Below are 130,591 nucleotides of genomic sequence, written 5' to 3'. Positions count from 1 at the left end.
GGTTCTTAAAGTAACATAGCATTAGAGTATAGCAGTTCATAGTGGGGGGGGGGTAGGAATTGTGGCTAAGTGTAGAGCATCTGCTTGCTGTATAAAAGGTCCCAGGTTCAGTCCACGGCATCTCCAGTTACAAGGATCAGATAGAAGGTGGTGTGAAAAACATGATACCCTAGAAAGACACTGCCAGGCAGAGTAGACAAGCCTGACCTTGGTGACCCAGGCGAACACCAAAAGGGAAAGGGCTTCCTCAAGAAGACTGTACCAAGGAAATATAAAGGAAGCACGCCAAGAATTATTATATTGCCCTATGTACAATGATACACTCAAAATTACAACAATGGGTGCAATAACAATTGTTTACAATAATCGTAAGAGCAAGAAAAGTTCAATATTTACAATAATCATAGGAGCAAGAAAAGTTTCATCAAATCCTATTGAACATTCAACAGGTAAGTGGTAATCACGTTGCTGTTAATGCATAATGTCCCAAAGTCCGTGGAAGCTAATTGAAGGCATCCAGTAACGCTGAGTGGCAGGAACGCTGAGTGGCAACGAGCTTACCGGTCCCATTCGATTTGGCTCGTTTCAGGATAAAACCTTCATCAGGCCACCAACCTATAAATTATCATTAAAAGTCCATCATAGACCATGCCACAATAACAATCATAAATACAATATCCAAATGCACTAATTAATACTCACTATTTTGATTCCAACATAATCTTAACACGTGAAGTTAACCACCAGGTACAGAGTCAATGTAAAGTCCATTCAAAGGTAAGGGGGAGATCATTCTTAAGACCATAAATACTGTCATCATTAAAAAAATCAATTAAGTGCATTCACTGAACCATTTCATTAAACTCTGATCCTGAAAAGACCCACATCTATATATGGAGTCTACTTTTTTTAAAAGGGAACAGGACCAAATTGGAATCCTGAAGAACAAATGTTCTCCATTGCGGATGACCCCCCAGGCACACCAATATTTTATTCATGTTAAAATTATATTGTTAGAAAGGGTATTTATCCTTTATATCCTTAAGAGAATTTTCGTCCCAAATACAGACCAGAGAACTCCACAGTCTGCCTAATTATCCAAGTTATTTATACACCACAATGGGTGTTGAATCAAAAACATTCATTAAAAACGGAGAAAGAATTGGTCAAAGCAAGAGATAGTGACAGCTGTCAGGGGAGCCCGTCCCTATCCGGTTTAAGTTATCACGGAAATCACAAGAAGACTGAATAGTCAATTTCAGTATTTAGACCCTGCGGAACCATAGTTTTTAATCTAAAAATCCATCTAATCTCTGCCTGCAAGAGGCGACGTTTATTCGCTCCCAATTTAGGTAACACCTCCAATACTGAAAATTTGAAGGTTTTGTCCCTACCATGCGTCTGCCACAGATGCTGGTGGAGTGTTGTTATCTCACTACAGTTTTTAACCCGTGAAACGTGTTCCTGGATCCGCTGACGGATCGGCCGGGTAGTGCAGCCTACATATAGGAGGGGACAGGCACATTGAAGGAGGTAAACTACATTATCAGTATTACAAGTGGAGAACCCTTTTGATTGGGCTGATTGGCTAGATGACGGATAATTTATATCTCTAAGATCACAAGACAGGGCGCACACACTGCAATGTCCGCAGGGGAAATGCCCCTGCGGCAAGGATTTTTCTTCCAAAGGTATTCTAAAATCGGAATGAACTAGTAAGTCCTTTAAGTTCCTAGTGCGGCGAAATCCTATTCTTGGTGGAGACTCACATCCCGGAATCTCAAGGAGGATGTGCCAGTACTTCCTAATGATCTTAGTAATCGGGCCAGATAGAGGAGAATAGTCAATGGCCCAAGAGATGCCCGTGGTTGCAGGATCCTTTTGCCTATAAGTAAGTAATTGCGGTCGGGTCAATCCATCAGCTTTTTTCATAGCACGGGAGATCACCCAATCTGGGTATCCTCGTGCTTTAAAAGCCCTTCCCATCCTGTTTGCCTCCCTATAAAAGTCAAAGTGGAATGACGCATTCCTCTTAATGCGCATGAATTGTCCCACTGGGATGTTTTTCTTTAAGACAGGGCGATGATGGGAAGTATACTGTAAATAAGCCGCCCTATCAGTCGGCTTCCTAAAAGGTTTTACCCCCAAGGAAGTGGCAGATCGCTTAAAGACAACCACATCCAAAAAAGGCACACTCTCCAAACTGCCATGGGATGTGAACCGTATATTAGGGTCTAGGCTATTAAGCCAGTTTACAAACTGGGGTTTGTAAACTGGCTTAATAGCCTAGACCCTAATATACGGTTCACATCCCATGGCAGTTTGGAGAGTGTGCCTTTTTTGGATGTGGTTGTCTTTAAGCGATCTGCCACTTCCTTGGGGGTAAAACCTTTTAGGAAGCCGACTGATAGGGCGGCTTATTTACAGTATACTTCCCATCATCGCCCTGTCTTAAAGAAAAACATCCCAGTGGGACAATTCATGCGCATTAAGAGGAATGCGTCATTCCACTTTGACTTTTATAGGGAGGCAAACAGGATGGGAAGGGCTTTTAAAGCACGAGGATACCCAGATTGGGTGATCTCCCGTGCTATGAAAAAAGCTGATGGATTGACCCGACCGCAATTACTTACTTATAGGCAAAAGGATCCTGCAACCACGGGCATCTCTTGGGCCATTGACTATTCTCCTCTATCTGGCCCGATTACTAAGATCATTAGGAAGTACTGGCACATCCTCCTTGAGATTCCGGGATGTGAGTCTCCACCAAGAATAGGATTTCGCCGCACTAGGAACTTAAAGGACTTACTAGTTCATTCCGATTTTAGAATACCTTTGGAAGAAAAATCCTTGCCGCAGGGGCATTTCCCCTGCGGACATTGCAGTGTGTGCGCCCTGTCTTGTGATCTTAGAGATATAAATTATCCGTCATCTAGCCAATCAGCCCAATCAAAAGGGTTCTCCACTTGTAATACTGATAATGTAGTTTACCTCCTTCAATGTGCCTGTCCCCTCCTATATGTAGGCTGCACTACCCGGCCGATCCGTCAGCGGATCCAGGAACACGTTTCACGGGTTAAAAACTGTAGTGAGATAACAACACTCCACCAGCATCTGTGGCAGACGCATGGTAGGGACAAAACCTTCAAATTTTCAGTATTGGAGGTGTTACCTAAATTGGGAGCGAATAAACGTCGCCTCTTGCAGGCAGAGATTAGATGGATTTTTAGATTAAAAACTATGGTTCCGCAGGGTCTAAATACTGAAATTGACTATTCAGTCTTCTTGTGATTTCCGTGATAACTTAAACCGGATAGGGACGGGCTCCCCTGACAGCTGTCACTATCTCTTGCTTTGACCAATTCTTTCTCCGTTTTTAATGAATGTTTTTGATTCAACACCCATTGTGGTGTATAAATAACTTGGATAATTAGGCAGACTGTGGAGTTCTCTGGTCTGTATTTGGGACGAAAATTCTCTTAAGGATATAAAGGATAAATACCCTTTCTAACAATATAATTTTAACATGAATAAAATATTGGTGTGCCTGGGGGGTCATCCGCAATGGAGAACATTTGTTCTTCAGGATTCCAATTTGGTCCTGTTCCCTTTTAAAAAAAGTAGACTCCATATATAGATGTGGGTCTTTTCAGGATCAGAGTTTAATGAAATGGTTCAGTGAATGCACTTAATTGATTTTTTTAATGATGACAGTATTTATGGTCTTAAGAATGATCTCCCCCTTACCTTTGAATGGACTTTACATTGACTCTGTACCTGGTGGTTAACTTCACGTGTTAAGATTATGTTGGAATCAAAATAGTGAGTATTAATTAGTGCATTTGGATATTGTATTTATGATTGTTATTGTGGCATGGTCTATGATGGACTTTTAATGATAATTTATAGGTTGGTGGCCTGATGAAGGTTTTATCCTGAAACGAGCCAAATCGAATGGGACCGGTAAGCTCGTTGCCACTCAGCGTTCCTGCCACTCAGCGTTACTGGATGCCTTCAATTAGCTTCCACGGACTTTGGGACATTATGCATTAACAGCAACGTGATTACCACTTACCTGTTGAATGTTCAATAGGATTTGATGAAACTTTTCTTGCTCCTATGATTATTGTAAATATTGAACTTTTCTTGCTCTTACGATTATTGTAAACAATTGTTATTGCACCCATTGTTGTAATTTTGAGTGTATCATTGTACATAGGGCAATATAATAATTCTTGGCGTGCTTCCTTTATATTTCCTTGGTACAGTCTTCTTGAGGAAGCCCTTTCCCTTTTGGTGTTCGTTGTTGTTTGCTGGGCAAAATGACTGATTACAGGGATACTTTTGCCTTTTCTGTTGATGAGCGAGAAAGAATTTTGTCCATTCTTCCTTCCCTTTCGGAGGGACAGGGAGGCACACCATCCCAAGATTGGGAATATTTGACCGAGCAGTTAACGAAATATACCAAATTGACTTTGCATGCTGCCTCACTTATAGAGTATAGTAAAGAGAACATTATACCAAGAGGTTTACGCATGAATAAACCTCCAGGGATGTATAAAAATGATGAGCTCTTTAAAAAGAAATGGGCACAGATTTTGAACAAGTGTTCTTTCGACTTAATATTGCTTTTGATTGAACGGATAGCTCAGGAGAAGGATGAAGTGGGATTGGAGATAGAGAATGTGCAAAAAGAATTGCAATCCAAATATTCAGAGGAGGAATTTAAAACTAGATCTGGTGAAATAAATAGATTAATAAAGGAATGTGAAACTAAACTTAAGGAATTGAAATTAAAAAAATTGAGCAGAGACAGACATGATTATTCGAGTGGGAACATTTATAATTGGAAAGATCAGGTCTCCAAGAAACGAGTAACTTGGGCTCCATCCACCACGGATGGTCATGATTTTGACACCACAGATCCATCGGACACTGACCATTCGGGTGATGAAGGGGGACGAACCCTAAGGAGCCGTATTATACCTAACCAACCCCAGAAGCGCTCTTTTTTAGCAAGGGGCCGCCCCCCACGCAGGGGGAGATACCGGACCTAGTTTTCAATTTGTCCCACCGGCGGCTTTCAACTATTGAATTACAGGTTCTGAACAAAGGATTAGGTTTCGTTCCCTCCCCCAAATACAATATTCTCAACACACGTATTGACTTGTACAAGCTATTTCGTCAATTAAGATTAAAAAAATTTTTTGGAGATACTAGTGTGACTTCCGTGATTCCTGGTCTGAAAAGAAAATCCACCTTTACGCCACCAGTCTCAGACGTCCAATTAGAGACCTTTGAGAAATTAGTACTTAAAGAGGTAGAACTTTTGGAAGGCCAGCCTAGAAACCAATGGCAAAATATGACCAGGCTAGAGAAAATAGCTTTACGGTCACTACAGGAAGATGACACCGTGGTTATTAAACCGGCGGATAAGGGAGGGGGGATTGTACTTCTGGATCGCGAGGATTATCGACAGGAGGTATTGAGACAATTGGGGGATCGTAAGTACTATCTTCCAATTGATCACGATCCCACCTCAGAAATTCAGCGTATCATCAAGATTATTATAGATAATGCACTCGCTGATAATCTGATTGATTTGCCTATGCATCATGCCTTGTATAATCAGGACCCTCGGACTCCTGTATTTTACTGTTTACCAAAAATTCATAAGCCTGATCGACCACCTCAAGGTCGTCCAATCGTCTCTGCATGTAGTTCCATTTTGGAACCACTGGCTATTTATTTGGATAGTATTTTACAGCCCTTTGTGATGGAGGTTAGATCATTCATCAAAGACACCACGGACTTCATTAGACTAGTGGAAGATATGGAGATTCCTGTAGGGGCTTATTTGCTCACCCTTGACGTTCAGTCACTGTACACCTCGATTCCTCATAATGAGGCCAGAGCCGTCATTGAGCATTATTTGGAAAAGAGATCTTCAAAATTCCCCCCCACTAGCTTTCTTCTAGACCTTGTGGATCTTATTATGGAGAAAAATTATTTTAGATTTGAATCCCAATTTTACCTCCAGGTTAAGGGAGTCGCGATGGGTTGCCCCGCGGCCCCGAGTATTGCGATTCTCTTTATGGCCGCATTAGAGGAAAAATATGTTTATAGTGTTGAGAATAACCCTTTTTTCGAACAACTGGTTTGTGTAAGGAGATTTATAGATGATGTCTTTTGCATAATAAAGAATGCCTCGATGGTTGAGGGGTTTGTAAACTGGCTTAATAGCCTAGACCCTAATATACGGTTCACATCCCATGGCAGTTTGGAGAGTGTGCCTTTTTTGGATGTGGTTGTCTTTAAGCGATCTGCCACTTCCTTGGGGGTAAAACCTTTTAGGAAGCCGACTGATAGGGCGGCTTATTTACAGTATACTTCCCATCATCGCCCTGTCTTAAAGAAAAACATCCCAGTGGGACAATTCATGCGCATTAAGAGGAATGCGTCATTCCACTTTGACTTTTATAGGGAGGCAAACAGGATGGGAAGGGCTTTTAAAGCACGAGGATACCCAGATTGGGTGATCTCCCGTGCTATGAAAAAAGCTGATGGATTGACCCGACCGCAATTACTTACTTATAGGCAAAAGGATCCTGCAACCACGGGCATCTCTTGGGCCATTGACTATTCTCCTCTATCTGGCCCGATTACTAAGATCATTAGGAAGTACTGGCACATCCTCCTTGAGATTCCGGGATGTGAGTCTCCACCAAGAATAGGATTTCGCCGCACTAGGAACTTAAAGGACTTACTAGTTCATTCCGATTTTAGAATACCTTTGGAAGAAAAATCCTTGCCGCAGGGGCATTTCCCCTGCGGACATTGCAGTGTGTGCGCCCTGTCTTGTGATCTTAGAGATATAAATTATCCGTCATCTAGCCAATCAGCCCAATCAAAAGGGTTCTCCACTTGTAATACTGATAATGTAGTTTACCTCCTTCAATGTGCCTGTCCCCTCCTATATGTAGGCTGCACTACCCGGCCGATCCGTCAGCGGATCCAGGAACACGTTTCACGGGTTAAAAACTGTAGTGAGATAACAACACTCCACCAGCATCTGTGGCAGACGCATGGTAGGGACAAAACCTTCAAATTTTCAGTATTGGAGGTGTTACCTAAATTGGGAGCGAATAAACGTCGCCTCTTGCAGGCAGAGATTAGATGGATTTTTAGATTAAAAACTATGGTTCCGCAGGGTCTAAATACTGAAATTGACTATTCAGTCTTCTTGTGATTTCCGTGATAACTTAAACCGGATAGGGACGGGCTCCCCTGACAGCTGTCACTATCTCTTGCTTTGACCAATTCTTTCTCCGTTTTTAATGAATGTTTTTGATTCAACACCCATTGTGGTGTATAAATAACTTGGATAATTAGGCAGACTGTGGAGTTCTCTGGTCTGTATTTGGGACGAAAATTCTCTTAAGGATATAAAGGATAAATACCCTTTCTAACAATATAATTTTAACATGAATAAAATATTGGTGTGCCTGGGGGGTCATCCGCAATGGAGAACATTTGTTCTTCAGGATTCCAATTTGGTCCTGTTCCCTTTTAAAAAAAGTAGACTCCATATATAGATGTGGGTCTTTTCAGGATCAGAGTTTAATGAAATGGTTCAGTGAATGCACTTAATTGATTTTTTTAATGATGACAGTATTTATGGTCTTAAGAATGATCTCCCCCTTACCTTTGAATGGACTTTACATTGACTCTGTACCTGGTGGTTAACTTCACGTGTTAAGATTATGTTGGAATCAAAATAGTGAGTATTAATTAGTGCATTTGGATATTGTATTTATGATTGTTATTGTGGCATGGTCTATGATGGACTTTTAATGATAATTTATAGGTTGGTGGCTTGGTGACCCAGGGGCAGGGCTAGTGCCACCATTGAGGTGGTGAGGCGGGGCCCGCAGGCACCATGGGGCCGGAGGGGGTGCCAGAGGGGGTGCCAGGGGCAGAGGTGCATGTCCTGTGCTGCCGCTGGCCAGCCCCGTGCTGCCGCCGCAGGCTCCCGGGCAGGGGCAGCAGCCACGGGCCAGGGATGACAGGTGGCCGGGGTGGTGCGTGGGCGGCCTCCTCGTGCTGCCGGCGCGGGCTGGCCAGCGTGCTGCCGGCGCGGGCGGCCTCCTCGTGCTGCCGGCGGCACTGCGTGATGACATCATCACGTGATGCCGTCATCGCGCACAAGCCTGGCCTCCGGCGCCAGAAACCCTAGCGCCGATGCTGCCCAGGGGCCGAATTCAGTATAAAGCAGCTTCATGTAGAATCATAGAATCATAGGGTTGGAAGGCACCCCTAGGGTCATCTAGTCGAACCCCCCTAGGGTCATCTAGTCCAACCCCCTGCACAATGCAGGAAATTCACAAATACCTCTTCCCCCTCACACACACACACAGGGACCCTTACTCCATGCTCAGAAGATGGCAAAACACTGTCAGGATCCCTAGCCAAACTGGCCTGGGGAAAATTGCTACCTGACTCCAAGGTGGCGATCGGCCTTGCCCTAGGCAAGTATGAAGGAGCCACGAGGACAAAGCACTGATGTAACCCATCCTGCCCTCCCTCTCATGATCTGCCTAGGTTCACAGAATCAGCATTGCTGTCAGATGGCCATCTAGCCTCTGCTTAAAAACCTCCAATGAAGGAGAGCCCACTACCTCCTGAGGAAGACTGTTCCACTGAGTAACCTCTCTGTCAGGAAGTTCTTCCTAATGTTTTGCCAAAAACTCTTTTGATTTAATTTCAACCCATTGGGTCTGGTCCGACCTTCTGGGGTAGCGGAAGACAACTCTGTGCCATCCTCTATATGACAACCCTTCAAGTACTTGAAGATCTGTGTTCATTTGCTTGTCCTGTATGCATGAAAACAACCCTTAGCACAGTGTACCTGTGTGTGCAAATGAGCAAAAGGCTTATCTGGAAAAGGCATCTGGGATCTAAAGAATGCTCGGACAGCGCAAACTGGACCAGAGCGAATTTGATGTACTTGCCCATGAAAATCAACGGCTGACATCCAGGTAATTGATCACGTGCACACAGAGACTTCCTTCAGGGTGGGGAGGATTGTGCCCCCCTCCTTTTAATCCAACTATCCGTATTCTCCCTCACTTCTGTCAATAAAGAACAAAACCCTTCCATTCTGTTGACACACACAGGCCCCAACTGCATTGTGCGGCATGAATAAAATATGTAAATTAGGCACATTTATGCAAATTGGGCAAATTTCTTCAGAAGCAAGATGCTGTCTGCACCAGGGCTATCCAAATGGCTTGAACTGTTTATTTCTTGGTATCTGAAGAAGTGATCTGTGACTCACAGAAGTTCCTACCTGATAAATAAATCATTACGTAGGCCCCAGAAACCTACTTAAAGGATTCCATGTTTGGGCCATTAGCAGAGTCTATTGTTAGGCATAGGAAGCGTGATTATAGGTGCTTGTGAGCTGGTTCTGCTGGCTGGTGTGTGTGCAGGAATGAAAATAATAAAAGCATACACTTGGTTTATATTTAGAAAAGAAATAAGAGGTCTTTATTGCAGGAACTCCATACTCTGATAGGAAAGGAGGAGAGACAAATCCTAACTACCTATCTAGTCTAAGGATGGGTATGGATGGCAGGGCAAGGCCTGAATCCATGCTGCCAAGATGGAGGGAGGAGAAGGAAAGAGGTGTTGCCTGGAACAAAGCTAGGAAAAGAAGTGAGAGGGAGGAAGTCAGGAGGAGGAACTCCTGAGAATAGCAATCTGCATATTAAAGGACAGTCAGAGCAGTAAACAATAGTAAACAGAAAAGAGAGTGCCCTGACCTCTCTATCTTTCTCTCTGGTTTGTCCCCCTCTGAAATCTGAGGAGAGAGACAGCGCTGGATCCTCGTCTTCCAACATTACCCTACCACAAATTTTGTTAGTCTTATAGGTGTTACTGGACTCTTGCTCTTTTCTACTGTTTATTTCCTGGAGTCCGGAACATTCAGAGATATTTTTTTCTTTTTTCCGCCAGTACTAGTTCTTGCTAGTATGGATCAATTTTGGAGATTCTGACAGTAGAATCTGGGAATTGGTGAGCAAAATGACTCTCTCCATCCTATGTTGGCCAGTTGTTATGATCCTCCTGCCTTGAGAAAGCAAGGTAGGAAACAGCTCCAGATTTTTTAACCAGAGTTCCAATAGCAGTTGCTTAAGATCAGTTAGTAGATAATGACCACCCATGTCAGAGGCAGAAACTCAACAACAGTGTGGCACAGAGATAAAGCAATCATCACACTTATTAGCTGTCTGCCATGAATAGAGCCCTGCTGTGCAAAAATATCTTTAGGCTTGTTGCAATTCAACCATTTGTGTGTCTGTGTGTAGGAAAACAGGTGGAAACTGTGAAGAGTTTGCAAAATCCATACTGATTCCCCATGAGAATAAAAGGATAATTAAGATGCTTGCCTTCCGGTGCTGAAGGAGCTCGAATTGAATTGAAGCCAATTTATATTCAAAGAAGCCAAGAAACTTTTTTTTCTCCAGAAGCATTGCTGCTTATCATTAGACGTCTGGTGAGATGAAAGGGGGGGGGGTTGAATACAGTGGCAGAGAGCTTTGAGTGGTCCTGATCTCTCTCTCTCTCTCTCTCTCTCACACACACACACACACACACACACACACACACACACACACACACACACGTTGGCCCCTCCTCTGGCTGGAAGAAAAGAGCTTGAAGGAGTCCGCTCTGGCTTTGTGAAGAAAAGTTTCTTTTCATGGATCTTCTCAGAGCTGCCTTGAAGAACTGATGTGATTTTGCTAACATTGGGGTGACTTTGAAGGTCATGGAGCTGCTGTGGCATGCAATCGTTTTATTTAGCACTTTAGTGGCTGGACTAGCAAGGCGTAAGTAGAAGAAAAGAAATGCTGTTTCATCTCTTTTTCCAAAAAAATGTATAGCATGCATGTTCGTTCTCAATCTCTCCCCCCTCCCCTTCCAACGCAAAATGTGGCTGTAGAGCAGTGATCTCACTTGCCTGGCATCTTGGACATTGTATATGATGGCTTTTCAGGCTGGCCTTATTTGTAACAATTCTGCTTTGAAACTGTCTTCTTGGCTGCCAAAATCACAGTTCTGCATTGCCTAGGTGATCGCACTTGCAAGGCGCTGATGGGGCGCTGCACCTGCTGTCTCAGAGTGTTCCCGAAAGCAAGAGGGGCTCGTTGGCTCAATTATAAACCACCCATTTGGGTGGCCACTTAGAAGCCATCCAAATCAGCATTTGCTCATTAAAACTGATGCTCTCAATCTTTTTTGAACAGGGTTAAGCAAGAGCTAATCAAGGAGTTAATGTTTGTGAATCTCAGTGTTGATTCTAAAGACTGGTTTTCTCCTTGTCTGTAGAACTGAGTGCAGTTCAAAAACCTTGTTACCGATCAAGTGACTTTTTTAGAACAATTGGCGTAAGAGATGTGTCTTTCTGGATCAGATGGGGGGGGCGCTTTTGTCTTCAACAAAAGTCAGCCAGGTGATCATAGCCATCTCTGGTTGGGTGGCTACAACACCTGCTATCTCAAAAAGCATACTGAAAAAAGTTCAGTCTTAGCCCTTATAAGCAAATAGCCATCAATATGCCAGGTTTCCCATCACCACTCAAATATCTAATCCATCACCACGTCCTGTAGCTGCTGGAAAGGAATTATGAAGCGCAGAATGGTGGATCGTGTAAAGACAGTCTTTGGTTTGTCATACGTTTTTTGCGAATCCATTTTATTGTGTTCCCAGTGCTAACCTCTAGACAAGATAGTGGGAGATCCATGAATGGTTCTTCTTTGTATTTTTTAAAAGCACAATAGCTTGCAGTGCCTGCTTTGCATCTAGGTTGGGGAGGAGGGTGTTTAACCATGCTCCCACTGCACAATTTCCCAGATCAAAACTGACCCCCACCCCTGCTGTTTTAAGTTAAAAACAGTCTGTAGGGATGTTCAATCAACAAAACCTTCCAGGGGCAGAAAGGTGAAACCTCTTTCTTCCCCCCACTCCAACCGGAATTGGGACTCCATGTGGCTGTTGTGCTTTTTTTTAAAAAAAATGGCAAGATCGACCCACATATTTCTCAACATCATATCTGGTCCTGAGAAAGAGAGAATATTTGATCTCTGCTGTACCTGTACTCTATCAACAAGCATACAGATCTTTTTTGGTTTTAAGTAAAATACCTTATTACTTAGTTATCAGTCCTTTGTTTTTAGCTTGAATACTACTTATAGAGACATTATCAAATTCTTTCTGCCCCTATCCTATACCTCCTTTGGGTACAAGCATTCATTATCCAAGGATGTTTAAATTTTCAAGTCCTTTTGTGGGTTTGCTTTTTTAAAATGTGATTATATGAAAAGTGGCTTCCTAAGGGGGCAACACAGTTGAATTTTTCAGGTTCACAAAGGGAAAGATTTAAAAAGTTTTACAGTCTAAAAATGTGATGTGCTGATGGAAGCTATTAGAACATTTCTCTACTGTGTTTAATTTTGCATGGAAGTTTATTTTTAAAATACCATACTCACCTGTTGCATTTTTCTTGATATATAAGCCTATCATCTTGCAAAAATTAAGCTTTTGTTTTTCTCAAAAGGAGTTGTAAAAATAGGCGGCAATTGAATTAAACTGCATGATCTTGACAGCATAAAAAGTAAAAAAAAATGCAAAAATCATGGATGACAACGGGGATGCATTTTGCCTGCCTAATTTCTGAAATGAGAAATTTTCAGAATCAAGTCTGCCTAGAAATGGACTCAGGATGGAACGTTTTTGAAATTTTTAGTTTCATGGAGTATCTGACAGCATTTGACCACAATGATATAAAGGGTGGTCCACTGACAATGTTTGATGTATCATTTGTTGCTCCCTTGGGGACCCTATTTGGGGAGAAAGACAGCATGCAAGTATTTTAAATAAATAAACCTTAGATGGGTTTTTTTTTGTCAGAATAAGTTTAATATATTGGTATGTTGCAGTAGCAGCTTTAAGCCTCCAGTATATGGTTAGCTATGGGCCAGTATAGGATGGATGAGAATATTTGATGGAAAATCTTGGTGCATATCCCGGCTCTGCTTGTTTTCATTGTTTGGCCTGGGCAAGTCTCTAGTTCTCAGTGTCTGTTACCACGTCAGCTTATTTAGATGAGAAACCCATACCGTATCTGACAAAGGAAGCTCTGACTCTAAAATCTTGTTGGTATTTAAGGTACTAGTACACTCGAATATTGTTGTTCTGCTGCAGACCAACATGGCTACCCACCCGAAACCATACCATGCACGATACCCAGAGTGCGATGCTAAGCAGAGTTACTCCAGTCTAAGCCCATTGATTTCAGAGGTTAATTGTGGAACGAGTTTTGCTGTAAACACCAAGTCTTTGCCCTTAATTTGTACACTGAGTGTTCTGATTTGACCACAATAAACTGATATTTCTAGGGCATACAAATTTGGATCACATCTAGGGTTGCCAGGCCCCCTCAACCTCCCGGCGGGGGACAGGGGCCTGGCACTTACCTTGGTGGAGAGGGGGGTGAGCGCACGCGGAGCGCACGCGCGCCCCCACAGGTGCGATGATGTCAATTCAGGAGTGATGTCATTGCACGGCCCCTGGACAGGCCCATTTCCAGGCATTGTGGAGTGCTCCTGCACTCCATAGCTCTGAAAAAAGCCCATTCTGCCACGGATTGGGCCCGTTTCTGAGGTGCTGCAGAGTGCAGGAGCATTCCTGCACTCTGTAGCACCTCAAAACGGGCCTGATCCGTGGCAGAACAGGGCTGTTTTGCACGCTGTGGAGTGCAGGAGCATTCCTGCGCTTCACAGCGTCTCAAAATGGGCCCGATCCATGCCGAAATGGGCCAGTTTGGGGGTACTGTGGAGCACAGGAGCACTCCTGCACTCTGCAGCTGCAGAAAACGGGCCTGGTTTGCCATGGATTGGGTCCATTTTGAGCTCTGCAGAGCACAGGAGTGCTCTCATGCTCCACAGCGGCCCCGATCTGGGCCAAAACAGGCCAGATCCCGGCGGTTGCGGTGCATGGGAGTGTGCCACACCACGGGCAAGCACGCAAGGCAGGTCACGCCCCCCCTCGCTGCTCAGGTAAGTGGGGGTGGGGGTGGGGAGAGGGGCGGGGGATCCTCTGCCCCCACCGGAGGTCTGGGATCCCTAATCACATCCCACAATTGATCCATTAACCCTGAAAATGGGTTCCACAGAAGGAAAATATTCCTTACAAAACGGGGTATTTTTCATTTATAGACTCTCTGTTCTTTATTCCTAAATAAACTTGGCAGTTTCCCAGACGGCAGATTTGACCTGAATTTCTGTGACTGTGCATTGCTTCTTTAATGTTGCTTTTAGGCCTATGATAAATAAACAGTCACAGGACTGGCAACAGAAACTTGCTTAATGCCTTTCTTCAACTGCTGTCCGTCTGTTATTGCAGAACCCCCAGAGAATTTAAGGCATGAAGCCTCCTGCCTGTCTCAGTGTGCTGGTGGTGAGTAGACAAGGCGAATTCTCAGTAAGAAACTGGGATGCCGCAGTTTATGTGCAAAAATTTGTGCCGAAAGCTTTGCTTCTTTGGAAAAGATTACAGAGATATCAGCTAACATGATCAGGCAGCCATTCTTGTCATGGTCTGAACCATTAATTTCAGATCTAGACTTGTTTTTTTTTTAATTTACTTGGTGTATACCCTGCCTTTCTCCACAATGAGAACTAAATCGGCTGACTCTGTTCTCTTCTTATTATCCTCACAACAATCTAGTGAAGTAGGTGAGGCTGAGTGTGTGTAACTGGCCTAGGGTCACCCAGTAAACTTCTATCCTACTCCCAACACTCTGACCACTTGCTACTGGAAATCTTTCTATTTGACCCCCTACCTAATCCTATATTGGCATCTTGGATCCCTGATTGGCTAGCAATAATTTAGTTTCTGGAATTATAGGCATGTTAATTCATTACTCATAGTAGCATAAGCCCAGCTTGATCAGAACATGGGTCCCTCTAGTTCCACAGTGGCCTCTGGAAGGCCTATGAGCAAAGATTCCCCCCATTGCTGTTCAAAGGTATACTGTCTCTGGACATGGAGGTTCTAATTGCTAACTGCTGTTGATCAACCTCTTCTTTTAAAAACCTCCTTAAAGCAAGTTGCCGATTCTACCATCTTGTGGTGGTGAATTCCTGAATCTACTGCCCATCAACTTCAACAGTTGGTTCCAGTATTATGGAAGGAAAAGAGCGACAAAGCGCTTTCTTTCCTTTACTACACCATACATAATTTTATAAACATCTATGGATCGCACCATTTCTGACTCCAGATATATGTTCATGGAAGTTTATATTTTGGTATGTTCCCCTATATTAAAAATTCCTAGCAACTAGAAAACCAAGATAGCAAGGAAAGGAAAGGTGTAGAAGCTTTCTTCTTGTGCAATTGTTCTGTTTATGTTGAAGCTGATTTATGCAAAGGAAGTTTATTCCAGGGGTCATTTCGTAGAAAAAGAGCTGGAAGAACTCATTAGCATAACTCATCACCGGAAGTGTGTCATTAGCATAACTGATTTGCATATGCCACACCCCCTGACATCACCTATTCTGGCTGTTTTGGAACCAATTCTGGCCATTCGGGGCTGAAATTGGGCCCAAAATGGCAAAAAGAGGCTGAAAATTGCTGAAAAGGGGCCCAAAATGGTCAGGATCAGGCCGCTGATGAGCAGGAGAGTGATCCACCACCCGTCAGAGGCCCGATCCAGCCCCAATACAGGCCAAAACAGGCCCCAAATGGCCAAGAGTCAGGTGGGCGGGGCTACCTGACATGTGACCCCTGGGGAACTGCTGGAACTGGGTTCCTGTGTGTTCCCCCTTGAAAGATAGAGTCCACTAGATAGAGTCCACTATTTTTAATTGGCTGTTTTAGTTACCTAACATTCTGAAAAAAACACACACAGAGAGAAAGTTCATGCAAAGTTTAGAAGTTCACCTAAAATACTAGTGTACTGCTTTGTACGGCTTACTGCAATGTGCTTTAATCTACATTACCACAATACAGCTATAAGGCTGTTGATAGTTCTCAAGGCACAGCTGTAAAGGTTTTACTTTACTTTGTTTCCTAGAGCACAATGTGCTGAATCTCCCACCAGGATCCAGGCTCAGCTATAGGTATTCTTCTTCTACCCACACTTTTCTTCAAGGGGTCATGCACAAAAGGAGTGGCATCATCTTGGACAGCACAGTGCTCATCGAAGTGCAAGCAAAATGCCATCACGTTTTAAAAGTAAGTAGGATCCCAGCAAATTCCTCTCTAATTGGATTTCCCCAACATTCTCAGCTCTTCTCTCACCTGCTTTTCTAGGTTCAGGTTCAACATTTATTCCATTGGGCCGAAGGCCATTACAAACAATAAAACAGTAGCAAAAATATAAGCGTCCATACAGATAAAATATACAATGCAAGCTGAATAAAGCACCATACGAGTTACACTATTGTGCTTGCAGCCTGTGCTGTCATGACCTTCTCTCGAATTTTCCTGCTGCAAGGGCAAAAAGAGGGACCTTGTACGAGGTCTCTGGGTCCACATCTGCTAATACGACAACAATGTTTTCATTATCTTGTCTGGAGCCTGAACTGGCTAGGATTGGGTTTAGGAATTTCTTTCTAGGGGATGTATAAAGTGGGCAGTGTAGCAGATAGCGACACAAGTCTTCTGTCTCGGAGCCTCCGCACAAGCAGAGGCCCTGAGCAACTGGGATCTTGGAGTAACGACCTTCAAGCATGGCTGTTTGCATCGACTGAAAAGGAATTGAAGTGAGGGCTACATGTAGTTTGCTAACTGAAATCTTAACTAGGTATTGTGCCCTCGTATGGTCTAGTTTAATTAGTTTGAACCAAGGCGATGATTTATTTTCTTGTATTTCTCGCCTGTCATCGAAGTGCAAGCAAAATGCCATCACGTTTTAAAAGTAAGTAGGATCCCTGCAAATTCCTCTCTAATTGGATGTCCCCAACATTCTGAGCTCTTCTCTCACCTGCTTTTCTATTTAAGAGGGGGGGAAACACACTTCTAACTCACGTTGTTGTTTCTAGTTGCAAGATGTGCAGATAAAGACAGCCTTTGAATCCAGAGAGGAGTTGTTCAAGGACAATAACAGTCTAAGGTAAAGTGATGTTATGTCTAGATCAGTGGCTCTTAGCTTTTCAGTCATTGGGTGTGCCAACATTGGGTGTTGTTGAATGCCCTCCAAGCCACGAGTTAAAGGTCAGCAACTGAAAGCAAAAAATGCATTCTCTGTTTATCTCATACGGGTAGAGTTGCCATCTCTGGGCTGGGAAATTCCTGAAGATTTGGAGGTCTGGGGAAGGACATCAGCAGAGGTGTGATGACATAGAGGCCACCTTCCAAGCTACCACTTTCTCCAGGGAAACTGGTCTTTGTCATCCAGAGATTGGTTGTAATTCCAGGAGAACTGCAGTTCCCACCAGGAGTTTGGCAACTCTACACATAGGAAATGCCTCTTTTAAGATGGCGCTTGCCTTCTGCAGTTTTAAAAACAAGTAAAAATATTTAAGAATCTGGTAACTGAATAGTCAGGGGTACCATTTTAGTCAATATAAAAATTCCATTCTTTAATCTTGACGGATGAATCAGCAGGGATGTGATGCCGTAGAATCCACTCTTCAAAGCTGCCATTTCCTCCAAAGAAAATAAGCTCTGTAGTCTGGAGTTCAGTTGTAATTCTGGGAGAACTCCTGGCCCCATCCTTGAGGTCGGTAACCCTATGCTACCCTACCATTCACATACCTGACCTATTCATCTGAGCTATGTATGTGTATGTACCCAGGGCTTTTTTTCAGCTGGAACGTGGTGGAAAGGAGTTCTGGAACCTTTTGAAAATGGTCACATGGCTGGTGGCCCCGCCTCCTGATCTCCAGACAGAGGGGAGTTTAGATTGCCCTCCGCGCCGCTTGGCGGCGTGGAGGGCAATCCAAACTCCCCTCTGTCTGGAGATCAGGGGGTGGAGCCACCAGTCATGTGACCATTTTCTCTGAGAGCAACCCACTGAGTTCCACCACCTCTTTTCCCAGAAAAAAGCCCTGTATGTACCTGTCCTGACCCAATGCCAGAGTGTGACAGAACTTCCTCAGAGACAAAAGACTCCCACCCCTGCAGTTCCTGCCACACTTGAGGACTTCTCACTCATTCTCACTCCCAGGACATCAAAAACAAAGAACACAGCAACTCTGAGCAAAAGATCACCATATGAGGTGAGCATCTGGCAACCCAGAGCCACCCTTCACATGATTTTACGTAGCAGGAAGGGACCTTTCCAGGATCAGCACCCCACCCACCCACATCCCACACACATACAAGTCAACAGGAAAGGTATCACGACTGGGCACCATAAAGACTCCTCAGTTGCATCTGACACCTGTGGTGCCGATCGGTTTCATTCCAGCTCTTCAGTGCCTCCTGGCCAAGTGCTCTGGACAGCTCCAGTGCTGATCCGTTCACAAGTGCCAGTCTATAGTTCTGCTTCCACAATTGATAGGGCTCTATGGTAACTGCAGACAAAATGAGGCAATAACCTTAAAGGGATTTTTCCTCCTCTGTTAGTGGTCAAATCACATCTTGGACTTTTTAAAAAAGAGGCAAAATCACTGTGTAGCAAGGATCCATTCATAGCATCTGAAGAAGTGGGTTATAATCCATTAAATTGTTTTGCTGGGATAGTTTTGTTCATCTTTAATGTACCACAGGATACATATATATGACTGAAGGTAAAAAGCAACAACCACATGAGGCAAATTACATGGTAAAGCCCGATCTTGTCAGATCTTGGAAGCTAAGCAGGGTCAGTACTTGGATGGGCGACCCCCAAGGAAGACACTGCAGAGGAAGGCCATGGCAAACCACCTCTGCTTCCCACCTGCCTTGCTGGGACTGCCATAAATTGGGTGTGACATGACGGCACACATACACACACATATATGCTTTCTGTGAATTTGAATAAATCAGTAAAATATCAACAACAACAACAACAACAACAACATTCCATTTATATACCACCCTTCAGGACAACTTAATGCCTATTCAGAGTGGTTTACAAAGTATGTTGTTATTATCCTCACAACAAAACACTCTGTGAGGTGGGTGGGGCTGAGAGAGCTCCAGAGAGCTGTGACTAGCCCAAGGTTACCCTTCAAGTGGAGGAGTGGGGAATCAAACCCGGCTCTCCAGATTAGAGTCCCGCACTCTTAACCACTACACCAAACTGGCTCTTATCTATCTATAAAAGAGGTGGTATGTGAATACCGCACTGGACTCTCTTCCAGTGATTTTTTTTTAATGACTATGTCCGCGAGTCACCCTCTATGTGAATAAGTGCAGTTCTAAGCAGAGTTACACTCTTCTAAGAAGTCCAGCATTGCCCTGCTAACTCCTTTGACGGGACAGTTGGAAAAACCAAGCGCAACCGTCCACTATTCTGCTTTTCTCAGGGAGGTGCTGGAGCAACACCCACTGCAGTTTTGCCTTTGTAATGGGAAGATCCCAAAGATCTTCCCTCAGCAGAGGGAACCAACCTGGGCGCTCAACATCAAGCGAGGAGTTCTCAGTGTTCTTCAGACATCATCCGCCAATAGCAGCACAGAAGAGGTTAGTCATTTGAACGCAAAGCTGGGTTCACCAGGGCTTTTTTTCAGCAGGAACACGGTGGAACGGAGTTCCGGCACCTCTTAAAAATGGTCACATGGCAGAGGGGAGTTTAGATTGCCCTCTACGCCAAGCAGGTGATTTAAACTTTAAAAAACTCCCCCCTTGTTCCAGCGGACCCAAAGTGACGTCATTGTGCGGTCCTGAGTTCCACCACCTCTTTTCCCAGAAAAAAAGCCCTGGGGTTCACCTTCCAGCTCTGAATTCCCCAAAGCCCATGAAAGCGAATTAGCAATACTCTTGTGGACCATGCTACATACGGTGTTGGAATTTTATGATTAGCTCCAGCTTGAAAAGGCAACCGGGGCTGGGGGGGAGTGAACTATTTATTTATAGTCTCTCTTTCCCTCTAAGGGCCAAGCTACAAGTGACGAATGACACCTGAACAGCAAGAGGATCAAGTGGAGGGCAAGTGAACAGGGAGGAATACACTTGCCGTTCAAGTGTCATTCGTCACTCGTAGCTTGGCCCTGAGACTCAAGGTGGATTACGCAATGAAATGAAATAGCATGACAGAACCTATAAGCAATGCAATTGGACTAGGATTACAAAAATTAGAAACAATGCAAAAAAGGATTAGACAGCGTGTGTCAGGAATGCACAAAATGGTAGAAAGCAATGTGGATTAGGGCCATGGAATCGAATTTTTTCCTAACACACATGCCGTTTCCTTGATCAAATCATAATGTGCCTGTCTCCCCCCCCCTTGTAACAGTCTGTGAGGGAGGTCTTTTCGACTGGGGGAATGGGACAGAAGAAGAGTTAAACTGCTGTTCTCCAGAGCCGTGGCCCAAATTCTCTCCAGGGGCTGCTTTTTGGTGCTAACTTATATGCCTAAAGTTCTCTTAGTCGAAGTCGAGTCAATGTGCTAAAACATGCCAGAGGATGGGATGTGGTAGGAGTTGGAGAGGCAACAGTGTATGAGCAATTTTCTTAATGTAATACTGACAAAGGGTGCATTTACTTAATGGGGGAGCTGTAAATTATACTGTTCAAGGCCTTCTGAGCTCTTCTCTTGTTTCCTCCTGCCTCTTGCTGTGTTTCCTCTTTGCCTGAAAAGTAGTTCTTGAATCACTCTGTCTGCTGCTTTAAGGCTACAGTTAGTTAATGCTTTGTTTTTGTTTTTGCAAATCTTGTTGTTGCAGCAAACTTTATAAAAACACAATTTTGCACATGTGTGAGTGGATTATTTCCCAGCTCTGCTAACTGTATGGGCTGTCATATCTCCTCAAGTGGATAACAGTAGTAGATCTCATGAAAAACTGCCATTCTCTTCCCTAAACACAAGGCCTCCTTTCACTTAGTTCCCTACTTTATTAAGTAAAGTGGGAGGTGGGCACGGGGGGGGGGGTGGAGTATGTTGTGATTATGGAGACATTTCTACCATCCAGTTCCAGCCCAGGCACCTTTTTACACAGATTCAAGTAATAAGATTCATTTCTTTTCTACCTTCCTAAGGTGGATGTCTTGGGGATATGTCCAACCATATACCAACAGAAAGGGTCTCTCCTTCTGAAGACAAAAGATTTAAACCTGTGTACTCACCGGTTTTCCGAATTTACTGCTCTGAGGTCTGTTGCTCTGCCTGGTGCACCAGTAAGTACTAGGGTGTTTCTCACTCTTCTGCTATTTCTCTCAAGGAGATAGCTGTAATGGCAGTGGAAAAGAGTACTCTACCAGCAAAGATACAAGAAACTTTGCCTCAGTGGGCAACCCATTTGACAGTGATGAGATTGCCACAGGGGAAGTTCTTGAATAGGCCAAATGGTTCCATCTGAACTCAAGGAAGGGGCGGAGCACAAACTGTGACCGAATTACCCAGGTTCATATGGGGAACAGCAGCCTTCAGGTATAGGAGTCCCAGCAGTTAAAGAGCTTTTAATGCCTTGAATTGAACCCCGAAACAAATTGGCACGAAATACAGTTGATTTAACGCAACTGGAATATGGCTAGTTGTACTGTTCTTCACTATCCAAAATGGCTGCCCTGCCTTCTGTTGGCAGTAAAAGGATATTGTCCCCTCATTGCCCTCTCTGGAACTGTACAAAGGCCCTTTTGTGGCATGGCTGAGGGAACTGTGCCTCCTGTCATGGTATAACATTGGCAGAGGGGACCCCAAAGCCAGATCCTGTGTGCCATCATGTTCCAGAAAGAGGAAATAACAGATTTAGGAAACCAGCCAGGAGTTTGTTTACGTAATTCCACCCTTAACCACAAGAGAACACTGTTTTGAAGGCTTGTCAGAGAACTAAATGGGTTCTAAATACTGTGGAAATAAATCAACAAGCAGTCCAGATGCAGTCTTTCCATGTCTACTGAAAAACAAGCATTCAGAGGAACAAAGACTTGGGTTGCTCTCAAGTGGCTGCCAAGAAGTCTCCGGCTTTCTCTTTCAGGCCCAACAGCAGTGGCCTCTCTTCTCAAAACTTGAATGTATCCAGCAGTTTGAGGAGGGGATCCTGGCAGAAGTCAAGTGCACTGAATCCACCCTTATTACACCTTCTGTGAGAAGTGGCAGTGGTGGCTCAAAGATACAGAGTCAAACCACAATGAAGCTGTTGCGAAGGGAAGCTGGTAGAAGAATCGAGAGAGGTTAGTTTGAAGAGCTCGGGGTGGCATACACAGTTCTCCCCTCCTCCGTTTTATTCTCACAACAGCCATAAGAGAGAATGATTGGTCCAAGGTTGCCCAGTAAGTTTATAGTTCTTCCCTCTTCTATGTTATCCTGACAACAATCCTGTGAGGTAGGCCCAGTAGAGAGAGAACAAAATGGTCCACCCAGTTTGTTTCATAGGGTGACTAGCTTGATGCCCATGTTTCCCTATGGTATTTAACTACTTTAAATCCAGTTACAATACTTACGGGTATGTAACATTTTTTGGTTTGTGGGTTTTTTTTAAAAGTTGGTTTTGTAGTATAACAGCATGGCACCCAAGCTTCACAAAGGTGTTTGAATAAAGTGAAGCATGTTGTCCCTATTCAGGAGTCTTGTACAGTCTTTCTTCAACTGTCTGCAGTTTCCTGTACCTGATTTTTGCCTCAGAACACAGAGTTCCACTGCTGACCAATCGGGCTGTGGGTGGGGGGGGGGGAGTAGGCAGGAGCCTGCCAGCCGTACAGGAAAGCAAGGCCCCAGGGGGAAATTGGCAACCCTAGTGAACTTTGAGGAGAAGACTGGGAGGTGCATTTGACCTTAGGACGCATTCAATGACTCTGAGTCCCAATAGCAACTGCAGATGTTTAGAATGTGGGGGGTAAGAACCAATCAAGCCACATACGCAAATGACCTCTGTTCCAGCTGTCTCCAGCTGGTGGATGAGGTGTGGAATATTATGAGCTCCAATCAGCCTGCATATGCAAATGACCTTGAAAGGCTTACCCAGTCAGGGAAGAGTTGCTGAGCTGGCAGTGGGCGGGGACACAAGTAGGCAGCAGCCTGCCAGCCGCACAGGGAAGCTGTATCCCTTTGGGAAAACACATTTTACCCCTTTTGACCCCCTTAGGGGGCGAAATTCTTAAAATCCCTTCTTAGTGGATGTTTACATCATGAAAGGAATGTTCTCCCCAACTTTCATGTTTCTACGTCTAGGGGTTTGGACTGGGCGTTGAGTCAGTCGGCACACTTGTATTTTACATTAACCCTGCGGTCCTTGTTCCAATTCTCCAGGAGATGACCAGAATGTCTATGAGAGTAACCTACTCTATGAAAAGGAAAAGCCAGTGAGGCAGCCCAGTGAAGAGGAGGTGGCCTCAATTCTGCAGAGGCTGTGTGTGTCGCCTAGGGTGAATTCTGAGGTAACTTTGGTATAATTATTGTTAAAACCATCTGCTCATTGGCACAGCAAGGAATTCCTACACAGAGGTTTATTAAAAGATTTTGTGGCACCTTCGAGATGAGCATATTTATTGGGGCTTTTATTTGTTGATTTGAGTGTTCTCCCATCTGTTCTCCAGGAAGCACTTTTTTCCTTCTTGTGATCCCCTCCCCATTTTGTCTTCGTAATAGTCCTGTGAGGTAAATTAAACAGAGAGAGGCCGTTTTCACACTACTAACCTGCTTCTGTCATGTTGTGAAACGTGCAAAAAACGCTGAAGATAGTGTCTTCTTGCTAGAGTTTTGTGCAATGTTGTGCAAAACTCTCGTGAGAAGACGCTGTCTTCTGCGTTTTTTGCGCAAAACTACAGAAGCAGGTTAGTAGTGTGAAAATGGCCAGAGAGAGAGAGAGAGAGAGAGAGAGAGAGAGAGAGAGAGTGGATGGCCCAAGGTTATCCAGTGAGCTTCGTGGCCAAGGGAGATAGAGCCTGGATTTCCCTGGTTATAGTCATAAACATTTATGGATGCAGATCCCATTTCATCCGAAGCAGACAAACGTGGACCAGCCAGAAATACACAGTGAGGGCCTGGGGTTCGAGTAATAGATGGTATCCATGGTTATAAAAGGTCACATTGAGAGGTCATGGCCTGAATAGAAACAGCAGATTCAGGGTCGCTGGCGCAGTTGGCTCCCCTCTCTGGCTTTATATTCTTAACGTTATCTGACAGCTCTTTAACTTCTATGTCAGCCCAAAGCTCCAGGTCTCAAGCGGAAAGAATGAGGTTGTTGTTAACAAAACAGAGCTCGTCTGAGTGCGACAGTTAGATTGTTCTTTTGCTGTCTTGCTTGTCTGTTAAAGAATTAGGCCACAAAAGGAATTTTTCTCCAGAACTTATTTTATATGTCCTGGATCTTTGTCACACAGGAATGAGTGTAAGAATCATTTTGGGAACAAATAATCATTCTGATCCTGGGACATGAATGCGTAAGTTTGAACATGAAGAATGACTGCAGGAAGTCAGCCTGGTTTATGCAGATTTAAAGTGACAATAAACCAGCTATAGAGTTGGTTCACCCATGCACAAGAATGTGTGTTAGGGCACTGAGGTCTGTCCCAGTTCAGGCTACAGATAGGGACCTTATTATTATTATTGTTGTTGTTGTTGTTAACAACATTTGATTTATATACTGCCCTTCAGGACAACTTAATGCCCATTCAGAGCAGTTTACAAAGTATATTATTATCCCCATAACAATCACCCTGTGAGGTGGTTGGGGCTGAGAGAGCTCCAACAAGCTGTGACTGACACAAGGTCACCCAGATGGCTTCAAGTGGAGGAGTGGGGAGGGAATCAAACTCGGTTCTCCAGATTAGAGTCCTGCTGCTCTTAACCATGTATTCCCTGATCAGCGGAAACCTGTGTGAAATATTTCTTGGCAGCAGTTCCTGCTTTCAGAGACTTGCTCACCCAACACAGCAAGTGATTTCTTTTCTAGAGGCTTTTCAACATCTGCTGAAAACTTTTTTTTAATTCCAGAATGCCTTTTTAAATGTCAAATCTGTCTCTTGCGCATGTAAGTTTTTCATGACTGTGACCTGCCTCTGTATAGATTTTAATATTGTAAGCTACCCTGAATAATTTTTAAAATCTTAGTTGCATTTAATTTTATCTAAAACATATATAAGTTCACCTTTCTGTCAGGTTGCTGAGGCCAAGGCAACAACCATAAAAACAACACAAGATAACATAAAATTCTAAAAGCAACAGAATTTTAAAAACTTTTTGTAAAATCCTGAACTCAGAGACTCCTGTCTTCCATGCACTGGCAACCAACTGGGCTGGCAGGACCATTAGGGGTGCATTTCCTTTATCCATCTGTAAAAGGAAATGGAAAGGTGGGATATAAATATTCTAGTAAATGATTTTTTGTAAAACATTTTCAAGCAGAAAATGAGCACTTACAGGAACAGACTGGATCAAATATTTATGGCTGGTACACTGGTTTTCTACTTGCAGGGACATAGATCCAGAGGAGTTAGACGTGTTAGTCTGTGTAGTAGCAAAATAGTAAAAGAGTCCAGTAGCACCTTTAAGACTAACCAACTTTATTGTAGCATAAGCTTTCAAAAGCCACAGCTCTCTTCATCAGATGCATCGTCAAATCTGACAAAGAGAGCTATGGCTCTCGAAAGCTTATGCCACAATAAAGTTGGTTAGTCGTAAAGGTGCTACTGGACTCTTTACTACTTATAGGGAGGTTCTTTTTATACATTTTCAAGAATGCGCTTCCCTCCTTGCAACTTGAATGGCTCCAGTCTACTCCTTACACCTTGTTCCACATCCCATATAGACTAAGGTCTATGTAGACTCTCTCTTCTGACTTTGAAAGAAGCATCAGGTTTTCCCCTTCACTAACTGGATATCATTTTGGGGGTCTCAAAAGGAGTTCCTGGTGTTTTTCTATAGTAATTCACTTGCCTTTAGAAGAGAGAATTATTCATGATGTGCATTTTATTCAGTATTGGAACAGGCTGTTTGCTGTTTTCGGTATTATAAGCTTTATCTGGACTCGTTCAATAGACGCATAGTACATGCATTATACTCTTGGCTTTGCACACATACAGCCTCCTTCTTATCTGTGTTCTTCCAACCAGTGAAGTGCCCTCTGGTCCAGGAAAAGGTTTATGGGAAATGTCCACAGCATTTCCTTGGAGACCATTTCTTCACTATCTGTGTATAGAGTCTTATTTGTACCCCTGTATTGTTTTGGTTTTGAATGAGGCAAGATTATGCATTTTTTTTCATTCAGGCTACAAAAACAAGACTAAATAGAGAGAGGGGCTTATGGAGAACCTCCCTGATTCCCACTGAAAGACTGGGATAGGAAAAACATGTCACTCACCAGGAATCTTTATATAGTAATTTTAACCACCATTATGCGAACAGATTGCATTTAAATACGGGTGCAGATTGACTAATGGGCCATTTAGCTCAGGGAAAGTGTTGAGCCGGGCAGGAAAGGGGAGGGGAGGAAGTTGTCTAGATAGGAAAGAAGGCGTTCGCTTCAGAGATGGATTATCAGATGGGCTGACAGTTCTAGAGAATGAAGCCCTCTGTGTGGAAAATAGTTTGCATTCCTGCCAACTTGCCCTGGTTTTAGTGTATTTTGGATTGCAAGGCACCTCTTCTCCTCAAAGACTTACAGTGGCTCACAAGCATAAAGTAGGATCTTCTGTCACCTTAAAGACAAACATTGTGCAGCAGAAATGTTTGCAGACTAGAGCCCACCCAACAGAAATATGAGATATAGCTTCAGTTTTGCAAAAAGAGAACATGAGCTGCAGTGGAGCCTGGAGACCATTAAACTCCTGTAACATTTCATTGCAAGCCGAACCTCGTATGTGATGTTTTGTATAATATCACAGATTACTTTTTGCATTTTCTGGCCTTTAGGCTAAATTATATTCATTTTTTCCTCCGTTTTGTATAAATGCCTAAGAAGGACATCCTTTGTCCATCTGATGAAATTGGTTTTGTTTGTTTGATAGTCCATCTTTCTCACTGAGACTCAAGGCAAATTACACAGAGTAAGTCCATATGATCAACTGCTGGGACATTCGATGAACAATATAATAGGGGTAGATTGCAGAAATTTGAAAACAAGCATAATTGAGAATTCAGCAATGAAATATTGTTGAAACGAAACATAAGCCATTTGGCATGACATATTAAACAATGCAGAAACTACCCACTAAGAGCATACCAAACATCAACATGCAGTATCCAGTAGTATAGTCTACAGTCCCTGTTCCTTTACCAAATTCTCCCTGAGCCACTTCTTAAAGCACAGCCCTATTACCTAAGTGGAAAAGCCTTCCTGAATAATTCTGCTACAATAAGGGTCAGGTCCTATGCATACTTGGATTAAGCCCAGGGCCAGATCTATGGTTGCCCGCGCCCGGGTCAACTCAAGCTCCGCAGTCCCCCCTGCGTGATGACTTTCATGACATCATCACATGGGTGCCCCCCGCCCCAGGAAAAGCATGCCACCCCACTGCCACTGGAAGGAAGGGAGCGCGTGGCAAGCCGGCCACCCCAGAACATGGCACGCCATGGAGCTGACGGTGGCCGTGCGGGCAGTTGAGTGGAAGGCTGGAAGGCCACCTGTAATGATTTCAAGAAATGGGTGCATGTGTCTTTAAATGTTTGGTGAGATAGGTGAAGAGTGGGGGGTGAAAGAGAGAGATGAGTGAGTGATATGATTGGTAGATGACAGAGAGTGGGCAGAGTGAATGCAGATTTCAGTTATTGAGAGAGAAAAAAAAGATTCAGTTAGGGCAAGAGAGGCGAGCTGTGTGCAGCCTGAGGGTGTTCATGTATTTGTGAGGGAAAGGCAACCTGAGTGGAAGCCTGAACTGAGTGTGTCTGTGAGACTATATATTCATTCTATTTGAAGCAGGCAAACTGTGTGTGTGCCTGAGAGAGAAAGAATTGAGAGTGAAAAGAAAACAGGCTAGCTGTGTGCTGTCTGAGGAGTTCTCTGTGAGAGAAATATAGAGCCTAGAGAAAGAGACTAACTGTGTGTGAAGCCTTACAAGAGATCTGTGTGAATGAGTTTGGATGAAGCAACTAGAAGAACTAAGAACGACTTTTATGTAACCAATACGCTTCTTAAAAAAATAAACTTTGTTTTGTTATATCCCAGAGTTATCTCCCACTCCTATCCTCAGGGCCACATAGAACCACGAAGGAGCCTGATGCTCAAACACGTTACAAAAGGGAAAATTTAAATAAAACATTTTGGAATAATATATTCCTGGTGGCAGCAAACTACCCAGAGGGTGTAAGGGGGAGATTTAAAGCAAAATCCACCCTAAAGAAAGTGAAGATCATAACACCACCTGTGTGTGTTCCCCTTCCCTGCTGATGGGGCGGCCAGTTTGCCACGCGCTCCCTTACCTCCAGCGGTAGAGAGCGTGGGCAGCACCCTTCCAGGCAGTGCCGTACACTGCTACCAGCCACCCCATCAGTGGGGCAGACGAGTGGCGCAGCGGCCTTCCAGCCCTCCATTCAGCCACTCATTCTGCTTCCACCAGCTGCGTGGCACGCCATGTTCCGTGGTGGCCAGCTTGCCGCCCCCTCTTTGGTGGTGCTGGGGGAAGGGTACCCCCTGCCCCCCCTCGATCCATCCCTGATTAAGCCCTATTGAATGAAGTGGCTAAATCCAAGGCTATCACTTGACTAGGACAGGGAAAATCATGAAAACATTACTTAACACTTTCCTTTTGCTAGACGTTTCCCGGGAGGTGCGTGGGGGAGAGGTGGGTCAGTGTGAGATCAAGGTAGGCTTTGAGAGATTGCATATACGAGCACTGATAAGTGGGTCGTTAGGGGCTGCGTATGTTGCACTGATAGAAGCAGGGCTTCGCTCTTTCTCCCCGTTCTGCAGAGAAGAGTTCCTTCTTGACAAGAGAGTTGGCAAGCATGTTTATTCAGGTTGGGGGGGGGGGTTGAAATCAGGAAATGAGGCGAGGAGGGACAGGATCAGCTCCCCTTCCATTACCACCCTGGATACCCATTACAGTGAACGCCTCTACTATATGTGTGCAATATGTAGACATGATTTTTCTTTGTACATGTGTTGGGTTACTCTTAAATAATGTTCAGAGTCTATATAGCTGAACACACTCTTGAAACTTCGGTGTTTATCCAGAGGCCGGTCCCCAGTTTTATTTTTAAAGGGAGTATGTCTGGACTCTTCCTTCGAAACAGATGTCAGCATATTCACCATACAAAGCTAAATTCTATCATACAGATTTCCCAGAGGGTAGTTATGCTTAGCAGGGGGGGGAAACTCAGAACATCCTAACATGAGAGCCAGCATTGTGTAGTGGCTAGAATGACAGACAAGGACCAAGGAGATCCAGGTTAAAATCCCCACTCTGCCATGGAAGCTTGTTGGGTGAACTTGGGCCCGTCACACACACTCAGTCTGACCTACCTCACAGGGTTGTTGTGAGGATTAATGGGAGGAGAAACGGACTATGTAAGCTGCATTGGGTCTCTGTTGGGGAGAAAGGCAGGATATTAAATGAAGTAAAATGAAAATAAATAAATAAAATAAATAATCACAGATTTCTCAATTTGCATCTAATTCGGCCATAAGATATTACCTTTCCCCTGGGATTTTTGTATTAAAAATAATTAACTTTAAACAAAAAGACTTCAGATGTTATGGTTACAAGCAGGGCTTTTTTTCAGCAGGAACGCGGTGGAACGGAGTTCCAGAACCTCTTGAAAATGGTCACATGGCTGGTGGCCCCGCCCCCTGATCTCCAGACAGAGGGGAGTTTAGATTGCCCTCCGCACCACTGGAGCGGCGCGGAGGGCAATCTAAACTCCCCTCTGTCTGGAGATCAGGGGGCGGGGCCACCAGCCATGTGACCATTTTCTCCGAGGGCAACCCACTGAGTTCCACCACCTCTTTTCCCAGAAATAAAGTCCTGGTTACAAGTACTGGAAGCCAACCCACCATGCATATTAGAAATGTGTACTACCCGTGATCTTTCAAATATATACTGCTGCCCTGTTTTCTGAACAGAAGGAGTGCATGTATTTTGTGTGTGCATATAGCTTCTGCCCTGATTTTTTAGGATTCTGGTTCAAAACTCAACATTCGTGTTGTCCTTTTCAGACAACATGACGACTGCATGTATCAGGAAGATCTACATGCGATTGGCAGACTCCCAGTCTTTAAAGGACTAAACTCACACACAACACAAATACACTATCTGATCACTGGGCATATTTTATTGATCGTTTGAGAGGGAGGTTCAATTAATAGACAGAGCCATTTTGTTGCATAATGTTTGCAGCCCGATTTTGAAGGACTCAAATGAGGAAGCAGTGGGTTTCCTGACTGGAGGGTCTCTGAAATTGTGTATGGACCTGTGTGTGTGAAGTGCATTCCTAGCAAAAAATGTTCCTTGTTTGTGGGAAAGGAGAGTTCAGGAGCAGCTTCCGAAAATAAGGCAGGGGTACGATTTGTAGCCAGCACTCAATTCCACACTAAATTTTGCCAAGAAAGTTTAATTCCCTGTTGTAAAGTAAGAGAAATAAGCCTTTCCTGTCATGAATGAGTTCAAGATGGTTTTATTTCCTGCATATCTAAAACAGTTGCTGTGCCCGTTTCCATGCATTTGATACACTGCTCTGCCTTGATGCGGTTTGTAAACATTGCCCCGCTTACGTCCGGGAATTTTCTCTGGTCTTCACTGGCATCAGAACCCAGCGTGGATCTTATGTACAAGCTGTAAATAGGTTTTTGGAATAACCCTCCCTTCATCCTAAAAGTAGCTTGGAGATCCCAAGTGTGTGCTCAGAGTGAAGTTCAAGGTCTCCTGCCAATATCATCTTTTCATCCAAACTATGAACCTAAACATTTGCTTGAAGTAATGATGGAAATCTGTATGGCAGAAAACCAATGCTCCTAAAATTCTCCTCAGATTTTGAATGTGCAAATTACTCAGCCATGTCTCCAAGGCAAAAGGGATGTTTTAGAAATCCTCGCTGATTACTAAGTTTTGCACAGCTCACTGAACGTATGCGATTTGGGGAGCGCGTATCGGTAGGAAACAAAGATTGCACTTCTGCCCTGATGGTGGTAGATCCAGAGGAGTTAGCTGTGTTAGTCTGTAGTGCACAGTAGCAAAATAGCAAAGAGTAGCACCTTTAAGACTAACCAACTTTATTGTAGCACAAGCTTTCGAGAGCCACAGCTCTCTTCGTGAGAACAGGATGCTGAACCAGATGGACTTTTGTTTTCATACCGTAGGGCTTTTCTGGTGCTAAGGGCTTTGCCGGCAGCAGGGAGAAAAAGGTAACTATTCTTGAATGAAAGCCCTTATAAATGCAAAATACAACTCAAGTGCAATGACTGGATATACACTTTCAAAGCTGCCTCCACTGCGTCTTTTATAAATTCGAGCCGTTGGCAGTAAATAAATGCCAATCTTTGAAGTAAATAAGTACTTGTGTTTAATATCAACTGGAACACTTTTATCAGGAAATAGCCAGAAACACCTCCTCAATTAGCTCTTTCTTTGGTAGGCTTCCCAATTTCAAACTCAATGTTATTGCGTGGGAAAGGAATGCAGGGGAGAAATATACTGCTTTGGTTTGTGTTGGTGTTACAGTGGGAGCAAGGGCCATGTAAGAGGAAAAGGAAATATTTCGGGGTGGGGAAGACATCCCATCTGCTCTTTCCTACTGCAATATTTTTTTTAATGGTTGAGACAGAGTGCTTAGAGGAGTTATGATAAGGTTGCACCTTTACAGACCTCTGTCACTTTAAAACTAGGTGTAACCCAGTTGTTAAACTTTGTTAGTTTGCCCTGGGTAAGGCAGGTAGGCATTCCTGTGGGGAAAAGAAATCTGCATTAGATTTGGAGACAGCATTCAAGAAGTTAGGCTGAAAGGGAATGGCGTTCACCCTGCATCAGGAAAAGATACACCTGCTTCTATTTGGCTGGAACCCTCCCACAACCAGACCCTGAAACAGCAGGAGTTGAAGATCCCAGAATCTCCTTCAGTAACCATGCCTCCGCCCGACAGCCATAAGGGGGTCCCTAGACCCAGAGTCCACCCCAAAGTAACTTGCTCCAAGCTCAACCCTGTCAGAGTTCAGAGAACATCTTATGTCTGGGGTTGGTATCTTAGCCGTTCAGAGCCCGTCCTTGTACCAGCACCCCTCCCCAACTACTTAACTAGAATTCCTCGGGAGGTTGGACACACACTCTTCCTGAGGACTGGGCAAGACCTTAAGTATTACGGATGTTAACCATCCCAGTAAAACCTGTGTTCTGCATTCATTTTTTGGTATTAACTAGCATAGCAGTACAGAAATGGCTGATTGCTGCCATTGTGAACAGCCTCTCTATTATTTGTTGCATTTAATGTAATTACATTTCACTCTGGGCTCAAGGTCCTTTGACCCTGGCATTTATTCTTCCCCCCGCCTCCCCACTTCATACATAAACGAGCCTGGTAAGGGCACACTTTATTGCTTTTGAAGGTGAGCCCTAGTCCATAAGGACTTCTCCTGGGGAAAAAAAATCTTGTTAGTCTCTAAGGTGCCGTTCGATTCTGGTTTATCTTTTCTGCAACAGACAGTAGCTACTCCTCTGGAATTACTACCCCACGTCAGATCCCTGGAGAGAAAGAGAAACATGGCACCCCAAGACGCTTCATCTTTAGCCAACTCTCTGTGGCTCAGTTCAGACATTGGTGACAGGCTAATTGCCCAGCTGACATGCCCCTCCCCCTCTCTCCTCACATGGTGTCCAAAGACTGAAGACACAAGTCTCTTGAACTAACTCCAGTTAATTAATTGATATCTAAATGTGGGTCCCTTCATAAACTGAGGTTAGTTTCTTCTCCAGTGACTAGTATTCTTAACCAGGAGTAAACTGTGGCTGAAAATCTTGGGAAATAATTAACTGGACTTAGTTGAAGACGTCTCAGGGCCAAGCTACAAGTGACAAATGACACTTGAACGGCAAGTGAACAGATTCACATGTATTCCTCCCTGTTCACTTGCGTTCCACTTGATCACTATATGATCAATTGGAGCACAAGTGAACAGGGAGGAATACACGTGAGTCTGTTCACTTGCCGTTCAAGTGTCATTCATCACTTGTAGCTTGGCTCTTAGTGTGCTTCTGGTAGTGTGTTTCAGGGAACTATGGGCCAAGCTAGAAGTAATAAATGACACTTGAATGGCAAGTGAACAGACTCACAAGTATTCCTCCCTGTTCACTCGCGCTGCACTTGCGCTCCACTCGATCACGTAGTGTGAGTCTGTTCACTTGCCGTTCAAGTGTCATTCGTCAATTCTAGCTTGGCCCTTTGACTCTTGAAAGCTTATACCTGGTAATCTTGTTGGTCTTTAAACTGCTACTGGATTAGAATCCTGCTGTCTTGGTGTGATAGCAGTAGGGAGAGCGTTTGCAGACCCAGGCACTTATCAAGTCTGTGCTGATCGTCACTCACAACCAAATTCTGATCTGCTTGAAGTCTGTACTCTATCCATGCCGGTTCCTCTTTCACCTTTGTGTGAGTGCAGTCACCATGTGAAGTGATCCACGGGCTGCTGCAATAATCTGTATCACACCACACAATATAAGAGGTAAAATTGGTTTGTGTAGTTATTGTCATCATCATCATTCTTTTTTAAAAAAATTGTTTTCTTCCTCCTTTTTCCTTTTGCATTTCCAGATAAAAACATCCGGAGTATTTTTATACACATTGGTTTCTGGATGTGTGGGTTTGTTTGTTTATTACAAAAATTGTATGACTGACCACTGAAGAAGGTCCTGGGGCTGAAATGTGTATGATCTAGTTTAGTGTTGGTCATTTGACAATGTCATCAACAGTATTAGGAGAATGTTATACCTAAGCACATGTGTGTAGCCTGCTATTCAGGACCTATGTTTTAAATTTGAGTACTGTGTATAAATACTTATTCTGAATGTATTTTAAAGGTTATTAGCTTGACCCTTATAGTATCTACTAGCCAGATGTTATACAGCACTCAGTCTGTCTGTATAACATCTGTCATTTCACTGCCTGCCCCACAGGTTTTAGTCAGGGAAGGATAATGTGAGTGCCACTGGATTTTATAAACTGAACCTGGTGTTATTATACTACTTGTTTTATATTGTGATGTTCCCTCCCATAGGAGGGCTTTTACATTGGTCAGATGTAGTGTCATGCCTTCAGTGATCTTGGAGGGGAGATATAAAAAGATTCCATATTTTGAGAGGATCTGTCCCTGCCCCCTGGCTGAGGTGGAAACCATGGGACTTTTTTTGCGCTGTCCCCTCTATAAAGAAATTTGAGTTCAGACTATTTTTCCAATTATAAATAGAGCTGACATAGTGATGGACAGTGCATGTTTAGATAATCTATTAAAAAACGAAGCTTTAGCCACTACTAAGGCAACAGCTAAATTTTGTGCAATGGTGATTAAATTGCGCAAGAAACACCAACCAGGCGTATCCCAGCTTTAATTCAGACCACGTTAGGAGGTTACCATATGATAGCTGTTTAAGATCTCTGCTTCCTGATTTTAAAGTGTTCATGTGGGGCTATATTTATATTTATGATAACTGTTATAAGATATGTGACGTATGCGAATTAGATTTTATAATGTTTATATTTGTACTATTTTAACTGAAGTTTTAACTTGTATCATTCTTACCAAATAAGGAAATGTCTTATTTTACTAGTTTAAAGCTGGTCGTGAACCGAAATAAATAAATTCATTCATAAATTCATTCATATTGTGATATAATCCGCTCTGAGCCTGCTCTGTAGGGAGAGCGGAATATAAACATAATAAATAAATAAAACGTTAAAAAGCAGCTGTAACTGTTAAGATGCAGCATGTCCTCTTTTCCTCCCCCCGCCCTGCCCCCAGTCAGCAGATCTCTTCATGAAGCTGGTGTTCGAACTTCAGCACCTCTCTGTCAAAGCTTTGCTGAGCCTGTGGCGGAGATCTTCACTGAAGTGCAGACACAACTGGTAAGGCAGCTAAAAATGGCCACCAGCTCTGTTTTGAATGCTAATGGGTTATTGCAAAAGACACCATCCAGAGCAATATCAGCTCTACCTGGAGGCCGGATCCTTGCAGAAAATGTCCTCAGTCTTCCTCTAAGAAAATAGTACGCTTCTAAGAGCCAAGCTACAAGTGACGAATGACACTTGAACGGCAAGTGAACAGACTCAGGGCCAAGCTACAAGTGACGAATGACACTTGAATGGCAAGTGGATTGAGTGGAGTGCAAGTGAACAGGGAGAAATACACTTGCCGTTCAAGTGTCATTCGTCACTTGTAGCTTCGCCCTCATGTGTATTCCTCCCTGTTCACTTGCGCTCCACTTGATCACTACGTGTAGCTTGGCCCAGAGTAGCGTGACACCCTTTCAAAAGTCTGTTGACTGAGGAAGGTGTAGCTCTGCCAAGCGAGAGGGTAAATTGTGCTAACTTCTCTTCCTCCTTGTTTTCTGGCTTTGCTAACTTGCTTGAAGAGAGTTGGCAAGTATGCAGCAACCACTGCAAGGGGAAGCAGCAAGTCCAAGGGCTCCGGGCACTGGCAATGAGTTCTTTGCTGGTGCGGGAGACTTGTGGGGGGGGGGTCCCATGTAATACTGACTGGCACTGGCTCTGTTGCCAGGCCCTTAGACAGAAGCATTGAAACAAGGGGGTCCTAACTTCATGTGAACCAGTTTGAATCTACCGGTAGCCTAAAAATCATGGCTCAGAAAATGTGGCTGATTTTTGTTGTGGCTGTTAATGTCCTCTGCATCTTTGATTTGGTAATTTTACTATTTGAAATTTGCCTACTACCTTAAGTGCTTTGGCAGAAAAGAGAGCTATAAAAGTGGCATAGGAATAAAGTTATTTAATTGTATGTAAATGTTAATACAAATCAAATGTAGCAGTTTACAACTAAGCACCTCGTACCCAGTGCTTTTTGCATTTATTGAATTGAAGAGTGGAAGATGGGACTAGGGGACCACTCACTGAACAATTGGGTAGAATCTTTGCCTCTATCCTTTGACCTTCTATCTCTGCAAGTAAAAAAGGGTAGGCACTTGTATTTTAAAGGAAAGCACGAGTGGGACTGCGGTCTTTGTAAAGACCAATGGTCTGGACAAAAAAACCTTTTATTCTATCAGTTCAACGTATGACCTGAGAGTCTCTCTACAGGAGACATCTTACACAAGAATGCTCAAGCATAGGGAGAAGCAATGTTAGCCAGGAAGCATAGTTTTAAAAGACAGAGCCAAAGACTCTGTCTATTTCTCTACAGTGAGCCAGCCTAGATCGTTTCTTGAGGGTTTGTTAATTTCATCTCCGCCTCCTAGAAGGCTCTGTCAACTTCACCTCTCATTGGCCGATTCCAGACGACTAAGCAGAACAACAACAACATCGCGCCAAACTCACGTGAGAAATTGCGATATTTCGCGTTTTCCCCGTCGCGATCCGGAACATGGTGGCATGCAGCGCCTTCTGCTTAGTCATCTGGAATCGGCCCTTGTGTCTTCCTACACTTGAGCATTCTTGTGTAAGATGTCTTGTGTAGAGAGAATCTGAGAGCCAAGCTACAAGTGACTCCTGACACAGGTTGGACACCCAACAGCTTCCCTCAAGTTTTGACGGGAAATGTAGGCATCCTGGTTTTACAGCTTGGCTCTCCATTACAGCTGCAAGACCAGGACGCCTACATTTCCCATCAAAACTTGAGGGAAGCTGACAAGTGTTCAACCTGTGTCAGGCATCACTTGTAGCTTGGCTCTGAGAAGGAATGGTCTCTCAGACAGCAAAGAGTGTATTGGTATCACCTTCTCCAGGCAGAATCCCTCCTGGCCTCTGTGGTGGAGCAAGCTTAGAGCACTCCAGGCAGTTTGCTAATGTTTCTGCTTCCAGTAGATGAAACAGCTTGTTCGAAATGCTACATTTCCGTCCATCCTGGCGATGCCTCTGCAGCTTGCATGTTTTCTAGATTTTTCAGAAAAACCTGTACTTGACCTTGTGGTTAGCCAAGCAAACAAACTGAGAATGGACGTTGGCTGTCACACCCACAACGGCCACTGAATTATGATGAATTGCTTCCGTTAAATAGACTTCTCAGTCTGAACAGCACAAGGTTCCAAACTACAGCAGCCTAGTGCTATAAGTGGCAAGACTGGCTAGATCAGGCATCGGATACCGTGGCTGAATTGATGATTCACAGAATGTGCACAAGGGGAATTGCCTGTACGCTCTTCATTGGTGAATGGCCTTGGTTTCTAAAACCTCTCCAGTTTTATGGAAGGAAGCCATTAACTCTTTAGCTACCGGTTCAAAAGCAATCCGCTTTCCTTCTTGGGTTTCAGGCAACCCCTGGTGGATGCTCTCCCCGCCTGTGCAACTGAAGCCTGCATTGTCCTGATGAAAGAGATGATTGTGTCAGAAGAACTGGAAAAGGACCAAACCGAGTCTTTCCTGTGGTCGCTCGCCTTCATTCCAGAGCCCACTGCAGGCATGATTGAGGCCTTTGCTGTAAGGAGGACAGCCCATTACTTGGATGCGAAGCGTAGCTTGTACACTAGGAACTCTGGAGAAAACAACGATATCTATTGGTTGCTCTGTGTACTGCTGTTTGGGGAGCTATAGGATCACAAGTGGGGGGGGGGGGTCTGCAAGGAAATATAAGAAGGGGGAAACATTTTGGAAACTCGTCCCCGAATCTCCAGGACTGTTTAAACTCTTGGGGGCTTGAGCCAGTTATGTTTCCTCTTCCTCCTTTTCTCCCTTTAACTGATTTTTAACATCTCATGTTTCTTGATGCATATTCAGTCCTCTTTGTCTGGTTTTATTTTGGGAGGGGGTCAATTTGCAAAGTCTTCCTTTTCCGCATGCCTGGGAGGAGTCCCCTGAATGTGTCTCCCTCACCCTTACCTTGTCGCTGGGCTGTTTGGCAGCAGCTCCTGAGGATCTCCAGGCCAGTGAAACATCTTTAAGCTAACCAACAAAGGGCGAAGAACCCCACCAGGCTATGAAACTATTACCCTGCAACACCAATTGCAAAGCAACAATAATAAATACTCAATAGTAATAATAAATACGTTTATATATATTTTCTATTTAAATATTCACACCCAAAGTGCAAAATGCTTGAAGTGCTCCAATATAAAATAAATACATAATAAGGTAAACAGTATCGTATACAGAGACATTGATTGCTTCCTACAACAGTATTAACAATCCAACTTGGCTGTGAAACATCTCTTGCAGGGGACTTCCTCCTGGTGCATTACTCGAGCCGTTGTTTACCTTATTATTCATTCATTCATTCATTCATTCATTCATTCATTCATTCATTCATATTGGAGCACTTTAAGCACTTTGCACTTTAGGGTTTGTGTGTGTGTGTGTGTGTGTGTGTATAAAGTGCAAAGTGCTTAAAGTGCTCCAATAACTATTGCTTATATATATATATGTGTGTGCACTTTATACACACACACACACACAAACCCTAAAGTGCAAAGTGCTTAAATATATATATATATATATTATTGCTTATTTATTATTGTTGCTTTGCAATTGGTGCTGCAGGGTAATTGTTTCATAGCCTGGTGGGGTTCTTTCCCCTTTGTTGGTTAGCTTACCGGTCCTTAGGGCTGCCTCTCTTTTTGTTTTCTAGTCAGTGAAACATCTTTGCCAACACCTGCTGCGGGAGATCCTTGAGTAGGGGTGCCAGGGGCTCCACCCAGGTCCTTCTGCAGGCAAAGCATGACGTGCTCTGCTCTGTGCCGAAGGGAGCTTGACTCTTAAAAGCATGGAAATCTTGATAGTCTTTAAGGTGCTGCTGGGCTTGAATTTTGCTCTTCTCTCTTCTTGTAATCCTCTCTTCACGGATGCCTTTTGTTTGTGTCTTGGGTTCATACAGCCTCTGCTGGAGTCACCAGGAGGAGGGCCGAGTGCCTTTTTGGCAATAACTGCCCTTGTGCATCACTTCTGCTCTATGGGGGACGCTTGTGACCAGGATCCAGCAGTACGGGGGGTCATCAGGAATCTAGAGGAATACCTGGGAAGAAACTGTACCGTGCATGAATCAGAAAGGCCTGGGCAGGTAGATGATTTTGAAGTTGACTTCTATATGAATAGTTCTCATTTTTGCTCTGTCATGCAGCCAAAATGAAATTTCCGAATGGGATGCATTTATGGGCTTTCCTTTTTGATATGGAAGGTGGCTAAAAGGCCTAGACCTGCCTTGTTCCCATGGGGTCACATGGGCTATTTTCTGCTTCACACAGAGGCCATGAGCAGGGAACCGGAATGGTGAATATTTGGTAGGAACTGAGTCCATCCCTCCGAAGTATTCCTTTATTGTTTCAGAACATTGCGCTGCGCTGCATTTTATCCATCCCTTATTCTGATTTATCTAGGGAAATGTCTAAATTTCCCTGCCGTAGCTGCATTATAGGATTAGTTGGTGCTGCAGTATGGCTAAGAGGCTGAGTGAAGACCAAGCCACACGAGATCCGTGATTGGTTCCCCAGACATGTGTTTTAGCTACAGAATGCAGGAATGCAAAAAGGAATATGAATGGTGTGCTCCTCCTGTTGCCATTTCCCCAGTCGGAAATAGCCACATTCAGCTGCTTCGATCCCCTTCAGAGAGAAATGAAAGAGAAAAAAAGCCAGCCACAGTATAGGAGCCTGTCCTTTCCTTCTGCCCTCCATGCATCTGACGAAGAGATCGTGATTCTCGAAAGCTTATGCTACAATAAAATTGGTTAGTCTAAAAGGTGCTGCTGGACTCTTTTTGATTTTGTCCTTTCCCCCTCGTGGTACTTAATGCAGCTACAGGAGGCATTTCCAAATGAGGAAACAGCTCAGGATCCAAAGGGTTCTTTGTTCCACTCTTTTTATATTAAACCCCCTTCTCTTCCCCAACATTATAGCCCTGATGGACATCACTGTGTCCTCCTAAGGAGGAGCAAGCTAAGATTTTTTTTTTAAAATGTAGTATTCTAAACTCTTGTTTCTGTTTCAAGTAATTTATTGGAGGCATGATTCAAAGACCAAACTCATTACTATTTATTGACAATATTTGTGCATGCAACTTGGAGGATCATCGAAAAAGGACTCCGTTCAACTCTGCTTTGGATTTCCAGGTGGAACTTGTTTTAAAAGCCATTGGAAATGCAGGGCTAGCAGGGACGTCTCTTGCCTCCTTCCTGAGTTCCTGTGCAAGCCGGAAAAGAAACCCTACGGAAATCCGGCTGGCTGCCATAGAGGCTTTCAGACGCATTCCTTGTGCAGCCAATGTAAGTGGCCTCTGGACGCCCAGCTAGGTTTCTGCGTGAGGAAGGTGTGGGATAGAGATCCAGGTTGAGGAACGGAACACCTGATGGGGCTGACCTTGGAGAACCACTGCTCTGCTCCAAAGTTTATTGGGTGGCCCTTGGCATGTTGTTTAACTTCGCAAGATTTCATTTCATTTGCCACTGCACCTTCAAAGGCTGATGCCTTATAGGACCGAAGTTGCAAACCTGGGAAAGAAGTTCTAGCATACGGTGGGCTAGGCAGACATTTGCCAACAAAGTGGTCCAGGGTTCTGAACGATATTTAAGCCACATAAGGAAGGGGTAATTGCTCAGGGGTAGAGCATCTGCTTGTCTCGCAGAAGGCCCTGGGTTCAATCCCCGGCATCTCCAGTTGAAAGGACCAGGCAGCAGGTGATGTGAAAGACCTCTGCCTGAGACCCTGGAGAGCCGCTGCCAATCTGGGTAGACAAGACTGACCTCGATGGACCCAGAGTCTGAGTCAGTATAAGGCAGCTTCATGCATCCCCAGTCTGATGTGTTTTCTGAATGGAACCTTTGAAAAAACAGAGGACACTGATGCACTAAAATATTAGCATTCAACACTTGAGATTTCCCACCCACCCCACCACCCCCAGAAAACAAGGAGATTCTAATTCAAACACCAGCCTCAGTAAAGCCTTTGGATAAAACCGCTCATGGGTATCAGCTCAGTCTTGCTATTGAAACATGAGACAAATCTGTGGCCCGACCCTGTTAACAGTCTTTCTGTGTGAGTGTCTGGGCCAGCTGCATGCCTTTGTAGAAGCATCCTTTCCTTCCAAGAGAAACAACCCCTCTGTGTGCATTTGAAAGCTTTTTCTACAGTGGCTCCTGCTTGGTGAAATGGCCTGCCTGAAAAGATGCATCAGGTCCCTTTGTTGAGGTAGCCCCTCTCCCGCCCCCGCTGCCAAAATAGAAACAAGCCCGTTTTTTTGTTCATTTTTTTGTGTTTTTGTTCATTTTAGCGCACCACATTAGTCCAACTGTATCAAACCTATGATGAGGATGTGGAAATAAGAATTGCTTCTTATCTTATGTCCCTAAAATGCCCAAGTGAAGAATTATTTAACCAAATTAAATGGACTTTACAGGAGGAGAAGTCCAGCCAAGGTAAGAAACCACTTCTCTGCATAACCTCTCCTTCCTCATTCCAGAGTTTGTAAAGTTTCCGTCACTTTATCTTAGCTTGGCTGGTAACTTCCTGGAAAATAAAATCTATAAATGTCTTTGAAGTCCCATGTTTGCATAAAGAAAAACTATATTAACTAAAAGGAAACTTTTCTCCACAATTATCTCCACAACAAGTATTAGTATTTTCAATCAAATTTTCTCTTTATGTTAAAAATAAAGGCTCTCTTTTTTCTAATGCCCAAATTCCTTAGTCCATAAATCCACAAGCCATCATATCATTATTGTCTATTTCATATTAAAAAGTCTAAAAGGGGTTTCCATTCAACAGTAAATGAGCTTATTGTGTTCTCACTAAACAATGAACTAAGTTTTGCCATCATTGCAAGTTCCAACACCTTTATTAACCATTCCTTTATTGCAGACAGTGTCAGACTCTTCCAGGTTTGTGAATATAATAGTCTCACTGCTGTAATCATATATAAAAACAAAGTTCCATAACTTCTTTCCAATTGACTATCCATTATTCCCAACAAAAAGTCTCTGATTTCAATTGTATTTTAATCTTTAAAATCTTAAAGGTTAATAGTTGTATTTGTATCCAATTTTTTTTCTGATTTCTTACAAGTCCACTGCATATGGTAAAAAGATCTTTCAGGCCTAGCACATTTCCATCATAAGTTCAAAGAACGCTTGTACATTCTAGCGAGTTTCTCAGGAGTCATATACCAATGATACATCATCTTATAAAAATTCTCTTTAAGACTAGAGCTTGATGTAAATTTCAATCTTTTTAACCACATATTTTCCCATTGTTCCATTAATATATCATATCCAAAAATTTTAGCCCATTTAATCATACATTCTTTCACTTGCTCTTCTTCTGTCTCAGATTTTAACAAGGGTTTATACATTTTGGCAAAAACATATTCATCATTTATACATAGTTCCCATACATCAGGCAGACCAAAGGGTACCAATCCCCAGGCTGGAGATATTTTTCACTCGAACTTTGTGGATTAGAGGAAGTCCCATTCCATTGTTATCTGAGCTCATGTCTCCTATTGGTCTCTAAACTTCTCTAAATGGCATTAGCCATGGAGCAAATCGAGTAAGCCTGCCAACTTCAACTTTTCTCAGCTCAATTAGTAAAGCACTCAGTGCAGCTTTGTATTCTATTTGTCATCCTTAAACTGGGCCCATAACCTATCTCTATCGCTCTATCCATCTCTGTGTCTGTCTATCTGTCTGTCTGACTATCAACAAACTTCATCTCCCTAACTAGTGGGTGTGTGTGTCTCTCTCTCTCTAACTCTCTGTCTCTGTGTGTGTGTGTCTCTCTCTCTAACTATAACTAACTATCTCTCTCTGTGTCTGTCTGTCTCTGTCTCTCTCTCTCTCTCTAACTTCTGTGTCTAACTATATCTCTCTCTAACTATCTCTCTGTCTGTCTCTGTCTCTGCTATCTATCAACAAACTTGACCTCCCTAAACTAGTGGGTGGGTGGCAGAGTAGCATCAATTGCAGACAGAACGTAATGGTTGTTTGGAGCTTGCTGGCTGGTATGAGTGTGAGAGAGAAAAGCTTAGGTTTAGAAAAGAAATAAGAGTTCTTTATTATAGGAACTCCATACTCTGATAGGAAAAGAGAGAGATAAATTTCTATCTACGTATCTAGTCTAAGGATGGGCATGGATTGCAGGAAAGATCCTGCATCCATGGCAGAAGATGGAGAGAAGAGATAGTTGTGAGACAAAGAGAGGAAGAGAAGGATATCACGAGGAGGAAGTCCTGAGATTAGCAATCTACACATCAAAGGATAATTCAGGGCAGTAAGGAGCAATCAGATGCCATGACCGCTCTATCTTTCTAACTTTCTGGTTTGTCTCCCTGTAAAACCTGAGGAAAGAGACAGCATTAAATCCTCCTCTTCTAACTCTAAGTATGCTTCTTTTCCTTCTGTGGGAAAGCTGATCATCCTGTGGGCTGAATGTGTCATCTGCTTCCTGAGAGACTATTGTTGTGTGTTCCTCAAAACAAAGTCCTTTTGATTTTTACACTTCTTTCTCGTTTGATATTAAGTGGGTTCTTTTGTGTGGAGTCACCTTTCTCAAATCTTGGAAACGAATGATCCGCTGAAGCAAGATCTTAAGAATTCTCTTCCCGATGACATTCTCAGTAAAGAGTTTGACGGGGAGGCATGGAAGTTTTCCTCCTATTCAGATGCCACTTTCCACTCAGGTAGGTTTATAAAAGTATGCACTTATGAACGTCAGTCCCTTCCAAAGTTAAAAAAAAAGTCAATGCCCTGGCCTCAATTTGAATAAATTCTATTCAATATCAAGTGTAGTCTGCATTGTATTTATTATAAATTCCTTTCAGTAGCAAAGTGGCTAGCCCTATTATGATTGTGCATAGCACCCATGGACCAATAGGCATTTCTACCTATTTGGGGCGGGGTGTTTTAATGCATGCAGAAAAATATGACTTTGTAAATTCACCAAAACAGGGGTGGGGGTATCTAAAATGGCTTAATGGAGACTGAGTGTGCTTGAGGAGGCACAGAACATTGAGAAGCAGTTAAAAAGGGGGGTGGGAGGCAGGGAGGACAAATTAGCTTCCTGAAGCTCCTGAGAATTTATAGCATCCTGGAGGAAGTGATCTGAAAAGGGGGGGTCCAAATTGTTCCTGTGAGTCTTCATGGGCTTCCAGCTTATCATCTTACTATTTATCATCTTGAATTTATACTGCAGCATCAGTAAGTGCAAATGCTGACACCAGGCTCATCTTTTCACCTTCATCCTTCATTCCACGCATGATTGCAACCAACTTGACCATCTATGGGCTGAGACGAGCTGTCAATCTCTTGGAGGCAAGTTTACCCCAATATGCTGATAAACAACTCCAGAGTGTATTGACTTTTGGGTTGTAAACAAAGATCACAGCTATGTAAGATCTCTTATCATATATATATATATATATATATATATATATATGATGAACACTAAAATCGAGGGAGAAATCGAGGGCCATTTTGCACACGTCTCAGTGTAATATAGCGTCTGTTGTTCCTCAGCTGGGTATCAGGCTGGAGAATGTGGAAGATGTTGTTCAGAAATTCTTCGGCCTCCATCCTGTTAGAGATAACAAAGAACGGAACTCAAAAGTGGAATCGCCAGAAGAGGAGGCAGCAAGCAAAGTACAGCCAAACAAGCAGACCACCAGAAGATACGCTCATAGGAATGGTTTTCTTCCTAAAGATGACAAGTCCAAGTTGAAGAGGGAAAATCTGAACTGCCCAGGGGGGCAGTACAATAAGATGAGTGAGTTAGTGAAAAAGGTAACTGATCTCTTACTTTTTTAAACCTTGTGCTCAGGGTAGTTATGTGGTCCTCCTCATTTCCTCCTCACAACAGCCCTGTAAGGGAGGTTTGGCAGACAAATGAGTGTGGATGGTCCAGGGCCACCCAGTGTTGGAAACACAAACCCACTTTGTGTCAAGGCAAGGCTAGACTGAAAGCTCAGGGCCAAGCTACAAGTGACAAATGACACTTGAATGGCAAGTGAACAGACTCACATGTATTCCTCCCTGTTTACTTGCACTCCACTACGTGATCAAGCGGAGTGCAAGTGGAGCGCTGGTGAACAGGGAGGAATACACGTGAGTCTGTTCACTTGCCGTTCAAGTGTCATTCATCATTTTTAGCTTGGCCCGCGAGACTTTTATCATTCAGTAGCACCAGGTTGGTTCTCCACCATCAGCTGACTTTCCCAGGCCAGAAGGATCATGTGGCCACTTTAGAATTTGCACTTTAAAGAACTATATTGATTTTGTAGTAATTATTACATTGTTCTTACTATCCCCGGGTGGTTTGGTCCTTTTTGGTAATACTGAAAAGTTAGGCTGGAATAAGCAAATAGAAAGTGTTAAACAGGCTATTGTTGATTCTTCACGTCATCCAATTGGGATGAAAATTGCAATACTGTTTTGTGCCTGCAGGGTTTGCTCCCCTATTTTTTTTGTTATTCCTCCACCAAATTGGTAACCTTCCTATGCTTTTCACTTAACTACTCCAAATTATTTTAGAGCACTTTTATTAACTCGATTGAATGCACGGCCCACTCCTGTTATGAAGGGAAGATTGAGGAAGGTTCCTTATTCAGACCATCTTTGTGGATGTTCTCAGGGGAAAATGGGTTACCTTAATACACATTATGTTAGAGTGTCCTCTTTCTATTAGTCTTAGAAGCAGTTTTTTAACTCAGTACCTAGATAATTTCTCAGCTCTGCCTCAATATGAGTTAGTTTTATTCTTTTTATCTGATAAATCTCTGAATTTTACCATTGCTGTTGCAAGATTCTTTTATTGGCTTAGTATTATGTCGAGATGATGCCATTCAACAGATGGGTTTTGACCACTCAAAAGATTTTTAGTCACGGAGCTTTAATCATATTAAAGGAAAGGAAAGGATAACCTGTTTCATGTTTTATGAGTCCCTTTTAGAATCTGTCCCTACATGGCATCGTGATACATATCTAATGCAGTTGCCTTGCTCTCTTTCTTGATGCGCCAGTTCACCAAAAGAATGGGGAAGAGGAAGGAGCCAAAATGCAATCTGAGCATAAAAATCTTTGGGAATGAGCTCTTGTTTTTGGACTGTGGACATCTAAGGAATCAAGTGAAACACTACTACCTGGACCTTGCAGAGTTGGGTGTCAAGCTGCTAAAGGTAAAGGCTTTGCGAGCCGTTCAAGGCTGGGAGTGGAGAATCACGGCCTCATCTAAGAGCCCCCCAAGCATGAAGAATGCTGACTTTGCAGCTGCCAACCCTACTAGTGAGGACAGCTACATTCAGGGCTCATTTTGAGGGGGAACGCACAGGAACACAGTTCCGGTAGTTCTCCAAAGAGGTCACATGTCAGGTGGCCCTGCCCACCTGATTTTGGGGTATTTTGGGCCTGTTTTGGCCTGGATTGGGCCCCAAATGGCCAGGATTGGGACTAAAACAGCTAGGATTGGTCCCAAAATGGCCAGGATCAGGCCTTTTATGGGTGGTGGATCACTCTCCCGCTCAGCGGCGGCCCGATCCTGACCATTTTGGGCCACTCTTCAGCCATTTTCAGCCCCCTTTTGCCATTTTGGGCCCAATTTCAGCCCTGAGTGGCCAGGATTGGGTCCAAAACAGCCAGGATAAGTGAGGTCAGGGGGTGTGGCACATGCAAATCAGTTATGCCAATGACACACTTCCGGTGATGGCAAGAGGTGTGGCATATGCTAATGAGTTAGGCTAATGAGTTCCTGCAGCTCTTTTTCTATGAAATGACCCCTGGCTACATTAACAAACATTCAGCAGTCATCCAATGTAATGAATTCTGCATTAGAGCAGCTGGTAAGGTTCTGCTGGGATGACGGGCCATTTCTGGATGTCACACAATTTTTGTTGATTCTACTTGAAAGATCTCAGGTCTGTCCTTTCCAGGGATGGCCCACAGCTCAGTGGTAGAGTGTGTGCTTTGCCTGATGAAGGTTCTGTGTTCAATCCCCAACATCTCTAGTTAGATGAGCTGGACAAAAAAGGCCAGCCATGAGAAACTGCTGTCAACCAGTAGAAGAAATAGTGGGTTTGATGGGTCCAGTAGTTGGGCACAGGCACAAAACGAACCCATGGTTTTTTTAAACTACGGCTAATTGTGAAACCTGCCCACAGATGAACCATCAAATGCTGGTTTCACCCCCTTCATTCTGGCTAGTGTCTTGTAACCAGGGACTGTGCACTGGGGCTGGGCCACTGGGGGGACAAGGCAGCTGGTCCATGGGTGTCTGTTGCATGCCTTCCCCCTGGAAGCCTTTCTGTCTTTTAGGCGCCCAGCCAAAACGTTTTTCTTTACATGGGCTGTCCATTAAGTTCTGCACCCCCTACCCCCATTTATTTTTATCATCTATTTCTAGCCTGTTCTATGGATATGTTTTAGTCTGCTCAGTGTTTTGAGCTGTATGCTCATAGCTCATTTTTACTGGCTTGTTGTAATATCGATAATTTATGTTGTAGTTTTTGTTTTCTTATTTGTGAGCCACCTCTGAGCAGCTCTGGGCAGAGGCAGCATGTAAGTTCCCTAAATAAATAAATCACAGGAAATCACAAGAACATATGAAGCTTCCTGACTTAAACTGAATCAGAGTTTAACTGGTCCATCAAAGTCAAAATTGTCTACTCACATTGGCAGAAGATCTCCAGGATCTTTGGTCTTTAACATCACCTACTGCCAGATCTTTAGCTTGAATGCCAATAGAAGGCATGATTGGATAGGGTGGGGATTGCAACTGATAACAAAGCTCAAGACAATGCATCAACCTGGACTGAGTTAAAACCTGTCTCATTAGCAATGCTGATTTCTCCACACCCACTTCTCTCTGCATACCCCACTCTATCCAATCACGCCTGCTATTGTCATTCACTGGCTATTGTCATTCATCTTCTGAAATCACTATAAAGACAGATGGACTCACATTCTAACTGTATTTGAAGAAGTGAGCTGTGACTCATGAAAGCTCATACCTTACCACAAATTTTGATAGTTTTATAGGTGCTACTGGACTCTTGCTCTTTTCTACTGCCAAGTCCTTTTAATTGCAGATGTCAGGGATTGAACCTGGGACCTTCTGCACACCAAGCAGATGCTCTGCCACTGAGCCACAGCCCTTCCCCTAAGCACTGAGAAACTAACTGTGGTTGATAAAGGAACTTCATTGTGGTTTGAATGACCCCAGCTAAGAGCAGAGCAGCCTGCGTTCATGTAACCACACTCACTGTAGTTGGTTGAATTAAACCAGGGTTTTACAGATGTCTGGACCAAGCCTTAGCATTAAGGCAGTTTCACACATTCACAGAATGTCCCACTCAGTGGTGAGAAGCAATTGTTGTCAGGGAACCATAACATTTCTGGCTTCCCGTCTCTAATCTGTAACAGGGCCAAGAAGTCCAGTTTAATAAACGTCTAAGTTTGGCCACTGAACAGTTGCTGTTCCCAGCCATCTCTGGCTTGCCTGTCCTCCTGGCTTTAAACGCTTTAGCGGCCGTGAACGTGACTCTCAGAGGCAATGTGGATTTCAAACAGCGGAACAATTTTTTCGTCAATGGCTACATCAAACCAAGGTAAAAAGCTGCATTTCGCTGTAGGGTTTATTGGAATCAGGGCTTTGAGGAACCATGCTAGGTCGATCAGTTTGATTGGAACAGAAAACTTCAGTAAAGAGATTTTTCATAGTTCATCAGAGTTCTGTTCACATAAAAGATTATCTCTTTGCCTCTGTCACCTTGGGACTTCTTTGATCTTGCCTCATCCTCCAAGCACTGCCAGATTTACAGATCTACTGGTACAAAAAGAAAGGCCTAACTGTAAGTCAGTTAATCAGGCAAAATAGCTGTCAACTGCCATTTTAAAAATACCCCCAAGCCCCCCTAGAGCTTCTTTTCAATACATTCTGTCTTTCTGTGCATTTTGTTGCAGCGCAATATTTCAAATTTCTGCCCAAATGGGAACGGTGGGATTTCTAGGCCAAGCTGGCTTGAAATGGGCCACCAGCTTACGGTCATCAACCAGCCTTGATGGAGGGATCCAGGCAAAAAAGGGGAAAGAGTTCAAGTTATTTTTGAATACTCCCGAAGACTCCATGGAAATTGTATATTTTAGGTAAAAAGTTTTTGCTGCTGTGTACAGATCTATGCCATGCTCAAGGGGATATTGCCAATTTTCTGGAACATTTTTCTTAGCAGTGCAAGAATGTGTATTTGAAATCTTTTCCCCCTCTGAAACCCTGGGCAGTGAATGGTTTCCAGTGGCACTGTGTATTTCTTCCTTGGGAGGAATAGCTTTGAAACTTTACTGTTGAGTGGGGATTAGTATCCAGAACATCTCACAATATAAAAAGGAGAGCACATTTAAGCATGTTTTGAGTGCTTCGTCAATATTATCAAGAAACTGCAACCGTGGCTAGACATAAAATAAAGCCAAAAGGGCTTGCAGAACAGTAGGTTATTGTCTTGGAAAGTTTAAATCCAACAAATATTTTTTTTAAAATAAGAAATGGAGCCCTAGCTAGAAAAGCAGAAGACACAACACTGTGACTTGAATATAAAAGCTATAGAATAAAGGAAAATGCAGTGACTTCATTTCTTCGTTATAGTTCTCAGCTGTTTGTAACCAAAGCTGATGGAACGGAAAGTGTCAACATTGTCCCACGCGAGATTGAAACTAAATCATGCACGAATGAAGAAGGTAGGTGTGTGGGAACCTGAGCTATAATAACTCTAATGGGTTATTTATATGAAAAGCCAGATTGGTACAGTGGTTTAAGTGTTGGATAAGCATTTTGGTGACCCAGGTTCAAATCCTCAGTGGGCCAAAAATGTACTACAAAAATAAACAACATGCCTTGATTTAATTTTTAATCATAAGATTTAATTTTATTTAATTTATTCGATTTCTTACCTGTCATCCCCACGAGCAGGCTTAAGGCGAGTCACAACATTAATAATATTACAATAATATTAAAATAACAACACTCAATAATAGGAGTAAAATAAACAAGCACAGTATAAAAATTAAAAACCACACGTCCAAGAGGTGGCATTTTGATGTTCACAGACAATACGCCCCCCGCAAAAATCATGGAGGTTGGGCAGGCAGATTACAAAAGTATCTTTACTAAACAGGAGGACCGCAGGCCACAGCAGAAAGGCCGACTGCACAGTTTGCCCACACCTCAACCACAACCATAGGCCTGGCGGAACAGCTCCGTCTTACAGTCCCAGCGGAACTGTAACAAGTCCCACAGGGCCCTAGTCTCTGAACAGAGAAAGAGTTCCACCAGGCCAGTGCCATGGCTGAAAAGGCCCTGGCCCTGGTTGAAGCTAGGCGAATGCCCTTGGGGCTAGGGATCACCCCAGAAGATGTAGTGCCTTCTGAGGAACATATGGCAAGAGGAAGTCCCGCAGGTATGTTGGTCCCAGTCCATTAAGGGCTTTAAATGTCATAGTCGGTACCTTAAACTTGACCCGGAACTCAACTGGGAGCTAGTGCAGCTGACACAAGACAGGTCGTATGTGTGTCCTAACTGGAGTCCCGGTAAGTGCTGCATTCTGGACCAATGGTAACTTCCAGATCAGGCTTAAGAGTAGCCCTGCGTACAGCAAGTCACAGTAATCTAACTTGGAGATGACCGTTGCTTGGATCACTGTAGCTAGGTTGCCAGTCGAGAAGTAGGGAACAAGCTGCTTGATCTGGTGCCGTGACCTGGGCCTCCATTGAGAGAGGGGCATCCAGGACCATGTCCAGGCTCCTCACCGTCAGCATAGGTGCCAGCGGTACCCTATCCAGGGCCAGGAGCTGTATTCCCAAGCCCATCAACCAACAACCCAGGTACAGGACCACTGTTTTTGTAGGGTTCAACTTCAGTCGACTCTAAAAGGATTGGTTCCTTCAGGTTGACTGTCTCGTTCTCCCAAACCCAGGTCTCAGTAACGCATACCAGGTTGATATTATTTATTGCAAAATAATCTTGCAGTGTTCTGGTCTTATTATTAATTGACTTGTCATTACTCAAAAACATATAACCGGAGGGGGGCTTGTATTCCTAGCCCCACAAGCAACATATCTCAGGAAGGGGTGCAGGTTAGGACACCGAGCCGTACCATATCTCCACATCCTTCCTTTACAATGCCTTGCCCCACAGCCATATTTCCCATGTCCCCAGAGCACTGGGATCCCTGACTCCATTCCAGCCTTTCCACCAGTGGCCACCACATGCTACCCTGCCCTTCCCAAAACAACTCGCTGCAGGTTCCAGTAGAGTTTAACAATGGCTGATTCCGCACACGTTGGATAATGCACTTTCAATGCACTTTATCAATCATTTGAGGTGGATTTTTTGTTCTGCACATGAAAAAAATCCATTCCGAATGATCTATAAAGAGGATTGGAAGTGCATTATCTAATGTGTTCGGAATCACTCAATATGCTACCCAGCTAGTAATTCAAGGGCCCTATGCGGCCCCTGATTAATTCTAACCACCACCACCTAGTCAGTCAATTCCCACAGGACATAGTAACCAATTGACTGATCACCCACATAAAGCAAGATAACCATCCAATTAATCAATACAAAAAACATACAACAAGTAGCAGGGATGCAATCATAACATAATTCATAAAAACAGAACAGCAGGGTAGCTTCAGATAACAACACAGATGCAGATGGAAATCAGGTCATACTTGAGTCAAACAAATCACCCAATGCGAGTTTACAATCCAGAACAGTGTAGGGGAGATGCCAGCCAAGTCCCAGATCTCCATCAGCTCTTCATCAGATAGCACATAGTCGTGATCATCCGGGCAACGGGCAATGGAAGACTGAAGAGCACATTTCCCACAGCATATGGTTTTCTATAGTCCTTGGCATATGTAAAGATATAGCACTGGAAAAAGTGCAGAAAAGGATAACTAGAATGATTAAAGGGATGGAACGCTTCCCCTATGAAGAAAGGTTAAAGCACTTGGGGCTCTTTAGCTTGGAGAAACAACAACTGAGGGGTGACATGATAGAGGTTTACAAGATTATGCATGGGATAGAGAAGGTGGAGAAAGAAGTCTTTTTCTCCCTTTCTCACAATACAAGAACTCATGGGCACTCAATGAAATTGCTGAGCATTTGGGTTAGAACGGATAAAAGGAAGTGTCAGGGCTTGTCGCTGCCGCCGCTGGGCAGAGCCACAGCTGGGCCAGCCCTGACATCAGAGAGGCACCAGGGACACTGCAGGACCCTGCTCTGTGGAAGGAGGGGCGGTATACATCACCCAGACTCCCTCTCAGTCCACTCGCTGGCCTGCTCAACCTGGCCTGCTTACCCTCTGCGTCCTCCATCATCTCCTTCTCCCAGAACTCTCCTCCAAGCCTCCACTCTCACACTGCTCTGCTCTCACTCCACACCATCACTCCTTACTCACACCCACCACCTCAGAGCTCTTCCTAGCCACCTTATATAGGGTTTCCTTTCCCTGCCCCGCCCTCCTTCTAGGCTTGTTCCCTCTCCTGACTTGGCCCAGCTGTGCCTTCCCTCAGGTGTTTCCCTCCTACCACTAATCCCTTCTTGGCTTCCTTGCCTTGCTGGCAGGGTGGGGTTGAATGCGAGCCATCCCCAGCTGAGGTCTCCTTGGCCTTGCTCGCGAGGAGCTGCCCCAGCCGGCTTCTGTGCTGCTGAGCATGCCTGGCCTTGCTCGCGAGGAGCTGCCCTGGCCAGCTTCTGGGCTGCCTGCTCATTGATGCCGGGCAGGGCTACCCATCTCCTCCCCCAGAATGCCTGTGGCAGCTCCACCTGGAGGGGCTTGGCTCCTAGCACCTCCTGAGCCAGGCTGCTGTCCTCTAGCCAGGGTGTGGCTCTGGGCTGTAGTGGCTGCTTCTCCTCCTTGGCAGGTAAGGGCTCTATTTGGGCTGTTGCTGGGTCCCTGTTCCCCCTGCCTTGGCCCTTTGCCTCTGTCCTGCTTAGCCCCCTTTCCTCCGCCTGGGGGGTGGGACTGGCTGGTCTCCCCCTGCTCCCCCCAGTCCTCTGAGGCTTGGGCCTTTCGCCTCTTCCCCCTGGAGTGGGCAGGTTCTGGACCTGGTTGCTGGCTGGGGTGGTAGGGCCACTGCCTCCTGGTTGCCTCCCACTGCTCCCTCCTGGCAAGTCTGAGGGCTGGGACCCAGACCCCAGACAGGAAGTACTTCTTGACCCAAGGAGTGATTAACACATGGAATTCACTGCCACAGCTTCAGGCATAGACAGCTTTGAGAGGGGATTGGATAAACATATGGAGCAAAGGTCCATCAGTGGCTATTAGCCTCAAGGTATAGATGGAACTCTCTGTCTAGGGCAGTGATGCTCTGTATTCTTGGTTTTGAGGGGGGTGGGCAATCAGGGGGAGGGTTTCTAGTGTCCTTTCCCCACTGGCAGACCTCCTGATGACACCTGGATTTTTTGGCTACTCTGTGACACAGAGTGTTGGACTGGATGGGCCATTGGCCTGATCCAACATGGCTTCTCTTATGTTTTTATGTAATTATGTCTATAAGAACTGTGCAAATTCCACTCCACTCAGCCCCCGGTAGAGCAGCCTCCTCTGGCAAGGGTGATGGTGATGATGATGATGATGGAACCTCTCTGTTATAACAAAATGATTCACTATTCCCTCTTTTTTTCCCCGTTCTCACTAGTGTCTAAGGCTCTGGGCTGGCAATTGTGCTCTGAGGTTTCTGTCCCTGGCAAAGAGGCCGGAGGTTTCACTTTCCCAGTCCCTGGACCAACGAAAGCCGCTGTCACATTGAAGAAGCAAGACAGAAGACTACACCAGTACTTAATGAAAGCTGCATATAATTATGTTTCCCAGGTTCAGTTCCTGCTATTCAAACAGCCTGGACATATTTTCCTGTCTAGCATAATTGTACCAGGTCTTCTCATGTAGCAAAAATTATAGTTGTTGAATCTTAAGTTGGTAGACTAGAAGGGACTAGATCACTTCTGGCTGCTGGTGATGCCAGTTTTGAGTCTTCCTCTAGTTCCTGGGTGGGGTCAGCAGGTGAAGAGCTGGCTGGCAGCACAGCAGGCAAGATGGGGAATTGCCAGCTCTTCAGATCTACTGTCTGATGGGAGCACCCCCGCCCCCAGGTTGCCTTCTGATAGAGTCTTCCTCCTGGACCATTGCAATATGACCCGTATGATGCAACCTCCTGCCTAAATATACAACAGGGTCTTGTCCAAAGATTGGCACGGTTTGCTTCAATAGCTAGTTCAGAAAATTATAAGTCCATTTCATGTGTCAGAGGTTGTTGTTTTTTTCCCTCTCCCAGAAAGGTTCCTGGATCCCAGATGAAGCTGGCTTGCATTTCTTTATGGGGACTCCAAAATCAGAGCTGAAAAGAGACATTGCTATAGACTTACATTTCAATATCCCCCAAAAGAAACTGACGTTTGTATTTGTTCAGCCAAAGAAAAAACTGCAAATGAATGGTAATTATCTATTCTCTATGGGCATTAGCTGAATTCCCTTTGTTAATCCTCTCATTGTTTTCCCCACATGGTGAAATGTATGACATCCTGCAGAATTTTTTGCTCTTGATCATTCTGCAAGAATGGATCAGCTACAGCTATTCAGATTTTGAAAGTAGGAAAAATGAGACAGAAAAACGGGATTTTACCAAGAGCACTTCATCAAGTCAAGGCAAAATTGTGTCTTGGATGCCACCCCCAATCTCTTAGATCCAGGGCTTTTTTCTGGGAAAAGAGATGGGGAAACTCAGTGGGTTGCCCTCAGAGAAAATGGTCAAATGGCTGGTGGCCCCGCCCCCTGATCTCCAGACAGAAGGGAGTTGAGATTGCCCTCCACGCTGCTGCGCGGAGAGCAATCTAAACTGTCTGGAGATCAGGGGGCGGGGCCACCAGCCATGTGACCATTTTCAAGAGGTTCCGGAACTCCATTCCACCACGTTCCAGCTGAAAAAAGCCCGGTTTAGATCTATTTCCATCTTTCTAGCATGTGGACCATTGTTTGGACTATTGTTTGTCTGTGACCAAACCAACAAATGAAAATCATGTACATTTGTTTTGGTATTTTCCAGGGGAAATTGAAGTCTCTAGACACTCCCGAGTTGGGCATCTGGAATTAATAGTAGATGATAGCAATGTCTATTATGTTAAGGTAGGTGAGCTCGCTTCAGAGTCAAAGATTTTTATTAACATGGTGTAGGACGCAAAAAGGGATAAGATTTCATAGCCTTCACAGGGACATAAAACTGTATGCTGAGAGAATGCAATGTCCTTTGTAAAGGCCGTAATAAATCCCAGAAATATTACTCCCCATTATAGAAAGAGAACCTTGGGAGAGAACTTGTTTTTCTCTTGCGCGTAATACCTAAACTAACTCTCTCTCTCTTTTTGTCTCTCAAGATGTATAAACATGCCGTTTTGGTTAATTTTTGCAGGGAAGGATAGATTTGCAGATGGGGAGTGGGGAGCAGCGGTATGTGACCCAGCTGGAGGCAAAGTTGCTCAGACACGGAAGCCCCATTGTTCTGTCTGGAAATGTCACAAAGCAACCTGGCAAGAAGATGGCCGTTTGGGTGTCCTTGATTAATCTGTTGAAAGATGCAGCCGTCTTTTCAGGTATAATCTTGTTGTGGACTGCATCTCCCCAGTTTCCCCTCTCTTTCTTCAGGGAGTTCAAGTTGACGTGCCTGGCTCTCCTCCACCTCCACATCACCCTCATTACAACCCTGTGAGGTAGGTTAGGCGGAGTCTTTCTCTACATGAGACGAGATGAGGATGCCAAAGTGTAGGGAGACGCAGTGTTCGCTGGGAAGTGTAGTTTAAAAAGACGGAGCCAAAGATCGCTCCTCAGAGGGTTTGTTAATTTCATCTTTGCCTCCCCAAGAGGGGAGACTCTGAGGGAGCAAGTGACCAGCCCCAGAGTTATCCAAAGAGCTTCACAACCATGTAGGGGTTTGAACCCAGATCTCCCTGGTCTCTGGCTGACAGTCTAATGGCTAATCAGACTGTGGGTCTCCCCCGACCTAATGGTGTAGGCCAAGTAGAAGGAATCAACGGTACCTCTTCAGACTGCAGGTGATTAAATTCCCACCTTTTTAAAAATAAAGTTTTATTTGAAAAAGGAATAGAAATGACAAAAGAGAGTGCACAGAAACTTCTACAGAACACAAAGCACTACATTTAAGCTACAACAGAAAAATACGTTCGAAATATGTGACAGCCCAATTTGCTTATGTAAAAGTTCTTTCCTCCCCCTCCTTGATTGCTTATACCCAAACATTAATATCAATAGTTTTTAATCAGTTCTCTCTTCCAGAATTTATACTCAACATTTTTAAAGATTAAATTCCAACCTTAAAACATTCTGTCATGTAAAAACTCCCTGCAAATAGAAAGCTAGCACAGCCCCTTTTCTTTGGTTTTGACTTGGAGGGAATTCTTTAGATAGAGAAGGATTCTGAGGTGTGTTCCCCCACCTGTCATTCACAGTGATACCACCTCACCGTCCCCTCCTTACTCCAGGTCCCTATAGGGCAGGACAGCAGTTACAACCCGCTGAGTCCTGGCTTGAGCCTTCTTGACAACCGACGGTATCCATCAGCCCTTGGACAAGTCCCAGTTTCTACCTTGCCCACTGACACCCCCCCTACCCCCAGCCAGGGTCCATATAACATTATAAAGCCACGTTATACTGAATTAGACCACTGGTCAATTAACATCAATATAGTCTATTCAGCTTCTCTCCAGGGTCTCAGGTGGAAGTCTTTCACCGATGGAAACCATTTTGACAAATGATCCTAAGAACTCCAGTGACACTTTTCCAAATGTCTTTAGTACTGGAGAGGAAAGAGGGGAATACTATAAAATTAAATGTATTTTATAATTAGCGGGGCTCTTGCCTTTTGGAGCTCCATTCCTTCGTGCATGCCCCTGCAGTGTGATCTCTTCCATGACAGACAGCGGATAATCTAAATGGCAGCAATAGATTGCGTCATTTCTCTTTCTTTTTCTAGTATGCTTGGAGAAAAAGACAGGTGACACACTGAAGCAGTACTCACTGGAAGGAGAAACCCATATTCCAGGAATTCTAGGCTCCCATCTCATCGGTCTAATGCAACAGCGAGGAAGTCTCTGGTCCAGTGCCTTGAGAATTAAATATGGATTGTTTGGTACTCCATTATTCTGTTGTATTTTTTTAATTGAGATACCCATCTTTCTTGTACTACTATACCATCTTTCTTGTAATATACTAAAGCTGAAAGAAACTACTTAGTTGTCTAAAAGCATATTTCAAAACAAGGTCTGTGTTCCCAACTATAAAATCTGTATGTGCTTGGAAGAAGGCACAGATAAGGTGGAGCATATGATTTGCAAGCCAATGACCCTTCTGTTAAAATAGAATGGAATAGTGCAAGCCTAGATCTGCTCCTATGGTTAGCATTGGCTGTGTCTTTCTGTTGTGAAAGTAAACATAGACTCTTAATTGTATCCTCTCTGGTATGTACATATTTCTTTTTACTTGGAGCAGAAGATGCAAAAAACCTTAGACAGGAATGTAACACAGCCCAGAAGTTAAAAGCGGAGAATGGCCCACCTGGCACCTACAAGATGAATCTGGAACATGAGTTTTACTGCACTCAGATTCTGGCTTACAATCACAAGGTGAGTCGTTTTGAGGCACTGGTTCATGAATCCAGATGGCATCAAAACCAGGTTTTGACACTGTAGTAAGTCATGATTTTAATACACATCGCAGCATGTATTGGCCAATGACCATTATGTTAACATCATATTGCATTTTATGAGACATAAAAAGCTCACAGATTTCAAAATAGTTGTTTGAGTCTCTACTTGTAGAGTTTCTGGGGGCGTCTGGTTAGCCTCAGAAGGAAACAGAATGCTAGACATGATGGACCCAGCATAGGGTTGCCAGGTCCCCCTACCACCCCGGGCGGGAGGTTGGAGGCCTGGCACCTACCTGTCATCCCCCTTACATGCATGCAGAGTGTGCGTACATGTTCCCAGCCTGCGTGATGATGTTACTTCTGGGAAGTGATATCATTGTGCAGGCCACGTGCCACCCTGGGAGTTCTCCCACGCTCCACAGGGAGCTGAATTGGGCCTGAATCAGGCCACTATGGAATGCAGGAGCACTCCTGCACTCTGCAGCAGCCCGATCTGGCCCAAATCCAGCCCACTTTGGCCCAAATCTTGCCCAAATCCAGCCCGATTCGGTCCCAAATTGAGCTGTTGCAGAGCACAGGAGTGCATCGTGCCACCCAAGAGCATGCCCTGGGAGGCACGTTCTCCCATCCCCAAAGGCAAGGTAAGTGGAAGTGAGGGTGGGAGTGGGGGATCCTCCACCCCCAGCAGGCAACTGGCAACTCTAGCCCAGCAGAGTTCTTGTTTTCACCGAGTGAACACTGAAATTCTTGAGAAGAAAAGAAGTGAGGATGATAATAAAGCATTAAGTTTTTCTTTCTGCAGGTTCATTTGCACCATGAAGAAACGGCATCTCAGCTGCACTCCAAACTGGAGGTGAACTATGGAAAGCACTGGGATGAATTCAACAACAAGAAGAGGGTGTTGGTCAGCCAGACCTTTAAAAATAATTCCAACCCAAATCTGACCAGTTATTTCATGGAGGTAACAGCAGAGTTATGCTGCGATCTTGTTGGCAGAGTGTTTGCACAACATCAGCCATGCGAACTGATTAAAGAGTAAAGAAAGTTTATGTAGGAACTAACATACTTGATAGTAAACTGGAAAGATGGAGACAGGCATCTAGCTGACTGGAACAGAGAGTGTGTGGTTCCGAAAAGAAGCAGGATATTGCCCTAAGAGTACCAATCTCAAGACAAGACAAGGAAATGACAATAGAAAGAGAGGTGCTGTCCTCACATTCGTATCTGACTAGCCCTTGCTGCCCCTGTAGGGTCTCATCATGGAGCAGAACCACAAGTGACAAAAGGCACAGGTTGGACACTTGTCTGCTTCCCTCAAGTTTTGATGGGAAATGTAGGCGTCCTGGTCTCGCAGCTTCGCTCTCTGACTGCTGTCCAATGGACTTTTCAACTGTCACTTGTCCAACATTCCGCCAAGTTGCCTACATTTCCCATCAAAACTTGAGGGAAGCAGACAAGTGTCCAATCTGTGCCTTTTGTCACTTGTGGTTCTGCTTCTTTCGCTTTGTACACCAGACGTTGCTTCTTTAACAGATCCTACACAGAGTTTCTCATGTCTAGTAACCCCCAAACTGATTCCATGTATCCCAGACCCCCCACCCCCTTCCAGGGAGCCCTGTTGTATGTCTTTTTCCACCCTGTGACCTTAAAGTGAATAGGGGGGCATTTTTAAATGAGGAAATAGCAGAGGGGAATAACTCCATGTACATATTTTGTCCCCTGGATGCTTTTAAAGTCCAAATAGCACATCTTAAATTCTGACAATGGCACTATGTTTTCATGTACGGTTTGGGCCCTTGTCTTTTTAAAAAAACTAGCTTTAACCAATTTCTTTATAAAAACACAAGAGAGCACAGTATTGTGCACCATAGAGGCAACCGCAGAGGAACCTGCTTTGAAACTTGTTCGTGTGGTTCAAGGCAACGTCTGATTCGTAATTTAAGAAATACGTTCCTTGTTTCTAGTTCACAGCTCATGTGTCAGAAAAGGAAGTGGACTACAGGACGCAGCTCCAGCACTCCCATTCGGCTCAGAGTTTCACAGAAAGCAGCACCCACTTCAAAGTGCAGTACAACAACCGCCTGCCGTTCGTAGCAGGGCTGCAGTGGAAAGATTCCTCCAGACCCGACCTGAGGAAATGGGAAGGTAGCATCGCTATCAAATACTTCTGTTCAATCAGAAAAGCAGCCCTTGTGGGCAGATGCTAGGATTCTAAGAAGCGTTTTTGAAATGTTGTTTGCTGTTAACTTGAGAACTCGTGTGGTCTGATAGGGGTCACAGTGTTGGACTGTGAGGTCCCAGGTTCGAATTTCAGCATGGCCCCAAAGTTCACTGTAAGTGACATTGGGTGACTCTCTCTCTCTCTCTCTCTCTCTCTCTCTCTCTCTCTCTCTCTCTCTCTCTCTCTCTCTCTCTCTCTCTCTCTCTCTTAGACCTGGCTACCTCACAGGGTTGTTGTGAGGGGGATTATGTATGACGCCTCAGAAGAGCAAGCTAAAATGTGAGGAATGATACTGAAAGAAACAAGTATTAGATATACAGAAGCAGGTGGGGGACAAAAATCTCACATACATTCAAAAATGGGCCCTAAATTTCAGAATTCCAATCCATCAGGGTTTATTGGTGATGGTGATGAATAAGAACACTTTCTGGGTTTGCATTTTAAAATTGACATGGAAAATGAGGTTTGAGAGGCTCATGTTTGGAGGTTTGCATTCTTTACAGGCACATTCAACATGGACACCCCTTGGCTGTACCTCTACGCTGCTCACAAGTTGCACCAATTGCATCGTTCGACTTATTCAGCAACCACGGAGTTCACTGCTGGGAAGGCCTTTGTCATCAAAGGTCTGGCCGTGGAAATCTTCTGTAGAGATAAAGAAGGTGACAAGGAAGGGAGACTCTGGATCCACACGCCAACCACGACCTACCTGCGGGTTTGTTTGCCTTGCTCTTGCTGTGTTGGTGGTCCTTTAATAAGGTCAGGCTTTGTAGGCTCATTAGTATAGTTCCGATTTAAATCGTCCTTAATTTTTTAAGACCTTCATTTCCCCAGACTTAGGCATGCATACAGCAGGATGCAAGGAGGGGAGGGCAGAATGGACTGTACCACTTCACAATGCAGGGATAGGGTGGCATGTTCCATGGTTTCAGGGGCTGCCATCAGTTATCAGGCTCAGTTCAAGGTCTTGGCCATCACATACAAAGCCCTTCATGGCCTGGGTCTGTCCTATCTGCAGGACCGCTTCTACCCCTCCCCTCCAACACAACAGCTTCGTTCATCCGAACAGGGCCTTCAGCAGGTGCCACCTTGCAAATGGGCAAAATCAACTGCCTGTACACATACTGTAATGAAATGTTTCAGAAAGATTATTTGGTAAAGGGGTAGGGACTGTGGACTATACTACTGCGTATAGTTCATACTGTCTGTGCTCTAAATGTGATCCTGCTATGTAATTTCTGCATTGTTTAATGTGTCATGTTAATGCTTGTGCTTTGTTTCAGTTCTATTTTCAGATTTCTGCTTGTTTTCAGGTTTCCGCAATCCTAATCCTATTTCCTTGCTTATTGGATGTCCCAAACTCTGATTGTATTGATTTACACTGTGTAATCTGCCTTGAGTCTCAATGAGAAAGGTGGACTATAAATAATGTAAAGAAATAAATAGTTCTCTCTGGAAGGCCTACAAGCTGAAAGCAGAAGCCAAAGACTCCTAGTTTCTTGCCTTTTCTTGCAATGGATATTCAGAGAGTTATGGTCTCCGAACGTGGAAGCGCTGTTACTTTGTTTAAGTTGGAGGTGTTGGGATTTGAACATGGGACCTTAAACGTGCAAAAGAAATCCTATACTACTGAGCTCAAGGTCATTCCAATAAGGAAGTGGACCAGACAACCCTTGGGTGTGTTCAACGGTGCCATCCTAAGAAGAATTGGACCCATCAAAATCCAGTGTGAAGCTCTGCTTAGGATTGCACTGTTAGCCAAGTTGTCTTCTACTAGCTAGCCAGTTCCATGCAAATGGGCCTACTGCAGCCCTTTCCTATTCCATATGCAAATCAATTGCATACAACCTGATCTCTCAGTGTTTGGTTGTTCATTTATTGACTGTCATGCAGTAGAAAGAATTTAGTTATGGTGGTAGAAAGTGCCATCAAATTGCAAATGACTTATGGCGTCGTTCAGAAGTGGTTTGCCATTGCCTGCTTCTGCGCAGCAATCCTGGACTTCCTTGTTGGTCTCCCATCCAAGTACTAATCAAGGCTGGCCCTCTTATCTTTTGAGATCTGATGAGATCAGGCTAGCTTGGGCCATCCCAGTCAGGGCAAATTAAGTTATAGCCACCAAAAATGATATAATTCTGTCTTTCAGGCATCCACAGTCAATCGGTTCGAGAAGAACATTCTGCACAGCCAAACTGAAATAGTGTCTCTGTGGAACCAGCTGATCAAGAATGAGATTCGTCTGGAAAACAGCGAATACACCAAGTTTCTCCATTTCAAGATCAAGTCCGCCAAACAAGAGTTTAATATCTCAGCTGCTTACTTTCACTTGGAGGCGGTAAGATGATCCAGTGTAGCATAGTGATTATACATGTCCAGTTAGGCTCTGGGAGATCCGGGTTTGAATGCCCGTGTGGCCATGAAACTTATTGGGTAGCCTCAGGGCTTTTTTTCAGCTGGAACGCGGTGGAACGGAGTCCCAGAACCTCTTGAAAATGGTCACATGGCTGGTGGCCCCGCCCCCGATCTCCAGACAGAGGGGAGTTTAGATTGCCCTGGCGTGGAGGGCAATCTAAACTCCCCTCTGTCTGGAGATCAGGGGGCGGGGCCACCAGCCATGTGACCATTTTTGCCGAGGTTGATTTAAACTTTTAAAAACTCCTCCCTTGTTCCAGTTGACCCAAAGTGACGTTATTGGTCCTGAGAGCGTGTGCGCACTTTGCACGCGCACATTTGGTACCAGGGGCACCACATCTCACCAAGAGTTGCCCCCTGTACTGGCAACCCACTGAGTTCCACCACCTCTTTTCCCAGAAAAAAAGCCCTGGGTAGCCTAGAGCAAGTCAAGCTCTCTCAGGATAACTTACCTCGGGATAAAAATAGATAAAAATGGAAAAGGATAACTATGGAAGAGGAGAGAACAATGGAAAGCTGCCCTAAGCTCCTTTGAGGATGGGCAGAATAAAAAATGTAAAAAATAAACCAATGAATTGGATGAAGGACTTTTGCCAGCCTTCAGCACTAGGGATTTCTGGGCATGGCTTCAAAGAAACAAATGGAAAAATGAATGCGATCCTCACAGCCAATAAAAATTTCTAGAATTCTCTCACTAAAAAAGCAGGGGAAATTCTAAATGTATTCTATAACTTACTAAGTAACAGAGGGATAAATCCTAAGGAGCCCTTCTCAGAAGTAAGTTCTATGTCATCCAGCAGGGTTTACTCCTAAGAAAGTGTCCTTTAAGATGGCAGTCAAAGTGATGTTAGACAAGTGCAGAAGTAAGTAATTCACTCTTAAGCAAGTATAGATGTCCTGAGGCCTTAATGTGGATATGCTGAAGCAGTTTTTCAGACACCTGTGGAACAGTTGCCTCATCTCGGCATGGCTTGGCGCTGTATGCTTGTCATGCCTTGAATGTGAAAGTCCCAATGTCTTTTGCTTCCCTGTTCTCAATATTGCTCGGATATGCCTTCTCGAACACAGCCTAAAAAGACCAATGTCTCCATGTGGGTTTTGTGGACGGACAACAAGAACCTGCCAGTCATGTTGGATGTTGGGGCACAGATAGAAGAAGTCAGGAAGGAAAAAATGTTCTATCAAAAACAGGGGATCCTCCACTTCAGGTACTATGTTTCCCCCCCTTCTTCCTGGATGCTTGTGGCCAAAATGTTGGCTACTAAGTTAAGGTTGCTACTCAAAATGACACAAGTCCTCTCCTCTCTGGCTTTTTCCCCCTCATACCACTATCTCTGACATTCCCTCAATTTCCTGTTTTCCAGTTAGTCTACTCTGTGTCCTTCCTTCAACTCATACCTGCTTTTTTTTTAAACACCTATGTTTTGGATTTTCAGCCTGTTCAGGGCAGCATATATGCCCCCCATATTATCTTCACAAGTACACTGTGAGTTAGGTGAGGCTGCAACAGACTGCCCCGTTCAAAGGGCACCTAGGAAGCTTCATGTCAAAATGGGGATTTGAATGAGCTCAGGCTTCATCCCAGTCTCACTTTCTAACTCCTGTGCCAAATTGGCTCTCTTATTTTCCCTTCCTCATTAGTTTCCTGACCTCCTGACCTTCACAGTCTTGCCCAAATACTAAGGCCCTGTGTGGAGTTGTTATCCCTGCCAAAAAACATCACTTTCACTCGCAGAAGATGGCATGCAAACATTTGACAGTTGTTTTCACTGAGTAGTTGGAATATTCATGAGCATTCTGTACCATCATACTAGATTAGCCACTGAAGGTCAGGGCTTTCACTGCCACCAACCCAGTGCGGTGCAGATAACCATTTTCTTCTTCAGAACTTTTATGAAAGCTGTTGAGGTTTAAATCTGCTTAGAAACAATGCCCTGTAAGAGCAAATGTACAGGAGCTGGTCATAAATTGCTCGGTGTTGAATTAAAGTCTTCATTAACTTTGTGTAACCATATAATCCGATCCAGTCTTTCCATAAGGATCCAGGGCAGCATCCCATTGTAGCTGTTTGATCTAAAAGCAAATACCTGATTGTCTTTTCCTTTCTCTCTGGCCAAACTAAAGGTCTTTGCCTTGTTTTTTTCTTTGCATCCCAGGCATCTGTTTAAATTGCCCATTCCACAAAGTTTCCTTCTTCAGGAAACCTTTACAGTGGACAAAAAGGAGAAGCACTATTCCTTGGAGACCAAAGTTTTGATCAATGAGTTGGAAGAGTCTGTCCAAACACTCACACTGGGCTATCAAACTGAAAATCCATACGTGAGTGAGGGTTAAGGCAGTGGGGGCAAGGGGGGGATCTTTTCCTGTAACTTTAAGAGCCTATAAAAGAGGATGACGTTTCCAGCTTGCAGTCACCTCTCTCTTCCCCATGTCCCTCCACTACCCCTCCCCACTTTGCATCTTCAGATTTGTGCTGCGTTGGCTCATCCTTACAGCAGCAAGACATTTCCCAAGCGCACAGAAGCCTGTTTCACGACTCGGAATCTCAGCAGTGTAAGTTAGATGACAAACTGGAGGCAACAATTCACTCATGCACATAAGGGCTATGCAATATTTTACAGGGTTTTTTTAAATTTCAGATAAAATTAAAGGAAAAATTAAACCCTTAAAGGAACAGCCCACTCACCAAATGCTGGAGGCTTTTCGCTGGGAATACAGACAGTCGCAGGCTGTTTGGCTTCTTCTTTTTTTTCAGCATCTTTTTTGAGAATGCACTTTCTGTGGTTACAAAAAAGGCACTGAAAAAACAGAAGCCAAATGGCCCGCAAAGATTTTGCAAATGGAGACGTCACCAGCGTTCTGTCAGTGCGCCATCCCTTTAAGGGCATGTCGAAACTCTTGTGTCTGCTTAAAGACTCAGAGTCAGAACAGATGGGATATGGAAATTCCACACTCGTGATAGTTTTTTTTAAAAGCTTGGCTACTCTTTTTTGAATTAATTGTAATATCTGAGCAGCAAATCCACAAAAGGCCTTTGAAATATAGTTCCATACTGATTTATTAAGTAGTCGGATCTAGAGTATTTTGAGTATTTCAGCAACCATCGAAATACTACATGATGCTATTACATAAATGCTCAATGATACAAGTATTCCTATTTTGGAGCACCACCGGCTGTTGTTGTTGTTATTAGCCAAAAAAAGTAGTCTCCCTTTTGATTAAATTGGGTGAACCTCTGTTAAAGGAACAGTTTGGTGTAGTTGTTAAGAGCGTGGGACTCTAATCTGGAGAGCCGGGTTTGATTCCCCACTCCTCCACTTGAAGCCAGCTGGGTGACCTTGGGCTAGTCACAGTTCTCTGGAGCTCTCTTGCCCCACTCACCTCACAGGGTGTTTTTTTTGGTGGGGATAATAATGACATACTTTGTAAACCTCTCTGAGTGGGCATTAAGTTGTCCTGAAGGGCGGTATATAAATCAAATGTTGTTATTATTATTATTATTTTCTTACAGCCCAGTTGGCAACGCCCAGTCTTTTTCATATTCAAATGTAGGTCCAGCTCTGCTGATCTAGCCATTTTAAAAACTCAAAATATCAACCCAACAGGCTAAACGTGAAGTTGAAGCAACCCTCAAAATCAATGCAAAAGAGGTAATCAGCTTTCTAGGCAAGTACCAGAATAAATCCAGCTTGGCCTGTTCCCAGCATCTTGTCCAAATGGAGATGATCCATTTGTTCCAGGTAAGTAACTTAAAGAAAACTCTTTTCCTCCCCCTGCCCGCTCCTTTGTCTGTGAACATCTATAGCTACAGAAAGTAGAGCCAAGCTACAAGTGACGCCTTACACAGGCTGGACACTTGTCAGCTTCCCTCAAGTTTTGATGGGAAACGTAGGCGTCCTGGTTTTACAGCTTGGCTCTCCATTACAGCTGCAAGACCAGGATGCCTACATTTCCCATCAAAACTTGAGGGAAGCTGACAAGTGTCCAGCCTGTGTCAGGCGTCACTTGTAGCTTGGCTCGTAGTCTTAATTTAAACCATTCAGCGATTCCAAATTACCTCCTGAGGGGAAGCAATATGGCAGGAACACTGTAACAAAACCCCTCGAAATGTTGAATTTATGACTTTGTTTACTTCATTTATATCCCACCTTTTCCCCCACTGGGAACCCAAAGTGGCTTGCATCATTCTCCTCTCCTATATTTTACTCTATGAGGTTGGTTGGGCTGATAGTGTGTGGCTGGCCCATCAAGCTGCCATGGCAGAGTGGGGATTACAATAAAAATAAAAATAAAATAAAAACAGATTTTAAAATGGATAATAAATAGGGAGAATTGGGAAAACAATGTATTGAAATGCGGCAGTTTCACACATTATGCAGAAGAAAACTTAAGTGTAATCTCCAAAGAGAATTGCAGCCAATTTCAGCTTCCAAATACACTGTTTTTGATAGATGTGTTTGCAAACATGGAATTCACACTATTTTTTTTATATATACATTTAAAGTGTAAGTGTGCTTCTCAGAGTGTAATAAACGGCCCTCGAAATTGCACTGAGTTAAATCTGAATGTTTTCCATTGGTCCTGAGAATGGACATTTGTAAATTAACAGGTTCTCTCTTCCCTGCAGCTCCAGTTTCCACGCTCAGTAGTCATGACGGGGGAGCTCTTTTCTAAAGAAACCAAGCTGGGAAATTTTGACTGGGGTTTGAATATGAACACAACAGTCAACCAAAAGGACACTTCACAGGTCAGATTTTATACCTCTCTTTCATTCAATGCAATGTGGAGATTTACCAAATTAATTTTACAAGCTGTGGCAGGGGGGGCGGATCATGAGGAATTAGGAGGAATAATTTGGAAATCACCCTCTCTAGGACTCTGTATTATCTCATGTCCTTAGTCAGGCTAATTGCACATCCCCTTCCTTTTAGCTGATTCTCAGCTATTTGTAACGCTGTGTATTTCTTAGAGCATGTTCAGCCCTCCGTAGGCTGGGGTTATTTGAAGTGGAGGATCTTTTGATTAATTCACAAAGTAATATTTTGGAATACCCAAGGAACCCCCCATGTATGTAGAATGTCTTCGTGTCCATGGGTGACTAACTGGGAGCAAAAAAACAGCCGCCGCCACCCCTCACATGGCAGCAGTAGAGAGGACTCTGAGGGTCCCAACCTATGAGTTAAACACCTGTCATCTGGACTGTATTAGAAGTTACTGTTGTTCAAAATGGGGTGTCTTCACTTAACCTCTGTTATCTCTTGTGCAAACAGTTCAGCGCTCTTCTGAACAGATCGGAAACTCACTTGGGAATTTATTCTCAGCTTTCTCATCTGAATCAGTCAACTGTTCTTCCAAGTTTCCAGGTACTGAGATTTATTGTCACTTGATCCTCCTCTCCTGTCCACCCTAACATTCCCATTGGCTTTCTCAGCTGTCCTTCCAAAACGATTGTTTTGGTAAACCAAAGATCTAATTTCTTCAATGACATCATCCATTAGCTAAATTTACAAAGTGATACAAAACAAAAAAGGGGAAGTTGGACACCTGCTTTTGGCAGTTGCTGATGTCAAGTGACCACAGCAGAGTTTGCCAGATGATGGCTGTCCCTAGCCCTTTGCTACCAGTGGTGGTTGTTCTCTATGGCCCCAGCAAGGATAGCCAAGGACTCACCTGTTGTGAGTCCTGTAGAGTGTCCTTGGCCCCTCCCTCTCCTATTGGCACTCACAACCACATAGGATAGTTTCATGTGGGTAGCCATGTTGGTCTGCAGTAGAAGTTCAAGACCAACATGGGCCATTTCCACATGGCTTACCTTGTTCCGGAAAACAGTGAAATCTCGCGAGAAGACGTTGTTATTGCATCTTCTCACGCGATAACAGTGTCTTCTGACGCGATTTCTCACAATAACAGCATCTTCTCACAAGATTTCACGCGAGATTTCGCTGTTTTCCGGAACAAGGTAAGCCATGTGGAAACGGCCATGATTTCCAGAATATAAGAGTGAAAGGTATCTGATGAAGGGAGCCTTGACTCTCGAAAGCTTATACCCTGGAAAACTGTAAGCAATTTCTGAGATCTTGCTTTTCATAGGAGGAATGTGTATTTCGATGCAAACGTTGATGTGCCACCTGAACTCTAATTCAGTAGAATCCTTGTTTCCATTTTTCCTTGTACCTTAGGCTCATGCTACCACAAAGCGTTATGGTGGAAACAGTCTCAATGGATCCTTTTACCTTCATTCCAGCGGGAAAGACCTGGTGCTTCTTGAGGCTGATTTTAACAGCGAGGCAAAAAAGAGTTCCAAGACTGTCGGAGTGAGCGTCTTTTTAAAACAGGCGATTCTGACCCAGTTGAGATATCTGTGGCTGCAGCTCCTAGGGAAGATTTCACCATCCAGGTAAAAGGAAACAGCAGCCACATGCCACTGAAAATGGATTATAGTTACCTAGAGGCAAAAGGAACCTACGCGGCACGTGCTCAGTAATTCCTGCTTCAAGGGCTGGTCTTTGGCACTCAAAAGAGCTCCAACTCAAGTTAAGCTTTGGTCCTGTATCTCTTAAATGTCTCTGGAACATCAGTGAGGTTTCTAACTGTTATTCCTTGATCTTTGTTTATTGTTGACTTTTTGGTTTATTCATAGTTTCAGGTGGGTGGCTGTGTTGATCTGTGGTAAAAGAGCAAGCTTTGCGTCCAGTAGTACCTTAAAGACCAACGAGTTTTCCAGGGTATAAGCTTTTGAGAATCTAAAGCTCATAAGGATATCTGACAAAAGGAAATTTGACTCTCAAAAGCTTATGCCCTGGAAATCTTGTTCGTCTTTAAGATGCTGCTAGACTCATCATGTGTTATTCATGTTGTTAATCATAACAGTTGTTAATACATAAATAGTATTAAAGATAATTGAACTGGAAGAACTCAGATTAGAGAATTAGTCCATGCAATGTGGAATTGGGCTAAACATCTCTGTATGGTGGTTGCAGATACACAAAATTCTATACTGCTTAGTGTCAAAAATTGCTGAATGCTCCCCTGGGAATTCCACTATGTTTACTTGCATCTTCTTTTTTTCCATGCAGAAGTATGCTGTATTCTGTGATGAAGATGAGTCAGAATTCCTTTTGCTTGGACATTGTAGGAGCCAAGGAGCAGAAAGCGGGTCTTGTGCTGACCTTCCATGCCAGTGTACAACATGATATGGGTAGTTTAAAGAGCCTCCTCCCCCAAGATCTTTCCCTGAATGGTTCTCTGAAGTGCAAGAGCAACATTCATGAAGGTATTGATTCTGAACCAAGGGGTGACGGGAGGTGCAGTGTTTTAAGTGCCAGTGGACAGGTGTAAACACCAATTTGATAGTGCATTTTTGTCCCGTCCCCCCAATACATGTTTTTTAGAATTACATATGCCATTTGATTGGAACTACTCATCCGCAGCTACTTGTGTGAATTGTTTGCATCAGAGCCTTTTTTCTGGGGAAAGAGGTGGTGGAACTCGCTAGTACCCTATGACGTCACTTCCAGGAAATGACATCATAGCACAGGGTGTAGCCACCCCCCAGAGGATATAAAAGCAAAAGATAAGGAGGCCAGGCTTAATTCTAAAGAATTAGAAGCAAGCCGGCTGGGTTTAAATGCCCCTTTCTGTGCTGCTGCGTAGCGGCACAGAAAGGGGCATTTAAACCCCAGCTTCCATTGGCTGGCCAGGCAGCAGAAGCGAGCTGGCTGTGTATAAATGCCCCTTTCTGTGCCACTGTGCAGCGGTATGGAAAGGGGCATTTAAACCCTGGCTTCCACTGCCTAGTCAGGCAGCAGAAGCGAGCCAACTGGGTTTAAATGTCCCTTTCCGCACGGCAGCAGGGAAAGGGACGTTTAAACCCTGGTTTTTCAGCTGTCTGGCAGGGACGTCCCCACCAGGCACCTGAAGCGAGCCAGCTGGATTTAAATGCCCTTTTCTGTGCTGCTGTGCAGTGGCACAGAAAGGGGCATTTAAATGTCAGTTTTTCAGCTGCCTAGTGGGGACTTCCCTGCCAGTCAGCCGGCTGGGTTTAAGTGCCCCTTTCCATGCCGCTGCGTAGCAGCACGGGAAGGGTCATTTTAAACCCCGGCTTCTGCTGTCTGGCCAGGCAGCAGAAACAAGCTGGCTGGGCACTGCTAAAGAGCCAGACACCGTGAACTGCGGGTGGGAGGAAACAGAATGAGGTGAACGGAGCACCAAACACATGATCTCTTTGGAGAACATGTGATCTCTTTGGAGAACTACCGGAATGCCATTCCACTGTGTTCCAGCTGAAAAAAAACCCTGGTTTGCATTGAAAAGCATTGGGTTGGCTCCCACGATGCTGTGTTGGAGAGAAGGCATTCTGCCTGCATAATGTATGAAACAGCCCTGAAATACATTCAACATGTTGTTCTTTAGTGCTAGCTACTCATAAATACTAAATGTGAAAAAAATAAAATGTAAACTTATTAAGTGTTAATTATTATAAGTGTTAATTAAGAATATAGCTCTGCTATATCAGGCCAGCCAGCCATCTAGTTCAAACTCCTCTTTCACACAGCAGCCAACCAGTTGCCCTGGGCCAGCAAAAAGTACATAGAGGCCAATGTTTCCCCCTGATGTTGCCTCTAGTGCTGGGATTGAGAGGTTTACTGCCTCCGGATGCAGAAGTTCCTTTTAGTCACCATTTCACTGATGTGAAATCCTTGCATTTTATTTTGGGAGGAGGCAGGTAGCTTAGAGCTACTTTGTGAGCAAGCCTTGAAAAGTACAGTCATCTCGGAAGTAAACGCCGGTTAGAAGGAAACGCTTAGTGAACTTCTGACTTCCCTTTCACAGGAGCTGTAAGCTTGGCGATGAACCAGTCAGTGTATAGATTGCACATCTTGAACAGGAATGTGCTTGGGAACTCAAGCGTTCATAATATCACCGCAACCTTGAGCCAAAATGGCAGCAGAGCGTTGCCGGCAGCAGCCAAGCTAAGAGGACAACTGGAGCTCAATGAAGGACTCCACAGAGGTGTAGCCAGGATGGATCTGGACAAAACCATTCTTTGCATAGCAGTCTCCAAAGTCAGTCTTCGGGAACAGACTGGAGTCACAGGCACGCTCTTGCACAACATGCATGCCTTGTCCTCAGCAGGTAAATCCTGGACTCCTTTCAGTTTAGGACGCATATGGTCAAGTCTAGAGAGAGTCTCCGTTTGTCATTTGTTTTATTGCTTGCCTGAGCTTGATTAAAGCAGTATAATTTAAGCATCCATGCTTGGAGGCACACCATGTTGGAATTTTTTTAAAGACAGCATGAGGTTCAAATATTATTTTTAAATTAGGTGGGTCCCTATATCTGGCACAGTAATACATAAAATGCATATCCAGTGCATGAAGGCTAAATGCTTGATTTCTCATCACTGTAGTCAAAATGGTACTGTAATGAAGGCAACCAACTTGAAAATGTGGCTCAAGGGTGAGCATCTTGGAATGAGGAGGGAGAGCCAGGCTTGTGTTTTGGCCAGGGTCAAGGATTGGCGTGGCGCAATGGCACGGCCTGACACAGAGCCCGTTGCCTTGGGGAAGCTCATAGGAGCAACCTAATTAACGTAAATACTAGCTCAGAGTGAGCTTTAGAGTCTCTCTACACGAGACATCTTACACAGGGATGCTCAAATGTAGGGAGACACAATGTTAGCCGGGAAGCGTAGTTTAAAAAGACAGAGCCAGTGGAGACTGCTCTTCAAAGGCTCTGTCAATATCATCTCAGTACAGGAGGGTAGTTTAAAAAGACAGAGCTGGTGGAGATTGCACCTCAGAGGGTTTGTTTATTTCATCTTCTCCTCCCTGGAGAGGAGGTGAATTTGACAGAGCCTTTGGGGAGGCCAAGATGAAATTAACAAACCCTCTGAGAAGGGATCTCTGCCTGCTGGTGTAGAGAGATGAAATTGACAGATACTTTGGCTCTGTCTTTTTAAACTAGGTTTCTCAGCTAACATTGCATCTCCCTACACTTGAGCATCCCCATGTAGACCCTCTTAGTTCATTTGAACTCTAGGTGGAGTTGCAATGTATACTGTCTACTGTTCAAAGCCTACTGAATGCTTTGCTTGTTTTTCCCCTGCCTCTTTTCTACCTGTAAGTAAGTTGATGGATTCTGAAGGTCCCTCTGATGTTGGAAGGAAGGTCTGCAGTTAGTCGATGCTTTCCGCAAATCCCGTTGTTGCAATATTGGATTATTTCTCCTATTCTGCTGACTCTGCCAAATGGGGATGCTTAAGTCATAAGTAACTTTAGTCCTCTTTAGGAATTGCTGGAAATAGAGTTTATGGCAGTTCCTAGAGAGGCATGACTTCACTTCTGTTTTTTCCATGAAGTGATATCATGGCAGTGGTCCCCATCCTGCCCCTACTGGTTGCCAGACCACGCCTGGTAACCCTAAATCAGATGTATGCTGTGATATTGGAACATCACTCTTTCCCCTTCCTAGCACCAACAGAAAGGGCCAGCTCTACTATGAGGCAAACTGAGGTCAGTGCCTCAGGCAGCAGGTTTATGGAGAGGGCAACCTCCCGTCCTGGCTGTTTGCGCATCTAGCTCAGCAGATCCTCTGGCTCAACTTCCTAAATACAGAGAGGAGGGAAATTGTAAACACAGAGATCATTACCCAGCAGCATTTGAGCAATGTCTGTTTTTTTAATGGCACCTTTGCTTTGATGCTCGATATCCCATTCTGAATGTACTTTAATTCACAGTAAAAAGATTCTTAAAACTCCAGCAGTTTCAACTGATCTTGAGCCACCGCACAGAATACTCTTTCAGACATCAAAGCTACGTGGGAATAATTGTTGGAAGTCAAGTTTGTCCAGAAGATACTTTACCTTGTGTCCCGAAGTAAAGAATGCTTTCACCTGGAAACATCTCCTGTAGCCTTCCAGCAGTGCTACGGCCCTTTCATTTCTTGCCAGCCCCTTTTAAACCAAGCTCACCCACCAGCCAAAGACATGTCTGTACATACTTCTACACACGTACATTGTCTTTATTGTACGTAGTGCCTATCTGGTGGAACAGCTTGCCAAAGAAAAGTAGAAAAAAGCCCACGTGCTTCTTTCCTTCTGCAGACAAAACAGAACTTTGGAGAGGAGGGCCTTTTTGTAAATTGGCTTGCTACTGTTCTTGTTTTAGAGGTGTTATTTCTTAGTTACTGTTTTTTTATTGGCTTTCAAATATCTTTGTGATCTGCTTGGAGTCTTTTGAGAAAGGCAACCTGGAAGCCTAAATAATTTTCATCCTTTGCTATGAATGAGAGCCAGTTTGGTGTAGTGGTTAAAAGTGACGGATCTCTAATTTAGAGAACCGGGTTTGATTCCCCACTCCTCTGTTTGAAGCCAGCTGGGTGACCTTGGGTCAGTCACGGCTCTTCCAGAGCTCTCTCAGCCCCACCCACCTCACAGGGAGATTGTCATGAGGATAATAATAACATACCTTGTAAACCGCTCTGAGTGGGTGTTAAGTTATCCTGAAGAGCGGTATATAAATTGAATGTTGTTGTTTCTATTGTTATCATCATCATCATCATTATTATTCTGTGCTTGTTCCCTCTCCCCTTGCCCTCTGTAGGGCTGCCCACAGAAAGCAGCGTCACAGCCACGTATGGCCATGTCAGCAGCACCAATCAGACCGTCACTGTTAAACTGCTGGGAGGCAAAAAACAGATTACTGTAGTCTTGGGGATTGAGAAACTGCACTTAGCGACTCTCCAGGCCCAGCTAACAGCCAGTTTGGATCACAACATTGTGGAGCTAAAGAACCACGGCGTTCCTTTCACTGTTGAAGGGACCTGCTACTACCAGGTAAGGAGAAGGATTCCCTGTGAGCATGTCTGCGGCCTCAGCCACTTTCTGCAAATCGGGGCTGTCCATCCTGCGAGCCTGCCCTGGATCGCCACCTGCCCACCTCTTGTTATTATGGGCCATCAGAACAAGCAGCAGCACTGCAGTCAGCATGAGGAGATAAGCAGTGCTGACGCAGGGGGTGGGTCGATTGCCTTGACCTGGTACTCCTAGACCCAATTCAGAACCATCGTTCAGCAGAATGGAGAAGTTAGTGTGCGTAGGTCCCTACCTTCCACCACCACGGGGGTCCCCAACCTTTTCGACCCTGTGGGCACCTCTGGAATTCTGAGGTTGCAACCACAAAACGGCCACCATGGGAGTTTGTGGCCACTGCAGAGCACATACACACAGAGGAAGCCCAGGAGAAGTAATTTTTAAAAATACATTCAGAAAGAAGAATGAGAGTAAAGCCAACACTGCGGTGGCAGCTGCTGCTGAAACCATGGCCGTTTCTGGATGGCTTACCTGAAGCCGCTCCATACCGCAATGTTGTAGATCGTGCCGGGGAAAACGCGCAAAACTCGTGCGAGAAAACGCGATATTTCGCGTTTTCCCCAGCACGATCCACAACATTGCGGCATGGAGCGGCTTCAGGTAAGCCATCTGGAAACGGCCCATGTTATTTTAATCTGCACAACCAATCAGATTTCCAGAGGCCGTCAGAAGACCTGCTGGGTAGGAGCCCCACCTGTTCCCACCCACTTTCTAAAAACACTTTTCATGTGCCAGAAAAGATGGCGGCACCACAGCACCCACAAGCACCATGTTGGGGACCCCTGCTCTACCTACCAGAAGCACCTTCTCTGATGACCACTCTGCTTGGAAGCCTGCATGAACAGCCTCTTCATTTGGGGAAATGCGCTTCCATGTGGAGCATTATCTTTGCAGACTTATGTTCTAAACGTGGCTAAGGGAAGGGTGGTTATTAAATGTAAGAACCTTGCTGGATTAGACCAAAGTTCCATCTTGTCCAGCGCCTCGTTTCCCACTGCGGCTAGGCAAATACCTTGGAAGGCACAGAGGGTCTCTTTTTTTTTCCTCCAGCAAATGGTATTCCTAGATACCCTGCCTCCTAATGGGTTATTGTGTCTTGTAATCCCTGATCTGTAAATCCAGTTAGCCCTTTTCTTGAAACTATGCGTGATAATGGCAATCGTAACATCCTGCAGCAGTGAGATCCACAAGTTATTTACAATGGTTGGTTGTACATCGTTTGTGCTCTGCATGAATGGATTGGAACCTCTGGGCTGTGTGTCTGGACCAGGTTTCATTTTTAGAACAGGATGAAAAGATTCACCGCATAGAGATTCCCCAGCTCCCTTACTTCCTCTGACCTCTAAGCCCTATCTGTGCAGGGTCCTCTGTGCATACACTCTGGGGGATGCTGAATACTATACAGCACAGATGACCCCTTGCCCTTTAATCCAGCCCTACTGAGCTTGCCATCCTTTGCTACGAAACAACCTTCCTTTCTGGTTAGAATTTCAGCACCAGGCTTGCAGTGGGGATGACTGTCCAGGCCGAGGAAGAACAGTTGAAGGTTGAACTGGAGCATCAAGGCATCAATGGAACAGCAGGCTTTGCTCTTTATCTCTATCATAATGTGGCTGTCCTGCTTCATTTCGTCCCACCAGTAGTACAGGTTAGTGGCAAACTCTCAGTGTGTTGTGTATAAACAGAGTCACTATGCCCTTAGAATCTACTTCTCCTATTTAGACTCTTGCAAGGCACTAGAGGTGTGTGAATGGGTATTATCAGAGCTTTTTTTCCCTGGCAGTCCTTCATCGACGCAGATTTTATTCAAGAAGCTAAGAGTCAGCGAGGTATCGCCCTAGTGTGTGGCATGTTCCAAATAGTGCAGCTGTTTGCAACTGTCCAATTGTTATCCCGTCTATGCTGATATCCCCTAGATCAGGGGTGGGCAAATTGCGGCCCGCGGGCGACATGCGGCCCGCTACAGAGTTTTTTGTGGCCCGCCAAGACAGTCAGAAAAATCCGCCTTGAACCGAGCTACAGATGATATGAAATTAGCACAATAAATAAATTGAATAAAACTACCACTATTTTATTTAATTTATATTTATTGATTTTTATGATACAATTTATACCTTTTCTGAAATGCAAAGTTAACTAATGAATGCAATCATTTTAAAAGGTGCGGCCCTCCGCTAACCTCTGCTCTCACAAAGTGGCCCCCGAGCCAAAACAATTGCCCACCCCTGCCCTAGATGTTTTATTAGTCCTTTTGGAACCACACCTGGTGCTCCTGTCTGTACTGGAAGAACCGCTGAACTTCAAATCTTAGATCTTGATATTTTGTTACCTTTTCAAACTCTTTTTCTTCAATTCAACTGTACTTGGGACTGCCACAGTGATAAGTTTGACGTTCTTACTTTCAACCACAGTAATAGCCGGAGTATTATGTTCTAACTTATTATCTGTTTGGATTTTGAAATCCCACAAGAGAACATTTTCAACAACTTTCTCAGGATTATATTCCCATTGATATTCTGTGGATGGTAGCTCATACTACTACTACTACTACTACTACTACTTAATAATAATAATAATAATAATAATAATAATAATAATAATAATAATAATAGCAGCCTGCCTTTCTCAATGGGACTCAAGGCAGATTACAGAAGATGGTAATATTAGTCAATCAAAAAGTGGATTACAAAGTATGAAAACATTTTGATCAACGGCAAACATTCCTGGTAAGACAAAATAAAGCAATTTAGCTGGGATTGTTAAATAGGGATGCAAATGTACCTGTTTAAGGTAATCTGTGGAGGAAAAACTTTATCTCTAATAGAAGTCACCTCCTGAGCAAATCCATTACATTGCAGGTTTGCTCCATCTACGAGAATTCTGGTTTTGCACTTTTTGCAAAATCTTGCAAGGCTTGAGGTCTGTGTGTGTGTGTGTGTGTGTGTGTGTGTGTGTGTGTGTGGGTGTGTGTGTGTGTGGGTGTGTGTGTGTGTGTGTGTGTGTGGGCATGTACAACAATACATGTGCGATGTGATGCCATGCCAACCAAGGTAATGGAAGGGAGATATAAGAAGTTACCGTATGCGCAAAGGGTTTGCGGGTTTCCCCTTGGAGAGGTGGGAACACTGGAACACATGTTTTTTCACTGCCCCTTCCAGAAAAGGATTAGAGACTTGACAATTCTTCCCTTGTTATCTGGATCGGAGGGGTTACCAGATAACATATCCCTGACAAAGCTATTGGCTGACAAAAATCCAGCTGTCACTAGAATGACAGCTAAGTTTTGTGCCCAGGTGATTGCACAACAAAACAGACCATCAAATACTGGAATGGCCACAAGGGAGTCCCCTCATCCTGATGAAGTTTTAAAGACTTCTGCCTAAGACCGCTTTTATATCAGGGGAATACAGCGAAACAAAATTCACTCAGGATTTGGTTAAGCTTACCACTATATTGCTGCATTGGATATGTGTTTTGATATTTTATTTGAAGTATATGAATTTTAAACAATGCATTTTATCTTGTTACGCTTTGATTGATTATGTATAGCTGGTCTAAGGACCGTTACAATAAATACCTACCTACCAACAATACATGAAAAACATGTTGGCTTATATCTAACATAGTATGATTGGCCTTGTGCTAGTCACACTCACATTCTCTCCATCTCAGACTCACCTGCCTCACAGGGTTGTTGTGGGGATAAAATAGAGAGGGGGGGAACCATGTATACTGCCCTTAGATCCTTGGGATAAACTGAATAAATAGATAAAAAACTATGAGCTACCTGCATGACCATGCTGTTAACCAAAGAAAGTACTCCCAAATGTGTGAGTCACCAAATTGTCTCTGATATCTGAGTTGTACTAATGACTTATTTTTACTTATATTTGGTAGATCCGGTGTGATGGAGAATCCACATCTAATCAGCTTACTGGCCACTGTAGTGGAGAGGTTGCAAGCCACCCATTTGAGGTACAGGGTTCCTTCTCAGCACTTGGTCAACAGCAATGCTGTCTTTGGAGACTTAGCTACCACGAGGAAAGTCTAAGCGTTGGGGGTTGTCTTAGGCATAGCACTAGGTATGAGTTAACAGGCCTTTATGCTCACACTTTCAAGTATCTCTGTGCCCTTAACATCCCACGAGGTCTACAGGTCAGAGTGCTCATTAACCCGCAAGCAAACAAGCCCATGTCCCTGTTGAATATGACCACAGATGGATGGGAAATGAATTCAGAATCAGTAGCAGAGGGGAAACCTCCATTAAAGTGGTACGGGTTTGCATCCCTGGTGAGCCCAGGTGCACCTGGTTTCAAGCACACCGCAGAGTTGAGAGGGTTTTATAATCCAGAGAAATGCAGTTTGGGAAGTGATATCAGAGCTTCAAGCAACCAAGCGATTGGGCTGCTGAAATTGAAAATGAAATTCAAAGAGCCCTACCTGGGCATTATTGAATGGTGCTGGAAAAAACGGAGCCAACCCAAAAGTGCAGGCAAGAGATTCTCTCTGGAGGTATCTGGTGAACCCCAGAAAAGCCAACTTGTTTGTAAACTGGTAATGGACACCGGACCCATGTACCTCAACGTGAGCGGCAAATTTGTGTGGCTGACCAACTACTCTGAAGCTAGCTGCAGCTTGTTCTATCACTGGCGGGGAAAGAAATGGGGAGGAAAGTCCATTCCAGAAGATGTACAAAGTGCTGGACTTCTGACACTGGACACGCTTTCTCTAAGGGTACAAATCAACTGCACAGTGGATGGAAGGCCACTGGAAGTGGAAACAGTGACTGCCTGGGGAGAGAAATTGGAACTGGATTGGCAGCTCATGCATGGAGTCCCAGTCTGGAAGAAGGCTGGTCTCCCAGCCAGGAGCTGGCTGCATGCCGCTGCCCAGTTGGGGAGCCCCGTGGATCTGAGCTTGGAAATGATGAGCGGGCGGTGCAGGCTGACAGGCATGGGAAAGTTTGGAAGGAAGCCTTTTGAGCAGTGGAGCCTTGTCCTTCACACCTCTTGTCCCCAGCTCCAGGTAGAAATGAACCTCTTTCTGAAGCAAGGGGCATGTTTCACTACATCAGAGCTTTGCGCTAGATGGCTCGCTATGGTGAATGCATGTGACTAGCAAATAGTATGGGAAAGGTGAGACGCTTTGCCATTTGATAAAGAGCCCCAACATTAATCATGCGATGCAGAAGAAAAGCTACCCAACAGAAGACAAAGCAACTACGTGGTAGCAAACCCTACTCTGTTTTAAGCTGGCTGCTTGTCTTTTGATGGGCCTTTTCACGCTACTACCACATCCCTGCAATCTTCTGAAAATATCAACAGAAGGTGGTTTACAGTGCAATCCTATGCAAACTTAGTGTGATGTAGTGGTTGTGTCGGACTTGGATCTGGGAGAACCCGGTTTGAATCCCTGTTTTGCCATAGAAGTTTGCTGGGCAATCCTAGGCAATCCTCACAACAATTAGGTTGTTGTGAGGATAAAATGGAGGAAAGGCAAATGATGTAAAGCTGCTTTGCATTCCTGATGCATAGAAAGGCAAGATGTAAATACAAATAAATAATTCTCCAGTCCTGGTCCGTTCATTTCAACACAAACGCTTAAATCCCCCCTCCCCAACCCCTTCTTCTTGTCCCATGAAGCAAATAAGGGTTGTTTGAATCCTTATACCCACAGGACAAAAATTTTGTGCCAAACAGCCACATTCTGTGATTTGTACACATTACACAAATGAAGCACATTTGCATTTATTTCCTTCATTGGCATAAAAGCAAGCTCCCCTCCCCATTAGAGCCCATTAAAGCCCACTGTAACCCATTAAAGAAGGCAGCCATCTCTTCCCCCTTTAAAATGCTTATAACATTTGTGGAGGCTGGAAGGTTTGATTGGTCAAACCCCCATGTGCGAGTGGAAGGGCAAAACCCACTTTCCTATTCTTGCATGACCCTAAGCCAAATCAGGCCCTGAGGGGCTGTGATTTTCCCTTTAAAACACTAGCAGAAACCTGTCATCTCTGACAGTACCCGAATCCTAGATTTAGCTGAAGGCACAATCCCATTTTCTTCTCTCCCGCATTGTCTCCAAGGCTTAAATCCATGATCATGTTTTGTGGGCAATTCCTCCCTCGCCCAAGTCAATAGACTGCTGCTTGTTTAGTCCATAACGGCTTTTAGAAAGTGCATGCCAGAAGCAAACGGTGCGTCTTTCAATGGATGAGCACGCCGGTCTGTTTTGGTCAATCACACGCAACAAGCTTGCTTTTCTTTTTCTCCCCATTCCAGCTACCAGAAAAGTTTTTGTTTAACGGTTCGGTGCTCGCTAGCAACTGCGCAGCCAGCTCAATTGGAGAGGTTGCTTCCAATGATACTTTGGTCCAGGTCTGCAACCCTGAATTCTACATGGAGATCAGCCTCAGACACACCTGGCCGTTCCTGAGGTCTTTTGGCCTTGCCCATGAGAACCAGATAAGAATTGCAGCCACGAGAGGGGATTCATATACAGGCCTTTTGAAGGTTGCCCTTGGAGACTGCAAGTTGACAGGCATTGGGGAACTGAGGGCGGACGACAACGTAACAGCGGCGGAGTGGGGACTCATCCTGCTGAGTAAATGTGACCTTCTGGAGGTGATTACTGGAGGTTTTTCTTCATTGGGTGGGAAGGGATCATGCCGCAGTCTGAGCAGGTTGTGCCCCGCCACATTATTGTGTAAGGGCCATACTTCATGAGATGTTTTTAAATAAGTTGGGTCTAGGCTTCCAGGACCCTACTTGCCTTCCTTCAGCTACACACCAGCTGTGGAGAGGGCATCATTTTTAAAACCAGAGATGGGGTTGCCAGCCTCCAGGTGGTAGCTGGCAATCTCCCAGAATTACAACTTATCTTCAGGCAACAGAGATCAGTTCCCCTGGAGAAAATGGCTACTTTGGAAGGTGGACACTATGGCATTCTACCCCACTGACAGCCAAGCTACAAGTGACGAATTACACTTGCCTGGCAAGTGAACAGACTTAGAGCCAAGCTACAAGTGACGCCTGACACAGGTTGGACACTTGTCAGCTTCCCTCAAGTTTTGATGGGAAATGTAGGCATCCTGGTCTTGCAGCTGTAATGGAGCGCCAAGCTGTAAAACCAGGACACCTACATTTCCCATCAAAACTTGAGGTAAGCTGACAAGTGTCCAACCTGTGTCAGGCATCACTTGTAGCTTGGTTCTCACATGTATTCCTCCCTGTTCACTTGCCATTCACTTGCACTCCACTTGGTCAAGTGTAGCACAAGTGAATGGCAAGTGAACAGGGAGGAATACACGTGCGTCTGTTCACTTGTCAGGCAAGTGTCATTCGTCACTTGTAGCTTGGCTCTGAGGCTCCTCCCCAAACCCCACCCTCCCCAAGCTCCATCCCCAGAATCTCCAGGAATGTCCCAACCTGGAGCTGGCAAACCTAGCAGGGGTGCAATTTGACTCAGGACTGCAGCTTGGGGGAGGAAAGGCTCCTGCATTCCTCCCCCTGCACAGTTTTGTCAAGCCCTGGAGGGAGTTAATTGCATAACTTTGTGGGCCCATTAAATGGCTTGGTCCAGAGGAATGAGAGAAATTGAGAATGAGATTCTGTCTTTCCCTATTACAAGCCTGTCTCCCCTTAAGGTCACCAAAAATCTCTGCTTAAGATCTTCCCTGTTCAGGAGAGCCTGACTAAAAGACACCTTGAAAAAGCAAGAACTCACCTGTATGGTGTTTTGTGCATCCGCAGACCGGCTTAAGGAGATGCCTGGGCTGCTACATGTATGATGCTGACCCACCTGTGGCAGCTGCCTAAGCTATGGCTCACTTGAATGTTAACAGAACTTAAGTAGCCGGTGAGAACAATATTGAAACAAGATGACAAGATGAGCAATGCGATCTCCCATAGCCTCCCTCTGCCTGCGTACAAGCAGGGTTGGACTAGATGACCCTGGGAGATCCCTTCCAACCCTATGATTCTATGCACAAACCACACTGTTTCCAAGCCTCATCTGTCTTAGAGGGCGGGATAAAAAATACTGGCCAACCTTATAGGACCGCTGGGCATATTTCAACAAGAAAACATGTGCAAAGTACTTTGAGCATCAAAAGTGCTATATGAATGTTAAGTATTATTATTGCAATGGCATTGAACCAAGATTGTGGGATTGTACCTTGTAAATTTCTAAGAACAACTGGTTGTATGAGAATAAATTCCAGATAAGGGGGAAAAACCTTTAAAAGATCCCTTTCCTCCCTTTTTCTCCTAGGAAGCAGAGTTGCCCCAGAAACTAGCTTCTGAGGGCTTATTCCTCATCAAAACCTACAATGTCAGCTTAGCCACAGACCTCCAGTTGAACAGCAAAAATGCCACCCTTCGACTGGAGCTCTCTTCTACAGACAAATACACCATGAAAGGGACTCTGAGCCACTCTCTCCCTCATCTCCGTGATCTGGGGCTTCCTTCTGAAAGCTCAGTCCTGTTTTCTGTCACAAATGGCTCTGTCCTGGAGGGACTTCTGTTGCTAAGCGCAGGCAGCTGCAAACTTGAGGCCAACGGAGAACTCCAGCCCCACAACAGAACTGAGTGGACACTGGAGATGGAAACAGACTGCAAAATCCTACAGGTAGAGCATCTGATGGGTTACTGTAATGAGGCTCTTTTTAAAAAAACAGCACAAGGACAGCTAGCCTCATCTGTCCTGCTCTGTCTGGAGGCTAGCCTCTAATCAGGAGAAGCAGGTTTGATTCCCACTTGAAGCCACCTGGGTGACCTTGGGTCAGTCACAGCTTCTAGGAGCTCTCTCAGCCCCACCCACCTCATGGGGTGATAGTCACGTGGATAGTAACAACACGCTTTGTAAACTACTCTGAGTGGGTGTTGTCCTGAAGGGTAGTATATGTTGTTATTATTATTGTTGTTATTGTTATGGAAGCTATCTGTGGGGTGGAGGCAGCTTTTCTGGTGGAAGCATGCTAAAATGGCAGTATGTAGGAATGAGGCTGCTATCTTTAATCATTTAATATTTAACCAATTAAGCAGAGCCTTTTAATTGTCTAAAAGAGGGGTTCCCAACCTTTTGAAACTCTGACACCAGATGGTGTGCACAGTGACAGAATGGCTGCCGCAGGAGGTGGAACCAACCACAAAATGTCAGGGGGCAAAGTTATGTATAACTCCCATAGTAACTCTTCAACATTTCAGGCAGAAGCTCTGATTAACAGAATGCCTTTTAATCTGCACAGCCAATCAGAAGACCGGCTTTGGGGACCCCTGAACTTAAAAATTCAGCCCATTTAAATATTTTAACTGTAAGCACTCATAAAAACTATAGATGAAAAGTGCTGTTTTGTTTATTTACTATATGGTATATTCTGCATTTCTTCAAAGTAGTCTATGTAGCATTCCCAGGTACGAACGACACTGACAATCCAGAGAACACGTTTTGGGAGGGCAAGGCACTTGTGCCCAAGCGATTGTTGCCAACTCCCGTTTGGGAAATTCCAGCAAATTTGGGAGATGGAGCCTGGGGAGGGGAGGGTTTGGGGAGGGGACTGGTGGGGTATAATGTTGTCTGGAGATCAGTAGTAATTCCAGGAGATCTCTAGGTCCCACCCTAGCAATCCTAGACCACATTCCCTTTTTGCACATGAAGTAAAATGAGACAGGGTTGTACACAGAGGGCTTTTGAGGATCAGTTAAGCAAAACTTCATGAAAAAAAGTTAACCTGGCAGCACAACATTATCCAAAAGTCTAGCTTTATCCCTCTGTTTTGAAACGCAATGGTTCCTCAAGAGATGCCAGCGATAGATGGCAGAAACCGATAGCCCCTGAATGGGTTTACAGACTGAGAATATGTGTTTTTGGTCTCTTGACAGGATCTCAATATTCCGAGCTGTTCACAGCTGACTGGGTCTATTCAGAGGGACGGCTGCCGAGCAGAATTCCTCAGCGCCCTCAGATCAGGAGGCAAAGAGGCCCGCTTGGAGGTGAAGACCCACTGCCAGCCAAAGGTCACCCTGGAAGTGGAACTGAGGCAGGAGCTCGGGCTGCTGAGCGGGATCCCGTCAAACAACAAGCTGTCTGTCCATTGTGGGAAACAGGCTATGCGTGACATTCATATTGACCTCAGGTCGGGCGCTTGTGAACTTCGAGCCAACATAACCTTTCATGCTGAAAACAAATTCCGGTGGCAGACAAAGGTGGAGAACCACTGCAAAGCGATACAGGTAGGCGACTTGCCACAGGAAAGGAGCAAACTACCAAAGGTCTGCTTTTATCAGGGGTCTTGTTTTTTTATTGATTTTATTTATTTTCTGCATTTCTGTCTTGATTTTCTTTTTTTAAGAAAACTCAAATGGCTAATGAAATGAAACACACAACTGAAAACAGCTCAGATTAAACTAATAAAAATCACACCTGGTGATTGATTGATTGATTGATTGATTGATTGATTGATTGATTGATTGATTGATTGATTGATTGATTGATTGATTGATTGATTGATTGATTGATTGATGGATTGATTGAAAAATCACACCATCTAATAAGAGATTGCCTCCTTCCCTTAGAAAGTAGGCAGGGCCAGATGGGACTTCTGTCTAGCAGGGCTTCTTACTCCCTGCCCCAGGCCACGTCGCGCAAAACTCGCACGAGAAGACACTATCTTCCGTGTTTTTTTCGTGACGTTGCGCCCCGTTCCGGATGAAGGTGAGTAGTGTGGAAACGGCCATGGCCACCACACAGACATCGTAGGAATTTCTACATATTCAAATATGGGGGGAAATTGTGGCCATTTTCACACTGCTTACCGGCCACAGAACATCGCACCAAGCTCCCAGAACAACAGCGTCTTCCTGGTGCAATTTTGCACGAGAACTGCAAAATCACTCCAGGAAGACGCTGTCGTTCTGGGAGCTTGGTGCAATGTTCCATGGCCAGTAAGCAGTTTGAAAATGGCCTGTGTATTAGCCAAAAGAAAAATAAACTCCAAATCAACTTGATGAGGACTGGCTTAAGTGATGGGGCAAGAGACTTTTTGTTGTTGTTGTTGTCTCCTTGCTGACTGTGCATATGTATGTCCTGTTATGCCAATAAAGGTATTCGATTCGACTGAATAACGCTCCGGAGGGGAAGGGTTGAGTGGCAGATGCTGACTTTACATATAGAAAGTCCGAGGTTCGATCCCCAGCATCTCGAGTTAAAAGGATCTTGTAGTAAGGTGATGCAAAAGACCTTGACCTCAGACCCTGCTGCCAGCCAGAGTAGACAATGTTGACCTTGATAGACCAATGGGCTGACACAGTAGAAAGCGATTTCAGGTGTGTCCAGGAAATTCCCAGACTTTTTTTAGGTTTTGTAGGCTATACTTAGTACTTCCAAGTGTGGAGGGGGAACAGAGTGGAACTTCACTGCCCACTGGAGCAAAACTACATGAACTTGGAAATGGCCACACTGTTAAAGAACCAATGTTGAACGCTGCATCTTGTGGCAGGGGCTTGGAATCCCAGTAAAAATGGACGGATCTGGGCACATCGTAATAGAAAAAGCAAGCCTGGATTCTCAAGTGTTGGTTTCTGCTGGTGACAATTCTTTGCATGGACTTCTCAAGTTAACCATCACAAATGTAAGTATCCCTCTGTCATTTTGAAAGAGCTTCTAGTCTGGAGCTCCATGTTATCTGACCTCTAGCCATGTAGCTGTATTGTCAGTCTTATCTCCTCTGTCCTCCTCTAATTTATCAGTTACAACTAGGGTTGCCAACCTCCAGTGGGGGGGGGGCTCAATTTCTTCTGGAACTGCAACTGATCTCTGTACTGTAGAGCTCAGTTTCCTTAAAGAAAGTGGCAAGTTCAAAGATAGAGCGGAACCACAAGTGACAAAAGGCACAGATTGGACACTTGTCAGCTTCCCTCAAGTTTTGATGGGAAATGTAGGCATCCTGGTCTCGCAGCTTCGCTCTCTGACTGCTGTCCAATGGACTTTTCAACTGTCACTTGTCCAACATTCCGCCAAGCTGCCTACATTTCCCATCAAAACTTGAGGGAAGCTGACAAGTGTCCAACCTGTGCCTTTTGTCACTTGTAGTTCCGCTCATAGATTCTATGGCATCACAACCCTGCTGAACTTCCTCCATTCCCCAGGCTGTGCCCCCAAATCTCCAGGAACTTCCAAACTCATAGTTGGCAAAAAATTTGCACAGCCCACTCCCTTCTTGCATAGTTCAGAATCACTTACATGGGGGGCCCTGGCCTCGCTCAGCACACAGCTCTTCTCTGCTTGCGTCCTCCTGGCCACTGCCTCTTTTTCTGCTGTTCTTGGCAAGGGTAGTTGGCAGTGGGAAGGGAAGGAAGCTCTTTGCAGAAGCACATACAGAACTCCACCTTCCAGCTCCGAAGAGGGGTTGGTGTGGGTTGATCTACAGGAGGAGGAAGCCAAATATTGTTAACTATGCTATAGAACAGGGGTCCCCAGTGTGGTGCCTGCCAAAACCTTTCCTAGTGCCCTCCCACCAAGTGTTTATAGGAAGTGGATGGGTCAGACGGGGGTTCTATCCAGCAGGGCTTCTGGCTGGCCACTCGAGATCTGATTGGCTGTGCAGCTGTTTTAAAATGTTGCTTCAGCAGCAGCTGCCTTCACAGAACAAGGATCTCTACTGTGTGGCTGAAGATAAGTTGTGTGTATGCAATAAAATCTTTTTAAACAATACGTTCATTTTAAAAGAGCCAATTTGATGTAGCAGCAGGACTCTAATCTGGACAACCAGGTTTGATTCCCCACTCCTCCACTTGAAGCCAGCTGGGTGACCTTGAGTCAGTCTCAGCTCTTCCAGAGCTCTCTCAGCCCCACCCACCTCACAGGGTGATTGTCCTGAGGATATAATAATAACACACTTTGTAGACCTCTATGAGTGGGTGTTAAGTTGTCCTGAAGGGCAGCATATAAATCGAATGTTGTTGTTATTATAAAAGGTGTCCTATTAAACAGATCTTGTGCCTAAAATGTTGAAGAGTTCTATTAGAGTTATGTACAATCTCAGTTCTTGACCTTTTGTGATTTGTGCCTCCACCTGTGGCAGCCATTTTGTAGCTGCGCCCGCCATCTTGTGTCAGAGTTCCGAGCTCACAGGCTCAAAAAATGTTGGGGACCTCTGCCATAGGAGGGTATTGCTTTGAACAGCCACCTACAAAATACTGTTTAAAGTTTGCTGACTTTTTGCATTACTCCCAGACCAAGCAAGAGCTGCAACTGTTGCTGACCCATAATATCCAAGGAGCCATTAACCTTGGCATTCCTGCAAAGATAGTAGCAGATTTGATTTCTCAAAAGACTGGGGCAGTCCGTAGAAGATTTCTCCAGTTTAGCGTGGATGACAAGGAGGTAACATTTCCCTTTTTCTGGCTCCTAGTTTTTTGGTGTTTTTTTAAAAACCACTGCATTATTCTTGGAAAGGGGAGTTATGTATGAGCATAAGTACAAACAGTCTTCATTGGGTTACTAAAGTAGATAGTTTGGGTGTCATGTTGGTCTGCAGAAGAGCAAAATTCGAATCTAGTAACACCCTAAAGACCAACAAGATTTCTAGGGTATAAGTTTTTAAGAGTCAAAGCGCCTTGGAAATCTTGTTGGCCTTTAAGGTGTTACTGGACTCAAATATTGCTCTTGAAGTTGTAAACTTCAACTGACATTATCTGACAAAGGGAACTCTAACTCTCAAAAGTTCATACCCTGGAAATCTAGTTGGTCTTTAAGGTGGTACTAGACCTAAATCTTAGCATCAAATATTATCTGTTCAAATTTGCTTTTCCTGTAACATTTCTCTTTAAATATTGTTGTTCTGATTGTTCATTATTCCCATCCTAATTAGACCTTTGGTACATATTCCTATCTAGTAATTCTTTTTGAACTATACATGCATCATGCGTGTCTGCATCAGATGTTTTTTACTCTTTTATCCACATTTTAAATGCATCTGCATTAAATTGCTCCCAGATCAGCTTTTTTTCCTCTGTTGACCATTACGCTGTGGTCTTATACAAGGCCCCGAGATATCTGAATCTTTCAGAGATGTATCTCTTTCACCTAGGCATTAGAGCTGTGGTTTCTTTCCAGACTGATCCCATCTTACACAACACCGCCTATGGAGAATTACTCCAGTTGAAGCCCATTGATTTCACTGTCAGGGGCATGCTCCCTGACAATGGGATGGGGATTTGGTGTCTTTTACTCCCTTTCCTCTGTGTTCCTCTGATGCAGACCCTCAAAGGCTGGGGCTTTTTTTGGATTGAAGCATACTGCTTGGTGGCTTTTCCATTTGGAGACATGGAGTCTTGCACAAACTCAAACCACCTTGCCTAGAAGTACAATAGAAAATTTCTCAGTCCTGGCTAGCCTGATTGCAACTACAGCTCTTGTTCAAGCCACATGACTTGTATGATCCCTTTTCTTCCTTAATAAAACAGATTGCAGAGGAACTGAGCTTGACTGTCAAGTCAGATTATGTCTCTCTCGAGTGCAAGCTCACCCATAATTTAGAGATTTTGCAAGCATTGGGAGTAGAAGACCAGATTGAGTTCCACGTAAGGGTTTTTTTTTCATTTGTTTTTTATGGCCTATTTCTAGCCTGATGGTTGTTCTATGAAATACTGTTTTCAGTTCCCTACTGAAATTATCCTTTATGCTGCTGAATATTGCTAGTGAATGTTAAATTTATGCTGTTTTAATGCCTAGCAGGCTTTACTTGTTTTATTGGTGTTTTGATACTGGCAACTTTATGCTTTGTTATTTCTATTATTTTACGGTCTGTGTTGTTTTTATTATGTGAACTTCCTCAGGCAGATCTCTGCAGAGGCAGTATGTTCAGTATAAAGAATCCTTACAACAACTCTGTGAGACTGGCCTGCTTCAAAAAATCTTCATTTAAGGTGTACCTGTAAAATACTTAATGCCATGCTTCTCAACGTTTTGGAATTATGTTCTGGAAAATACATTAAGTTAAGAAGTGGATTTCACTTCTTAACTTAATGTATTTTCCAGAACATATTGGTAAATATGCTGTCTCCCCCCCATCCCCACGCCACCCTTTACAGTATAAAATGCAGGAATCTTGCATCAATTAACAACAAAGAAGTTTATATTTTACTTTTTAAAACATTATTTATTTATTAGCAATATTTGACCTGGCCTGCATGGCCCAGGCTATCCCAGTCTCATCAGATCTTGGAAGCTAAGCAGGGTTGGCCTTGGTTAGTAATTGGATGGGAGATCTCCAATGAAGACCAGGGTTGCAAAACCAGGCAATGACAAATCCTCTCTGTTAGTCTTTTGCTATGTAAACCCCACCAGGGGTCACCATAAGTCAGCTATGACTTGAGGGCACTCTCCTCCACCACGAAGCAGGGTTAGCCCTGGTTAGTATTTGGATGAAGTCTACAGTGGCTACCTAGAGGCAGGCAATAGCAAACCACCTCTGAAAGTTTCATGCTTTGAAAACCCCATGCAGTTACCATAAGTCAGCTATGGCTTGACATCACTTTCCACCACCAGAAGCAAAATTTATCTCCCCCTTTTCTTTAATGATGAGATGACTGTTGTCACCTGCAGGCAGCTGCTGCTTTGAAGGACGTCAAGAACTTAACAATGAAAGTTCAGTTCGATTCATGCTGGATAATGGTTGGAGGACAAGTCCAAAAGACTAATGGAAAGATAAATTTAACAGGGACCTTGCAACATAGATGGTCAATGCTCCAACAGTCAGATATCCCAGAAGGCATCAAGGTGTGTGTCGCCTAGATATCAGAATGTTTTAGGCAGATAAATAAACAAAAGCACAATTCTCACATGCCGGCATTCATGATTAAATATTGGCTAAATATTGGCTGGAGTTGTTTTTCTTAATTGATTGAATACTTGTCTTTTAATTTGCTTTTCATCAATTGCTTGTTTCTCCTTTTAAAAACTGGTTTTTTTCGCAGTTGCAAATACTTCTGCACATCAGCTGGAAAATGGACATTTACATATTTTAAAAGAAAAGTTTCCTACTGCTTGCCAGAGAAAAATTCCTGTTGACCATTTTGAGTTTGCTCTTACTCCAATCATAAACCCTTCTAAACAAGTTGAAGTCAATGGTTTAGAAGGGTGTAACTCTGTTTAGCATTGTACCCTCTGTCCGGTGTATGACTTTTTAAGTCCTTGTCTCTCTTTTAGGTGATGGTAACCTTTGAAATGAATGCCACACAAGAGAGAGAGATGCAGACTGTGGCAGGACAAACCCTGATCATGTATTTGTCCAACGCCTTTACTGGGGACCAGTCAAGTGACCCTTTCTGCTGCAGTTTCCCTGAGGATGTGGCCCTGGAGGAATCTCACTTTCCGAAAGCAATCAATCTGATTTTCATGCTGCAGAAACTAGGTAGGGGCCATGATATTTATTTTGGCTTATGCAATAGTTTATAATAATAATAATAATAACATTCAATTTATATACCGCCCTTCAGGACAACTTAACATTCACTTAGAGCAGTTTACAAAGTATGTTATTATTATCCCCACAACAATAATCACCCTGTGAGATGGGTGGAGCTGAGAGAGCTCCAAGGCACCCAGCTGGCTTCAAATGGAGGAGTGGGGAACCAACCCCAGGCTGTTTCCACACGTCTTACCTTTTGCCGGCACATCGCAGAAGACAGCATCTTTGCACGCAAAATCGTGCCAGGAAGACGCTGTTATCCCGGAAGACAGCGACTTCTCACACAATTTTACACGATAACAGCATCTTCCTGGTGTGATTTCATGCACGAAGACGCTGTCTTCCACGATGTGCTGGCAAAAGACGCATGGAAACGGCGCCAGTTCTCCAGATTAGATTCCCACACTCTTAACCGCTACGCCAAGCTGGCTGTCTGTGATTCATTAGCCACTCATTCCATCAGCATTCTTTTTTGCTTGCTTTGACACCTTCACTTATCTAAATAGGAAGTTGTTTCATTAAAAAATAAAGAAGGAGCACATAGGTAGATACTATTTTTTTATATATATACAGGGCTTCCGGACGGGTAGTCGTACGAGCTATGCAGCTGGAAAAACAAACAAGGGGTCTAGTAGCACCTTAAAATACAAACTTTTATTCCTGCTGTCAGTCAGAGCCACTAATACACACACACACACACACACACTTGTCAATAATGGGGCAGTCCCACACACAAGCAGATGATCCAAAGGTACTGGGCATCATGCTCACGCCCCACAGTGGATTTATTTTATTTATTAAATCCTCATTAAAATGCAACAGTTCACAATTAGAGCCAGTATACAGAACAAACATGTCTATTCACAAATTAAATGCAAATGAAGGGAGGGAACGTGCACAGTGGTAGTTATTCCTTTCTTATTCATTTATTTCTAACACCTTAAGGTTTTTTTTTAATGCAGCCAATTTATTTTTATGTAACTGTATTTATATAGGGCTGTGTTTTGACTAAAAGAGAGGACTTTTACACAGGGCTGCCACTCAAACGAAACTGAGCCGCATTTGAGCTTTAGTAGCTTCACCAGTTAATCAGTGAAATCTGTATCTATGTAATTAATTAACAGGGTTTGGTTAGAAGGCACATGATACAGCAACTTTGCTGAAGCTACGGGGGCATGGGGTCTGGCTGGTAGAGTTCCTGGGATCCCAGTAGGTACCTCATTGACTTCCATGATGGAAGAAATGCGGAATGGAAATGGGATAGAAGGACTGAGTGAAGGGGGAACATCAACATAGGCAAATTGTCTAGCTTTGACTTGTTGTGCTGGACCTGTGGTCTTTAACCCATGGGTCAGGACTTTCAGGTGGGTCACATTGAAAGCCATTTTGAGGTTGCTTTTTGGAAGACTGTGCTGCTAGAGAGCAAAGATCTTGTGCCTCCACTGAGAGCGGCAACAGGATAGCCAGGCGAGGTCGCTCAGCAGGGGATTCAATTTTTGTCCCAGAGGATTCCTTTTTAGACCAGGCAGGTTCAGAGATTCTGTCTCCGCCTCTTCCTGTCATGTGACTTTGATGTCACTTGGCCTCTTCTCACGTGCCTGCAGCTCCGTTGATCCCATACGCCTACCTGGGCTTCTAGGTATTTCCCAGAGGAGTTAGCCGTGTTAGTCTGTAGTAGCAAAATCAAAAAAAGTCCAGTAGCACCTTTAAGACTAACTAGGGGTGTGCAAGCCAAAAAATTTCGGCTAAAGCCGAAAGCCGAAAGAAGAATCTCTTTCGAATAAGTCGAAAGCCGAAACGGCCAGCTGTTTCGGCTTTCGGCTTTCGGCTTTGTTTCGGCTTTCTTTCGGCTTTTGGCTTTCGGCTTTTTCAATGGGAAAATGCCTCCGTCTTCCCGGACGTCTGGGGGAGGCATTTTCCCACCGAATCAGCCCAAAATTGGTGGGAACCTTCCTCTACCCCCTCTCTAAAAACTCCCCAAGTTTCAGACCGATTGGACCCAAAGCAGGTCCCCCTATCCTCCCATAAGAAAGCGAAGGAGCAGCATATTGTTGGCATGCTGCTGCTCATCTTCTTCATTATTTCCTATGGGGGAAAAATGAAGAAGCAGGCTTCCTTTGCCAGGGGTGGCATTTTGCATGCAAAATGCCCCCTTACCCTCAGGGGCCCTTTAGGTTACACAGTAGGAAGGCACAACAGGGCATGAAAGCAGTGTACTACATAAAAATAACACAACTCACTTCACATCAGAGAATCACACAAACACAACTGCTGTCAAAAACGGTGAAGTGGGTTGTATTATTTTGTGTAGTACACTTCTATCATGCCCTTTGGTGTGCTCCCCTGCTGTGTATCCTAAAGCTGTTCAAGAAATAAAGTGTTTTAAAGTGTTTTTGACAGGAAGTGAGTGACAGGATGTGAAGTGAGTTGTGTTATTTTTATGTAGTACACTGCTTTCATGCCCTGTTGTGCCTTCCTACTGTGTAACCTAAAGCAGTTAAGGAAATAAAGTGCTTTTGACAGCAATATTTTGGGGTGATTCTCTGATGTTAAGTGAGTTATTTTTGTATAAGATACTGCTGCCATGCCCTTTGGTGCACCCCCCTGCTGTGTATCCTAAAGCTGTTCAAGAAATAAAGTGTTTTTGACAGGAATTGTGCTTTTGTGATTCTCTGATGTTAAGTGAGTTGTGTTATTTTTGTGTAAGATACTGCTGCCGTGCCCTTTGGTGTGCCCCCCTGCTGTGTAACCTAAAGCTGTTCAAGAAATAAAGTGTTTTTGACAGGAATCGTGTTTTGTGATTCTCTGATGTTAAGTGAGTTGTGTTAATTTTTCTGTGTGGGGGACTGCTGGTGTAATGTGTCATAATGCTTTGCCTACTTGTACTTTAAAAGGGAGAAAATAATTTTTAAAAAACTTTATTTTGTGTTGTTTGTGTTTTATTCTTTGTTGTGCAGTTGGTTCCCATCATAGGGAACAATGGGGCTGGCTGGCCAGCCATCTCTGTAGGTGGTGGGGGAATTTGAGGGAGGGTGTCTGTGGTTCAGGGTGCTCTTTCACAGGGACCAGCTGGCACTCAGAAGTGTGCCCACCATTGTGGCACCCCTGGGCTGTGCAGAATTGCCCAGGGAAAGAGAGTTTAGAAGTTCCCAGCATAGGGAACAAAGGGAGAGGGCTGGCCTTTGCCAGCCTGTTCCTGGGGTTATGGGTGTGGGGCAGGTGGGGGTGGATTTGGGTCTGTGAGGGGCTAATGTGGGGATTTGGGTCTGTGTGTGGCAGCTGGGGGGGAATTGGGTTTGTGTGGGGCTGTAAGGGGTGGACTTTAGGGGCTGAGAGGACCTACTTGGGGAGGCCATGAAATGGCCCCCCCAAGTGGGAGCAGGCTGAGCCTTGGTGGGGGGTGGGAGGAGGGGTGGGAGAAGGGCCCCTGAGGGCTGGGGGGCATTTTGCATGTAAAATGCCACCCCTGGCAAGACAAGCCTCCCCCAGCTGTCAGTGGTAGAGAAAAGAGCACCTACTTGGGGAGGCCATGAAATGTCCCCCCAAGTGGGAGCAGTCTGAGCCTTGGTGGGGGGTGGGAGGAAGGGTGGGAGAAGGGCCCCAGAGGGTAAGGGGGCATTTTGCATGCAAAATGCCACCCCTGGCAAAGGAAGCCTGCTTCTTCATTTTTCCCCCATAGGAAATAATGAAGAAGATGAGCAGCAGCGTGCTAACAATATGCTGCTCCTTCGCTTTCTTATGGGAGGATAGGGGGACCTGCTTTGGGGGGCCATAACATGGCCCCCCAAAGTCCAATCGGTCTGAAACTTGGGGGATTTTTAGAGAGGGGTTAGAGGAAGGTCTCCACCAATTTTGGGCTGATTCGGTGGGAAAATGCCTCCCCCAGACGTCCGGGAAGATGGAGGCATTTTCCCATTGAAAAGCCGAAAGAAAGTCGAAAGAAGCCGAAACGTTTCGGCTTTTTTTCTTTCGGCTAAGCCGAAACGTTTCGGCTTTCTCTGAAACGTTTCGGCTAACCCGAAAGAAGCCGAAACACTTTTGTTTCGGCTTTCTTTCGGCATTCAGAAAGCCGAAACGCACATCCCTAAGACTAACCAATTTTATTGTAGCATAAGCTTTCGAGAATCACAGTTCTCTTCGTCAGATGCATGGAGGGCATCTGACGAAGAGAACGTGATTCTCGAAAGCTTATGCTACAATAAAATTGGTTAGTCTTAAAGGTGCTACTGGACTCTTTTTGATTTAGGTATTTCCCAGGTCTTGAAAGTTTGAAACCAGAACACTGGATAAGGGTTATGAAAAATTACTTGTTTGGTTTTTTTCATTTCAGGAAAAACAGCCAAACTAGCATTTCAAGGACAATATAATAACAGAAGTATGATTGTGGCCGTGGATGTCATCACTGGCTTTGGAATGGATGGTTCCTTTGAGCTTACAACAGAAGTGAAGCATTCGCTACCTCAGCTCAACTACCTTGGGCTCCCTTTCAGCATTAAGGTAAGAAAAATGTTGTTTCTCACTGTTTGTGCACGTGGTTTTTGGAGAGGATTTCTTTTACTTCCCATGATAATTATTTCTGAATCTTTTCACTCGGCTTTCACATTTAAATCACTTTAGATAAGTTCTTAAGATTGTCATTGGGTCCATGTGAAAGTTGTTACTGTGGTGTAGAAAGAGAGAATGGAATCGTTCAGAAGTAGCAACAAACCAGCCATTTCACTGTGTGCCCCTGAGATCTAGGCTGTTTCCACACTACTTACCTTCATCTGGAACGCTGCGGAACGTCACGAAAAAAACGCAGAAGATAGTGTCTTCTCGTGCGAGTTTTGCGCGATGTCGCACAAAACTCGTGTGAGAAGACACTATCTTCCACGTTTTTTTCGTGACGTTTTGGATGAAGGTAAGTTAGTGTGGAAAGGGCCCTAGTATTAACGGAAAGTGAGAAAAAGTTCGTTCTGCCCACTTTCTACATACCAAAGATGCTTTTTATAACCTTTTTAGGATGCTACCCACTCTGTGGAGTGGATCCTGTCTTGGGTGAACAGAGCTGTGCTAGAGGAGTTTTACTGCCTTGCCATTGCAGCCCTCTGTGCCCCAAGCAGTCATGCCACCCAGGGTTCAGTGGCCCCCTGGGAACAGAACAGGGGAAAGTGGGTGGGAGTGGGTGGTATGCAGTATATGGGAGGAATCAGCAAATTTGCTCTTGTTAGCGGTTACATCCCCTCCCCAGATTGCAAGGACAGTTTATAGATATGGAATATCATCAACCCCTTGCCATAAGTTCTAGGCAGTGCCTGGTCCATGTGTTTTGTATCCATACACCCATCCTCAAGTTCTCCTGAGCCTTTTCCTTCTTCCCGTGAAACACTAATCAGTTTGCTGCTGCTCCCATTGACCTCTCCTTCTTCAGGACTGGTAATTATCGCCCTCCTTAACTACTTTCTCCCACTTTCCTCCTTGTTTTTCCTTGTTAGCCTTGTACGCATTCTCTGTCTTATTTTCTTTATGTTTTCCTTTTATTTTTCTTTAATAAAAAAATCTTTCCTGTTTAGCATCTTCCTTATTGATTTGAGAGTTCTCTAAGGGAATAATCCTCGTAAATATTGGTGGAGGTTTCTAGTTACCGCTTCTTGCTTGTCTCCTTTAATGCTAATTCCCCCAATCGATTAAGGAGACCTCCTATTTGGGTAACACTTTGTTCCCCCTCTGTAGGCCAAAGGGTCTTCTGAAATCAGAAAAGGTGGTTAGGGTCTGAGCCTTTCGTTTTTTGCCCCTTTTAAACCATTTGTACTGTTTGCATCCTGTATGTTGCTTCAAGAGACAATTTTGGCTGAACAATTTTGGCTGGGCAGAAAGAATACTGCAATTCCCAAGATTGTAGGCTTTATGTGTATTTTCTCCAGGTGATCACAGGTGTGTGTGACCCTGGTAGGGGCACCCAGTGCAACACCCCAGAGGAGATCGTGTGTCAGCTGGGCTGAATGTCTGAAATGGTCCTCTGTGAGAAGTGGTGCCGGTGTTTGTTAAAGTTTGCAGAACTCTTCAGGTGAATATGGGCATCACTGATTTCGTTTTCCCTTTTTCCTGCTTGTTCCTTCAGCTGACGCTGCTCGAGGTTCTTTCTGAAAAGAAGATCGAAGGGGCCCTGAAACTGACATGTGACCCCGATGTGAATCTTACATTGGTTCTCAATGCAAAAAGTGAATTACGAAGGTAAGAGGGCTGGCCTTGGCTGGCAGCAAGAATTTCTGGAGGGTGGAAGATGCTAAAGATGTGACAGATATAAAGCAGCCTTAAACACAACTGAAACAGAAGCTGACAGTGGGAGGAGACGAAGGAGTGCAATCAAGAGAGAAATGGATCACGGGCTTACAACAGTGTATCTGAAGTTAAAGCCGTGGATTAGTTGCTTTTCCTTCAGAGCTGCTTATTGTGATATACTTCATATTTATGTGTACCCAGGGGTCATTTTGTAGAAAAAGAGCTGCAGGGACTCATTAGCACAATCATTAGCATATGCCACGCCCCTTGCCATCGCCGGAAGTGTGGTGTTAGCATAACTGATTTGCATATGCCACACCCCCTGACTTCACCTATCCTGGCTGTTTTGGACCCATTCCTGGCCATTGAGGGCCAAAATTGGGCCCAAAATGGTCAGAGTTGGGCCACTGCTGAGCGGGAGAGTGATCCACCACCCATTAGAGGCCTGATCCTGGCCATTTGGGGACCAATCCTGGCTGTTTTAGGCCCACTTCTAGCCATTTGGGGCCCAATCCAGGCCAAAATGAGCCCGAAATGGCCAAAAATCAGGTGGACGGGGCACTTGACATGTGACCTCTTTGGAGAACTACCGGAACTGCATTCCCCCTCAAAATGAGCCCTGTGTGTACCATTTGTTCAAGACGTAGTGGTTACAATGTCAAACTAGGATCTGGGAGACCCGGGTTCAAATCCCCACTCTACCAGGGAAGCTTGCTGGGTGACCTCGGGCCAGTCACACACACTCAGCCTAACCTACTTCACAGGGTTGTTGTGAGCATAAAATGGAGGAGGGAAGAACAATGTTGTAAACCACCTTGGGGTCCTCATTGGGGAGGAAAAGGGTATAAATGAAACAAAAAAACCCTTGCCTTTATTGTGATGTCTGGATGCAGCCATCGAGTATAACTTAGCCTGACTTCTGAACTGGATGCTATAAACTTGCTGAAGAATATTATCAACTAACTACTGTGTCTCTTTTCCCTAGTGAAGAATTACAAATAAAATCTCATCACAACATGCCCATTCTTCTCCAGTACTTTCCCAGCGTGGCTGAAATTTCCTCAAAGGTATGTGTTCCTTATAAGTATTAGACCAATGCAGCTTTTGCCTGCTGTCTCACTTCTCAGAATCCCACCGAAAGGCCTGATCGTATCAGAGGTTGTGAAATGTAATACCAGCCACAGTGAAAATAAAAGAAGGGAACAAGAGCTAAAGTTGATCCATAAAAATTGGGATGTTAGGGGTCCATGATGTTCTAAAGTTAATAGAAAAGCTGCAATGATGCAGAATTAAGCTACAGTTGTGTGGTGGGGGGGGGGGTTCCCACAGATGTAGGATGACTGCTTAAGTTGGTAGTGAACCAGAAAACTTGCTGTTGTGGTGTAAATTGAAGACGAATGAAAAATCCACGAGGGGCATGTAGTTCCTTAGAGCAGATACTGGTATCTGACTTGGTATTACCAGTGAGAGATAACTTACTTCATTACAGTATTTATATTAAGAGACTATTACTGATGTACAAATGCATTTTTGTTTTACATTGCACATACAGATAGATAATATTTCTGTTTTGTAAACAAGACAATTTACTATGGTAGAAAACAAGATTTATGGCATCCAATAATAGAATCCTTACCAAACTTTTAGATGTTGCTGATCATATCCATGAGCTGCCTCTGCAATTCAATTTAATTGTAGTTTTGATATACAGCACTGTATAAGTAAATGGAATGTTTGGCATCAACCACAAAGAGACCAACAAGTATCTTCATCCCTGCCTCATCCCATTTCATCTGGTGGTCAGAGGCAGGGCTTTTTTTCTGGGAAAAGAGGTGGTGGAACTCAGTGGGTTGCCCTCAGAGAAAATGGTCACATGGTTGGTGGCCCCGCCCCCCTGATCTCCAGACAGAGGGGAGTTGAGATTGCCCTCCGCGCCATGGCGTGGAGGGCAATCTCAACTCCCCTCTGTCTGGAGATCAGGGGGTGGGGCCACCAGCCATGTGACCATTTTCAAGAGGTTCCAGAACTCCAGCTGAACTTCAGCTGTGTTCCAGCTGAAAAAAAGCTCTGGTCAGAGGCTAGGTGGTGAAGTGGAGGGCTCAGCTCAGAAGTGGTTGTCAGTTAAGTTCCACTTGTGGAAGAGCTGGAGATGGAGCTCTCATTCCCTGTGGACTACCATTTCTAGGTAACTGTCCATAATGTACATTCAGTCACCGTTTGTCAGCTGGCTGCTGCTCCCTGTAGCTTTTGCACGTGCTTTCCAGCTGGATTTGAGAAAGCCATCAATCTCTGCCTGAGACAAAAATCCTTCATATCACCTATTTCCTGACCATATTAGCTGAAGAGGGCAGAGATGGAACTTGGGACCTTCTACATGCCAAGTCAATGTCTTGTCACTGAGCAACGACACCTCCCCACAAGTAAACAAGTTGCCAGCACACACAAGTGAAGACTGCAGCACCAGGCTAAGAAAGGCACCAAGGGACCAAGCTATTTTGACACAGAGTTTCAAGATAGTTGCTGCATATTGTGTTGTTTTTTAAATATCTTGACTGCAACTCTCCTTTAGGTGTCTTATCCAACGAAAGAAGCAGAAGGAAAAATTTCCCTCCAGATGGAAAACGCAGATTTTCAGGCCTTGACAAAAATAACGTTCACTAGGACTAATCGCACACAAGTTCTTCAGCTTATGCACACAGTGCCCCAGGTTGGTGGTACTTTTTATGTTAATTATAGATGTCCATGGATACTATTTCAGCTTGAGATTAGAAAATGCCTTGGCCCTGTCCTTCAGGAGAATCTCCTTCCATCACCCCTAGCTTGAGAGACTCCCTTGGGGCCTGCAGGGCCTCAGATATGAAGGAGAGGAGGGGGTTCTTGGCACCTTATTCCTCCACCTCTCCTCAGCCTCCCTCCAGCAACCTGCGGAGAGAGCCGGCACTACCCTCCTCATTGACTAGCAGTCTGTCCGATTATGAGGGCTGGTGCAGTGAGCCACATGTGCTCAGTTGGTCCTCCCGACCTCTCCTGAGGAAAGAAAGTCCTGTTAGGAAGCTCTTCCTTGCCCTGCCCCTCTTCCCTGGCCTTGAATTGGCACCTGCTCCTAGTAGTAGCGGCTGCAGGGCCCTGAAAGGCCGGAATCACCGTGGGCCCGTCTTGGCAGGCTTGCCTTTTTCCCATGCTGGATGGTGATGAGGTAAATCCGGGGCCCGGCCTGACCCAGGGAGGGACCTGATCCTGGGCATTCAGAACGGAGTGTTCTGCAGACTTCAGCAGACAAACCAACTGATCTGCAGTGTGAATTAAAAGTCAAACTAGGCTTGACCGGAGGGAATCCAAATGTAGATAATTCACAAGACTGTCCATTTATGAGTAAAGTTGTGGTGACAAGAAATTTATCTCCATTGGCTCCTCATTTTTTATTATTTTAAAATTTATGTCCTCCCTTTCTTTCAAAGGTTTACAAATAATGATAGCTGTTTATTATAGGGGCAAAATTAAAGGGTGAGTGGGTGGGAATCTAGTTGTATTTATTCATACATACAGGGAAGGTGAGGTCTGTTTTTTTCCCCCACAGAATCTGGGAAGCTAAAATCTTTGCATACTGATGGATGTTCCCACCTCTGTATTTTCAGTTAACAGTCCTTCCAGGACAACTTGTGCTCATGACAGGCTACCAGATAAGCAAGAGAAGCCAAATTTTGAGAGGTTCTGCCTTATGGAATAATAGCAAGGAGATAAAGTTCATCAGCACTTACCGTAGACTCTTCCCAAAGGTATCTGGAGGCCATGCTATCAAGGGTAGGTGTCTAAAACTTTTACGGATCTACAATAGCCAAAATTAAAGGAAGCCCTGCATGCCACCCACCCCCCATCAGAAAGTTGTTTTAAGGCATATTTCAAGCCTCTGTAAACCAAGCACCTGTTTCACAGCAGCGGCTCTGCATCTTTACACATAAAAGGTATGGCATATATGATAGTAAAGATGGAGCTCTCACATTATGGAAGATTCTGTTGGAAAAACATAAGCCATGTTCAGACTTAACCACAGAATTCTTCACAACGGGCACAAACATTCTTTTTTTTTTTAAAGTTTTTTTATTTTTCAATACCTAACATACAAACTACAATAACAGTAACTACAAAAGATTACAATAACACGAGGGAAGGAAAAGAAGGGAGAAAAAAGAAAAGGGGAAGGGGGGGTGGAAAAAAAAAGGGAAGGTAACCTACAAACACTAAACACTACACTTCAATGCTTTCCCTTCATACTGCCATGATAAAGAAATAGCTTAATAAAGTAATGATGGAGTGGTTGATCATACAGAATACAAATTACAATCGAATTCAAATTAAATTTTCCTCCCCCTCCTGGGTCCCGGACGCAGTTCTCTCTGAGCAACTGCAGCCGCAGTGCTCGTTTCCTCCCCCCCTCCTCAGACTTCTCCCTTTCTTCTTGCTTGGTGCACTGAAATTCCGGATTTTTATCCTCAAAATCCCTTAGTTGATCTTTTGATAATATCTTATAGGTTTGATCTTTGTAACTGAACCAGATTCCTTCCGGAAATAACCATTTGTACTTTATTCAACGTTCCCTCAGAAGAGCTGCGAGCTTTTTATACTTAAAACGTCTTTTCCGAACTAAAAATGGGACGTCCTTCAATATCTTAACTTTGTTACCCAAAAAGTCCAAATCCGCATTGTATGAATTGTATAGGATAGTGTCTCGGATCCTTTTAGATGAAAAATCGATGGTGATCTCGCGAGGCAGCTGACGCTTCGTTGCATATTTTGAAGAAGCCCGGCGGACTTCCAAAATGGCGCTTTTAACCTCTTCTTTAGTTGTCCTCGCGGGTGTCGCCAGTAGTTCCGAGACCAGACCCCATAAATCCTCATTTTCCTCCTCTTTCACGTTCTGGAGGCGCAAAATTGTCTGCGTTCGTTCCACTTGTAGCCCGATCCGCTGGTTCTCCACCAGCTTTAACTCTTTTTTCATAGCCTTCACGAGTGACACACTTTCCCGGGCAGCCTTCTCTGCCCCCCCCCGCTGCTTCCTTAATGGTTTTCACTTCGCTTTCAATTAAGCCCACCCTTTGATCTGTTTCGTTCAGCTTGTCAACAAAGGGTTTTATGGCTTCAACAACCGCCCTGCGCACCAGTTCCTCAAGCGACTCTCCCTTCTGCAGGGTAGCCGAGATTGACTTACCCAGAGCGGGACTTTGTTTTTTCGCTGCCATTTTAGGGGGGGGGACCGCCAGCCCAAATTCTGAAACTCAGCGAAGGGGAAGAACGAGCCTTCTTAGCTTCAGATCCCACCACTCCTTCGCGTACGCTTGTAGTAACAGAAGGGATTCGCTTACTTGCAGGCTTCCGCCTAGTTCTGTTCTTTGCCGTTTTCCATAGCCCGGCAGCACTCGAGGCGCCGCGCACGTCTGCTGGCCTCCATAGGGACAAATGGGCAATTAACCCCCCGCATTGATTTTCGGGGGGTTCTTCCCGCAGCTTCCCGGACCCTGCCTCCCTCACTGGGAGTCTTGGGGGCTAATCTTCGCAGATCAGCCGCCCGGTCAGGGTGCTTGGGCGCTTCCTCTCGGACCTGCCGAGAGGAGCGTCCGACATGGCTGAGAAAACGAAACCGAATCCGGGCACAAACATACTTGCGTGTTCGTGGCCTCCTTCTTTTTGGCACGTGAAGCAGGATGGGGTTCTCTCGAGAGGAATGCTCTATAGAAGGGGAGAGATGTTGGCCAATAAGGAGGCTCAAACAACCACTCTGGGTTGCATGGGAAAGGGAAGGAGGGAGGGGCTAAGTGATATAAACTCCTCCTCTTTCAAGTTTGAGACTTTGGGAGTGAGGAGAGACCATGCCACGGAGATTGGCCCTGACTGACAGAGAGCACAAACCAGGATTGTAAACCTCAGTTTAATCCCAGTTGGTTGGATGAAAACTCCCGTTTACACACACACCTGCATTCGGAGATCACTTCAGATTTGGAGTTGGACTGCAAGCCTCCCGACCCAAGGTGTGGTCTATGTGTGAGGTGAAGAGAATACATTGGCATGGCAAGCAAGTCATGTTAGTGCCTGTCCACAAGTAGTCAGAGGTCTGGTGTGATGTGTGCATGAGGCCTAGTAGTTCAGCTACAGAGAAATGGCATAGGAAGCCTCTTAATGTGGGGATTAACTTGTTTAAAAACTGGATTGACTGGCTTTTGCCTTCTTCATTTCAGTGGAAATCTGCCATCCTCTCCTAATTCCTTTCCCTCAGCATTCCACGCTCAACATGTACGTGGAGCATTCTGTCCAAAAACACAGGGATGACCTTACCATTGGTTGGGATGACAAAGAACAGGTATGTTTGTTTTTTAAATATATATAAAGAGAGAGAGAGATTGGAGCATGTACATGCAAGACAGGGCAGACTTAATTTGCTGGTGGTGTGCTGGGGAGAAGGAGTTCATGGGCAACTGAAGGCTATCCAGGATGGCTGGAATTTCCGAGAGCAAATCCAGAGCTCCAGGTGCCCAGTGCAGAGTCTAGATGGCTTCTGCAACCCCTTTGTCCGGGTTCGAGTGTTAACTGACAGCACCTCCCCATGTGTCTGTGTTGTCTGACTGTATGCCTATGTTGTTGTGATCAATTTATTATTATTACCCTGGTTGCCCATTTTGTCAAGAAATTTGCATTCTACTGACCAGGGAAGGAGTTTGGGTTGCAAATTCCATCAGGATATTTGGCTGTAGCAGATTTCTACATCCTTGGAATATGTACAGGTATCTGTTTCTGCACCGTTAAATTATGAATCTCACCATGCATTCTCACCATCTTTTGTCTAAATACTTCCATTAACTGCCCCATATTTGCCATCCTTATCCTTTAACAGGTGTTTTTAAAAGTTTGGGGGGTGGAATTTCTCTTTTTCTCCCTCTGGCCCTTTCCACATGTCCTTCAAGGGACAGCCCACCCCCCGAATACTGGCTGTCCCCGAAAAGGCACCGAAAAAATAGAAGCCAAAAAGCCTGCAACTGTTTTGAAAATGGAGACGTGTGGAGTCAAGGGGAAAAACCACCAGCATTCGGTGAGTGGGACGTCCCTTTAAGGATGTGTGGAAAGGGCCCCCCTTTCTCTCTCTCACACACAATCTCTCTCCTGTTTTTAATAGTTCTATCTTGATTGCTTTTGAAATACTTCAATAAACAATGCACATTTGCCTCTGTACATCTAGTTACATCTTTTAAAAACATTTTGCAACTTGTATAACATCTGTTCTGAGACAGGTCGTAGTCTCATCTTCTCTTAAGTTTGGGAGAGAGCACGTTGGTTACCATGCTAGAATCGCACACCCTTTTAACTTCACTTGGAGCCAAATCGAGGTTAATTCCCTGACTGAAAGCAGAAGAGGCAAATACAACCAGCAGGTAAGTTTAAACAAAAGAACCACAGAGTGATTTTTGCTCCTGAGAATGGAGAGGAGACTTTCCTCTTCTCTATGGGAGGCTGCCAATGGAATGGGCCCCCCGTAGAAGCCCATTTAGACTCTCTCCTGTTCTTGAAAACAAGCTTCCATTCTTTAAATGCAATGCTATAATTGCACATATATCCAAAGCATAGATTTTAAAAATGTATTATGTGGGGCTAATCCAGGTGGGAATGGTGCATGCACCACACACTTGCTAGGCAATGGACCCATTGGCCTCTGGCTATAACAATGGCTGTCCTTGATTGGGGCTCCCTTTGACCTCCTCTGAACAATTTGTGTGCTCTTTCTGCTGGTTCAGTACTTAAGCAATGAGATTTCTTAAGAGGGAAGGTGTTCCCCAAAACTTATCATCTATCTATACTAGTGGTGTTCAACCAGTGGTACATGTACTACCAGTGGTGTGCAGAAGTAGCCTAGGGATGCAGGGAGGTTATAACAATTATAAAGAATTTGCGGTCCCTCAATCTCCATGTCCACCTGAAAGTGTGATATGTCACCTACTGTCAATCCTACCTGCCAGGAATCATACCTTAAATCTGCAGCAAAAGAATTTACTCCCAATGTTACTACAGCAATTTTTATGTACCTAAAATTTATGATAACTATAATAGCAGAATTCCTGTAAACATATAAATGTCCTTCTTGGGGAAAGTGGGCTTTCTGTTTCTATCAGAGTGGGACACAGGTTCTCTGACAGACTGATAGGTTAGACGTGAGAGACAAACAATTAAGAACCACAGAGAGAGAAGAGTGGCAGGACTCTAATCTGGAGAACCGGGTTTGACTCCTCCACTTGAAGCCAGCTGGGTGACCTTGAGTCAGTCACAACTTCTTGGAGCTCTCTCAGCCCCACCCACCTCACAGGGTGATTGTCCCGAGGATAATAATAACACACTTTGTAAACCACTTTGAGTTGTTCTGAAGGGCGGTATATAAATTGAATGTTATTATTATGTTATTAAGGTTCTCTACAATCAATAGCTTTCCTTTCCATATAATGTTTCCTTTGCTATGGTTTTATTTTCCTCTTCTGCAAAAAATGTACTTTAGCAGCTGATGCTCTTACGTCTTTAGGTGCAGCTTGGTTGGAACAGTGGGCAGGAATCCTATTTAAAAATCACTTTCAGAGATAAGTCCAAAGTGAACGTCACACTTTGGGATGCTTGCGTCGCGGCTTCTTCTAGCCAGGTATGAGTGTCAGCCTGCTTGAAAAACACATCCTCCATATGAGATATTTGCAGGTTTTCCAGGCTACCTGTGGTGTTCTGTTCTTAATGTTGACAGCTACAGGATGTTTTAACGGTTGGAAATCTTCAGGCATGCGGGTCCATAGAGCAATCGGCAGCCTTCTTTCATCAGCACCTAGATATGAAGTGGGATGGCAAAAGAGTCACACAAAATCTGACATACGAGGTACAAAGAAGAGCAGTTCTCTCAGTTGTTAAGAATGATGGATGATCTGTAACTAACATGTGAAACTGTCTTTTATACTATCTGACCATTGGCCCATCTTGCTTAGCACTTTCTGCTGTGACTGGCAGTGACTCTCCAAGGTGTCGGGCAGAGAAAAGGTCCTTCTGAACACTGGCTGCCTGAGATCCTTTAAGTTGGTGGTGCCAGCTGATCGTGTTTTCTGGTGCCTGCTTATTGTTTCAGGGAAATGATGCTTTGGGGAAGAAAAGACCCCATCATGGCTTTCCTCCACCTCTGGCGCATCAGAAAACCCCAGGAAGCATCAGCTTTAGGTCTGCATTGGGAAATAGCTGCCTCTGATAGGAGGTCCCAAGCCGAGCATCCTCCTAGCATTTTTGTGTTTGCCTCACATGGAAGCCATTTCATGAGTTGTCTCACTGCCAGGGACAGCCATTATGTATCAACACCTACTTACCTTTTCTCATAATTCCAAATGGGCACACGGGCTCAGCCCTTGCTTTAAGATAAGATGCTGGGTATCAGGACTTTTTGCACGCAAAGCCGCCTCTAGCAGGGTCCCTGGAAAATTTCTGAATAAACAAATAAGCCTGTTCCTGACTCATGGAGTTACGATCCTTCACCATAAAATTTATGAACCTGCCGTCTGCTGAGTGAGGCTGTTGGTGTGTCAAGGTTAGCTCTCCCGGTTGGTTCTTTGGGGTCTCCAGCAGTCTTTCCCAGACCTGCTGCGTAAGATCCTTTTAGCCAATAATGCATGTACTTCACATGACATGGGGCGGGGCTTGGTACAAGGGCCGTTTCCAGACTTGGGAGAGTGCCCCCTCCCCTTCTTTGCTCAACAACAGGCCCTCTGCTTGTGCCTCCCTTCCCATCCAGTGATCCATACACCTGTGCATCCTTCCTTCCCCCACCCCCTCATGATCCCTCTCACTGCCTGTGTTCACAGCTGCCTGCACTACCCACATGCCATAGCTCTGATGATGCTAAGCCAGGAGCATGGATGGCAAAGTGCATACAAGCAAGTGGGTTGGGGAAGGACATCCAGGTCAGCAGCGGTGGTGGGCTCCATCAGAAGCTTCTCTGGCAGGGTATGGTGACGCTGATTCTGGTGGGCCAGCCTAGTCGATTTCTCCCAAACAACGGTTCAAAACCTACTAAAACCTTGATGTGCTGATGTTATTTAGCTGTTTCAGCCACTACAGTGCCTTCCAGTTAGACATGGGCACGAACAGAAAAAAACACCAAACATGGTGTTCGTTGCCATCCACGAACAATGAACAACAAACATTGATGAACATGACCTGTTCACGAACATGTTTGTTGTTTGTTGTTCATGGGAGCCAGTAGGCTCTCCTCCAGCCATCAAGATCCCTACCACACCACTCCCAGAAACCCTACCTGAGCAAGCAGCAGGAAAGGTACCAGTAATAAATAATAACTTGACCCAGAGCCTGGCAGCAGCCCTGGAACTTGAAGAGGTAGATCTCTATCCCACCACACACAAAGAAAATTCAAGCTCCAATGCACTCTCCCTGTCTCTCTCTCAAAATGCCAACAGCAACTGTCTCTCCCTCTCCACTGTCTGCAAAGTCAGAACTGGGAGCCCCCCTCCCCCCTGCTCTTTGCTTCCTTGTAACAAATTTGGAGCTCCACGCTTGAAAGGAAGACCTGCCTATTAAGCTAAATTGAGCTTAGATTGGGGTTTCCAGGGCAACAGCAGGAGTTTAGACAGAGTTCAGGCAGTCCCTGCCTCCAGTTGCCAAGGGAATTGATTGCAGGTGCCAGACTGTCTGGCTTGACGAACAGCAAGGAAGGAGGCTTGCAAGGACCACCTGTTCATTTAGAATGGGGCCTCCTGAACAGCTTGTTCGTGAACAGCTGATTGGGCTGTTCATGGCTTTTTTTAGTTCATATTGCTGTTCGTGCCCATCTCTACTTCTAGTCCTCGCATAAAAAGAATCCTGGGTGTCATAGTATTCTTTGCAGTAAAAAAAATAATTACTTTCTAGCACTCAGGATTTCATAGACAAGTTCAGAATCCTAAAGACTAGCAGACCCAGAGTTTTAATTTCCTTTTGCGTCAAACCATTCATGAACCTTCACTGCCAAATAGCAGCAAGAATGTACTTTTAAGTCATTTTTTTCAATTAAATTTTCTTGTTAAACTTGTTCTATTCTAATTCTCCCCCAACCTCTTTTAATACAGAAAAGCAGGCCATTGGATAAAATTCAGGTGGAAGCCATTTTGGAAAACGTCTTTTTGACTTCCTGTTCCAATCAAAACATTCTAGGGAAGGTAGAAACGGACTATTCTGCTTGGCTTCATTATTATATGAATGTCGGAGCCTGTGGCCTTCCCAATGTAAGTTCCAGGTAGATGTGGTTTTTAAATACCTGTAGCCTAAAAGTCCAAGACTGAATACAGATTGTGGCTGAGTTCAGACATCATGCAAAAGCCAATGTGCTGAACTCGAATCTGGGAGACCCACGTTCAAATCCCCACTTGGTCATGGAAACTCTACCTTACAGGGTTGTGGTGAGGGGCAAATTGAGGAGGGCAAGCCATGTGCACCTCTCTGCTGTCCCTAGAGGATGGGCAGGATAAAAATGTACTAGATAGAAAACCATGGTTTTATTAAACTAATCGTGCTGAGGGAGGTTTCAGGGGCGTAGCCAAGCTGGTCTGCAGTCAAAGAGGAAGATTCAAGTCCAGTAGACCTTCAAGACCAACAAGATTTCTAGGGTATATAAGTTTTGAGAATCAGTCTCCTATCATCAGATATCATACCATGGTGAGGGTGAACGTCCAAACATGGGCCATTCCACTTAGTTGGGGGCGGGGGTGGTCTGCAAACCAGGATCTGAAGCCATGGTCTGAAGTTAGTTTATGAACCACAATGAAGACAATTGCTCCTCTTCCGTATCTTCTAGGCAATTGCGCTCTCTGGAAAACATCAGCTAAGCAAAAGAGATTTCTTCCTACAATCGGAAGGCAAATTAAGCCTCGCTGGTGAGGAGAGGTCCATCACAGTAGCCTTAAAGAATTACAGTGATGCTGAAGTGAAGAACTACTCAGTGGAATTTGCAGTGAGTTGACAGTGAAATGGGGGGGGCACTGTAGCAAGGGGTGATAATGGCGGCTTGATGGCCCCTTTTCAGTTGCAGAAGTGCCCTGGCAATAACACAGTGTGTGATAGAGCCAAGCTACAAGAGACGAATGACACTTGAATGGCAAGTGAACAGACTCGCGTGTATTCCTCCCTGTTCACTTGCACTCCACTCGAACGTAGTGCAAGTGGAGTGCAAGTGAACAGGGAGGAATACACGCGAGTCTGTTCACTTGCCATTCAAGTGTCATTCGTCACTCGTAGCTTGGCCCATAGTCATTCCCCCCTGAAAATTTGTTCCTCCTTCCTACAGCTGCTTTGGCTTGTGTTCCTGACCTCGCAATCCACAGGCTTGAAACCTGACTTTTGGTGTGTTTGGAAACAGGAAACGCAGGATATAACTTTCCCAAATAAATAAGCGTTGTGATGAATAAAGGCATCTGAGGTGATGGGGGGGATTTCAGGGGGAAAGTAACTGGAAGGAGAAGGGGTAGGCACTCCCTCTCTTCTCAAATGGGAATGTCGCCTCCCATGAGCATTTTTCCAAAGGGGAGAAGAGCTTTGCTACAAAGGGCTGCAGTTGTAGCATGCCTGCTAGCTGAAAGTAAAAGCAGTCCAGATGGGAAAGGGCCCATTTTATCATTGCTGAGCATATGCTGCCACCTAGCGGTCTTGTTCTCTGTGAATAACTTGGAAGCAATAGCAAGCTTATTATTTTGACAGCTCAGCTTATTATTGTATTAAAAGATTTCAAAATTCTGCATGAAGATTAAAAAAACAAGTTCATGGTCAGACGCTATGATCTGTATGATACATTCCACAGTGTTTTATGTGGATGTACTCTTTTTCTTGGCACAGAATGTTGTACTGAGGGCCAAGCTAGAAGTGATGAATGACACTTGAACGGCAAGTGAACAGACTCACGTGTATTCCTCACTGTTCACTTGCCCTCCACTTGCACTCCACCGATCGAGTGGAGTGCAAGTGGAGCGCAAGTGAACAGGGAGGAATACACGTGAGTCTGTTCACTTGCCATTCAAGTGTCATTCGTCGCTTCTAGCTTGGCTCTATGTTGCTGGGGTCAAAACAAAAAGGCTTTCTTTCCACAACGTTCTGACTTAACAGAACTGCTCCTGTTTCTAGCGCCTGGTAACCCTGGTATCAGACAGCCAGACCTACCCATGTTGTTTCCAGTGGCTCATAGATTTGTGGATCAGTTTGTACTCCCGTTTCTCCATTTTACCCCTTGGAGCTCTGTTGTTCAAAGCACTTTTATCCTGCTCTGACTCCAATACTGGAAGCCAGCCAGGTGCCACAAGGGGAGGCAAGAGATGGGGGAGGCTTTGGCACATGGTTTTTCATAGACCCACTAGCAGCACCACTTTATATGCACATGACTAAATGCAAACAAAGACCTCCGTTGTTTTGCATTGGATCTTGCAAACCAGCTTGGCAAGGTACTGGGAGACCTGTTGTCAAGTTCTCATGTTTTTTTGCTGGGTAAATGTCCTGTTTTGGATTGGGACCAAGGGGGAGTGGATTGAACTTTTCCCCCTGTACCCTTGTCCAGACCCAAGTATCTATATATTTCCCCCAATTAAGTTTGTTTAAAGCTTAGGTTAAACACCCTCCTGCCTCCTAAGGTAAACTCTTGATCCAAATCAGAACCTGACAGCAAATAATCAAAAAAAAAAATGCTTGGATCCTGGAATTCCCGGAGTATCCAGTCTGATTAGATCCTGATGCAAGGCTTCCAAAAAGATAATCAGAGCACCTCATTGTCCACTGTCCTTGTGCTAGAATTGCCAACAGATGGCAGAGATCAGTTCCCCTGGAGAAAACAGCAGTTTTGGAGGGTGAATTCTATGGTGGTATACTCTGCTGTGGTCCTTCCCCTCTCCAAATGCTACCTGCCCTAGGCTCCACCCCCCAAATCTTCCGGAATTACCAGGGCTTTTTTTCAGCAGGAACATGGTGGAACAGAGTTCCGGCACCTCTTAAAAATGGTCACATGGCTGGTGGCCCCACCCCCAATCTCCAGACAGAGGGGAGCTTAGATGGCCCTCCTCGCCACTCCGCAGCGCAGAGGGCAATCTAAACTCTTCTCTGTCTGGAGATCAGGGGGCGGGGCCACCGGCCATGTGGCCATTTTCACCAAGGGTGATTTAAACTTTAAAAAACTCCCCCCTTGTTCCAGCTGACCCAAAGTGACGTCATTGTGCAGTCCTGAGTTCCACCACCTCTTTTCCCAGAAAAAAAGCCCTGGGAATTACCAACCTGAAGTGGGCAACCCTACATTGTGCAAGTTCTCTTTCCTTATTAGAGTAATCAGAAAAAGTTTTTTTTCTCCTTTTGTACTCACAGTTAAAAGCTTGGGAGGCTCTTTGGCTGGATGTTACGGGAAGCTTGACCTCCTCAGCTGTACAAAGCCAGGTCCTGGTGGAGGGAAAGATGGACGCCAAAGAGAAACTGAAACTAGCAGCTTCCAAAGGGAAGAAGTGTCTTCGTTATTACATGGGATATTTAAAGGGTAAATTTGATATTGCTTGGGATATATTGGGATATATTGAGAGAGGTTTGAAGTCTCTAGGGTAACGTTTGCTTCCAGGATAATCAGCTGAATTTGGATTTCTTCAAACTGAGGAGATAATTTTAAACCAGACCAAATAATGGATCCAGCCATCCATGGACTTTGCGGAGTGAGACTTGTCCATTTCCTCCTCCTGCCATCCATTAAGCCCCCAGAATTTTTGTTTCATGGGGGCCCTCAGGAATAGCATAGAGGGGAAAAGTCGAGATCTGCAGTGGGAGAAGGAAATTGGCCAAAACCTCTGCTCCCTTTTCTGCAAATGCAAATGAATAGAGGTCAGCCATAGTTTTTGGACCATAATTGATATTATCTCATTTTTGCATCTGTGTGCATGTTCTCGTGCAAGATGAGTCCTTCCCTTCATGATCATGGGGCTCTTTAGCTTGAGAAACAACGACTGAGGGGTGACATGATAGAGGTTTACAAGATTATGCATGGGATAGAGAAGCTAGAGAAAGAAGTATTTTTCTCCCTTTCTCACAATACAAGAACTCATGGGCACTCAATGAAATTGCTGAGCAGTCAGGTTAGAACGGATAACAGGAAGTACTTCTTCACCCGAAGAGTGATTAGCACGTGGAATTCACTGCCTCAGGAGGTGGTGGCAGCTTCAAGCATAGACAGCTTCAAGAGGGGATTGGATAAACATATGGAGCAGACATCCATCAGTGGCTATTAGCCACAAGGTATAGATGGAACTCTCTGTCTAGGGCAGTGATGCTCTGTATTCTTGGTGTTTGGGGGGGGGCAATCAGTGGGAGGGCTTCTAGTGTCCCTTCCCCACTAGCAGACCTCCTGAGGACACCTGTGTTTTTTGGCCACTGTGTGACACAGAGTGTTGGACTGGATGGGCCATTGGCCTGATCCAACATGGCTTCTCTTGTGTTCTTATGTTCTTATGTCCAGTAGCACCTTTAAGACTAACCAACTTTATTGTAGCATAAGCTTTCAAGAACCACAGCTCTCTTTGTCAGATGCATGGAGGGTATGAAGAAACTGGCCAAAGATATAGGTGGGGAGGGGAGGGAGGAGAGGGTGCAGGGAATGAAGGCCATGTCAATACAAATCAGTTGCAAAAGTCATGAAAGAGGTGGAGTGCACAGTCCAGGCTGGGTGTGACCTCTTCCCTCCATTGCTGAATCTGAATGGAATGCCTGAAGGCATTCCTTTCTGATAATGAGATAACCATCCAGAGTCTCTATTCAATCCAAGTCTGATTGAGTCAAATTTACATATGAATTTACATATGAATTCCAATTGAGCAGCTTCCTGTTGGACTTTGTTTTTGAAATGTTTCTGTTGAACTACAGTGATCTTTAAGTCCTTGATGCAATGTCCAAGTAGATTGAAGTCTTCCCCCAGCCAGTTTCTTCATACCCTCCATGCATCTGACGAAGAGAGCTGTGGTTTTCGAAAGCTTATGTTACAATAAAGTTAGTTAGTCTTAAAAGTGTTACTGGACTTTTTTTACTATTTTGCAGCTACAGACTAACAGGGCTAACTCCTCTGGATTTTCTCTTCATGGACACTGCTTTATTTGCCTGCCTCTCAAAAGAACTGACTACAGAACATCTAAATGTCTATTCCTTTTTGCCATCACAGGAGATTTCGAAGACGGACTGGAGCTCTCAGCTTGTGTGGATGGCCAGCAACGTGCCGTTCTTAATGCCTACCTTGTCATTAATGGAGTGAGGCAGGAGGACATGGGGCAACTGGCCTTGGAAGCCACTAACCGAAGCTTAACTTTGAATGCCTATTGCCGTGGCAATCCACTTTTGAAGGCTGAGGTACGACGCTTCCAGAAACCGACATTTATAAAGACAGAAGTAGATGCAACTGGCCATCATTTAGTTATTCACATCTGGGCTGGCATCAAGAATTGGTATTGTTGTGCAGCTGCCAAGGCCTAAGAGGGCGCACAGCTGACTCCTAACCTCCCATGACCTAGCAGCAGCAGCGACCACTCCTTACCAGTGTGTGCAGCTGTGGCCAGAGTGGGCCCCTCCAAGCCTGTCTGATCGAGCAAACCACAGTGGCAGCTAGGAGAAGGAAGAGCACCCCCTGTGGTCTGCTTGCCTGTTCAGTCTCTCTCTTGAGCTGCAGTGGCTGCGCTGCTCGTAGCAGCCATTGCTGTTTAATAACAGGGATGCCAAGCAGGAACAACAGCCCGTCCCCACTACCCTCTGAAGTGGTTTATCCTAGACTCAGGTTGAGTCTCTCTATGAAAACTAGTCATTCATCCACCAAAGCACCCCACGCCCCACACTGTCTTCTTACTTTAATTAAGAAGCCTCATTGACCATTTTGGGGTCCTACCAGGGTTCCTAAATTATACAAATTCAAGTTTTTCTCTTTTTTTTTTTAAAAAAAATGCTTGCAGTCCAGAGTGAATGAAATAACATCCGACCTACAACACAGACTGGTAGCAAAGATCAAAAGCTTGGAGGAACGAATTTGGGAGTTCAGAAGATCGGTAAGATGTTCACATGGTGCATATAATAATAATAACAACAATATTCCATTTATATACCTCCCTTCAGGACAACTTAATGCCCACTCAGAGCGCTTTACAAAGTGTGTTATTATCATCCTCACAACAATCACCCTGTGAGGTGGGTGGAGCTGAAAGAGCTTGGAGAGAGCTGGCTTCAAGCAGAGAAATGGGGAATCAAACCTGGCTGTCCAGATTAGAGTCCTGCCACTCTTAACCACTGCACCAAACAGTCATGTTTGGTGAGTTCTGCATCACTTGAACTTCAATATGCTGCACTTCGAAAACACACTGGAGACCCAATCATGGCTTTTCGTTTAATGAGGACCCTTAAGTTTAAATTATTTCCCCCATTTATACTCCACCTTTCTACCCCATGTAGGACCTAGGTGGCTTACACTGTTCTCCTCTCCTCTGTTTTACACACAGCAAAGCAATGGGGAAGCGTTAACCTCCTCATCTTAGATGTAGTTTGGGGTGCCTATTGTTTTCCCTAAATAGATCAGGAGTAAAGCAATGCAATATCTTACTCTGAAATACTTAAAATGAAGTGTTTTCATTGTCACTCCTTCCTGCTGTGTTCTCTGTTTTTCTTCAAGATGAACAAAGCTGCTGTCGCATAGTGGTTAAGTAGTTGGGCTGTGAACCAGCACTCTGTTGCTTCGAATCCTGCTACTGCTATGAACTCTGTAGGTGGCCTTAAGTAAGCCACTCCTCTCAGCCCCAGCTATATTGTGGGGATAATAACAACACTGAGAGCTAAATTACAAGAAACAAATTACACAAGGATGTTCACATGAAGGAAGTCACAATGTTAACCAGGAAGCCGAGTTTTAAAAGACAGATCTGAAAGCTTTGTCCATTTCCCCTCTCTACAGAGCAAGCAAAGATCACTCCTCAGAGGGTTTGTTTAGTTCCTCTTCACCTCTCAATGGTTCACCTCCCCTTCTAGAAGGAGAAGAGGAAATAAACCCTCTGAGGAACCATCTTTGCTGCTCTGTAGAGAGGGGAAACTGACAAAGCCTTCCTATCTGTCTTTTAAAACTCAGCTTCCTGGCTAACATTGCGACTCCCTTCACGTGAGCGTCCTTGTGTAACTCGTCTCTTGTAGTTTAGCTCTGACTTTGTTCACCACTCTGAGTGGGCACTAATCTGTCTGGAAAACTGGTATATAAGCACATTGTTGTTGTTACAATTCTGATGTTATCTTCTTTCTCCCAGGTGTGTGTGTTTTAATCCACATCATATTCTTGATTTGGGGGGCTTGCTATAGGTACAGCACATTGGATTCCTCTACGATGCTGCTGGCTGGCTCTTAAGATTCTCCCAGGAGGTAGCAGGAATCATCCAAAACGGGTTAAGAAGAGCCACCCAGGTGTGGAGGCAGAGTGGAGTCCAGCATGCACTGCAGAACGACCTCCCTCTTTATCTGGGGAAAATTCAAGACTTTGCTCGGCAGATGCAGAGCGAGCTGCAAAGTAAGCTGGGATCAGTGGGAGGGCAAAAGCTGTGGGAAATCATGGCATTAGAATTGGTAGGGGATGCAGTCGATATTTGCCGCATCCCAAACCAAGCTTGAAGTTTGGCTTATGCTTAACAATCTGGACCCCTTTCTGCTATTACATTTTTTTAAAAAAAATTAAGAGCCATTAAGGACACTGAAGGATGCCTATTATGACGTGACTTCAAAACCTTGGGATGAGGTGTGGCAAGAAAGGACAGAAGAGTATCTGAGGAAGCTTCAGGCTTTGGTCCCCACCATTGTGAAGGAAGTCTGTCTGATGGAACCCATCCAGGTTTCTCTACGAACTTTGAAAACTGGCTTAGATATGGTAGGTATATCTATAAAAGCTTCAGTTATCCGCAAGTGCCAAGGGCCAAAACAGACACAGTGGGAGAAAGTTTAGGATGATTCTTTTTTTAAAAGCTCATTAGGAACTCACAGGCAGCAGGTTTGAAGGGTCCAGACGGGCTGGATGAAAGCTGAGAGGAGCAGTTCAACTGCTTTGTCCTGTCTTTCCTTTCTTGCAGAGACACATACTTTCTAGAAGTAAACGACAGAGCAGAACGTGGTTTATGCACGAAAGAAAACTAAGCTGCTCCTTGTCTGGACTCATAAATATATTCATTATAAGCTGCAAGGAACAATAGGAGGGGGAACAATTTGGAAATCCCTCCCTCCCTCCCTCCCTCCCTCCCTGCCAAACTTGTCCTCCAGAATTCTGTAAGCTGTCAGGGGGCTTGAAGAGGCTAATTTTGCCTTTTCCCCTTTAATTGACTTTTAGCTGCTGTCAGTAGTTCATGACTCCTGAAGCAAGTATTTCTTTATTTATGTTCCCCCTTTCTCCCTGGTGGGGACCCAAAGCAGCTTATGCTGTTCCCGCCTCCTCTATTTTACCTCACAAAAACCCTGTGAGGTAGATTAAGGCCCAGCTAGACATGACGGCATCCTTCTGATTGCCATGAAGACACCTTTGCCATTTTAAAGTAATTTGAATATGGTGTGAGGGCCCAATCCTGATCGGGCCCATAGCGCACATGGATGAGTTGCTCATTTCAACACTGTGCCCTTGATGTCAAAATGGCTGTGCCCCAGCAGCTGTTTTGACACTTGAAAATGTGAGGGGAACAGGAGCACCAGTTTGGTGTAGTGGTTAAGAGCGGTGGGACTCTAATCTGGAGAACCGGGTTTGATTCCCCACTCCTCTACTTGAAGTCAGCTGGGTGAACTTGGGTCAGTCACAGCTCTTCCAGAGTTCTCTCAGCCCCACCCACCTCACAGGGTGTTTTGTTGTGGGGATAATAATAACACACTTCGTAAACTGCTCAGAGTGGGTGTTAAGTTGTCCTGAAGGACGGTAAATAAATCAAATGTTGTTGTGGTTGTGGTTGTTGTTATTAGCATCACTCTGCAGGCCCAGTCAGGATGGAACACCTATGACATTTTTAGATAACTTTAAACAGGTAGCACCGTTATGGCATCATGTCTAGTTTGACCCTAAGGCTGCAAGTGTATGGCTCATCATTAGATAGGTTTGAGTTAATATACAAAGCCTAAGGACTTTTTTTTAAAAAAAAAATATTGGATGGGTTCACATACATTCCAAAGACATTTAAAAACAAATATTCCCCCTTTCTTGACATATGCTATCCCACCCCCCCACCCCTTCCCCTTTTCTGAGTTGACTCCCAACTGCACTCTGATCCTTTTTCTTCTTATCCCTATATCTAAGTTATATTTATCCCTACTATTCAAGGCAAAGTATTAACTTCTATATCAAATCTACCTCTTAATAACTGTCAAGAGACCACAATTGACCTTTCACATCCCATTTCTTCTCCAGGTAATTTTTAAATTTCTCTCAATCCACCATAAATTCCCTTGGATTCCGTTCTCTTACCTTTCTTGTTAAATTGTCCATTTCTGCCATGTGCAGCAATTTTTGGATCCAATCTTGAGTTTCCGGTAGCTCTTCTTGCTTCCAATACTGTGCATACAATAATCTTGCAGCTACTGTCATATAATAAACTAATACCCTATCTCTAACATCAACATTTTCCATATTTAATCCCAATAATAATAATTCTGGACTCTTTGCTACATTGCTTTTCAAAATTGATGACATTTCAGCAAAAATCTTAGACCAAAACGTCTTAGCTTTTTCACAAGTCCACCACATGTGATACATCGAACCTTCATGTTTTTTACATTTCCAGCATTTATTTGACATTTGGCTGTTGGCATTCGCTAACTTCTTTGGTGTTAAATACCATCTGTACATCATCTTGTATCCATTTTCTTTTAAGCTGGTAGATGCTGATATTTTCAATGTGTTTCTCCAAAAATATTCCCAAGTGTCCATTGTAATTTCTTTATTAAAGTTCACTGCCCATTTTACCATTTGGACTTTGACTGTTTCATCTTCTGTATGCCATTTCAATAAAAGTTTATATATCTTAGAAATAATTTTTAGTCCATCTCCCAACAAAAGTTCCTCTAATTCTCCGTTTTTCTGTCTAAAACCTCTTTTCCTTTTGTCCGATTCAAATAAGCCTCAGGACTTTTTTTCAGCAAGAACACGGTGGAATGGAGTTCTGGCACCCCTTGAAAATGGTCACATGGCTGGTGGCCCTGCCCCCTGCTCTCCAGACAGAGGGGAGTTTAGATTGCTCTCTGCGCCGCTCCAGCAGCGCGGAGGGCAATCTAAACTCCCCTCTGTCTGGAGAGCAGTGACCAGGGCCACCAGCCATGTGACCATTTTTGCCAAGTATATACAATCCCCCCCTTTTTTGCTCCTTTCATCATTGGTGCTGGTGGGAGGAGGGAGTCATCGTATTGTTAGGTCTCCCTCTCCAGCTTAAAGAGAGTCCCAGAGGAATTGCTTCATAAATCAGGATCTGCAGCCAAATTTGGATACCCATTCAAACCACATATGCCAAGGACCTGTGCTGTCTGTGCACACCACATTGTTTTCAGTGGGGTGGGATGTACATTCAGTTGCACATCTGGACACATGGATCGCTTTGTGCATTTGACCGTGCATTTCATTGGAAGGATTAAAATGTGGGCAGACAGGTTTCCTCACATGGATGCTCCTGGGCCTCCAAATGCAGCAAGTGATGTGTATTTAGAAGCCCATTTATGTGCCCGGATTTCCTTAGGGCCAGATATGTGTAAGCTTTTAACATCTTTGTTTGTGTTAAATTCAGGTTTCCTTTTATATCTGCATTTTTTTCAGAAGAGAGACAGTAACTTTTTTTCTTACAGAAAACAATCCAATTTAAAATAAATAAATCCATTGTTTTTATCAACCCTACAAACAGGCAACACAACAGATTCTAAGCTGGGCAGAAGCCAAGATCTCGAAAGCAATGGCCAAGATCCAGAAACCTTTATCGAACCTGTACAGTTTTTCAGCCAGGTAACATGGCAGGAATTTTGTAATGGTTTCTTAATGCACAGTATCCATGCTTCTGCTGAACTGATGCTTCCCTGTTGCTCCAACTAATTTGCACTCTTAGAGCCAAGCTACAAGTGACGAATTACACTTGCCTGGCAAGCGAACAGACTCATGTGTATTCCTCCCAGTTCACTTGCCCTCCACTTGATCATTACATGAAGGGCAAGTAGAGGGCAAGTGGAGGGCAAGTGAACAGGGAGGAATACACATGAGTCTGTTCGCTTGCCAGGCAAGTGTAATTCGTCACTTGTAGCTTGGCTCTTAGAGAAAGGCTAGGGCTATATCCTGTGCACTGGGATAGGTAACATATATATAGCCCTTGAGTTGCACACTGAAGCCCCAGCAAATGCAAGTGGTAAGCAAGCACCACCTGGGCATCCATCCCTCCCCTCCACAGAACTGTCTACAACTGTGTGTTTAGCCTCCTCCCTCCCCATTCATGCCACATGGGTGCTTTGCAGAAACTGCTCCATGGCCTTGAGGTTGCCAGTGCTGCCCACCGGAGAGCCCGGGCTGGACCCAGCCAATATCACAAACTATCTCATTGAAGAGAAACTGATGAAGCCTCTCCGCAGCTTCTACGACATCAACCTGGTTGCGGAATATTACAGATTCAAGCGGAGCATGATGGAGAGCCCTTTTGCACGTGAGTCCTTTTAAAGCCACTGTGGCATAGTGGTTAGAGTGTCAAGGTTCTGGGAGAACCAGGTTCGGATCCCCGCTCTGCCATGGAAGTTTACCGGGTGATCTTGGGCCAGTCGCACCCCCTTAGCACAACCTACCTTACAGGGTTGTTGTGTGGATAAAATAGAGGAGAATTATTATCACCTTGGGTACCTGTTGGGGAGAAGGCTAGGTTATAAATGAAATAAATGTAATATAATAAAAACAACCCTGAATCTTGTACTTTTTCCTACTGAGTTCATAAAGTGTGTATGGCAGGGGGAATCATTGCCAGATACAAGTGATTTTATATAGACCTGTGCAGTTGGAGACATTCATATCACAGAATATTTATTCATCTTCTCTAGTGTTTGACTAGAGAAAATAACATTTTGTGGCGCAAATTCCCAGAGCCCTCCTGGGCCATTTCCACACATCCTAAAAAGAGCACCTACTCACTGAATACTGGCGGCTCTTTTCGCGGGATTTCCGTTTCCAAAACAGATGCAGGCAGTTTTGCTTCCATTTTCGCAGCACCGCAAAAACTGCCTCCATTTTGGAAACAGAGACGTCCGAAATCCCACAAAAAGCTGACAGTGTTCGGTGAGTGGGGAACTCTTTTTAGGTCGTGTGGAAACAGCCCTAGTTATGCTGGTGTTTCTTTTGCCTAACTTCCCTCAAGAAGAAGAGGGGCAGAAGAAACTGCAGAAACTCCCAGGCTGCTGGACAGAAATGATGTCGACCCCCATTGAGTTTCATGGTCCAGCTGGCCGCATGCAATATGGATTTGCTGTATGATTTGTAACTTCTACTTTATGTTTGGAGAGGCACGGTAAAGCGGCACGTCCTTGAGGAAGTTTATGTGAAATGAGGACAGGAGCCAGTATCTCGTTGGGCGGAGCCAGTATCTCGTTGGGCGGAGCCAGTATCTCGTTGGGCGGAGTTGGGTTGCCAGCGTTTCCACGAATCTGTGAATAAACAAGAAGTTACCTACCATTATATTCATTAATTGCACCTTTGGACTTACGTGTTGGCAGGACTGACTGGAACAGAGCCACTGGGCACGTCTCCTTGCTTTTGTTCATTAAAAGAAAATAAAGAGATTGGCTTTGTTAATTCAATTCTGTAAATACACGGCATTGATATGTAAATCAGGTAATTAGATGTGTGCAGATGATATGGAGAGGACAGTTGGTTTTGTATACTGTTTATATATATTTATTTCATTGCTCTTAGTCACTTTAAGATAACTTAATACATTTGTCATTTTTACTTTACTGTGGTTTATATTCTTATTGGATATGCTTTAACTTTGGATTCATGTGGTGGTCACGGTGAGCCAGGGGCTCTTTGTATAGACAGTAAACTCTCAAAGTGGACAACACATGTCACAAAAGGCAAAGTTTTTTTTTCAGAATCACAGTTTCCCCTCCCCAATTTTATCTCAGCCCGAGCCCTAGATATTGGGGACTTCCAGGGCAAACCTAAACAGAGTCACACCATTCTAGACCCGTTGACTTCAGCAGACATAGAAGGGCATTGCTCCACTTAGGTTTGCAGTGTTAGAGACACCATTTTTTCACATCCTCCAGATCATGCAATGTTGATGGGATACAGGCACCTGCAGACATTTGACGGGAAGATATACAGCTTGACTACCAAATGCAGTGTGCTGCTAGCCAAGGATTTTGTTCACAACACATTTACTATAGTCTTAAACCAGGACGACGCTGGAGGGAGGTCCCTCTACATAGTCATGGATGGGACAGTGACCATCATCTACCCAGAACAGAAGGTGAGAGAGAACAGAAGAGCTGGTTAAATTTTCTGTACCTCAAATGAAGTCCATTCATGTTTGGACAAGGACATCTCAACCTGTGCAGGAGAAAATGAAGAACAGAGATTCACTGATCTACTTTTGAAATTTCTATCCTTGCTACATGATTTTATGAAATCCAGTGGGTGGATGAAACTAACGCTGCTGTCCCTGGTCAATTGATCACTTAAATTAATTGGTTAACCATTTGGTTAAAAATCTTTTCATGAGGGATGCTGCCAGCATTCTTCTCCTCTGATTGTCTGCCTCAAGTTAGGAGTTATGAATGACCTGGGCCGTTTCCACACTACTTACCTTCATCCAGAATGCTGCGGAGCGGAGCGATGTCACACAAAACTCACGCAAGAAGACACTATCTTCCACGTTTTTTTCGCAACGTTCCGCAGCATTCTGGATGAAGGTAAGTCATGTGGAAACGGCCCAGGTATTGTTTCCAGTGCAGAAGCTAGTGTCTATGTTTTGTAGGGAACTCAGAAAACTTGGTTTCTTGGTATGAGTTGGTCTCCTGAAATTTCATTTTGCTGTCTCTTAAACAGGCCTACAAGAAGTACAACTATTCTCTGATGGAGGAGAATTGCCAGAATTTTGTTGTCCCTTTTGAAGAAAATGATATTGCTGTTGGAAGACAATCAGCTCATATAGAAGTGTCCAGTACCAATGGGGCATCGTTTTCGTGTGACCTTCGTTATGACCTCTGTACTCTGACCTTAGAAGGCTGGCATCATGGTTAGCACTAAATGTTCACCCATTGATTGGAAAGCATGGTATACTTGGATGCAACCCATGGCAGAACACATGGGACCCTTTAGTGACTGTATGTCCCACCATTGATTGCATGTCCTGCCATTGCCAGAGTATTAGGGAATGCACTTCTATCCCTTCACTCGGTATATTAGAAAAGATAATGAGGAAAAGAAGACTGGGTCAGATTGCTGCAGGCTGCAAAGGGTGTGCTTGAAGAGTAAGAACATGAGAAGAGCCCTGCTGGGTCAGACCAAAGGTCCAATTAGTCCCGCATCCAGTTTTCCACAGAGGCCACCCAGATGCCTTCCTGCCTTCCAGGAAGCCCACAAACAGAGTAACAGCCCTCCCCATCCAACAACTGCCTCTCCCCATATGTTCCTCTGCAAGTTCTGCGTTCTGCATTCAAGTAGTTTCTGGTGGTCTCCAGCCCAAGGGACATTCGCTTGGCCTCAACCAGGGCTAGAGCTTTCTTGGTCCTGGCACTGGCCTGGTGGAACACTCTTCCATTTGAGATCTGGGCCCTGTGAGATCTGTTGCAGTTCCGCAGGGCCTGTAAAATGGAGCTGCTCCACCGGGCCTTCAGCTGAGGCAATTCATTCCTCCTGACTGCTCGTGTCCCACTCTTCCTGCCCTGGATATGAACTTAATGTGCCAGCTGCACTTTAGGTCTTTATTCAGCCTTTAATTGAAAAGGACGGCAGACGCCTCTTTGTATCCATATCTGTTAATATTGACATGGTTTATTATTTTAATGTAAATTTGTGTATTTTAATATGTGACCTGCCCTAAGCCTGCTTGCGGGGAGGGTGGGCTATAAGTCTAATAAATGATATGAAATGAAAAATGATATTCAGGGGTACACTACCTCTGAAAGTGGAGTTTTGAACATGTAAAGCTGCCTTCAATGAGCGAGAACATCCGTCTAGCAAGCTTGATGTTGTCAACTCTGACTGGCAGCCACTCACTGAGGCTTTCTAGTTCCTTTGAACTTTTTTTTTTTTAAAGCTGGATCAAACTTGGGACCTTCTGTATGCAAAGCGGGTGCTCTACTATGAGGCAAGACCCATCCCTATTTCTGTTTAGCCGTTGTAAAAAATCCATCTGTCTATAGCTAGCAACTAATATGTGTATCTTGAATGGGAAAGGTGGAGGTTCGCATTATGCTCCGGGCTTGGGAGCCAGCCAAAACTCTTCCATCTGTACTGAAGCTCAGTGGTGGGACATAAGAAAACCATCCTCCCTTCCCCCAAATAGGCGGCGGCGGAGGGGAGGCCAAAGAGGGGACTTTCTGGTGAACAGGAAAGATCCTTTGACAAAAGACTGACAGCATTTGCTGTTGGTGAGCCAGAGAGTGGAACGTGAAGGACAGCTGCTAGACTGACTTTTTCATTCCTTATTATAAAAAGATGTCAAAGCTGAAAGGGCTCCCAGTAAGCTAACAAGCCTGTCTTTTGTGCTCAGCGCTACTGATTTTAAAGCATGCTCCTGCCAAGTTTTAAACTTACATGATCGAGTCAAAGGTCAAGAAGGCTTGAAAAAATTTTCTCCAGCTTTCTCCAATGGCAATAGACATAAATCTGCCGGAGTTCTGCATTAAAGAATTGTAGGGGTATCTCAGGGAGTTTACTAACCTTTAAGGCTTCTGAGACTCAATTTCTTTTGGCTTTAGGAGCTTCTGCTGGCATTTTTGGTACCAATGACAATGAAGCTGGCAATGAATGGATGCTTCCCAATCGTTCATATTCTGCCAGCATGCAGGAATTCACACACGGGTGGCAGGTAAGCCAGAAGCATCTTTGCAAAGGAAATGCTGGTTATTGGCTGTTAAGGGACTAGTCTGCATATACAGCTAAATGAGCTGGTAGGCTCCTGCGGTGATAAAACAGGCTGTTGCTTCAGAATGCAAGTGAGGAAAGGTTTAACTATGACGTGATGATTCCACACACATTGGATAATGCACTTCCAATCCTCTTTAGAGATCATTTGGAACTGAATTTTTCATGTGTGAAACAAAAAATCCACTTCCAAACGATTGCTAAAGTGCATTGAAAAGTGCATTATCCAACCTGTGCGGAATCAGCAACTGTTTATGGAAATGTTCCTGATACTGACTACTAATTTCACACTGTGTAATCCGCCTTGAGTCTCAGTGAGAAAGGTGGACTATAAATGATATAAACAAATTAAAAAGCTACTAGTGGAACTTTTTTTTGTCACAGAGAGTCACATAGGGCAGCAGAACCACAACTCCACATCTGGTTCAGAGAGAGAGAGAGAGAGACAGAGAAGGAGATCCTGCACCTTCAAGGTTCATCAATTCACTCTGAATATTTGATGTCCATTCCTCAACCTCAAATCTTTCCAAAAGTCTCTCCATTACACATCTCCTGGAAAATTTATCTGAAAAGCTTTCCAACAAAAAACCGCAAATCTTTCCTTTTTCTCTCAGATCTTTTCAATTCTGTCTAAGGGGAAATCACCAGCCAGACAACCAAATGGTCCCTCATCCTCTATTGATTATATGCAGGTCAGCTGTCAGGAGGAATTATTTGTTCGCTTGGCTCTCTCCACAAACGTGCCAGTTCTCCCAGCTATTCTGACAGGTGGAAGTCTAGAATCTTCCATTTTTGGTTTCTGTAGGAAAAGGAGTTTTAGCTTAACTCTCTTAGTGCAAATTAAACATTGAACTCAAGTATGTTACCTAAATGAGACTGAAAACCAAGGCCGAATCACGTGAAGAGCTCCAGGAGGGTCTCCACAAACTGGGTGAGTGGGCAACAGTGTGGCACTGTTAGCCATAGTGACAAAAGGGAACTTCTACATTCAGAGGCAGTATATATCTGATTTAGGGTTGCCAGCTCCAACTTGGGAAATTCCTGGAGATCTGGGGGGATGAAACCTGGAGAAACCTGGAGAAAGTGGGGTTTGGGGAACGAAAGGACCTTGGCATGGCATAATTCCAGAGATTTCACCCCCAAAGTAGCCATTTTCTCCAGGTGAACTGATCTCTGTGGCCTGGAGACCAGTTTTAATTCCGGGAGATCTCCAGCCACTACCTGGAGGGTGGCAACCCTAATCTGAATACCAGTGCCAGGAGGCAACGTCCAAGGAAGGCCTCAGCCTCTACGCCCTGTTGTTGGCCCTCCAGAGTAACTAGTTGGCCACTATTTGAAACAGTATGTTGGACTAGGTAGACCCCTGGTCTAATAACCCAGCAGGGCTCTTCTTATGTTCACATATCTCAAAATCCGTTTTTAAGTTATACAACGGTTTGCTGTGTGTGTGGACCTGCAGGTCATAAAGTGCATAGCGATGCAGTGTTTACCTGAGGCAAGCCTGCAACAAATAATATATGTAACCTCATTGACTCCTGCTCCCAAGTACCTATAATCAGGATTCCTAGATTCCTATCAAGTAGCTGGTTCCCATGTGTAAAGTCAGGTGCAGGTTACTTCAAGCTGAGCTCATGCTGGCAACAGGTCAACTTTCTATCACAACATGACTAGTTGATATTAAACCACTTATCCTAGCCCAGTAGTGTCTATTCCAACAGAATGCCGTTCTTTAGAATCCCTGTTTTAGCTGGAGATACCAAGGACTGAAGCTGTCATTTTCCATATGTAAAGAAGGGGTTCCACCATAGTGCTAAGTCCCCTCTTACGTTCCTATTGTCACCTTAATCTGTGCAGAAATGGTGTAAAGATCTGGGCTGAATCCACACGTCTAGGCATAGCACTAAACTGCCGGAATGGTAGCGTCTTCCTGGCGCAATTTCTGACATCATTGTGCCACGTGGCGCCAGGAAGATGCTATCATTCCGGCAGTTTAGTGCTATGCCTAGACGTGTGGATTCAGCCCTGGCCACAGCCATATATTGGGAGCTGGATATGTTATGGAAGCTGGAATGCACACCCACCCTTCTCACAAACACAGTATCATATATCACCTTTGTCTTTATACATAAAGGCAGGGTATAAAATGCAAGATTTTAGTAACAACAAACATCCTGGTTGTGTGCTGATGCCACGCATCTGTTTCCTTTCACAGGTGAGCAGCCAGTGCAGCCCGGCAAAGAAGAAAAACAAGCTGTGTCCCATTGCAACGAGCCCTGATATCTGCAAAACGTTTTTCCAGGATTCCATTTCCATCTTTAGGAACTGTTTTAAAGTAGTATGTACCATTGTTCAAACATGGCATAAGGCATGAAACTACTGGCACTCAGTCTCACCAGATTCCCAACCTGCATTAATTCCTGGTGGGAAATTGCTAGGAGAATTTATCTTCTAACATTGCACTTCTGCTTTTTTACAACAACTGTTAGCTGAGAAACCATCCTTCTCCGCCATCTAGGGAAATATTAATGTGTAATTTTTTTTCTCCTTTTAATTTTTGTGCACAGAATTGCATGAATTTCAACCTGTGTCCTTTAGTTAAAATGCCCAGGTTTTTCTATGCTTTTCTTTGAGGTGGTTTATGTGTCATTCCATTTCTCTCCCTTATAGACAATTGAAAACAAAACAAAAATCATTGCCTTTATTAGGGGCAATTTTTCTATCAAGTTTAGTTAATACGGTTGGGTGGGGTGAGGAAAGATGAGCACAATTTCATCCCAACTCTGAAAATGCCATACAAGAAACTTGAATTTCTGAGTCAAAGCAGAGTTGTCCTGAAATTCAATAGCATCCAGAACAGGAGTAGCTATTTCAAATTCCCTTGAAAGCTTACCAAATGGTGCCCATAGATAGATCGGCCTGCCGTGACAAAGCATAATCTCCCATCACTCTGACCAGACTAGCATTGCCAAGGCCATCTTCCCACATCTCTGCACTGCTGAGCAGCTGTGGAATGGAGGCAGTGACATGCTTCCCCATAAGGCCAAAGGCTAGAAGTGGTTTCCACCACATATTTTTATTATATCCAATCAGTAAAATATAAAATTATATCTATTTTAAACTCTGCTGATCCTTTCCCATAGCGAAGAATACCAGCCAGCAATAGATAGAAGCAGAATTATATTCACCAATTATGTTTTGTTTTGTTTTCCTTTTAAAGGTGGATCCTGAACCATTCTACAAACTCTGTGTAGCTGACATGTGTGCGCTGCACAGTATGAAAGCAGCCTGCACCTTGGCTGCAGCATTTGTGCACTTGTGCGACAGGAACTTTGTCCCTCTGGAGATGCCTTCTCAATGTGGTATGCTTTATTTTCCTGGTCCTAACAGAAATCCTGGCTTTTTTTTCAGCTTACGTGGCAGCCAGGTTGAGGTATGAGAAGAAGGTGTAGATGGGAAGTTGGTTTACTTATTCAGCATATTTATTTTCCATCTTCCTCCAAGGTGGTGGTGGTAGTGGTGGGGACCCAAAGCAACTAACAATACACAGAAAGAAAAACCAAGAAAGGGAGGGAAGGCTTCCAATGTTCAAGCAAGTCTTCTTTGTCCCCCAGCTGATCTTCTGCCCTGCTCCGGGCTTGACCCTCAGTCTAAGAGCCAAAGGACAGGAGCCCTTCTACTTGGATTTCCAGGCACACTCAGGCCTTTATATACCTGTGTTTAGAGAGGAGGAGAACTCAGCAAGTTGTTATTCAGTTACTGCTAGGGGTGCCATTCCCCTGCCTGGGGTGGAGGATCCCTACTCCCACCTTTCCTCCCCCCGTGCCTACTTACTTGGCCGGCGGGGGGGCGCATTCCCCAGGACACCCCCCCCCAGGTGGCGCAGCATGCCCCTGGGCAGCACGATGCGCCCACAGCGGCCCGATTGTGGCCAAAACTCACCCCGCAGCAGGCCTGTTTCTGGCTGAATCACGCCCCGCAGCAAGCTGATCTAGCCCTTTAGTGAGTGCAGAAGCACTCCCAGGCTGCCCTTTGGCCCATGTGATGATGTCACTTCCTGGAACCATGTTTCTAAGGGGTCCATCTCTGCAGCCCTGATGTGCATGCTGTGGCTCTGAGGTGCAATTATTAGCCTTGTCTCAGAGAAGGGCCCTGACCTGGATAGCCCAGGTAAGCCTGATCTCATCAGATCTCAGAAGTTCAGCAGGTTGGCTTTGATTAGTAATTGGATTGGAAACCTCCAACAAAGACCAGGGCTGCAGAGCCAGGCAATGGTAAACCACCTCTGTTTGTCTCCTGCCATGAAAAAAACCATCAGGAGTTGCCATGAGTCAACTCTGACTTGAAGGCACTCTCCATCCATCACCAGAGCAGTAGACCAAATTTTATCTTTGCTTCTCCTTCTCAAAGTAAACAACTTTTCTTAATTTCAAAAAAAGACCATGAGGCATGATTGCATTTTACGTTTCTGCGTGCCAGTGAATTAAAGAGAACTTTGACTCACGAATGCTTACTCTGGAATAAATTTCCTCAGTGGTGCCACTGGATTCCTTTTTGGCGTGTCTTGTGACATTTGTAGCTATATGTTCATTCCCAGCCCTTCTACCTCCTCGTTTGCTCCTGGTCAACAGGCAGGCATTTCCTAATGGGAAGGTGATGTTGGACTGTTCACTCTCAGCTGTGGGATCCACTGTCAGGTTTGATCGGGTTCTGCTGCATTCTATTGGTAGCTGAAAACAAAATCTGAAGAAACTATCAAAAATACAGTGAGCAGAAGCAAGGTGCAGTACGGGGACTGAAGAAGCCAAGCAGGGGAGAACTCTTGGCTTCTTGCCCAAGAATCGCCAACATAGCGCTTGAGAGTGGAGTTTGACCTGAGTTTATTTTAGTTTGCATTCTCAACAATAGCTACTATTTCCATTTTTCAGATGGTGAACCTAGGCTGAGAGACAGCAGCTTGCCTAAGGCCCTGCAATGAGTCCATGGAAGAGGAGAGATTCTCACTCAGATCTCTGATATCCAAGGCCAAGTCTCTGACCACTGATAGGGGCCACATTATTGACTGAACGTATTTTGATCACTGAATTGCTTTAGTGTGTTTGGGAGAATATTTACACTGTTCTGTCACCTTCTGTTTCCTGCTTGTGGACACTGGATGAATTCATATTATGTTTAAGAACTGAAGACTTTATGAAAAAAAAGGAAGAGAATTTTGCTCATGCTAAAGCCTGAGGAAATGTGTTCACAGACCTCTGAATTCCAGCAGCTCTTACAGAGTTAAAGAATAAATGTAGATCGATGTCTGAAATGCGTATTTCCTTTGGATGCAACTGATGAGTATATTAAAAACCAGATTTTTACTTAAGTACTGCTGTATTGATCTTGCCTTCAAACTCCGTTCCCAGCAATCTCCCCAGTACACTTGATCTGATTCTTAATCCAATCTTGTGTGTGCTTTCAAATAGCTAGGCAGAATGTCATGGTATGTTAGAAATCATTGTATGGAAATGTCTTGCCTTTTTAAATTACTGTAGGTATTGTAAATTAAATAGATTTCAGTATGTCGATCTAATAATAAATGTTTTCCTAATCAGTTTTAGGGATATCTCGCCGTGCAAGTGACTTCTGTTAATCAGCCAAGAAGGGGAAACAAAAGGACATTTGAGGGGCTTAATTCAGTTGGAAGTTACCGAAAAATAAAATAGACCGTCTTTGTCTTAGAGGCATGAAACTCTATACAAGACCCATTATACTGTTCCCACACCATTCCCTCAAATTATGGCCAGCACTCTCCTACTTAATGTGAGGTGGCAGGGCTGTTAGATTTGAGTGCAAAAACACAAATTCACTATGTGCAATGGACCTTTCCCATACTAGCCAAAGTCACACTGTCAGGCTGTGGCACGCCCCCTGGCGGCGGGTCTGGGCGGGGCGGTCCCGGCGGGTCCGTGCTGGTAGCCTGGAGCGGCTGGGCGGGTCCCCAAGGAAGCGTGGAGGCTCTTTCACAGGCGGCCTCAGACTAGGGCGGCCCTTGTCTGACCGGCGGGCCGGTCAGCACGTGGCTCCACCCGGCTGGCTGCGCCTTAACCTTCAGGGCAGCCGGCTGACAAATGGCAGGGTGCTCGCCTTAGGATGCCGGGCACCTGCTATGTCTCTTCCAGTACCTTCCTCCTCGGCCTGCCTCCAGAGCCTCCTTAAATACTTTCCCCACTCCAGCTCCACCCTCACCCCCGAGTGCTTCCACCCACCATCAATCCCAACACCTGTGCCACCTGCATCCCAGCCCATTGGGCCCACCTCCCTCTACCCCGTTGGTGGGCTGCTAGCCGGGCTGCCCCGCTCTCCCCCAATGCCTCTT

General features: G+C 44.5%; 1 protein-coding gene and 1 non-coding gene across 2 annotated transcripts; one reads left to right on the top strand and one right to left on the bottom strand.

The window, feature by feature from the left end:
* Positions 1–13,874: 13,874 nt before the first annotated feature.
* On the top strand, positions 13,875–129,250 carry LOC129339063 (uncharacterized). Its single transcript, XM_054993668.1, has 73 exons — positions 13,875–13,890; positions 14,034–14,120; positions 14,467–14,520; positions 16,139–16,299; positions 17,109–17,179; positions 19,521–19,677; positions 21,193–21,330; positions 22,131–22,326; positions 23,402–23,529; positions 35,031–35,134; positions 37,492–37,657; positions 39,048–39,230; positions 40,278–40,430; positions 41,435–41,579; positions 43,679–43,837; positions 44,350–44,468; positions 44,673–44,936; positions 46,172–46,327; positions 48,567–48,751; positions 49,107–49,289; positions 49,783–49,874; positions 53,844–54,016; positions 54,477–54,636; positions 55,245–55,324; positions 55,608–55,788; positions 57,186–57,341; positions 57,701–57,834; positions 58,660–58,818; positions 59,822–60,002; positions 60,582–60,793; positions 62,225–62,413; positions 63,559–63,698; positions 64,647–64,809; positions 64,957–65,043; positions 67,118–67,237; positions 67,761–67,853; positions 68,670–68,887; positions 69,567–69,763; positions 71,323–71,625; positions 74,094–74,326; positions 75,849–76,010; positions 78,482–79,387; positions 80,644–80,985; positions 82,634–82,990; positions 84,244–84,594; positions 85,860–85,991; positions 87,596–87,745; positions 88,828–88,944; positions 90,572–90,776; positions 95,164–95,330; positions 96,934–97,046; positions 98,080–98,161; positions 99,664–99,801; positions 100,730–100,895; positions 103,325–103,446; positions 104,372–104,512; positions 105,649–105,762; positions 105,859–105,987; positions 108,215–108,370; positions 108,940–109,095; positions 111,480–111,645; positions 113,308–113,492; positions 114,086–114,178; positions 115,470–115,674; positions 115,841–116,028; positions 119,021–119,118; positions 119,619–119,803; positions 121,413–121,615; positions 122,194–122,383; positions 124,071–124,180; positions 126,449–126,571; positions 127,454–127,595; positions 129,162–129,250. Exons 1-73 carry the CDS (start codon positions 13,875–13,877, stop codon positions 129,209–129,211), a joined length of 12,240 nt encoding a protein of 4,079 aa, XP_054849643.1. The 3' UTR covers positions 129,212–129,250.
* Positions 48,228–48,296, bottom strand: TRNAT-GGU (transfer RNA threonine (anticodon GGU)). The gene has a single exon. It is a non-coding gene; the product is annotated as a tRNA-Thr (tRNA).
* Positions 129,251–130,591: the final 1,341 nt, after the last annotated feature.

Source organism: Eublepharis macularius, chromosome 12, assembly GCF_028583425.1.
Source record: "Eublepharis macularius isolate TG4126 chromosome 12, MPM_Emac_v1.0, whole genome shotgun sequence".
Lineage (NCBI taxonomy): Eukaryota > Metazoa > Chordata > Lepidosauria > Squamata > Eublepharidae > Eublepharis > Eublepharis macularius.
Note: the sequence above shows the minus strand (reverse complement) of the source record. Positions and strands in the feature narration are given on the sequence as shown.

What these genes read in the sequence shown, in the direction of transcription:
- LOC129339063 (XM_054993668.1), top strand. An exon ending in AGATGCCACTTTCCACTCAG is followed by an intron (nt 43,838 to 44,349) that starts GTAGGTTTATAA and finishes TTTATACTGCAG; the next exon opens with CATCAGTAAGTGCAAATGCT. An exon ending in CTTAGAAGGCTGGCATCATG is followed by an intron (nt 122,384 to 124,070) that starts GTTAGCACTAAA and finishes TTTTGGCTTTAG; the next exon opens with GAGCTTCTGCTGGCATTTTT.